General features: G+C 43.2%; 2 protein-coding genes across 8 annotated transcripts; one reads left to right on the forward strand and one right to left on the reverse strand.

Moving 5' to 3' along the window:
- Nucleotides 1-29195: 29195 nt before the first annotated feature.
- Nucleotides 29196-44235, forward strand: ISYNA1 (inositol-3-phosphate synthase 1). The gene is given in 12 exon segments (XM_026698891.2): nucleotides 29196-29334; nucleotides 30409-30529; nucleotides 34167-34328; nucleotides 36074-36203; nucleotides 36390-36583; nucleotides 39051-39200; nucleotides 40286-40501; nucleotides 42016-42180; nucleotides 42331-42444; nucleotides 42735-42949; nucleotides 43888-44078; nucleotides 44081-44235. Coding segments are annotated over 11 exon segments (1674 nt in total). The 5' UTR covers nucleotides 29196-29334; nucleotides 30409-30415; the 3' UTR covers nucleotides 44104-44235.
- A 1136-nt stretch (nucleotides 44236-45371) lies between these two features.
- Nucleotides 45372-103559, reverse strand: SSBP4 (single stranded DNA binding protein 4). Of its 7 annotated transcripts, none has more exons than XM_087922837.1 (19): nucleotides 103252-103559; nucleotides 88566-88638; nucleotides 84272-84333; nucleotides 74699-74783; nucleotides 69544-69630; nucleotides 67438-67521; nucleotides 64311-64370; nucleotides 59780-59846; nucleotides 58913-58980; nucleotides 56597-56664; nucleotides 56401-56446; nucleotides 55754-55789; nucleotides 55512-55557; nucleotides 53015-53082; nucleotides 52475-52553; nucleotides 51315-51343; nucleotides 50189-50296; nucleotides 46305-46358; nucleotides 45372-46206 (listed from the first exon to the last, which is right to left on the reverse strand). In XM_087922837.1, the coding sequence occupies exons 1-19, from the start codon at nucleotides 103305-103307 to the stop codon at nucleotides 46198-46200; spliced, it is 1185 nt and encodes a 394-aa protein (XP_087778963.1). In that variant the 5' UTR covers nucleotides 103308-103559; the 3' UTR covers nucleotides 45372-46197. The 7 variants fall into 7 exon arrangements, with proteins under 7 accessions (XP_087778963.1, XP_087778962.1, XP_087778960.1 ...); XM_087922836.1 differs by having other exon boundaries at nucleotides 58913-58983; XM_087922834.1 differs by having other exon boundaries at nucleotides 45372-46358.
- Between the last annotated feature and the right edge of the window lie 14994 nt (nucleotides 103560-118553).

Here is a 118553-nt window from a genome sequence, read left to right on the forward strand (position 1 = left end):
TTGCAGGAAATACGACTTCAGCAACAGAGTGGTCAATGCCTGGAATGCACTACTTGACTCTATGGTCTCTTCCCCAAACCCCCAAACCCTTAGACTGTCTACTGTGGACCTCACTCCATTCCTAAGAGGTCTGTAAGGGGCGTGCATAAGCACACCAATGTGCCTACCGTCCCTGTCCTAGTGTTCTCCTTTATTCATATCCATTGCATGTATTAATAATAATCATGTTTATACTTATATCAGTTATCTAATACATGCTTGACAAAACAAACAAATATATAAACAAACAAACAAATAAATAAATAAAGCAGAATTGCAAGCAGACAGCAGCAGACACATCTCACGTGCCTGTATTTGTTTTAACTTCCATAAACCTGCCCAATAGTCCCCCCGCCCCCCGCAGGCCCTGCTAGATTCTGCTTTCCATCCAGCTGAGTCGCCTGGCCAGGAGTGGAAAGTTACAGCTCAACTCTCTCCCTATTGTCTCTTGATCCTGCTTTGGTTCCACTGCTGACATTTTAATGTGCCAGCACAAGCCGTGTGCAGAATATTAAAGCAAAGGTGATTTAGAAAGAGTCTTCCCTCACACACTCTTCACAAATTCCCCACATCTTGATTTTTTTTAAAAAAGGCAGCTGAAATAAGAGGATTCTTTGTTTAACATTCTAAGGTTTTTTTTTTTCCCTCCCTTATTAAAAAAACCCAACAAAAACAAAGGAGTGTTTGGTCAGGACACTTGTTCTCGAAGTATCTACTTCTGTGTGGACTCTTGGAATGGAATCAATGCACTCAAAGTTAAACTTTCCCAGTGGAAATTTACCAGCAAATGCTCCCACAGCTGTTGTCTTTACTTACTGTATGGAAACCGTCCAATATTTTTCTGGCTGGGGAGCGGGGTGGTGGGCTTTGGGAACAGCAGTGGGGGCAGAAATAGAGCTGACCTGGGGTTCTGGACACCCTTTTTACATGCAGAAAACTTCAAAATGCTTATGTTAGGGATGTTAATAACGCAGTGGCTAGTCAATCACTCAGGGAAAAGGGATGTTTCTGCAGTCAAACTGATCCTGGTGGATAAAAGAATTGAAGAAGGAACAGCAGTTTTGCATGTTTGAATGCACATAGTCCTAAATTTACGACTTACATTTATTTAGTGACCAAAGTTACCACAGCACTGAAAAAAGTGATGTACAAACAGCCCTCGCATTTTTAATAGCAATAACACTACGCATATAAGTCTCTACGGAGATTCTCAGTCATCCAGGTCATGGTTATCCCCAAAGGTGCTTTTTTTCAAGAGGCAACTGGACTTCCTTGTTTTTCTCTGAAGACATTTCGCTTCTCATCCAAGACGCTTCTTCAGCTCTGACCAAATGGGAATCCTTCCATTCCCCACCACCCAGTCAGAGCTGAAGAAGCTTCTTGAATGAGAAGTGAAATGTCCTCAAAGAAAAACAAGGAAGGCATGGGTGGGATTCAATTTTTTTTAACAATCGGTTCTGTGGGCGTGGCTAGGTGGGCACGGCCATGTGATTGGGTGGGCATGGCCATGTGATTGGGTGGGCACGGCCATGTGATTGGGTGGGCATGGCTTCTTCAATTTTGGGCAGCACCCACCCACTCTGTTCTGGGGCTTTCTGGGCTTCAGGGAAGCCTCCTGCAAGGTGTTTTTGCTCCCAGGAAGCTTCCCTGGGTCCCAGGAAGGCAAAAAATGGAGCCCTGGGGGGGGAGGTTTGCTGTGCCCCCCCTTCATTGTTTGCCTTCCTGGGCCTCAGGGAAGCCTCCTGGGCAAAGCGAGGGTGATCCTGGCACAGCTGACCATAGGAACAGCTGATTGTCAGGAGGGGAAACAAAAGAAATACCTTAAGGAGTGACTGGGAGCGGGAGAACGCAGTCAGCGATGTCAGGCATGCGTGATAAGGACTGCCTGGGCGGGGAGGGGAGGGGCAGGTGGAGAGGGGAGGGGCCAGCCAGGGCATGATTTGCTGGTTCTCCGAACTGCGAAGAATCATAACAACCGGTTCTATAGAACCAGTCTGAACTGGTAGAATCCCACCCCTGAAGAAAGTCCAGATGCCTCTTGAAACAAAAAGCACCTTTGGGACATAAATATAAATCTTATATACCACTTCACGGTGCTTTAGAGCCCTCTCTAAGCGGTTTACAGAGTCAGCCTATAGCCCCGAACAATCTAGGCCCTCATTTTACCAACCCTTAGAAGGATGGAAAATTGAGCCAAACTTGAGCCGATGAGGATTGAACACCTAGTTGTGAGCTGAATTACGTTTCCCCCAAAATAAGACCTATCACAAAAATAAGCCCTAGCATGATTTTTTTACACATGCACCTAATATAAGCCCTATCCCTAAAATAAGTCCTATTGAGAGCCCGTGCAGCCGGTTGCCCGTTCATTCTGTGTGGTTGCTCATGGCGCTGCCAATACGAGGCTAGGTGAAGCAGTTGGGGGGAGTGGAGCTGCCTCACAGGCCCTGCACTGGCTTACCTCAGGGCCCCTGCAGCCAGGCCATCCAAACCCTGACAACTGCCTCGCAGCTGCAGTACAGGCAACTACGTCCAGCAGGAGCCGCGTGGCCGCTAGCTCACTTCTGCTTGCTCACATGGCCACAATGGAACATGAGGCTGAGCAATGTGCCGGTGCCATGGCCACAAGGTGAAACAGTTGTCGGGGCATGGATGGCCTGGCTGCAGGGGCCCGAGGTAATCTGGTACAGGGCATGTGGGGCAGCTTCACCCTCCCACCTCACCTCATGGCTGTGGCACCAACACATTGCTCAGCCTTCTGCTCCGTTGCGGCTGAGACCAACTGGAAGTGGACTGGCGGCCATGCAGGGTCCAGCTGGTGCTGCCACCATGAGGCAGTTTTCGGGGTGTGGATAGCGTGGCTGTGGGGGCCCTGAGTAAGCCAGTGCGGGACACATGGGGCACCTCCAACCTGCCTGCCTTGCAGAAGTAGTACTAGCATGCCATGTGGCCTCCTATCCCATTGTGGCCATGAGCAAGCAGAAGAAGTGGGCCTCCCATACATGGGGAAAAATAAGAATTTCTCAAAAATAAGCCCTGGTGCTTATTTTGGAGCCCACAAAAATATAAGACCGGGTCTTAATTTCAGGGAAACACGGTCGCTTGCAATACTGCATTCTAACCACTGCATCATCGTGGTTCCTTTCACCATCACAGCATCCCACAGTCATGTGAACAAAATTTAGGCTCTTGGTAACCAGCATATATTTATGACAATTGCAGCATCCCAGGTTGTTATTTTGAGACCTTCCCAGTTGGCTTCCATCAAGCAGAGTCAGTGGGGGAAGCTAGATTTGCTTAATGACAGCATGAGTCACTTAACAAACATGGCAAAAAGTCATAAAATTGGGTGTGACTCAACAACTGCCCTGCTTAGCAATGGAAATTCTGATCTAAATATGGTTGTAACTCAAGGACTACCTGTATTGAAAGGGCTTCGTTGAATCAAACTCAGCACCCAAGAAATCCAGGGAAATGTTCACAATTGTTTCCATAGCAATATAGGTACTCCTTGAATTATGACTATAACGGACCCTGTCCATCACAGTCATAAATCATGAGAGTTATAAAATGGTCATATGACCAACACAACTTTACCACTTTTTGTGGCAGATGTTAAATGAACCCTGAAGTTGTTAAGTGAACCAGTAGGTTCATGATAAGGCACAATTATGCCAAAAATCAGAAGTAACTGCCGATTTTCAGCACAAATGTTTTTAAAATGCAGTTCACATCACCATAGGATGCTGCAAACGGCCGTAAATACAGACTGGTTGCTGAACAACTGAAGTTTGGTCACATGACTTGGGGATGGGGCTGACCACTGGAACTTGAAACTGGAGTGATAAGTAACTCCCAAGTAAGTGCATTTATAACTCTGAATGGTTGCTAAGTGACCAGTCGTAAGTGGAGGATTATCAATAATGCAGACATGACAAGGCTATCTGCAGGGGGGAAACGGCTTGTCTAAAAAGTCAAGATGGCAGCCAGAAAACAAAGTAAAAACCCAGACTGAGTTTTGATTGCATGATTGTGGAAATTATCTTGATCCCTGCCGATAGTTGGCTTCTGTTTTTTCTAATAATCTTTTAAAACCTCCCAATTTAGTTGCCAGCCCTGAGAATTGCTATAATCTCCTATCTGGGTATTCTGACTTTGCTTTTGATGTTCAGAGGAGTTTTGCTTGGTGTTGCAATAAGACAACACCTCACATTCTCCTACCAGGACTCGGACTTACTGGCGGGATTTTAACTGAATCATCCACCTCAAATGATATTTTTCATTGTGTAGATCACTGTTTCTCAACTCCAGCAACTTTAAGATGAGTGGACTTCAACTCCCAGAATTCCATAGCCAGGATAAGGTTGGTTGAGAGTAAGCTTTTCAGGATTGGGACCAGAATTTCCATTGCTCAATGATACAGTTACAAAGTGCAACCCCATTGCTTAGTGGTGGCAATCTCTGCAGTCCTATGAGCCACAGTGGCGCAGTGGTTAGAGTGCAGTATTGCAGTCTATTTCTACTGACTGCCGGCTGCCTGCAATTTGGCAGTTCAAATCTCAGCAGGCTCAAGGTTGACTCAGCTTTCCATCTTCCACCGTCAGTAAAGTGAGGATCCAAACTGTTGCGGGCAATGACTCTGTAAACCACTTAGAGAGGGCTGTAAAGCACTGTAAAGCAGTATATAAGTCTAAGTGCTATTGCTATCTGCTGTCGTAAGCTGAATTCTGCAGTTGTTAGGTACGCAACTTACTGCTGACTTCCCACAACCAAAGTCAGTGGGGAAACCAGCAGGAAATTCCAAGTCCCAAGCAAAGAAGGCAGGTAAATGGCTCCTGGGGAGGCTCAGGGAGGATGCAAGGGGATGCATGAGGGTGCAAGGAAGGCATGGTGAGGTTGAGGGATGGGGTATGGTGTGTGCGAGTGGCTGGCACAGTGCGAGCACAGAGGATGATGGGGAGACATACATCAGTGACTTCCTGCCGGCTTCCCCATTGACTTTCTGGGGAAGCCAGCAGGGAAGTTTGTAAATGGCAATCACATGATCATAGGGTATTGCAGCCTGTTGCCAAGCATGCAGATTACGATCACATGATCATGGAGATGCTGAGTCAGCGGTAAATCTGAGGATGGGTCTAATCACCACTCCTTCAGTGCTGTGGTAATTTTGATAATCTGGAACCCAGCTGGATTACGGAGGATATATAAACGAATTAAGGGCTTCAAGAGATCGGTCGGTGAGTGATTGTGCAGGTAGTCCTCAAGTTAATGACCTCAGTTGAGCCCTTTTTGTTGCTAAGTGAATTTTGCCCCATTTTACAACCTTCTTTGCAGTTAAGTGAATCATTGCAGTGAAGTTAGTGATTCACTTGTTAAGTGAAAATGGCTTCCCTATTGACTTTTCTTGTCAGAAGGTGGCAAAAGGGGATCACGTGACCCCCTGGGAAACGGTGACATCATAAAAACGAACCAGTTCCCATGCATTTGAATTTCGATCATGTGACTGTGGGAGATGCTACAATGGTTGTAAGTGTGGGAAAAGGCCATATGTGCCTTTTTTTCAATGCTTTTGTAACCTTGACCTGTCACCGAACAAACTCTTGTAAGTCAAGGATTACTTATTTGGTTTTATAAAGCAAAGAGATGTGTTAAATTCACCAATTGGATTGTGCCTGGTGCTTTCTTCACTTTAAAAACATGTTCCTTTTTTTTGTGTGCTCCTTTTGGGGTTGGTTTTTTTTTTTTTGGCTGCTGGATTAAGAATGCCTCCTCTCCAGAATTGCTTTTCTGGTCTTCCTGTGACCCAGCGCCTGCCCCAGGCGCCATATCAGCCATTCCAAGCGTGCCAAAGGGGGTGGGAAGTGTGTGTGTGGGGGGGGGGAGAGAATCTTTCTCACTGCCTGCTAATGCCCTGGTCAGAAAAAAAGGGGGGGAGGGAAGAAAAAAAAACCTTTCCAAGTTGGATGTACTAGTCTTTGTAACCATTGTGGCAGATTTTAAACTGTATCTCTTTATTACACAGATTCACAAGCAACAGCAAGGCCAAATCCAGGGTTAGCAAAAATGATACTGCTTGTATCGCTAGGAAATTTATTTTAAAAAGTCTCATTTACAACCTTCTTGTTATTGCAGAAAACTGTGGTTCTACTATACTTGCACACCTGCTTCGTTGCTACCTTTGTATCTTAACAGACCTGCAACTAACTTCTTGCAACCTTTTATTTTTGTAAATTTTATTTGAGTTTTCACAAAGAGAAAAAAAAATACAAATAAAACATCTTTTTTTGAAAGCAGCATAATCCCAGGTTACATTTCTTTGTACAGACACAAATTCAGGTTCATGCTCATTTTTATATTCGATTCCATATCTTATTACTATTTTACATTTTCTGCATAGCTTCTCCCCTCTTTTAATTTTCTCAATTTTATTTTAATTATCTCATCTCAATTCAAATCATTGTATTGATATTTTTTGTCTGTCCTGTTTCAATTATCTATTATCTTTTCTCATTAAACAAAATTTCTCCTGTAGTTACTGATTGAAGTATGACGCCTTTATATCTTTTCCCTAAAGTTGTAACATTCAATATAATACATTATTTCCATTCGGATTCTGCTTGGTACATTCTTAAAATACACACTGTATTCTTAAGAAAAGAAAAAAATTATAAATGTATATAATTAAAACAACATTCCATTCCAAGTCAATTCTATCATTAATATTAATATTCCCTTCCTAATTCAATTTTCTCATTTATTTTATTTCACTTATTTTATTCACAAACATTTCACTAATTTACACTATTTTACCCCTCATTTTAATCATACATTGTTTCCAATTTTCTAATGTTATTTCTATTACTAATATAATGATACAATCTTATGTACCTTTACAGAATCCCTTTTTCAGTTAGATTTTCACCCATTATCTCTAAATAGGTCCTGTTTCTCTATATCTTGCTCCGGTTCTTTGTAACTTCTTTTCCTTTCCTTCTTCCCTCTCTTCTTCTCTCTCCCCTTTTTACCCCCTTGTCTCTCTACCTCTATTTCTCTCTTCTGTATTCCCCTATTATACTGCTTTCCAGTATTATACTTATTTTTCAAATTATTTTTCTTTTCTTTGGTTGTTTTTTTAAGTCTTAAATTCTCCATTCTCTTTCCCCCCTTTCCTTTTTCTTCCCCACATAAAATTACTTGTTCATTAAAGATGGTTTCTTCTTTGTCCCAGTTTTCTTGTTTTGCAGTCTTTTCTTGTTGTTTCTCATAGTTCCAAATCTCCATTGAAAAACAAAGCCAAAAGAACCCTTCCCTTCTTGTACATCTTCTTTGTACTTTTTAAGTTCCATTTTCAATTCATCCAGAAGTGGTGCCATTGTATACATTTTTAAACAACCACCCGATTGATTTTAGTCATTCAAATATAATAACCAAAAATCCGAAGATCACCAAATAATCCAAATACACGCAAGCTGTTTCTTTTTTGCTCTTTTTTTTCACTTTTTCTTCCTGGGGTTACTATTTAGTTGCAAAGTTTCAGTTAAAATGTATCTTTTAGAAGTCTTGTTGAAGTTTTACTTTAGATTCTTTTTAATTCCAGGCAGTCTCTTCCCTCTTCCAGATCCTGCCAAACCTTTCCCTTTTCACTTTCCTTTGCTGCTTCTGACTTTTCTTTGGGAGCGATGTTATTTTTTGTAAGTTTAAATTCCAGGGTACCTTAGTTGTTGCTTTTACAATTTAACCCAGTCAGCCAAAACTTTCACTTCTTATCTTCCTCCTGCACATTCTTTTCCAGTCGAGTTCTCCTTTGTGGTGGCCATTTCTGACCACCGCTACAACCGCCTTCGGGAGAGGGAGTAATGGCCAGCTGAGGAGGAGAGATGCAGCTCTTCTCGACCCTGCTGGTGGTCTCCCCCCTCTTTACCACCTCTACAGGGTGGCTTAGCCCCGAAACCAGCCGGCTTGGGGGGCTCCAGCGGCAAGCCCAGACAGAAACCGCACACGGTCACGGATTTCTGTCTGTCACCGAAGCCCTTCGCACCAGAAGTCACTTCTTGCAACCTTTTTTTTTAAACCTGAGAATTAGATTTTTTTGAAGTTTCCATCCAATGATTCTCTTGCATTAAAAAACCCTGTTCTTTTAGATATGACTATTTCTAAACAAGAATGGTAAGCATTGTAATTCTAATCATCTCCAATTTTAGGGGCTTCCGTTTCAATTGACTTTTTTTTCCCCAGCCAGCAGATTCCCCAAAACAATGGTAATGATACTGGGCACAATATAACCTTGAAAAACATTACTGTACAAGTTTTCAAGAGATCTGGGCCATTAAAATATTTGTAAGCAGGGTGTAGAGCTTTGATTGTTGTGACTATGTTGACATTTTCTTTTTAACCAAACTCTGTGGAATGCTCTATTTGCAAGCACTGGGATCACCACCATGGAATCAGTGAGAGGATTTGAGAGCGCCAAGATCCTTGAAAACAATCTGAAGTCGGTGTGATAATTTTTGATCCACTTTTCTAGAGTGCAAAATTAAGAATAATCGCCAAAGGTGATGAGAAACTAAAACTTCCAGTGATGAAGCACCCATAACTTCTGGAGACAAACCATTCCACTGGTTAATTGTTCTCACCATCAAGAAATTTCTCCTCAGTTCAAAAGGCAAAGAAATACTGGACAAAAATACATACATGATTGGAAAAAATGATAAAGCAACATATAGATTTAAAATCAGAAATATTTTTGTTGGGCATCTTACCGGAAAAGTATAACAAGAGGGAATACATATTTGATTTTACGTGTATTAACTGCAGCTAGAATTGTATTTCCACAAGAATGGAAAAGTGGAGAGATCCCTACAGATGAAAATGTAATTAAAAAAATATTAGAATGTGCAGAAATGGATAGACTAACACTTAAAATTAAGGAAAAGGAAGAAACTGAATACTTTCCAACATGGGACTCATTTTATCAATGGTTAGCCAATAAAAACAGAAGTTAGAAACATGGAAATATAGAGAAGGACTAATGTTATAAGGAAGGTTTGCTAAAATGGATAAGCAAATATTATTATTATATGACTAATACCAATGTAATGAACATTATTGTAAACATTATGACTATTATTTCCTAAAATTATTTATACCTAGACAACACACTGTTTATTTAGAAATGGAATTTTATATGTAATTTTAAAAAAGAAAAGAAATTTATCCTCAGTTCTATGTGGCTCTCTCTTTGTTGCGATTCATTGCTTCTTGACCTACCCTCGTTGCCTTGGAAAATAGATTACCCTCTCTTTTCTGTGACATCCCCTCAAATATTGGAAGACTGCCCTCATGTCATTTTGTTTTTGTTAGACTGGACATACCCAGTTCCTGTCAGCTGGATGTCAGCATTCCAGTGAAACTCCCCATATCATTCAGCACTCATTCAAGTAAGAATTGGCACATCTGGGAAAACCCAAATATGAGAGCTCCAGGTTTTCCCTTCCCAACTGAAAATCAAAAACCCATCCCCTGCACCCACCGATCCATCACATAGTCTAATCAACCATCCTTCCAACTGGAGACATTCCTCCAAACATTCCTCTCCAGGTGCAGGGTCCTTGTCCTTGACTTTTGAAAAGAATGCTGTAGAGTCTAATCTTCCTCCTCTCTATGAAATCCCCCCTCCCTAATTCCCAGGCAGTAAAATATGGCAGCCTCGAAGCTTCTCTGTAAAATATGGCTTCCAAGGCTGACATCATCCTCTTTGTTAACTAGGCATATCCAGTTCCTGCAACCATTCAAACATTTTACCTTCTGGTCCCCAAATTGCCTTAGTTGCTCTTATTTGCACTCTTTCTAGAGTCTCAACATCTTTCTTTGCATTGTGGTGACCCCAACTAGATGCAGTATTCCAAATGTGGTCTTAACCAATGCAGTATAAAGCAGTGCTAACTCTCCACCTGAGGGCAGAATAAGAAATGATAGATGGAAACTCATCAAGGAGTGATCCATTGTAGAATTAAGAAGAAATTTGGAAGAGCTTACCTGCAGAAGTTGTGAGTGCTCCATTGCTGGAGGTTTTTAGAAAGAGATTGGATAGCCATTTCTTCTGAATGATTTAGGGACTTCTGCTGGAGCAGGGGGTCAGACTAGAAGACCTCCAAGGTCCCTTCCAACTCTGTTTACTCTGTATTCTAAAACCAGTTCCGTACTGTTGACAAGAAAATTGTTGAGCCTGATATCAGATGAGTTCAGAGGTCAGAAGACACTCCTATAATATATAAACGGGAAGACTGTCAGACATTCCCAAGCAGACCTGGAGATGGGGATGATGTGGTCAACCTAAGGCTACAAGGAAGCTTGTAAAAAAACACATTACAGGGACATATATAGTCAGAACATGGACACGGGGGTGAGGTTAGGAATGAACCAAATACATTAAAAGTGGGGGGAAGGCTACTAAAGAGTATATCAGTAAATGGGGACCCAGTTGGAGGTTGTATGTAAACTGTTTGGAGAGTGCTGTGAAGCACTGTGAAGCGGTATATAAGTCTAAGCGCTATTGCTATGCCCTAGAAATACATGACTTTAGATTTGAATTCAGGGCATGATCTGTGAAACAGCGATTCTCAAAAAGGACAATACTCCATAGGTGTTTTGCTGAACCCCACAGAATCTTTAGGTACAAATGTTTTGCTGAAGGAAGGAAAAAATAAAATTGTGATATATGGGTTTGACAATTAGAAAGGATATACAGTGAAAAGAACAAAATTATGATATGACAGGATGAAATATAAATGCATTTATAAGCGATATTGAAATCGGAAGATGCTTCTTTAGCATATTTTCTTATTTCCTTCTTTTTTTTTCTTGTCTATTCACACTATTTCTTTATTCCTTCACTAGAATTAGTATTCTTTTTATCTTGTTAAATATTTTTTTCATAAAATGATTTTATTTATTTATTAAATGTATATGTTGTACATTCTCACTGAAAAACGGCTCTGGGTGGCTTAAAATTAAAATAATAAATATTAAAATCATTAAATACAAAGGCAAGAGGGGAAAAAAATGGGGAAGATCTTCTCAATTAATCTACCAAACACCTCCCATATTGAGCGGCCCATCAAGACCTCAAGTTATCTGGCACAGCCAGAATAAACAATAGCAATTTATGCATTTGACAAGAGAGTACCTCAATTAGGCAGCACCAGAGGTGGTTTTCAACAGGTTCTGACCAGTTCCAGAGAACCGGTAGAGGAAATTTTCAGTAGTTTGGAGAACCGGCAAATACCACCTCTGGCTGGAGATTTTAAAGTATCCTTCCCCTGCTACACCCATTAAGCCACGCCCACAGAACCGGTAATAAAAAAAATTAATCCCACCACTGGGCATCACCATATTTCCCAAGGAAGAACATAGAAGAACGGAGCTGGAAGGGATCTAGTCCAACTCCCTACTTGTGGGCATAGAACATCCTATACCATTCTGGGAACTGGGACCTGCAAACAACAATAACAGCAGCAGTAGAAGTAGCAGTAGAAGCACAGTGTACTGCAGCTCTCAGTGAAGGGTAAATTGAAAGGACAGATGTGAAACAACTGTACCTATCACCAGCAAAGAATCAGGTAGGTTCAGGGTTGGGATGTTACAGTTTCTGACCGGCTCTATAGAACCGGTAGCTCTGAAGAGCAGCAGACACAGAACCGGTTCTGTGTTGGCTACTGTTTGGCTCACCCATCTGCCTGGACTCTTATCTGTCCTTTATTTCCTGCTTTTTCAACCTCAGCTGCCTTGGGTGGCACAGAGGCTTTTCGGATGCTGTGCACCGGCGCACTTTTCAGCTGTCTGGGAGGCACTACCTAAGGTTAATTTACACACATGCGCAGCGTCCGAAAAACATAATCACCGAACCGGTAGTAACGCCGACTGAATCCCACCCCTGGGTAGGTTGCATTGTATTCTAAACTCTAAACAACTTCCAACTGACCAGGTGATTTTTATTCAAAGGTTTGATGCAAATACAGTGGCTCAACTTGAACACTGGGCCGTATCTAACAAAATGAAATTCAGTGTAGAGAAAAGTAAAGTCTTACACTTAGGCGAGAAAAACCAAAGGTACACATATAGACTGGGTGAAACCAGGCTTAATAGTCTTATTAAGTCTTAGTGGACAACCAGCTAAATATGAGCCAGCAGTGTGCGGTGGCAGCCAAAAAAGCCAACACACTCCTAAGTTGCATTGATACAATGAAGATCAAGTGAGGTATTAATATCACTCTAGTAAGTCTTAGTAAGACCACACCTAGAATACCGCATCCAGTTTTGGTCACCACACTATTAAAAAGATGTTGAGAGTCTTTAGAAAAAGTACAGAGAAGAGCAACCAGGATGATTAGGGGTATGGAGACTAAAATATACAAAGAACGGTTACAGGAACTGGGCATGGCTAGTCTAGTGAAGAGAAGGACCAGGGGAGACATGATAGCAGACTTCCAATATCGGAGGGGATGCCACAGAGAAAAGGGGGTCAAGCTACTTTCCAAGGCACTGAAGGCCAGACCAGGAACAATGGATGAAAACCGAACAAGGAGAGATTCAACCTGGAAATGAGAAATTTTCTGACAGTGAGAACAACCAACCAATGGAACAGAAGTTGCCCTTGGAAGTTGTGGAAGCTTCATCACTGGAGGCTTTCAAGAAGAGACTGGACTGTCATTTGTCAGAAATGGTGCAGGGCCTCCTTGGGTGGAGTGGTGGTGTTGGACTAGATGACCTACAAGGTCCCTTGCAACTCTGTTAATTTGTAATCTAATCCTATTAATAACTGAAGAAATTAGAAGGAAAAGCAGATGTCTTTTAAATTCACATTTTAAGAGCATGAGATTCTTAGAATATTCACCAAAAGGGTAATTTGCTGACCCAACCTCCCCCATATGCTTCCTGCTTCCCCTCTGCCCATATTTTTAAATTTCATATTATCACACTTACAAGTTACATGGCTCATTTTTATTGTTTTATTCAGGGGTGGGATTCCATTTTTTTTTTACTACCGGTTCTGTGGGCGTGGCTTGGTGGGCTTGGCAGGGGAAGGATACTGTAAAATCTCCAGTCATACTCTACTTAAATGACCTTTGTGATCATATTAAGAGCAACTGCGTTCTCTTCGCTGATGATGTAAAGCTATTCAACACCACAGACAATACCGCTACCCTTCAAAAGAACTCGACTGTAAGGCATCCAGAAAGTATCCATGATATCAATCACTCCGAGACATTTTCTCTCCAATTGATTTATTTAGAAACAGATCTGGCATGTCAAACGCAATTTCCCAAAGTGAAATTTTTCACTTAGAATCAGAATCCACCTTCTCTCCTCCCACTTCTACACTTCATAAATCACAAGAACCAATTAACTGCCACTGGAATTTCTTATTATGCCATACAGAATAACCTTGAACTTTTCAACTCCTCCAACTCTCTTAAAAAAAAATGTGGCAGCTGAATTTCAAAGCTGACAGGTGTCCCCCCTTGAAAACTCCTCCTCCTAAAAGAAAACAGATACAGGGGTTAATGCATTGTCCTTAACCCCCTCTCCCCCCTCCACGAGGACCCTTTGGTTTGTGTGGGAAATCCTTATGGAATTGGTTTACCAATTGATCAGCATGAACATCCCAACTCTTTACCCAACTAGCATGTGAGAATGGGTATCCTTTCCATAAGACCAAATATTGCAATCGGCCACGATGTATCTAGAATCGAGATTTTTTTGAATCTCATAATGTGTTTCCCCCTGTACCATTAACAGTTTAGGGGGAGCGATTGGCGGTGGTCTTATCATTGATGTAGTAGCTGGTTTTAGTAAACTACAATGGAATACTGGATGAATTTTCCCCAATATTCGAGGAAGACTTAATTGGACAGTGACTGGATTGATTATCTTTGAAATTGGGAACGGACCCAAGAATTTTGGACCCAGCTTTTTACTGGGCAGTTTCAACCTAAGATACTTGGTCGACAAATATACTTTGTCCCCTACTTTAAAAGGTGGTTGAAGGGATCTATGCTTATCCACCTGTTTTTTATAATTTTTTGCAGCTTCGGTCAAAGCTTTTTTTGTATCTTCCCATCCTGTCTTTAATGAGTTCATCCATTCTGTTAGGGACATGGATGAGGAGGTTGTCTAGGTAACTCTGGCATTGGGACAAAATCCATTCCAGTATTGATTTGGAATGGACTCAATCCCGTGCTGCTATGTACTGCATTATTGTAAGCAACCTCTGCAAAAGGTTTTCAGCCCAATTTTCTTGTTGATAATTTACATAGCATCTAATGTATTGTTCAATCATGGCGTTAGCCCTCTCCACTGCTCCATTACAAGCAGGATGGAAAGCTGAGGATAATCCTTGAGAAGAACTAATGGATTTCAGAAATTCCCTCCAAAATTTTGTGGTAAATTGTACCCCTCTGTCTGATATTATTCTTTGAGGTACTCCATGTAGTCTATAGATATATTTCACAAACAGCTTTGCAAGTTTTTTTGCAGATGGAAGTCCTTTGCAGGTTATAAAATGGACCTGTTTAGAGAATAAGTCAATTATAGTCCAAATGATCGTATTCCCTTCACTTTTAGGTAATTCAACAATAAAGTCCATTGCGATCTCTTCCCAAGGTTGGGTTGGTTCAGCGACTTGTTGCAGGAGGCCAGGGGTTTTTCCAGTTCTGTGTTTCATTGTGGCACAAATTGAACAACTTTTTACATAGTCCTTGACATCAGGTTTCATTTTTGGCCACCAGAACTGTCTTCTCAGTAAATGTAGGGTTTTTAGGAATCCAAAGTGGCCTCCCAGACAGGAGTCGTGGCTACACTTTAGTACCAGTAGTCTTAGGGTTGTGGGTACATAAAGGTTAGTCCCTTTCTAAGCTAGTCCATCATTCATTGTCAACTCGGTTTGATGGTCCAGGAACCAAGGATCACTCAATAGGGCCATTTTCAATTCTGCAGTCAGCTTATCTTCCAGGTGTTCAGGGTTGCGGTTGGCTTGGGCTCAAGTGGTCACTTGGCCTGCTGATTGAGCATCTGAAATTAAGGCTTGTACTATTTCCTCTTGGTGGCTGTCAAACTGAGGTTTTCTGGACAGAGTGTCCACCAGTACGTTTTTCCCTCCAGGGATATATTTAATGTTGAAATTGAATTGCTTGAAATATTGGGCCCAGCGGATTTGTTTGGGCGATAATCACCTAGGTGTCTTTAGAGCATCAAGGTTCTTATGATCAGTCCATACCTCAAAGGCCTCTGGCGCCCCTTCTAGAAAATGCCTCCAAGTCAACAAAGCCCATCATAAGGCAAATGCTTCTTTCTCCCAGACCTCCCACCTTCGCTCTGTGTGTGTCAGCTTTTTGGACACATAAGCACAAGGCATCAGTCGGCGTTGAGAGTCCTTTTGCAGCAAAACAGCTGCCACCACTACATCACTTGCATCCGTTTGGACATTAAAAGGCTTGGTTGCGTCTGGGTGCTGGAGGATGGGCTCAGCTGCGAAGAGGCATTTTACAGCCTCGAAAGCTTTCTGACAGTCCATAGTCCAAGCCAGGGGTTGACTTGGCTTTGGTTTCGTGGGTGATGGGCCCGTTTTTAATAACTCTGTCAATGGAAGGGCACCTTCAGCAAAGGACGGAATGAATTGTCTATAGAAGTTGGCAAACCCCAAGGAACTTTGAAGTTGTTTTCGGGTTCTGGGGGCTTGCCAGTCCAGCACTGCTTTCACTTTCTAGGGTCCATTTCAACCCCCAGGTTGGATATTCGGTATCCTAAGTAGTCCAGCGACTCTTTGTGGAATTCGCACTTTGAGAGTTTCACATATAACATGGTGGCTAGAAGTTTTTCTAGAACCTGTCAGACCAATTGAACATGTTCTTCCATGGTTTTGCTGAAGGTAAGGATGTCACCCAGGTACACAAGGACCCCCCTGGTAAAGGTGCAGGTGTAGCACCTCATTGATGAGCTGCATAAACACTGCAGGAGCCACCTGAAGTACGAAAGGCATGACTTTGAATTGGAAGCTACCCAGAGGGCAATTAAAAGCAGTTTTCCACTCATCTCCCTCTTTGATGTGGACCCCGTAGTAAGCTTCCCTGAGATCTAGCTTGGTGAATACTCTGCCCTTCGACAGGTGGTTCAATAAGTCCTTCATAAGAGGGAGAGGATACATGTTTTTGACACATATGGCATCCACGCCTCTAAAGTTAACACACAATATCAACCTGTCATCTTTCTTCTCCTTGAACAATATGGGGGCAGCTAAACTTGATTTGGTAGGCTCAATAAAACCTTGTTCCAAATTGCTGCCGATGTATTTCCTTAATTCGGTCATTTCAGCAGGCGTCACAGAATGCATCTTTAATTTTGGTAATTTTGCCCCGGGCTCTAATTCTATGGCACAATCAGTGGCTCGATGGGGAGGTAAAACATTACACTCTTCTTCACTGAATGCTTCAGCCAAGACTTTGTATTGGTTGGGTGCCTGGGGGTTATTTGGGAGAAGGTGGGACGCCATGGATGCTGGCTCAGGCTCTGGGTTCAAGCTGACTGGTGGCTTTGTAGTGGGTGGAAGAGGCGGCAATGGGCCCGGTCCAATGAGGATTTTTCTGAATCCATCCTCCCATTTGATCATTGGGGTCCATTTGTCTAACCAAGCAAGTCCCAGTATGATTGATTCTGACGTCTTGGGGGTCACTATGAAGTGTATGAGTTTGCAATGGGGGCCTAATTCCGTCTTGATCAATTCTGTCATTTGAGTGGCTGCCTCCCCCCATTAAGGTTCCATCCACTTGCTCAAACCTGATTGGGCATTTTAAAGGGTTAGTCTTTATGCCCAATTGTTCAATGATGGGGAGTCCGATAAGACATCTAGAACACCCAGTATCAATGACAGTTTCTAACTCCCCGGCCTCCCCTGTGTTTGATACCACTAACTTGACCTTTACTGTAAAAGGTATGATGGGATCACTCACCATTGGGTCGTCTTTGCAGGTCAGGTTCTCGGGGATGTGGTGTCGATCCGGTGGTCCGTTGCTCCCATCTGCACAGAGGGGGCTTTCCCAGCTGTGTTTGGCGAACCCACCCCTACCCGGAGGTCTTTCTTGATTCTTCCAACCTCTAACAGTTGTATTAGGCTTCAACTGCGGAGCTTGAGGTACAGGAGCAGGGGCCAGTCTGCTGCCCTATGACCAGCTTGGCCACATCGGTAACATTTCAGCACCCTGGTGAGTTGGGTACGAGCAGTTTCGGCTGGTCCGGTCAACAGTCTCCTTGCCACAATTCTCTTAGTCAGGGCTGCTGGAAGGGGTTTCCTGTGTGGGTTGATGCTGCGATCTAAGCTGAGTAATGCAACATACCATGATTGTAAGGTCTCTGGGATTCCCCTAATTTCACAGGCCTTCTTTACTTCTGGATCAATGGCTTTTTTAAAATAGTGTAGTCATTCTTTCAGGTCAATCCATGAGGTGGCTTGCGACCCTTCTAAAGTCCCAAATGAATTCTGACAAGGGTCGCATGCCTTGCCTCATTTCCATTAACTTCTCTTCGTTCTCTGCTACCCTATCTGGATTTTTAAATCTCAGTTTTAATAATTGAATAAATCCATTTACATCGTATAATTTGGGGGCTTGTTCATTGTGTAGTTGGGCCACCCAGTCTGAAACATCCCCTTCATTCATCTCATTTGTTATGGCCGTAACCAAATCGTGCTCTGTGGCATATTGATCTCCAAACTGCTCTATATGGGATCAGATTCGAGTGAGAAAGTAATTGAAATGTTCATGGCGACCATCAAATATGGCCTTAAAGGGTATTTGGTCCAGCCTGGGTCGTGGTTGTGGAGGTGGCACAGGCCAGGCCTCTGCAGGTTGTACTGGAATTAAAGGAACTGGCCTGGTGGTGTACGTAGGCTGGGTAGGGCCCCTGTATCCTGGCTGGGTGGTGCCTCTCTGGAATAGGGGTCCCTGTGGCCTTGCTGCCAGTTGGGGCTGCATTTGTGGTTGCCAGGAGGAAGATGGGTGTGGACTGGTTCCCTGGTCAGGTGGAGGGGAAGTGGCTGCTGTCTGGGCAACCCCCCTTCAGACCAGGGCTGTGTTGGTGCTGGCTGCCATTGGCATTGAATCCACCCCTGGCCTGGATAAAATCCCCACCCTGGAGGGATACTTTCTGAAGGGGGCAAAATTCCTTCTGGAAAATGAGGGGATTGCCTGGGGGGGCTGCAACATACCTCTGTCAGTTGATGCTTCTTTCTGGCTTCCGCCAGCTGGCATCTGTATAGTCTCCTCATTCCTCATGATACTTGGGTAAGTGAATATGGGTGGTCTCAAGCTTCTACCCATCCAAACAGGCTTTGAGACCAAACCTGTCACCTTTAAATTCTGGATCTGTTGATGTAAATCTGCCCTTGATGGACTTCCAGGAATAATCTGGGGGTGGTCTTCTTGAGTGAATTCCGACCCCAATTGTCTCTCTTCCCACCAATCTGACAGAATAGCCATATGCCTGGGGCTAGAGAAAAATTTCTCTTCAGACAGCTGGGTTACATCTGGGTTATAACAACTTCTTCGGTATAGCTTCCAAATCTCTTTCTCCTACTGCTATCCTGAAAGCATCCATCATCTCCTCCAAATAAGGGCTGGCAGTTTCAAATAATGCTCCGGAGGGAGGGCCACACATCCCCCCTGCACATCTTCAACTTCGGCTGATTGTTGATCTCTCTCCATTTCTGGGAAAAGAACTCCAGGGTATCAGCCAACCCCTTCACAAAAAAAAATTGACTTTGGGAAATAAATGTAAGGCATCCAGAAAGTATCCATGATATCAATCACTCCGAGACATTTTTTCTCCAACTGATTTATTTAGAAACAGATCTGGCATGTCAAAGGCAATTTCCCAAAGTGAAATTTTTTGGGGGGTGTTACACAGAATCCACCTACTCTCCTCCCTTCTCTACTCTCACTTCCACACTTCATAAATCACAAGAACCAATTAACTGCCACTGGAATTTCTTAATACGCCATACAGAATAACCTTGAACTTTTCAACTCCTCCAACTCTCTTAAAAAAATGTGGCAGCTGAATTTCAAAGCTGACATCTACTATGTATCAGAATGGTCAAACAAATGGCAACTTCAAATCTCAACAAAAAAATGCTCTGTCTTACATATTGGCAAAAAAAAATCCGAAAATAAAATACAAGCTGAATAGTCAAGACCTTGTTGATGATCCAAACTCTGTCAAGGACCTTGGAGTACTCATCTCAAATGATCTAAGTGCTGGAGCCCACTATAACTACATTGCCCAAAAGGTGTTAAGAGTTGTTAACCTAATCCTACATAGCTTTTTCTTTGGTAATATCATACTACTAACTGGAGCATACAAAACATTTGCTAGACCAATACTTGAATACAGCTCATCAGTCTGGAACCCACATTACGTATCTGATATTAATACAGTTGAGAAAGTCCAGAAATATTGCACAAGAAGAGTTCTCCACTCCTCTACTCGTTGCAGAATACCTTACGCCACCAGACTTGAAATCCTAGACCTTGAACCTAGAACTACGCCACCTTCAGTCCGATCTAAGTATGGTACATAAAAATATATATTGCAATGTCCTACCTGTCAGTGAATACTTCAGCTTCAACCATAACAATACAAGAGCAAACAATAGATACAAACTCAAGGCTAATCGCACCAAACTTGATTGCAGGAGATACGACTTCAGCAACAGAGTGGTCAATGTCTGGAATGCTCTACCTGACTCAGTAGTTTCTTCCCCAAACCCCAAAAACTTTAACCTTAGACTGTCTACTATTGACCTCACCCCTTTCCTAAGAGGTCTGTAGGGGGAGTGCCTACCATCCCTGTTCTATTGTTTTTTTTTCCTTATATGTATCCATTTTATGTATTCGTAACTATGTTTAAACTTGTACCTGTTATCTTATAATTGCTTGACAAAACAAACAAACAAACATTTGCCGGTTCTCCGAACTACTCAAAATTTCTGCTACTGATTCTCCAGAACTGGTCAGAACCTGCTGAATACCACCTCTAGTTTTATTCCTTTTTTGTTATGTTTACATTTTTGTGATTTTTCCCATCGTATTGTCATAAACCACCCAGTATAGCCCCACAGTGAGATAGGCACCAAACAAATTTAACAAACTAAGAAACAAATGGGTAACTTTCTTATAATCGTGAAGATGAGAGAGAAGGAGAGAAACTGCAGCACTGCGGTTTGTCAAGAAGAATTAGGCAGGAGAAATGGGGAGCCCCCTTCCCTTCCCCTCTGGTTGGCTGATAGCCAGAGCAGCTTTGGGGTTGCTGTGGCTAAGGAAACAAGTGGAAATCTACTCAACTTGGCATCGCTAAATGGGACCAAGTAACCCAGACAAAGAAATGTGATTTTTGGAGCCCAAAATTTGCTGAGGTTAGGGAATTCCAATGCAGAGCTCGGATTTCCTCATTGCAGGACTGAACAATGTACGATGGGATAGGGAGCGGGTGGGGGAAAAGGGGGGAAGAAATTAAATAAACTGTTCCCAGCCTTCCCTTGCAAGCAAACAAGGCCCTCGCTTTCCGAATGAAGCCACTGCCTTACTGATAAGAAGAAAGAATTGTGGGTTGTTGTTTTTTTTACCTCCAGACAGTCACAATGTTGAAAAATAAGAAAGCATTATTGTAGGTGGAAGGCAAAGAAGGAAGCCCTTCGGATCTGACTTCCTGAGGAAGATTCCCTGCTCTGCTTGCTTTGTAGAAGTTGCAGTTTTTTTCCCCCAAAGGGAAGCTGACATTGTGCAAAGCTCCAGCCACCAGTTTAATCTGCATTTTTTTCAAAAAAAAAAAACAAAAAAAAGGGTTTCCTGGCCCAGGCAGCCTGCAAAGGCATTCTTAGAAAATAAAAGTGGCTTTGTTTGGTTCTAAGTGTCTCCACCTGTCCTGAGGAAAACATTGCATAAAGTGAGGTAGTGAGAGGTGAAAAAAGGAAAGCTACTTTGTTAATTAGCTTTGTGCTAAACTGATGTGGTTTAACTGGCCTCATCCAACAACATATGGTTGGTGAACAATCTATTTTCTCCGGCCATTAGACAATTTTGTAGGGTTTAATCACATCTCTCTTTTTTCTTCCCTATCATAAAAGGGTGAAACATAGGAAAATGTTAACATTCTTGGGATTTATTTATTTATTTAATTCATATGGCCTCCTGTCTCATATACCGGCGTACCTGTCAGATTGGTCTAGTAGTAGTTAAGGATCAGGCTAGAAAGCAGAAGGCCATGAGTTCAGGTCCTGCATTCGCCAGGAAAGCCAGTGGAGTGATTTTGGGGGCAATCATTTTCTCTCAGACTCAATCCAACCCACCTCACAGGGTTGTTGTTGGGCAAATAGGAGGAGGAAAGTGTGTTGGATATATTTGCCACTTTGAGTTATTTGTAGAAATAATAAAGACAAGATTCAAACAAAGGAATAAGTTTCTGGGCAACTGATAATCGAAACCAAATTGAAACACCCAATATTTAAAAACCACACCGATAACATAAAAATAGTTGATCAGAACATTCATAGCATTCCACATTCAGATCAGTGTAATGTTACATGGTCTCCCGTGTGCTGCCAAGGCCTCAGACTAGATGACAAAGTCAAGATTTTAAGGTCCTGTTCCAGTCTTTTAAATATTTTAAATCTCCTTTTCTGCACCTATTTCAGATAAAGTCCAATAGGAGCTTGAAATCCAATTCCATAACAGAATAACAGAGTTGGAAGGGGTCTTGAGGTCCTCTAATCCAACACCCTGCTCAAGCAGGAAACCAGGGGTGGTATATTCAGCAGGTTCTGACCAGTTCTGGAGAACCAGTAGCGGAAATTTTGAGTAGTTCAGAGAACCGGCAAATCCCACCTCTGACTGGCCCCACCCCCAATCTATTCTCTGCCTCCCGAGTCCCAGCTGATTGGCTGGGTCTTCTTTGGTTGCCCAGCACAAGAGAACGGAGCTGGAAAGCAGGTTAGTGGGATGGGGATGATACAGTATCCTTCCCCTGCCACGCCATGCCCACCAAGCCATGCCCACAGAACCAATAGTAACATGTTTTGAATCCCACCACTGCCGAGGAAACCCTATATCAATTTCAGACAATCAGTGGTCCAATCTCTTCTTTAAAAATCTCCAGTGCTGGACCAACCACAACTTCTGAAGGCACATCTTTAAACTTAAGAGAAAGGTATTGTGATTTGGGTTTTTTTGGTTATCAATCCTTTTGCTCACTTTTCGCCTCATGGCTTTAGCTCTGCCATGCTGCAAGAAAAATGTTGGTCACCTATTTCGAACAAGAGAACGTGTTGGTCTCTGACCCTTACAAAAGCCTTTTTCTTCTGTCTTCTATTAAAGATATTGTCCAGTTTCCCCTTCTTTGCAGCTGTTTCTACAGAGAAATTTGCTTGACTTGGTGCTTCCAAGCATGATCACACATAAGCATAACTCTGCCCTGGCCTTGGCCTGATTATTTTCATTATTTGATATATTTTTTGGGAACTTGGTTTATTTGGGCATAAATGCTATGCAAATGAACATTCACTAATAAAACAACAATAATGCAGAGTAGAATTTGCTTTATCAGCAGCTGTTGCACATGAGATCCATTCATCTTTTGCAAAATCAGTTTCCTGCTTCACACCTGCCCCAATCCTGCAGGAATCTCTTCCCTTTTGAACTGTACTTTTTAGAAAGGTTGGATGTCCTTAAACCTTTTCCCAGGACATGATATCCACCAATCAAGTTTGCTTGGTTCAGTGGGTAGCATCTGTTAGTAACTCACATTAAAAAAACAAGGCTGTCTTAACATTCCTGGAAGAATCAAAACTGCAGAAGCTTCATCGACGTCATACAACAAAAAGAAGCTTTTAAGAAATTGGATCCAGCCACTGCTCCGTCCAGGGATCTGAATTAAAGCATTCCTGAAATGAACTGCTAGAACAGGGTTTCTCAAACATGGCAACTTTAAGATGCCTGGACATCAACTCCCAGAATTCCCCAAAACTCCTCCAGAAGAGGTTTGTTCTCATCTGCTTCTGAAAGGCAGTGAAAGCTAGCTAATCTGATTGCTAACAAAAGGCTATTTCCCAGAATTCCTCAGAAATCCCCAGGCAGCAAAGAATTCTGGGAGTTGAAGTCCACACATCTTAAAAGTTGCCAAGTTTGAGAAACCTTGTATTAGATTCTGCTTGGACATATTCAGAGAAAAATTCATTCCCTCCTGAGGTAAATGATTCCATTGTCCACCTATTCTTGATGTTGGGCCATTTTTCCCCTAACATTCCTTCCTCTTAATTATTCTGCATTCTTCTTCTTTGGATGTAGAACAGCCTTGATCTTCCTCTAGATGATATGTTTTCGTGAACTTAGGAATTTTAGCATTCCTCTCTCAGGCTCCTTTTTGAAATCCAAATATCCTCAGAATCTTTTTCTTTCATAGTAAGTCGAAGAGCTAAGCAGGTGGAGATACCTCGGTGAGTGTGTATACAGCAACATCAATGGAGGGTGCCATGTTCAGCTCACGCCTACCATACTAGGAGTTTAAAGAGGGATTTTCCAACTGTGCCACTGGGCAAACTAAGCATTGGCAAGGTTTCTGGGGCTGGTGGTGGTGTGTGTGAAAGGGCCCCTTGCTTTTATTGACTATGTCTGCCAGCTGCAGGCATGCCCTCCTGGTTCCTGATTTTCCAATTTAACTTTTTTATTAGTTTATCCAAGTATAAAATACAAAGAAAAAAAATGATAAGTAAGAGAGGAAGGGAAAAAGAGGGGGTATAGTGTAACGGGAGGAAGAAACAGGAAAAAGGCAGCAACTTCTGACTCTCTTTGGCACAGTTGAAGATAGCAACATTACAACCACAACTTTTTGATTTTAAACAAACAGTATGAACAAGCCATTTCTATAACAGTAAGCCTGCCCAGTTTACAAAAACAGAACCAAAGTTTCATTCCCCCCACCCCACTGCAAACACAAACATCCGGAAGCAATTTCAAACTAGAGACAAAATTAAATATAATCTCTTATTTGGATAAAAGGATTATTTTAACCATCTCAGCTTCTCCTTGCTGTGGGGAATAATACAGTATATCATTCATTCTCGTATGTTCAAATCTAGTCCATAATATTTTACTAACTTTAGAATATTATTCAGCATTACTTAAAGAACCAGCAGACCTTCATATACATACTTATTTTATATGGTTCCTGATTTTCAAGGTCACTCACTTTTTGGCAATTAGAAAAGTGGGGTTCTGTGGTCATGGTGGCCAAAAGTCATCTTTTCCACTTCTCCAAGCGAAGCTTCACCCTGGAGATGCTGCTACACAGCAATTTCCAAGGTCATCTTTATTGTTGGGCTCTGGAGGGGGCAAGGCTGACCACAGAAGCTCTCCTACCTCAGAAGAGCTGTTCCCTAAATTATGGTAGCTGTTTAACACACACGTCCCACAGGTTTTGCTGCTAGATGCTTATCCCTAACAAAGGAGGCCTCTGTACTGGGGGAGAGGGCAAGCCTTGCTAGCCAGCACCCTCACATCAGAGCCATGGTGAGGCAGTGGTTAGAATGCAGTACTGCAGGGTACTTCTGCTGGCTGCCGTCTGCCTGCAATTTGGCAGTTCAAATCTCACCAGGCTCAAGAGTAACTCAGTCTTCCATCCTTCCGAGGTGGGTAAAATGAGGACCCAGATTGTTGGGGGCAATATGTTGACTCTGTAAACCTCTTAGAGAGGGATGTAAAGCACTGTGAAGCAGTATATAAGAATAGAATAGAATTATTTATTGGCCAAATGTGATTGGACACACAAGGAATTTGCCTTGGTGCAAATGCTCTCAGTGTACATAAAAGAAAAGATACATTCGTCAAGAGTCAAGAATCATAAGGTACAACACTTAATAATAGTCATAGGGTACAATAAGCAGTCAAATAGTACTAGGAAACAGTCAATATAAATCGTAAGGATACAAGCGACAAAGTTACAGTCACAAGTGGGAGGGGATGGGCGATAAGGAGTGATGAGAAGATTAATAGTAATAGTAGTGCAGACTTTGTAAATAGTTGGACAGTGTTGAGGGAATTATTTGTTTAGCAGAGTGATGGCGTTCGGGGAAAAACTGTCCCTGTGTCTAGTTGTTCTGGTGTGCAATGCTCTATAGCGTTGTTTTGAGGGAAGGAGTTGAAACAGTTTATGTCCAGGATGTGAGGGGTCTGTAAATATTTTCACAGCCCACTTTTGACTCATGCAATATACAGATCCTTGATTGAAGGCAGGTTGGTAGTAATTGTTTTTTTTCTGCAATCCTAATTACTCTCTGGAGTCTGTGTCTGTCTTGTTGGGTTGTAGAACCAAACCAGACAGTTACAGATGTACAGATGATAGACTCAATAATTCCTCTGTAGAACTGTATCAGCAGCTCCTTGGGTAGTTTGAGTTTTCTGAGTTGGTGCAGAAAGAACGCTCTTTATTTGTGCTTTTTTGAGGACATTTTTGATGTTGACATTTTAGGTCTTGTGATATGATAGAACCTAGAAATTTGCAGGTCTCTACTGTTGATGCAGTCTAAGTCTAAGTGCTATTGCTATTAAGGCCGACCTTGAAAGTAGCTTCTTAGCCAGTATTCCAGCACTGAAACTGCTTGCAGCTGCACCCTGGGTGTCCCAGATGAAAATCATCTTTCTTAGTGGAAAATAAGCTGAAGAAGCATCTCCTCATCTTCAACTGAATTAGGTTGGGGGCGGGGGGAGGAGATGCAGAACTCTGTTGGTGCTGTTTCTAAAGTCAGAAGGACCTTCCTCCCTCTTGCCATGGGCAGGCTGAGAAGTGGGTCTTCTGCTGCTAGCAATCAGCACCCGCTAACAAACAAAGCAGGTTTAAATAAACACGGAATTAAATTAAATAGCTATTAAGAATATGATCATTTCCCACAGGGTGAATTATTTTCCAACACTTGAAAAGTGACTACAGGCAGTTCTTGACTTACAACCATTTGTTTAGCAAACCGAAGTTACAGTGGCCCTGAAAAAAGTGACATAATTGGTTCTCACACTTACAACTGTCCCTGTGGTCATGTGATCAAAACTAAGGCGCTTGGCAACTGACATGTACTTAAGACAGTTGAAGCATCCCACGGTAGTATTATAACTTAATGCCAAAGATTGCTAAAAGTATCCATTTCAAACAAAAAGTAATGGTAAGGGAAAAGGTTTCCCTTGTCCAGTCATATCTTATTCTAGGGGTGGTACTCATCTCAATTGCTTAGCTGAGGAAGCCAGCGTTGTCTGAAAACATTTCTGTGGTCATGTAGCCAGCATGGCTATACACTAAGGCGCACAGAATGCCGTTACCTTCCCGCTGATGTGGTACCTATTTATCTACTTACATTTGCATGCCTTGGAATTGTTAGTGGGCAGGAGTTGGGATAAAGCATGGGAGCTCATCCTTAGGGCCTGAACACAAGTCGTCAGCTTTCTAACTGACAAGCTCAGCATCTTTAACCACTGCTTAGCTGAGGAAGCATCACACCCCCTATTATTTCAAACAAACCCCCATTAAAGAGTTCACAGAATTTCTGCCCCGCTTTAAAAAAAAAACACCCCTCAGATTTTAATGGCCTTTCTACAACTCATGAAAGTGCTGGATATACCAATCTTGAGGGGAGGGGCAGATGCTGTTCTATAGAAGGAGGATAGTAGTTATAAAGGCCCCCCCTGAGCCCCCCCCCACTGATTGGATCCCCTGGTGAAGCGGCCTGGAGAAGACCTCTTCTTCCAACAGCCAATATTGTATGGTCAAGTGATGGTTTCTTGAGAAGAGGATGCATTATCTCCTTCAAGGCAAAAGGGAACCCCCTTGCTCAAGGATGCTCTCTCCATTGCCTTGACTCCATTGCCTGACACCTGTCTGGAGGTTTTCAGCAGTCATGCTGGCTGGGGAATTCTAGGAGTTGAAGTCCACACACCTTAAAGCTGCTGAGGTTGAAAAACACAAGACTTAGAGACCCTCTTGCTGAATTTTGGATTACATGGTCCTCTTCCAACGTTTTAGATTATACTGTTGTCCATTTCTCAACTTCTGTAACCTTGTTCTATGGAACCTGAAAGCTCACAAAAAAATTTTTTTGTTTCTTTGTCCAACACACATATAGGCCAACTATGTTTTTTTGGAGGAAAGAAAAGAACAATGGGCAGCGATCTCTCCCTGCGGGGCCTTTCAGAACACAAACAGGCTTAAGTACAAATTGTTATGAATGTAATCGTGATGGGGTGAGGGTGGGTGAAGAGGGGACATTCCAGGGCTACAGTACTGTGGACTCTTGCCAGTTCTCCCAAAGGAATGAGGTCAAATGATAGAACATTTTAAAACCAGATTACCTTTGCAAGTCTTCCTTTTTTTGCTTCCAGAGAGCTAAAACTTTATCTAGCTTAATGCAATGGAGCTTAAGAGCAGTTAGGGAAGACCAGGCCTAGAATGACTAAGGTAATAATAATAATAAAAAAAACACTGTCCAAAAATCACCACTTCTTACCTGGGATTAAGGGCCTCCCTTTCAGAAATGTCCACAAATTCCATTACAGTATTAAAATCCATATTCAATAGTCTAGGACTGCACCTTGGAAGGAAGCTGGAATCAAAAGGAAAACTTGGGATGGTTCTAGGTTGTGGTTCACAGAAACATATTTGGGATAAGATCTTGATTCTTCTGTGGCCCTGATCTCAGCAGAAGAATTAACCATTGTCTAGGGCAGGGAATCAATCCCAGCTTCTGTTCTGGTGAGTAAAGCTATCTCCTAGTTGAGCTGAATTCCTGACGCTTTGATAGATGCATTCCCAGGAGAGGGGTGTGCATGTCTACTGCAATAACTCAGAAGAGGCTTGTTTATTTATTTATTTGACTTTTATCCCACCTTTATTGCTTTATAAGTAACTAAAGGCTGCAAACATGACTAATATTCCTTCATTCTCCTATTTCCTACACAACAACAACCTTGTGAGGTGAACTGGGCTGAGAGAGAATGACTGGCTAAAAGTCACCTAGTCAGCTTTCAGGCCTAAGGCAGGACTAGAATTCACGGTTTCCTGGTGATTGGCCAAAGTCATCCAGCCAGTTTTTCATGCCTAAAGAGGAACTAGAATTCAGTCTCCTAGCTTCTAGGTAAACAACCTTTACCATTACACCAAGGATATCTAAACTTGGTAACTTCTAAGACTCTAAAGAGTGCAGAGAAGAACAACGAAGATGGTTAGGAGACTGGAGGCTAAAACATATAAAGAAACGGTTGCTGGAATTGGGTATGTCTAGTTTAATGAAAAGAAGGACTGGGGTGACATGATAAGTCTTCCAATATCTCAGGGGCTGCCACAAAGAAGAGGCAGTCAAGCTATTCTCCAAAGCACCTGAGGGCAGGACAAGAAGCAATGGGTGGAAACGAATCAAGGAGAGAAACAACTTAGAACTAAGGAGAAATTTCCTGACAGAACAATTAACCAGTGGAACAAATTGCCTCCTAAAGTTGTGAATGCTCCAACACTGGAAGTTTTTAAGAAGAGATTGGACAACCATTTGTCTGAAATGGTATAGAATTTCCTGCCTGAGCAAGGGGTTGGACTAGAACAAGGGCCTCCAACCTTGGCAACTATGCATAGACTTCAACTCCCAGAATTCCTGAGCTAAAATGACTAGAGGAATTCTGGGAATTGAAGTCCACACATTTTAAAGTTGCCAAGGTTGGAGACCCTTGGACTAGAGGACCTCCAAGGTGCCTTCCAACTCTCCTCTCCTCTCTTCTCATCTAGTCCCAGAATTCCACAGTCAGTCTTGCTGGGAAACTCTGGGACTTGACGTTTCCGAAGGGTGCACTATGGCCACGGTCTTCTTCCAGCATGGCAGCTCAAGTTCCCAACCCAGGATTTCCTAGGGGTTCGATTGCTAAGCACGGTTTAGCTGAGCTTGACCTGTTCAGAGACACCCCGAATTCCGCTCCGGCTTCGCTTCAGAAATAAGGATTCCCACCGAGCCTCAGACCAGAAGGGGCGCGCAACCCCGCCAGAGCGCAATGAAGCCCAGCGCACGTGGCCGGGCGAGAGGGGCGAGCTGGGGGGTGGGGGGAAGATGCAGGTTTCCCCCCCCCGAAGAGGCGGAGTCTTCGCGTTGTGGGCGGGTCCTGAGATTTAATAAACCCCCGGCGCGCTGGAACGGCGAGTAGGACTTCACTTAACCGACCGTTGAAGCTCGAGGTGGGTTTTTGCGCTATGCTGGAGCCGCTCGGGGTGCCTTGCTGGGTGTGGGGGAGGGAAAGGAGGACGGGCACCTGGCCTTCAGCGGCGGCTGCGCCCCCTTTTCCGCTCAGCCTTTTGTCCTCCTGCTCTGACGGGAGTCATGCTTTTGAATGGCCCGAGGGAAGCGGGCAAGTGAAGCAGGACACCGAAGGAGCCGGTTCGGTCGGGAGGAGACGACGACGGTGTGTGGGTGGGCGGGCGGCGTTTCCCCGGGGTCCCCCTCCAGCGTTTGGCGTTACCTGGCCGCTTGAAAAGAAAGGAAAGGCGGAGTGAGTGGGTGTCTAAAGGGACTGTGGGAAGGAGGCCGGGCCGGGTCCACGGCTTTCGTCTTGGCAAGGAAAGCCAGGATCCTTGCAGAGCTCCGTTGCTGTTCTGCATGTCTCCCCTTAGGGATTCCGCCGCCACCTGCGGGAGAACCTCCCCCCCTCGAGTATCCCTTGTCCTGTCTCCCTTTAACTTTTCCCACTTTATTCTGGGAGTCTAGAAGGGATTTCTCTCACCTGCCATGTATAGGCTGAATATCCTGAGAAACTATCGTTTTTTTTCCAAACCTAGGATCCCCATAGAGGAGAGTTGCTTGTGGCGTGTCTATAATAGCAGCAACAGCACTTAGACTTATATACCGCTTCACAGTGCTTTTTATAGCCCTCTCTAAGCTGTTTCCAGAGTCAGCACATAGCCCCCAACAATCTGGGTCCTCATTTTACCCACCTGGGAAGGATGGAAGGCTGAGTCAATCTTGAGTCTGGTGAGATTCAGACTGCCAAATTGCAGGCAGCCGGCAGAAGGAGCCTGCAGTACTGCGCCACCCTGGTATAGGTTGCTGGGAAAGACTTAAGCAGCCTAGTTTGAGATAGGCTCCTTGTTTAGCCCTTTAGTCCTCAGCCAAAGCACTTTGCAAGCTGCCTGCCCTAGAGAGGCATCTTACCTTTCCAACTGAACAGAATAGTAACTCAAACTCTGTCCAATTTTAACTCGAGGAGAGAATTAAACCTCTGGCTAACTTGGTTGTTCCCATCCTTCCTGATCCAGCACAAACATGGCAACATCATTTCTAGTGGACAGCCCAGACGTGAAGTACACTCAGGAGTTCATTGAGGCTAAGTATACCTATGACACAGTACAGGTCTGCCAGGAGAATGGCGTCACCAAGGTAAGACGGGGCAGGGCTTTCTTAACATATGGGCCTGATGGACACTTGCTCGTGGTCCCCATGAGCTCAGGGACCCCTTACTAATCTGTGTATGTTAACCCTTCAGTGTACCTTGTATCATATAAATACGGCAACATATTCATTACATTTACTGCATTTTTTAAATTAATACTAACATGCAAAAATTTATTTAATTTTATTGACCATTTACATTTTTATTCCTGTGAGTAGTTGTAGAGGCCCCAATACACTGCTTTGCCCGGGGCCCATAATGCTGTTAAGATGGCCCTGAGATGGGGGCACACTGGCTTTTCTTGGTTGAAAAAAAATCACAATAGTTTGTGCTTCAAATAGGAAAACGCACAGTTAAAGTCAGTTGAAGCAGTCAAATTCAGCTTTGCCAGTGCTGGGTGGGGGATTATGGGAGATAAACATCTGGAAGGCACTGGGGGGAAAACTAGCCAAATCATTAGATCAGGGGTATCAAACTTGCATCATCACGGCATTACCGCGTGATGTATCACAACTTTTTTCTCCTTTGTTAAATTGGGCGTGAGCATGGCCAGTGTGTGATACATCCAGCCCAGGGGCTGCAAGTTTGACAGCCCTGCATTAGATGATGAGGAAGAGGATGGTAGCAATAAATTGTCTGAGGTGTATATCCAATCAGTACTGTTGTTAGAAGGGAATATTGACAAGCTCTGCTGAACTTCACATTTTGCTGAAATGTGAACATTTTTAGAGGGAAAATCACCAATGAGACATGAGGGGCTAATCAGGATGGAGCAGTTAACTGTTAACCAGTGGTAATGTGGCTGGAAAAGTACACTGCTCAAAAAAAATAAAGGGAACACTTAAATAACACAATGTAACTCCAAGTCCATCACACTTCCGTGAAATCAAACTGTCCACTTAGGTAGGAACACTGATTGACAATCCACTTCACATGTTGTTGTGCAAATGGAATAGACAACAGGTGGAAAGCATAGGCAGGTAGCAAGACATCCCCAATAAAGGAGTGGTTCTGCAGGTGGTGACCACAGACCAGTTCCTATGCTTTCTGGCTGATGGTTTGGTCACTTTTGAATGCTGGCAGTGCTTTCACTCTAGTGGTAGCATGAGACAGTCTACAACCCACACAAGTGGCTCAGGTAGTGCAGCTCATCTAAGATGGCACATCAATGCAAGCTGTGGCAAGAAGGTTTGCTGTGTCTGTCAGTGTAGTGTCCAGAGCATGGAGGCACTACCAGGAGACAGGCCAGTATATCAGGAGACGTGGAGGAGGCCGTAGGAAGGCAATAACCCAGCATCAGGACCGCTACCTCTGCCTTTGTGCAAGGAGGGACAGGAGGAGCACTGCCGGAGCACTGCAAAATGACCTCCAACGGGCCACAAATGTGCATGTGGCTACTCAAACAGTCAGAAACAGACTCCATGAGGGTGGTATGAGGGCCTGATGTCCACAGGTGGGGGTTGTGCTTACAGCCCAACACCGTGCAGGACGTTTGGCATTTGCCAGAGAACACCAAGATTGGCAGATTCGCCACTGGCGCCCTGTGCTCTTCACAGATGAAAGCAGGTTCACACTGAGCACATGTGACAGACGTGACAGGGTCTGGAGACACGGTGGAGAACGTTCTGCTGCCTGCAACATCCTCCAACATGACCAGTTTGGCAGTGGATCAGTAATGGTGTGGGGTGGCATTTCTTTAGGGGTCCGCACAGCCCTCCATGTGCTCGCCAGAGGTAGCCATTAGGTACCGAGTTGAGATCCTCAGACCCCTTGTGAGACCATATGCTGGTGTGGTTGGCCCTGGGTTCCTCCTAATGCATGACAATGCTAGACCTCATGTGGCTGGAGTGTGTCAGCAGTTCCTGCAAGACGAAGGCATTGATGCTATGGACTGGCCCGCCCGTTCCCCAGACCTGAATCCAATTGAGCACATCTAGGACATCATCATCAGGAGCATTCCCAGGTGCTGTAGGGAGGTCATACAGGCACGTGGAGGCCACACACACTACTGAGCCTCATTTTGACTTGTTTTAAGGACATTACAACAAAGTTGGATCAGCCTGTAGTGGTTTTTTCCACTATAATTTTGAGTGTAACTCCAAATCCAGACCTCCATGGGTTGCTAAATTTGATTTCCATTGATAATTTTTGTGTGATTTTGTTGTCAGCACATTCAACTATGTAATGAACAACGTATTTAATAAGAATATTTCATTCATTCAGATCTAGGATGTCTTATTTTTGTGTTCCCTTTATTTTTTTGAGCAGTGTAGAAAGAAGATGGCAGAGAATATTCTAGAAAAGAGAATTGGTGGCTGACAGGAATTGTGAACAAGAATTCAGATTGCAACTGTCAGTTTCCTATCCTAGGTGTCTGAATATAAATAAAGTAGTGCTAAATTAAACAGGAAAAAATCATCCAGAAGCTTTTAAATGGATCTTACATTGCATTAAGACCCAAAGGAAACACCACGTGTTCTTCAACAATGGGTGAAGAGGAAGACACCTAATTTTTTTTTTCAAATGGGGCACCCCTTATAGAGTCAGTAAAATCTGTAATGAAAGTCTCAGGTTTTGAGGAAAAAATGAAAAGGATTACAGGTTTACAGGGATCCCACAGGTTCCAAATTGCCCAATGAGATGACAGAGCTGGAAAAAGGTCTTGAAAAGTGGAAAGCAAAGGTAAGGGGAACAGAAAGAAAATGAACATCCAAGAAACTGTAAAGACCAGACATCTGGCTGAGGAATAATAAGAGGCTAGGTGACTTTAGTATAAAGGGCAGAGATGAGGAAGAGGCCTGAATGTCATCCTTGCCTGTTTTTTTTCACTTACTGGCTTTAGGCCTCTTATGTTATAAAGGCTAAGCTAGATCAGAAAGCTTCCAGACATTCCACTTGCTTGGGAAATAAACTGGAATGCTTGTAAGTTGGTTTCTTTGAGGCTAGTCCCTATTTTGTCAAAGAAACCAACTTACAGGCATCGGGGAGGGAGGTGATAGAATTTTATACTGATCCTGAGGAAAGGGGATTGTTTTTTGGAGTAAACACAGAATTTAGGAAGGGGTTTTGAAGGTAGATTAGGAACCCTAAAGTCCTTGGCAAACCAGCAACAAAGGTCATCTGGGAATGCGATCCATCTTCCTATTGGTGCCTCAGTTAACCTGACTGCAATAAAATCTGAAGGTACCATTTCTAAATGGAAGCAGACAGTTCAGCCAGATGAATTAAGAACCTTCTGCACAGTATTGCTCAAGTGTAGGGGTTTTGTTAACAAGGAGAAGAGAATTTGGGAATTTGAGAATTTTCTATGATCCATTGGAATTTTGAGCTGTTATTCTAATCGTTCACCTACGTTAGTGTTTCTGAACTAGAGCAACCTTTCGTCCGTGGACTTCAATTCCCAGAATTCCTCAGCCAGCATGCTGGTTAGGGAATTCTGGGAGTTGAAATCCACATACCTTAATGTCACCAAGGTTAAGAAACACTAACCTAAATAATGGCAAATGGAGTAGGAGTAGAAATAAGAATGATTTTCTGTTTTGGAGTTAGCATATCTTGCTGACTCCTTTTATCCTCACTGAGCTTCTGATCTCACAAGGTTTCTTTGGTGGGCTGTTTCCACAGGTCAAGCCAACTTCTACTGATCTCACTTTCCACACAGGCCTGCGGGTCCCCAAGTTGGGTGTGATGCTTGCTGGCTGGGGGGGAAACAATGGCACAACAGTGACTGCTGCTGTTTTGGCCAATAGACTGGGTCTCTCTTGGATGACCAAGAGGGGTCAAAAGGTAAGTGAGCCATTCAGATTCTTGGTTATATGTTTTCTGAGAGAGACTTAAATTGTGAGCAGGAAAACTAGTTTATAATCTCCAAAGTCTAATGAATATCAAGCTTTATCTTTCTCCTAGTGAGAGGCTTCTCCAGACCAAGCATAAACATTATGGCATATTCTACCAGGTTTCATAAACGGCATTTAATGGGTTTGGCAAAATATCCTACCCTAGCATTTGAGGTGACCATGTCGCTCAATTTTAGTGATTTTTTAAACAGAAAATATTTACAGTTTTTATACTCCCAAAATTTGAGTTCAAATAGTTTGGGATCATCTTTTCTCCCACCTTTCCTTTTCAGGAAAAAAAACCACAGAATTTTTGTATTAAAATGTTATGTACTTAACCTTGTATATTAAGGAATGTTTTTATATTTTAAGATTAGCGGGAAAGGTGGAAAACGAATAGGGTAACTTATAAGGTAAAAATATAAACACGTTACATATTAATCATGCATTCCTCTAGTATTCATAGGTTCTGAATAAATCCTTGTCTGGACAGTGGAAGGACCTTAATTTTATGGGGAAAGGGAGATGTAAATATCATGTCTTAAATCTGTACTAAACATGACTTGAAGGACTTGAAAGGTGATAATTTAGGCAGGAGAAAATAATAGGGTATAATGTTCACATATAAAGTGAAATCTTAGTGGACTTGTGGGGACCAGCTATTTTCCCACTATTGTTTTTCCTAAATGTCTCTAAATTGTGTATAAAGAGCCAGTTTGGTCTAAGAAGGCACCAGGCTAGAAACTGGGAGACTGTGAGTTCTAGTCCCCCCTTAGGCACAAAATCAGGTGGGTCACTTCCCTCAGCCCTAGGAAGGAGGCAATGGCAGATCAATTCTGAAAAGCCTTGCTAAGAAGGACTAGTCCAGGCTATCACCAGGATTCAGTGCTGATTTGAAGGCATCCCCCCAAAATCTGTGTAACCTGGTGGGTCTGATGATGCTGGACGAAATTGCCTGCTGTGTAACTCTGCTCCTCAAGTGTCCTGGATGAGCCAGGCAAGTTCTCCAGTATTTCCAGCAATTTCAGGCCATTCTCATCATCTGCTCTGAAATCTTTTGAAGTGCAGATGAAAGGACCGTGTCTCTTTTCCCGAACATTAAACACTTCCTAAAAGTTTTTCAGAATAGTGCTCCTTCAGCAGAGGGGACAATTATGCAGACAGTCCTCTTCTCTACATATGTTCAAATGGAGCCTATTCGGTTAGAACGGGGGTAGGGAAACTTGGCTCTTCTATCACTTATGGACTTCAACTCCCAGAATTCCTGAGTGAGCCGTAAAAGGTTCCCCATCCTTCGCCTACTGGTTCCCCATACCCTGGCCTAGGACATATTCTTTATCTGTCCTACATTTGTATATTAAACAGCCCCATTCAAGTCAAAAATTGATTTCCCCCACAACTGAAAAACCAGTAGGCCAGGGATGGGGAACCTTTTATGGCTCACTCAGGAATTCTGAGAGTTGAAGTCCATAAGTGATAGAAGAGCCAAGTTTCCCCCCTTGGGTTAGAAGACCAAATTAAAGGCTATCTAGGGTGCTCAGGTAGGAGTTGGTGGCAGCCCCTTCCAACTCTAGGCTTCTAAAATTTAATATAAAAAGCAAAGGGTCCATGCTGGATAATGTCATTAGGTGGTTCCATTCAATGCTTCACCCTCTGCCTCATCTGATGCCGGGTCTCCCCGCTTCTACCCCTCAGCATGCCAACTACTATGGCTCTCTTTTACAAGCATCCACAGTATGTCTTGGGACCGGTCCCTCTGGAGATGTCTATATTCCTTTCCGTGATATGCTCCCCATGGTACATCCTAATGACATTGTTTTTGATGGTAAGTGCTGGTTTGGAGGAGGAAAAAGTGTCAAGGGAAGGGGGTCTGCCCGCCTTCTTTTTAAAGTTGCATACTTTAATGAGGAGAACAGTCAAAGACAAAAAATGGGAGGTAGTCATATTAAGGTATGGGCCTTACCCTGTGGTAAGATGGGCAGCCAATAAATTTTGAATTCCATCCTGCTAGGCTGGGACATTTCCTCCATGAATTTGGCTGATGCCATGCGCAGGGCTGAGGTCTTAGATTGGGCCCTTCAAGAACAGCTGCGCCCTTACATGGTAGGCCTGAAGCCTCGGCCTTCCATCTACATCCCGGAGTTCATCGCTGCCAATCAGGGAGAAAGAGCTGACAATGTTCTGACTGGAAGCAAAGCTGAGCAGGTGAGTAGAAGGCGTAAAGTTACTCAGTCCTTGATAGCAATAGCACTTAGATTTATTACAGTGCTTTACAGCCCTCTCTAAGCGGTTTACAGAGTCAGCTTATCGCCCCCAACAATCTGGGTCCTCATTTTACCCACCTTGGAAGGATGGAAGGCTGAGTCAACCTTTAGCCTGGTGAGATTCGAACTGCCAAATTGCAGTCATCAGTCAGTCAGCAGAAGTAGCCTGCAGTACTGCATTCTAACCACTGTGCCACTACGGCTCATTTAGCTCAATATTCATTTGTGCAGCAGGTAACAGAAGTCTGTTTTAAAAGGAGCCCCTCTAAAAAAATGGTGAGATCCATTTTTTTTTGTCTTCTACCTTGATGACACTCTTTAAATTGATAGGGCTAGGCTTAAAAACTACATTAGTCAAAACTGGATTTAAGTTCAAACTGAATTAAATACGTACAATACTTCTGCAATAAAAATACCATTTGGCTATTTTGAATAGCAATTTTGGGAAGTGTGCTTGGGGCACTTCCTTCAAGGCTTTGGGGGAGGAATTTGTTGTACAGCTTTTGCATTTCTGTCCAGCCTGCAGGTGCTTCTTATTGAATCTCAATTCTTGGCAATGTGATGGACAGGTCCAAGCTGTTTTCTTGGGAGCATTTTTTCCAGGTTTAAGAGAGTGACCAGGTCAAAGCCACTCTCCTGGCTTCCATGTCTAACACAGGGACAGAATTTGGATTTCCCTGCTCTGTCTAGTGTCATAACCATTAAACCAGCGGTAGTGAGCTTTTCAATTCAGCATGTCAAAAATACGGACATTGCTGGTGTGTCACACCTTTCACCCCATCCCAAACAACAGAAAAACTATCTCCCTTCCACCTAGGTCACCCTGAGCATAGCACCTGGCTGCACCAAGGCTGGCCCTGGGCCTCAACATCAATTCTAGCATTTTAAAAGGCTGCCTTGCACCATTTGTCAAGGAGCACAAGGCTTGGGGAGTTGTGCAGTTCCTCCCCCCCACCCCTGGCCCAGAGTTCCCCAGGATTGCCCAGGATTGCCACCACTTATCTTCAGGCAGTGTTTTCTTCTGTTGACAGGCCCCTGAGTCCTATCGGAGGCAGCTCCAGGGCACATGAGGCCCTCCGTTTTTATGTGGCTTTGGAGAACGCTTTTCCGCAGCCTCTGGAAACCATGTGAAAGTATGCTCCATCCTGGCATGAATTTTAAAGACTTTAGAGACTCACAAGAGCACACACCATTCTTGTGCAGCCTCTGTAACCTCTGATAATCATATGCGAATGGGTGTGCTTTCATGAATAGTTGTTATCAGGTGTTGATGAATGCTGGCATGTCACCTTTGACATACATGTCACAGGGTCATGACCGCTGCAAAGTGATTTCTCAACCTACACAAGAGATTTTTGCAGGGTGAAGAGGTGTCTTCAAGTCAATTTTCTGACTCATGATAAATGCCTGGATTAATTCCTGCTATTTTCTTAGCAAGGTTTTTCAGAACTATTTAGCCATTGCCTCCTTCTTAGGGCTGACAGTGACTGACTGACCCAAGGTCATCAAGCTGGCTTTGTGCCTAAGGCAGGACTAGAACTCAGAAACTCCCAGTTTTTAGCCTTAGGCCTTAACTCCTACACCAAACTAGCTCTCCTAGTTATGCACATTTTCAAAGCAGATCAAGAACTGAGGGATTATTTTTCACCTTAAAAATACTTTTATCCAAAACTTTTGGAGATTAAACTTGGCATATCTGCCACTCTTCACTAATAACAGGACCAGATGCTCTAGGAGTACAACATAGCTGTCTAATTTTCCCTCCCATTAAACTAGGAAGCTCCTTAGGCCATCTAGGCCTAATATTCTCTCCAACAATTTGCAGGCAATCTCTGTGGTCCTATTTCAGTAAGAGGCCTTTCCCATCAGTTGCTGCTGGAAATTACTTGCTTGGAAATTGCTGGCATTGTTAGGCACTGAACAGAAATTTAAAAAATTAAGGATGCAAATGTTACAGCAGTACTATATATAATCTAAATTGCCTAGATTAGTTAAATCCCAATTTATTTTCTTTTATCCAGGGCTTTTCCCAAGTGGGCAGTATATAGCAGGTATTATCTTATTCAGCTTGGAAGTTACCTTCTTATTTCAGATGGGAGAAGGGGTTTATTAAAGGCTGCTGGGTCATTTGAACATTAGATCCTGCCTATTTGGATCCAAATTTATGGGTAGTTTATTCATTTATTTAGCGAATTTATATTGCCACCCTTTTAGTGACTCTAGGTGGCTTACAAACAGTAATAGTTGTTTGTGATGCATCCAGGATATATTTATAAAGGTTGCCTTAAGTGCCTTGATTAGGAATCTGGTATGCCTTTTTGGAATTAGTTCTTTGTGAGAAGCAGCAATGCAATTCATTGTTTGTAGTAAAGATCTGACATTTTGCTTACATATTTTTTCCTCCAAAGATGGCTCAGATTCGCCGTGATATCCAGGACTTCAAGAACTCCAGTCGGGTGGAGAAGGTGATTGTCCTCTGGACAGCCAACACTGAGTGCTTCTGTGAAATCCATCCTGGTGTGAATGATACAGCTAGCAATTTACTCCAAACGATTGAGGTGAGATATGAGTGTATTTATTTCCTTGCTTCTTTCATCCCATATTGGCTCTTCTTGTTCCTTTAAATCAGGGGTATCAAACTGCCAACCTGCAGGTCAGATGTGTCACATGCAGGCCACGCCCTCTGCAAAAGCCCAAACCGTATGATATGTCACGTGACACGATCGAGTTTGACATCCGTGCTTTAAATGTATATTCCTTTTCCTTTACTTGAACTTCAGATTTTAGAAATGTTGCATTGAGATTAGGCACCTACATATTACAAATCTAAACCAATTAAAAACTTATTATTCCCGTTAGTTGGCTGTCTACTCTCCTCCCCCACCCCACTCCATCACATGCGACTTATGAGCCAGGCTTTTAATGAAAGTATATTTGTATGTTTTCTCAGCTACTTGACTATGCTAGGGAGGTTAATGCTTTGGAAAACCAACTTATAATTGTGGTGTAAGTATGTCCCAAATATCGCCTACTTTAATTTTTAGCTGTGGTACATAATTAAGAGAAAGATTTTTGCAGAAAGAAAATGCAATAGCCTAAGTTTTAAAGGAGCACATTTGTAGCAAAGGTTGAGGGAGAGAAATATTCAGCTTTAGTTAACTGTGATTACCTTGTGCAGCCTTGTCCAATCCCATTTTTCCCCCCAGATGTACAGGTATTACAATTTCCAAAATCCTCAGACAACCCTGAGCATTTGCAGTTATATTACAACTTTTGTATTTCATCAAAAAGAATTGTATTATCCACTTTCCTTAGGTATATAAACATATTTGTGTTTTGGTTTAAGTGAGATAAGTGAACCCAGCCAGTTTAGTTCATAATAGCTCAGGGTTGACCTTACGAATGAACCCAGCCAGTTCTAGCTGGTATCTTGGCTTAATACAATGTGTGAACCAGCCATTCTGTACTCCAGATTGTATCTCAGTCCTTCCTCCTCCATTGCCCTCTTCTGTGCTTTCTCTAATTTATAGATATTTCCAACAATAGTTCATTGAAGATGTGGGTCTCTGTGGGCTGAAGGGGCAGGAGAGGAGCTCTGTCTTTCAGCCTCCTGACCAACTGATCTCTTGATGCTTTTCCCCAGGCCGGCCTGGAGGTTTCTCCTTCTACACTCTTCGCTGTGGCAAGTATCCTGGAAGGTTGTACCTACATCAATGGCTCCCCACAAAACACTTTTGTGCCAGGAGTTATTGAGCTTGCTACCCAGCAAGGAGTCTTTATAGCCGGAGACGATTTCAAATCTGGCCAGACTAAGCTCAAGTCAGTTCTAGTGGATTTCCTCATCAGCTCTGGCATTAAGGTGAGTGACAACAGTGGGATGGGACGTGATGCCCTTGGACCTGCTGGTTATTCTGTAAGGTTGGGTAATACATGGCCTCCCACAAGTGGTGGAATTCCAGCTTCTAATAACCCCAGACCTCACAGCTTATGATGAGGGATGCTGGGAACAGTAGTTTATAAACATAGGGAGGAGGCATAGATTTTTCCACCTGTGCTATAACTTTAGTACAGGTGATTCTCGTCCTGCAATCATCCAGCTATGGGACAGGTGCTTTATGGCCTTTATAACACCCCTCCAGCTGTCATAGATGCATCCTCCCCCCCAGGCATATGGCTGCATGTCAGTGCTTGGCAACTGGTCACTTTTTATGACTAGGCATGGCATTCTGCAGTCAATGTGGCTGCAAACTCATTTTTTTTTTGATGTTCCAGCAAAATCTGCCATTTGAATGAATTGATTTGCTTAATGACTGCCACGTATGTTTAGCAATTACTGCGTTTTCTTAAGAACTTGGGGGAAAATGTTGGAAAAACACTTCCAGTCATGTGGGTGCCTCAGCGTGTGACCGTTAACAACTTATAACTGGATTTCCGATCTCATTTGCAGCCATAAGTTGAAGGCTACCTGTATGATCTTTGCTGGAACCAATTTACACATTTTCATATTGCAAACCAAGCAAAAATTCACAGGCTCAGGGTAAAAAAAAATAGGAAACTCCATGAACATTAGATAAATTATGTACTTCATAATGCTAATATTTTGTAATTGTAATTCGAATGATATGTGAACTTCAAGACCTCCAGAAAGTTCTTAAATTTATGCCAATTTCAAATAGAACAAATCCCAAGTGTGGCTTATGAATCTCTGGTTGAGCATGGGCAGTTTTTTTCCCATGCGAATATCTGTGGTGGCGCAGTAGTTAGAATGAGGAATTGAAGGCTAATTCTTCCAACTGCCAGCAGTTCAATTCTCATTGACTCGACCGTCCATCCTTCTGAGGTTGGTAAAACGATCCAGATTGTTGGGGGGGCAAGATGCTGAGGCTTAGAGAGGGCTGCAAAGCACTGTGAAGCAGTATATAAGTGCTCCTGCTATCCTCCTGACTCATTTGCAGTTATATTGCCCTTTGGCTGAATTTGAGGTGATGGGTGTGATAGGCCAGCACATCTGGAAGGCATTGTTTCAAGGCAGATTACCTCCCATTTGAAATGGAAACCTTTCTCTTTTAGTTAGTGAAATTCGGGAATAGTTGAAAAGCTGGAGAAAGATTAACAAGTCTACAAATCACCATGGGAGATCTCTAGCCTCGGGTATCCCTTTCATTAAAACCTATGTGCAAAGGTAAGGAGGCTCTGTAACTTGATCTCAATGGGAATGCAAATGCCATTCTTCCAAAGATGAACAAAAGGATGTAATCTCCCAAATTGAGCAAGCAGAGTAGCATTCTTTCCTCTCATGGTTTTCCCCCCAAAGGTCATACTAAAAGACTAGAAACCTCACGTTTTCAACAACTGCCCTTTCCTTCCTTACAGCCAGTCTCCATTGTTAGCTATAACCACCTGGGCAACAATGATGGAAGGAACCTGTCTGCACCAGCTCAGTTCCGCGCCAAAGAAATTTCCAAGAGCAATGTGGTGGATGACATGGTGAAGTCGAACCCCGTCCTATATGGGCCAGGGGAACATCCGGATCACTGCGTGAGTAGGAGGCCTTGGCACGGTTTGGGGCAACGGTGATCATGGCCCAAACTAGTTGTGTGCATTATCGGGGGTGTTCATCTCTTTTAGCTGCAAGGGGTTATTTACTTGTTGCTTGCTCATAGACACCACTGCACACTCCCCAGACAGGTGGTGATCAAGTACGTGCCCTACATCGGTGACAGCAAGCGGGCACTAGATGAATATACCTCAGAGATCGCTTTGGGGGGGACCAACACCATCGTCATTCACAATATGTGCGAGGTGGGTACAACGCTTTAGGATTCCACGTGAGGCAGACGTGTTCTGGAAGCTCTATATTGGAGAGGAGATTACGGATTATTTTTTCCAGCAACCCTGTTCAAGCGATTGGAAGGGGAGGAGCATAGAAAGGAGGTATTCTGTTTCCTGCTTAGCCCACAGGCAGGGGGAGAACTGCCAGTTCCGAATTTTGGAAATTGGTGCACCTGGAATTCCTACACCGGGGTGGTGGTGGTGAAGGAATGATTACGTTGGAACAACCTTCCGAGTTGCATTTCTGATGTGTTCTGCAGGATTCGTTACTGGCTGCTCCCATAATTTTGGACTTGGTCATTCTGGCTGAACTCTGCCAACGGATCCAGGTGGGCATAGGAGATGCCAAGCCGGAGCCCCTTCACAGCGTCTTGTCCCTCTTGAGCTTCCTCTGCAAGGCTCCCCTTGTTCCTAAAGGCGCTCCAGTGGTCAATGCACTCTTCCGTCAACGGGCTGCCATTGAGAACCTATTCAGGTAACCCTCTTGGATAACATCCTGTACTCGGGGCAGCAACCAGCTATATATGGATTGTGTCACAGTGGAAATCTGTACTTGCTCTGCATACTACTACACTTTATTTGCCAAATTTAGGTACCACCCATCTCACTCTCAGTGTGACTCTGGGTGGTGCACAGCTAAAACAACACAACTAATTTTTAAACTAGCTGAGGCTTAATTAAATTCTCAAAGAGAGTGGAAGATGCATCAGGGCTCTGGTTACATAGGTTCACTCCCAACTGCTCTTTGGAGTTTGCCAAAGGAGCATTTTCTTTCATTTTTTATTCACAATTCTGAACCTCCTATCTCCCGCAAAGAGTTGTGAAGGTAACCATAGCAACTCCTGAATTTGTTTGACTGGGCCTGCTGAGAACTGTGTTCGAGTCACCATGGTAACCCTGCACATTTCTTCCTTGCAGGTCTCTGGTTTCTCTCTTTTTCGGGCCCTTCATTAGCCCCTAAACCTATTAACTTTAACTTAAAATGTAGCACTCGGCTCCCACAGGTTTGTTAGACAGACAACAGCCCTCCTGTTTTCCCCAAGGACCTGATACTTGGTGATAGCTCCCTCCACTGATTTGTATTTAGTTGTCATGGTTACAAGTTGCTGTTACACCTATTTTTGTGAACTTAACCAATTTCTGAGAAGCCAGAAAGCCCCTTTTTATGGCAGGGTTCCTTAAAGTCTGTGTTACTCCTCAGCCATAGATTTCCTAGCCAACAGTTTTAATTCATGGTCCTCCCTTGAGTTTTTTAAGCAGGAGAACACCCCCGCCCCCTTTCTTCCTGCATGATGGTATCAGCCTGTCTCCTTGTGACTGAAAATTTAAACCGTGTGTGTGTTTTTGGGAGTGGGAATGATTGCCTGCAAGGAAAGTATGTTAACCTGCTGGCTTTTTCCCTTTCTTTCACAGGGCCTGCGTTGGGCTCCCACCTCAAAACCACATGCAGCTGGAATACAAGACCCAGAGACTGTGGAGCCGTGCAAAGCATGGCCATCCCCCTGTGCCCCCAGCTTGGGTAGCTACTCCTAAAAAGGCAGCCCCCCACCTGAATGGCTTTGTGGATCCCATTGAAAGCAATGGCCTCCCAGATCGCAGTGCCCACACTTAACTGACCTGCAAAATTAGAAGCCCACAGCATGCTCCGCTACTAGTCAACACTGTATGGTAACCAGACCAGATTTACATCTTGGACTGTCTGCCTCCTTGACACTCCCCCGCCACCCCCCACCCAAAATCCCTTTTTTACATTTGGTTACTTAGATTTTTATGTAGTAAGTGGCAAAGCTGTATTTTGGGGACAGGCAACGTACCTTCTTTTACTGTGTCCTTACCTGTTACGAATGAAATTTAATTTGAATGTTTGAAATCAGATGTAACTATAGTCGTATCTTTCATCTAGCTCAGAAATTTAGATATATTTGGCTATCCTTTTTTTAATGGTGACATTGGAATAAACACACTGAAAGATGACAGGTCCTGGTTACTTTGTGATATTCACCTCCAACCTTTCATTGTCGGCTAAGAAGGCTATCCCAACCTCTTCTGGTATACAGATCTCTGTGGCTTGAACAATCTATAGCAGGGATGGCTAACCAAGTGCCCAAAGCGTGCACACATGTGCACCCCCATAATGTAACATGTGCATGTGCCCCACCCCTGCACATATGTGCAGGACAACTGCTCATGCAACCCCGTGTGCTCCCTTCCCCCTGTGCATGGGTGGCAGATACCAGAAGACCAAGCTGTCTGGCAGGAGGCTCACATGTGCATGCACAGTGGAGCTGAGCTGGGGCGATGATGGCTCATGTGCCCAGAGAGAGGTCTCTTTGTGCCACCTCTGCCACATGTGCCATAGGTTCGCCATCACGGATCTATAGAAAGCTCACGTAATACATCCTGTAAATGACAACTAGAAAAAAAACACACACATCCAGTGAAGGTTTACGTTGTTGCTAGGACTTGACAGCAACTTGCTGGTACATTTAAAAAACAACGAATGTTGATTGAACCAAGTTGATCTTAAGATGGCTAAATACAGCTTCGGTATTAAGAAATAGTGTGCCTTTGATGATTAGGACAGGAAAGAAGGGTTTCTTGACTAACTATGGAGATCTGGCTGGATCTTTGCTGTAGTAGAAAAAGATTGTACTCAATTTATTCTTGCTCTGCCCTACCAGTGTCTCTGTACTCGGAATGAAAATGAGTTGCTGTGATTCAAATAAGAAAAACATGTGATCTTCCTGCAGGAGGCTTGCTGCTGGCATCTGGCCACCAGATGTTGGCTTAGTTGAATCTTGGATTTTATCTTAGCAGTATAAGGGTTTGTCCCCTGAGGGAAGATAATAGATTGTTCTGCTTTTGCTGAATGGGAAAAAACAAACTACTTGCAGACATTTTTTTTCTTAAAAAAATCCAAATTACATTTATTGATGCAAGTTTTCTCATTGGAAACCTTAAAAATTCAACGACTTCCTCCAAAAATGGTATTTTATTTACACAGAATAACAATGAAAAAAAGCCCAAGCTGATGCTGTAATTCCTTTGGATCTGGATTGAGGCAGCAAATTTGCCTTCTTTCCCATTCTTTGAATTTGTGCAGAAGCTGACCCCAAACCCAGAAAAAAGGAACAGAGTCAAACATTTCTCTTCTCCCCAATATACTTTTTACAATCTCACAAAAGCTGTGAAACCCCAACGCTTCAAAAGCGTTAAGATGTTATGAATATGAATTTGATTCCTCATTTTTTCCAGCCACAAATTAATTTGCTTCTGTTTCTACATCACTCGTAACTTTAAAACTATGACATTTTGGATATCATTTTTCCCCTAGCTTTTTGTGTATCATTTTTCCTTACATACATTTTCGTAGTTGCTTTTCCTTGCGGGTTTTTTGGGGGGGGGGAAGCTATATTATAAAATTCTGAGATGCAGAAATATCCCCCCCAAACAATTCAGATTTTGTGAGTCGTGAATTTGATAAGATACCGACTATGGATATTTATTCCCCAGCCATAGATCCAGGTTAAGTTGAGGATGTTTTGTACCAAATGGGAATACACCATCCAAATCCTCAAATCTTTGCATGTAAATATCGTTTGCTATTAAAAGATCACACACATCCCAGAGGTATGGAAGTGCTAGGTGTAAACATGATTTTGGAAGTTACAGTGACCAGGCAGAAATGAGAACGTGACCAGGACAGCCTTTCCCGCCTTCTTGCTAAATTTTCTAAGGAGGAAAGAATAGGATAATGAGCCCCCTTTTACATAAATTGTTGGAAAAAAAAAAAAGATTCTGCCTTTTTGCATTGCTATTATGGAATGTACCTGTTTCTCCTCAGGGTGGCAGCAGAAACAGCACTGACACGGGTTCTTAAGTTTCTGAAATGAAGGTGGGAGGTGGGAGAGTGAGTCAGTGTCATATTCCAGTTAGGCTGGGAAGATGGGATTGCAAGCTGCATCCAAGGAGAGCTGGGTAGAACGGTTGCAATCAGCTAGAAACTGCTCTTACATATATATATAGGTTGTTTCTTTGCGCCTACCTAAATTCAGCCACTGAAACTGTGGGCTTACGGGGAAAAGGGGATCTTCCTGAAATAGTAATGGCCTTTCAGAGAGGTAAACCCATTCTAAATCTGGCTCTCTCATACTTGCGTCTCTGTGACCAGAGCTGTTCTCACATGAATGAAGCGAGTAGTGAATGACTTATATTATGCCTTTTTTAAAAAACAAAAACAAAAAAAACAAGAGCGTATAGCATTAGCCCGTGTAAAGAGGAACAAGGGCTGATGGGCTATAAAAAAGCAGATGGTGAAGAATGGCATTTGAAAGAGCTGATGGGGGAAAAAAAAATCCAGAACTAGCGTTTTCTTTTCAGAAAATCTAGAACTAGCAGATCTAAAGGAGGGAACGCATAATCTGCAACTTCATTAAACGCCCCTGTAAAAGCTGTCCCTTAATTTTTAATATGCCTGGAGTGGGGAGTTATCATGGAAAGCCAACATATTGTCTTCAGTTCATTTGAATCAAAGGTAAATTAAGGTGAAATGGCTTTTGTTCCCACTTTTGTATGTGACCTCTTCCAGCAGGTCTGGAATACAGGCATCCATGTATCTAATCCCAATACCAAAATATATAGGAACATCAAATACTAAGGGGCAGAGTTTTTGTCACGAGAGCACTGTACAGTTATGTTCTTCTCTTTCTCCCTTTGAATGCCTATGAATTGTAATGATCACTCATATCTAACCAAGCAAAATAGAATGACTCCGTTCTTTTTTCGCTGATCTCAAAAGCCGAGATCTGAAATCCCAATATTTTCTGGAAAAGTTAAGCCCAGACATCTCAGCTTGCAGAGATGATAGGGATGACAATAATAAAGATAATGCCATTCATTGTTCAGTCTGGTTCTGGATGCCACATTTTAAGAAAACAAACTGGAATGATTTTAAAGAAAGTAGGGGAAAAAGACAATTGGGTTCAGGAACTGTAGGGACAACGGAGATGATCTCGGAGAAGACACTGAGTAGCCCACAGAACAACCACAAATGCTGAAGCATGCATTAAGCCCAGGTAGGTGGGAAAGTATTAGAAAAAGATTCAGATTGGTTCCTTCTGATATAAGAAGGATGGAAGGGAAAACATGGGCAGACTTGCAAGATTCTGTTACTGTAGCCTGATCAATAAAGTTTAGTTTTTTAGTCTTCCTGTTTCTTGATCTTGTCTGCTCGTAGGCCTGGTAGGAATTTTAGTCCTATGAGAACAGACTGAAGGAGTTGGGTGTGTTAAGCCTTGAGGGAAAAAGAACAAAGGGGAGAGGAAAAATACGATGGCACTCTTGAAGTACCACTGAAAGTCAAGATCTCTGTAGCTTGAATGAATTTAAGACCCAAGAAGACCAACTGGTTACATATTTGGGTAAATTTTCTGCTGGAAGAATCCTCTGATAATGAAGGAGAAGGTGGGCTCCCCTTGGCTTGAGCTCAAAAGCTGTCCAGCTATGGTGGTTGCCTACTATACACCAACCAAGTAAATCACCCATGTTTGGGCTGTAATTTTTTGCAGCTGATGGCAACATAGTGGTTCTTAGAAAAAAAAAAGATAAGTAGGTTTGGCCCACTTAGCACGTGGCTGTGAGACCTTCAGGACCTTCCAGAACTATAGACTAGACTGGGAAGTCAACCCTCCCAGATGGCAAAGGCCAATTGTTGCCACTTTCACAATATAAACCTCAAGGGATACCCCCGTTCGGTCCCTTTCAAGGACCAAACCATCTCCATCCATCCCGGAGGACATGTGTTCCTTTGATAACAGTTGTGAGAAGAGGCCAAACAATTAGATCTCTTCCAAAGTACTGTATTCACCGACACACAAATACAACAGGCTTCCTTGAGTTGATGCCCTTCTTCACAGGTTTTAGCTTTCAGCTCCCAACACCCAAAGTTGCTGGCTATGGTGACAGGAATTATAATAGGAAGCATCTGAAAGCTGACAGATGGAGGACTGACTTTTGAAGAGACAGTCAAAAGGTGTATTTTTATATTCTTGTTAATGTTGGGAAGAGATGGAGGTGTTTTATATAAGTCATTCACAGTATTTCCCCTTTACCTTCTTAGCTGGAAGGGATGGAAGACAGAAGAGGGGAAATCTCTAATGTGCACCTCTGCCATAAAGTTCTCTTACACCCAAGTTTCTTTTTCAGTTACTGCCGGCAGAGGTGACAGAAAAGGCATGTCATACCCTATTTGAGAGAGAAAAATGAAAAAGGCTAAAAACACGATGCAGGGAAAAACAGTAACCGCTAACATAATTTGTATCTTTGCATAGCAACTAGTAGATCAGCTGGTGGCAGCATCCGGCTGACCTTGTCTAGGCTTGGAAGCTGTGCAGATTTTAGTCTGGTTAATACCAGAATGGGAGACCACTAGGAAATCCCAAGGCTGTAGGAAGCTGAAAATACATCCCATAAGAATGCAATGGCAAAATACTTCCATGCTATGGCCAAGAAAACAACATGGAAGTTTCTGTTGAAGTCATCAGGAACCAAGCTCAAATTCACCTTGAGTTCAATATTAGTGTATCTTTTCCCCACCCCTGTAGCATCTGTTACCACACAGTCTCTGCCAACCGATATTGGCAGAATCAAGAACAGAATTCCATAGAAGTCTGTGCAATTAGGAAACAAGTTTGCTATTTTTTTTTTCTGAACACAGGCAGGAAACCAAAGCTGGCTGCAGACACGAGCGAAGAGAGAATCTGCCCATTTCTCAAAAACTTTTGTATTGCCAGTCAAAGCCCACATACCTCCCAATTAATTCCATCAGCTCATGGCAGCCAATTTTCACCTACCACGTCTTTCCCGCTTACCTCCCAAGCTCACCAAAAGGGGCTTTGTGTCTTCCTCTAGGCCCGCTCCTGCCGAACTTCAAGACTCCGGAAGAGTCTTGACCGTGTTTCCTGATGCACATGCTTTTCCCCACAACTGTACCACCGGGTTTTTAAGAACGGAGACCAAAACGAAGCTTTCCAAACAGCTCAACTGTTCCTGCTACAATGCAGAATTTAAAAGTCCAAAGACGCACGGTAGACGACAGTCCCAATGTCCAATGGATCATCATAAACCCTTTCGGGGTAAGGGATGCTGCAGTCCAGCAGGAGAGGAAGGTGCATCTCTCTGCCTTTCGTAATTGTCCACTTGTGCAGCATTATCAAACCTTCGGCTGTCCCACTTGATTAGTGACAATGCTCAACGTCACTAGAGTTTACTGAGTACCAGTTAGAGAGGGCAGGTGGTGACCTGGGCAGGGATCAAAAGTCCAGACTGGGGGCAGGGAAAGGCTGAGACTAGCAATCAAGGGAAGCTGTTATTAAATACGGGGGGGGGGGGGAATTAAGACCCCGGGGGGGGGCATCAGTCTGGCTCCTCGGGGACTGGGCATCCAGGCCAGGTCACACGCTCATTGTCATGCTGGGCGAATACTGGGGAGACAGATGGGAGACACCACAGCATTAGAGGAAGGGTCCATCATGGAGGAGGGGGGGCACCGGCCCCCTCTTCACACCTCTGACAGCTGCTGCTTCCAGCATGAGATGGCACTGTTAGCTGTTGGTACTGACAGCCCAGTCCGACCCTGCCACAGGGTGCCCCGCCCCCCGCGTGCCCCCCGAGATCCCCGCCCCCTCCGCGGCCGCCGCTCCACGCAGGCCCTTACGCTCTCGCTTTGGAAGGGGTTTATGAAGCTGCTGCCCATCTCACTGCTGCTGTCATCACGCGGGGTGCCCGGTGGGTTAGCTATGCTGGCCATGCTACCCGGGGAATTCTTGGGAATCAGAAATAAAAAGAGAAACAGAGGGGAAAAAAAACAACAGGCAATTCACACCTGAACCATGATTAGAATACATTCTCAGAGTTACTGTATTAGATAGCATTGTTAAAAAAGGCATCACGTGGACAAGTTTGGCAAAAATATATATATATTTTTAACAAAAGAGCCCGTTTCCGGACTTTATGAAGTTCTTAGATTCTATTTGCACGATCAGTTTAACTAGATCATGGGGAAACAACATTACTGTAGGGATTTTCTCACAGAGAAATAACCTGCTTAACTGCAGGCAGTCCTTGACATACCAGCGTAATGGAGCCTGCCCAGTCTGACTGAATATCATAACGGTTGCAAAACAGGCTGATCCCATGACCAACCCAATTTTACAAACCCCCCACTTTTTTTTGTGGCGATCAATAAGCAAATCCTTAGTTGTCAAGTGAACCCATGGTTTGCTATGGGAGTAGTTTTGTCACAACTTAGAAGCACCAGTTTTTGGTAAAACGATCCTAAAATACGGTGATGCTGCAAATGGTTGTAAATGCAGCCATTTGCAATACTGCTAAGCGCCCAAAATTCAATCACATTCAGGGAGACCGAACCACCACAACTTCCAGAGTCATCCAGAGAATAACGAGTTGTCTCTAAATGTAATAAATAAATAAATAAACTTTGAATTTGGATAATAAGTCCTCTTTTTTTTAATGGCTCGGTCATAACTTCGAACAGTCACTAAGTGACTAGTTGTAAGTCAAGGACTATCCGATTCAGATAAGAGTTAGTCCCAGAAAGACCCTCCCAAATATCATTCCTTCAATTTTAGGCAAGGAGGTCAACTGACTCTCTTTATTCCTAAAGATAAATATTCTACAGTGAGAGGGCCCCACTGAGAAGAGATCACGATCCCCTTTAACGCCATATAATCTTTCCTGATCCCCTTCTGATCCCTTGGTCCCCAGGGCCTGTGGGACTCCAGCTTGCCCTCTGGTAGAGGACACCATGAGCAAACCCTTACCTTGGGCATCCCATCTATTTCACCTGGACCTGCAATGAGAATGGAAGCAGTTAAAGCACAGCCTTTAGGTGGTCCCTACCAGGTTGGAAGGCTTTTGTGGAAAGCACAGATTTGTTGGCAGCCAAAGTCTTAGGAGCCTCCACTGAATCCACAGAAATTCTTACCAATAAAAACTTTCTGCCAATGAAAGTTTAGAAAGGTATAGAATATCAGCTGCCGTCACTATCTGATTTTAAGAAAGTCTTACAAAACCTATTTCTTTTCCTCAAGGCCTCTTTCGAATGGGATGTTAATGTTCAGTTCTTGATTCTGGCTCTATGGTCCCTTTTACACAATCATTGTTTTACTTCCACAAATCTTCAAGAATAACTGGATCATCTGCAATCGTGCCATTTCACAGAGCTTTGAAAGCAAGGACCGAAACAACTAAACTCAGGATGTCTTTGAATGAAGAAAGCTATTACTCCTGAATTCAGACGGCTAGCCCAACATCTATCTTGTCCTATCTAGAGTAGTTCCGTTCTTATGTAAATTTCAACTAGAAAGCAAGCTGTGCACTGTTCATTTTAGAGCCATTGTTAGCTTTTGAACGGTTATTGAATGAATGGTCATAAGTCAAGGACATCTGTATCTGATTTCAAGCTCAGGAATCTCAGTCGTATAACATCCCTGCTAGGCAACCAACAGATAAATGGACATGTGCGTAGGAACATCAATTCCCCGATACTGAAACATGGAAGCTGTTCCTCATCTTTCTCTGCCAAAGTTAAAGATCGAGGATACTCAGAGTTAGCATTCTGGCGTCCAGTGGTCTGCACTCCTGCTCCAGTCAGAACCAGCAAATCTTGGCAGAACTCAAAAAGCTAAGCAAAGTTGGAGCTGGTCAGGACTTGGATAGGAAACCACCAGAAGATTTCACATCTAGAGATCAGACTGGGAAGTTAAAAAAACATCTTGGAGGAAACCACTGAGAAAACATTTCTAAATAGACGTAAGTAATGTAAGAATTTTATGGATGTGCCCTAAAAATCACCAGAAATCATGCTCAACTGGACTTGACCTCTTTTAGCATGCAAGAGGACATTGAGAATTTATTGGATTTTATTTATTTATGGATTTTTATTGTCCATGGCCAGCCATGCAGGAAAATCCATGCTTACCTAAAGATCCATTCATATGATGGGGCTCCATGGCACTCATTCCAGCCATTGGACCTTCTGGACTTGGCCCCATGGAGAACTAAACATTATGCACAGACAGCGTGAAAAGAAAGAGAAATACTGAAATAATGAGGAAGGGCAGATTCCAGACGGAGAAGCATGACAGTTTTCTCGCTCATGTTTGTATTTTATTTAGAGCCACGGTGGCGCCGTGGTTAGAGTGCAGTACTGCCGGCTACTTCTGCTGACTGCCAGCTGCCTGTGATTTGGCAGTTGAAATCTGACCAGGCTCAAGGTTGATTCAGCCTCCCATCCTTTTGAGGTGGGTAAAATGAGGAGCCAGATTGTTGGGGGCAATATGTAAACCACTTAGAGAGGGCTGTAAACTGTATACTATGAAGTAGTATATAAGTCTAAGTGTTATTGCTATTTATTTACTAAGAAAATGTATATGGCCACCCAATTCACTCATGGTGAAATAAGAAATTTGTCATAGAATATCACCCAGCAACAGGGTGTGAGCAGGAAGAAGGCACTTACCCCAGGCCGGCTTGGTGGAGGGCCAACGGAGTTCATCATGTACATATTTTCACTAGAGTTGGTAGAGTCTGAAACAGGACAGGACATTGCAAGAAAAAGTTACCAAGGCGGTCTCTTTTCATACAGTGAACATCCAGAAATCTCAAGGAAGTCCATCAGCAGGACATGAAGTTGGGTGGTATTCAGAGATAAGCTGCCTCAAATAAATGGAGGCTTCATCCCTAGGGTTTAAAATCTGGCTGAATGAGATCAAAAGTCTGTCTAGTCCCAGAGCTCCGTTCCAAAATTTAGCCAGGGATGCCTCTTCAATCTACAATAGGCTAAACTGTATTATGCACTGGAGGAGGGCTTTAGCTTGATATGTAGATTAATCTGTAGATTGGTTACAGTCTAGAGAGACTCTAGCACTGTGATGGTGAACCTATGGCACGCATGCCAGAGGTGGCACACAGAGCCCTCTCTAGGGGCGCACGAGCTGTTACCCCAGCTCAGCTCCACCGTGCATGTGCATGCGTGCTTCCCATTTCCCAGCTGGTCTTCGGGTCTCTGCTGTGCATGCACGAGGAGTAGGGCACATGCAGGGGTAGGGTACCTGCACGGGAGACGCGCATGCATGAATGGGGATGGAGCGCATGCACATTGCATTTTCAGGGCACTCACTGCCAGAAAGGTTAGGCATCACTGCTCTAGCATAACAACTAGACTAGGATCTGCTTAACCTTGATTTAGGCTCAAGGTTTACCATGGATACCTGGGGAATTCTCAGAGTTGAAATCCATATATTTTAAAATTAGCAAGGCTGAGAAACATTGAGCTAAACTAAGGTTAAGCAGACCCTATTGCTCAAGGAGAAAAAATGTGAAGTACCAGAAGGCCAGAAAGCTGAGGCATTCCTGTGCAACATCCTTGATTAGGCACTTTTTATTTTTAGCTGGACTGTGTGTATCTTTAGATAGAAAGGGTCCAAGTGGGAAAAGAAAAGTTTTTTCCCCACCACAGGAACTTCTCTGGAACTCTTTTTCAGTGGCTATGGTTCCACAACATGCTTAATCCAGCTAAGGCCTAGTGGCTACATTCCCACAATATACTTGGTTTTTCTAAATTAGAAGTAAAAAAATAACAGGAGGAAGTCTATGAAACATGACAGTATCCTCCCGCATGTCAATGCATTTACCTATTGTTTTTATTCTAAATCTCCAATTTTCATGTTGGCTGAGCCCCTGATTACATTTATCCAATGAGGTAATCCAGTCTTCAAAATTAATTTAAAACAGTGTTCTGGAAGATAGATTCTTTCTTTCTTTCTTTCTTTCTTTCTTTCTTTCTTTCTTTCTTTCTTTCTTTCTTTCTTTCTTTCTTTCTTTCTTTCTTTCTTTCTTTCTTCCTTCCTTCCTTCCTTCCTTCCTTCCTTCCTTTTCTTTCTCTCTCTCTCTCTTTCTTTTCCCTCCCTCCCTCTCTCTATAAATAACTCAAGGTGGAAAACATAGCTAATAAAACCTCCTATTTTTCTCACAACAACCCTGTAAGGTGGATTGGACTGAGAGACAGTGACTGGCTCAAAATCACCCAATTAGTTTTCATGCCTAAGGTGGGACTAGAAGTCACAGGGTCATGGTCATTTAACCACTAGACACCATGGGCAAACCAATGGGTAGACACTGGAGAGTGCAGGCAGATAGGCTGGGATCCTGGGTTGATTAGGGGTTAATGCAGGCGAATGCCCCCTATGGAGTGTGGAGGAGGGGCACTGTGGGCAGGAAGGCAGGGGATGCTAGACAGATATCTGGAGTCTCATACTCCACAGCGGAGTTCCTCAGGAGAATATGCAGTGGGATCTACTTACAAGGGAGACTTGTGAGAAACCCTGCCAGCTTTCCGCTTGATTTTGCTTGTGGGAAGCTGGCAAATAGGAAGGTTGCAAATAGTGATCATGTGCTTGTGACTCAATACAACATTATAATGGAGCCTGGATTGTGATCACATGATTGTAGGGACACTGTGATGACCTCAACCTTGGGGACTGATCATACCAAGTTCCCTCAGTCACAGCTGTTCCAATTTTGAACAGTGACTGAATGAGTGGCTGTAAATCAAGTACTACCTATATTGCCTTGTTTCTCCTTTTTTTGTTCTTTTTTTCCTCTCTCTGTTCTTATAAATAAAGCAAAAGAAAAAGTTGACTAGTGACTGTAAGTATTGAAACTCAAAAATCTGAATGACACCAGGATAAGGAAGACTTTCTGAGGCATTGTGACAGAAAAGTGGGGCGTTCAGAAATAATGTCTTTCCGTAATAGAATCCAGGACACTTACAAGGATCCAATCCCAGTCAGTCACTGGGACCAAAGGTTTATTCTTCCAGGCTTTCAGGGTCATGCTGGAACTCGTCATCAGGGAAGATTGGAAGAATAAACCTTTGATCTCAGTGACTGACTCGACTGGACCTCCAACATTATGCTGGGGACACATATATTTACCTTCATTCGTAGGCTACTTACCTCCAGGGCTTGGCATGAGAGGGGTGCCAGGGGGGCCTCCGCCTCCCTGTGAGGAGAGACACAGAGAGAAATAACGTTCATGATCCTGGGGTTTGCCTTGTGGAGGAATCGTTCTCATCAACCTTAACAACCATGTCTTGCAAGCACATTTATTAGATTCATCTGCCCTTTATCAGGACAGGGGTTCAAAATTTGCCTAGGAAGTCCACCCCACATCTTTTCACACCTCTTCAGCTACTTACCCCGTAGCTGCCAGGGGAAGACGAGGAATAGGATACCTAAACGGGATAGAAAGGAGAGAGCAAAAAATCACCAGCTGGGGACCAGATTTATTTATTTAGCATAGAGGTCTCCAAACTTGGCAACTTTAAGACTTGTGGACTTCAACTCCCAGAATTCTCCAGCCAGCATAGCATAGCTGGCTAGAGAACCCTGGGAGTTGGAAGTCCACAAGTCTTAAAGTGCCAAGTTTGGGGACCCCTGATTTAGCGTATGGCATATCATACATGGACTAGCAATATCAATTAACATTTCATCTAGATTAGTAGAGCACAATAAAATATAAATGTTAAGAAGGTCTTATCTGGGAAGCAGTATGTATCAGGCATTGGCTGCATTTGGTAGGCGTGCTTAACCTGGTTACTGAATTAACCCATTTGTGGAGACTCTGCCTAATTTCCTGAATGACAAAGTAAATAAACTGGTTGGGTGTGTGTACCACAAACCGAGACACAAACACTCTGACCAAACATAAATAACATGTTGTGTAGGCGCAGCCACTAAGTTATTTGCCTGCTTGGTGAAGTCTGTTGTGTGAATGCAACCACTGTGACTTTCTGAATTGTGGAAGAGAAAGGTTTATTTAAATAAAAAAATAAACCAGACATACCGAGTTTGTGTTTATATTTGACCAGGATCCTCGAACACCCGGAGCTCTGCAGAGAAAAATGTACAAGACTGACCTCTCAAACATTTGGAAGAGTTCTTGGGGAGGGATGGTGATGTTCCTGTTCTGTTGAAAAGACACACTCTCCCCGATTTCCTTTGGCTACCCCTTCCCAAGATAAATTAATGCAGACACTTACATGTTCATTGTGGCCATACCGGGGCAAACCAGAGACCCTGGAGGAGGTCTTATGCCACCACCATAATTCTGGACGAAGAAAAAGCAGGAAGGGATTAGGGGAAGGAAGAGAAACCGATCGAGAATATTTGATTCCCTTCCCAGTCATTCCTCACCAATTTTACCCAGCAGAATTTATCTATTTAGTACAGAGGTCAGGATCTTTGCATTATTACCATTACAGCTACCACTGATAAGAAACATCACGCCACTATTAAGGGCAATTTTGTTCCTCTAGTTCAGAGGGTGTCAAACTCGATTTCATTGAGGGCTGCATCAGAGTTGTGTTTGACCTTGGGCGGGGGGCATGGCCATGAAGGGTGTGGCCAGCTCAACAGAATAGAATAACAGAGTTGTAAGGGACCTTGGAGGTCTTCTAGTCCAACCCTCTGCCTAGGCAGGAAACCCTATATCACTTCAGACAAATGGTTATCCAATCTCTTCTTAAAAACTTCCAGTGTTGGAGCATTCACAACCTCTGGAGGCAAGTTGTTCCACCGATTAATTGTTCTCACTGTCAGGAAAAGTCTCCTTAGTTCTAAGTTGCTTCTCTCCTTGATTAGTTTCCACCCATTGCTTCTTGCCCTGCCCTCAGGTGCTTTGGAGAATAGCTTGACTCCCTCTTCTTTGTGGCAGCCCCTGAGATGTTGGAAGACTGCTATCTTGTCTCCCCTGGTCCTTCTCTTTTCTAGACTAGACATACCCAGTTCCTGCAACCATTCTTCATATATTTAACCTCCAGTCCCCTAATCATCCTGGTTGCTCTTCTCTCCACTCTTTCTAGAGTCTCAACATCTTTTTTACATCATGGCGACCAAAACTGTCACTCATGTCGGGGGCATCTGTGGTGGCCCGGGCAGGGCTGGGGGAGGAGAATCCACTTTTGCTAGTAGTTTTGTTTTGCTAGCACTCTGCCAGCGAAAATGGAGCCCAGACTGTATTTCAGTTGTGACGGCCTCCTGCAGCCTTCTGCCAGCGAAAAGGGCCACTGCCCATGACCCATGTGAGCTCTGTTTTTTCTGGCAGAGGCCCCCCGGGGCTGGTCCTTTGCTGTTTACAGGGCAGCCCCGCGGGCCAGATCCGCCCCCACAGACCTTGAGTTTGACACCTCTGCTCTAGTTCAAACAATAATTAGCTGTCACTATTTTTAAAAAATTATAAAGGCAGTCCTCGGTGTATGACCACAACTGGGACCAGAATTTCCATTACTAAGAAAGCTGGGTTGTTAAGCGAGTGGCACCTGGTTTTTTCCCCCTGTGATTCTTTAATCAAAACACCGCCGTTGTTAAGTGAATCTGGCTTCCCTTATTGACTTTGTTTGTTGGAAGCAGCTGGGACGATTACAAATGGCAACTGCGTGACCCCGGGACAGGCGGGACATTGCAACTGTTATAAACATGTGCCAATTGCCAACTGCCCCAATTTTGATCACGTGACCATGGAGATGCTGCGATGGGTAGTGTGAGGACTGGTTGTAAGTCCTTTTCTTCAATGCTGTTGTACCTTTTTTAGATGAATGGTTGTTAAGTCAAGGATTACCTGTATTTTGGTTACTGTTTCACATGGACATTTAAGAACCTGCTTTCATGTTTTCTTCATATTTTACGCTACTTAATTCACTGCCTTGAAGTCTGTTCGCTTACTGTAAGTCACTATCACAGCTTCTATCCCAGAGCAGTAACTCCATTGAATTCTACTGTATAGTGCAATATTAATGCAATATCAGGGGTTTTCAATTCAATGTAGAGAATGTGTGTTTGTGTTTATTTTCAGTCATAATGTACACTGAAGATGATATTTAATTTCGTTGTATGAGGTGCAATGACAATAAAGTAAACTAGACTATGCAAATGTTAATAGGAAGCAGCATACAGGTTTAATATAAATAATTAAAAGGTCAAATAGCAGATTAGAAACATCTCAGGCTAGTTTTTATTTTTTTATTTATATACTTTAAATAACCCAGGAGTCCAGGGTTACATAGGGTGCCCATCAGATTCAGCATCGAACCTTTCTTTATTCTAACTGAATGAAAAAAAGTATGCAACCATTTTAATGCAAATTAAATTGCGGGCTTCAAGAAGTTGGAAAACTCCCTGAGCTTCTAGAACATATTTTGCATTCAAATTGGAATGCATGAGCATATGCGTGTGCGCGCGCACACACACACACACACACACACACACACACACACACACCATCACAATCTCATATCAAATAATACTTCCAGAATCCCCCAACTTGTTTCAAAATCTATCCCCCATTTTGGGGAGCTCACCTGTGGAGCCATTCCCGTCATACCCCGTGGTGGTGTCATGCGCTGCATCGGGCCCATGTTAGGATGCCCTACTGGTGGCAAAAGGAGTGGGAAAAGAGGGGAGAATTGGGGAGATCAAACATATTTAAGATGCAACTGTAGAATCAAAGTCTCCAATGAGCCTGGAGCCTCAAAAAAAAAAAAAAGCAACAATCAAAATAATCCACACATTCAAGCAGTTAAATCAGAGGTGGTATTCAGCAGGTTCTAACCAGTTCTGGAGAACTGCTAGTGGAAATTTTGAGTAGTTCGGAGAACCGGCAAATCCCGCCTCCGACTAGCCCCGCCCCCATCTATTCTCTGCCTCCAGAGTCCCAGCTGATCGGCTGGGTCTTCTTTGGTTGCCCTGCACAGGAGAACGGAGCTGGAAAGCAGCTTAGTGGGGTGGGGTGGGGAATGGGGATTTTGCAGTAACCTTCCCCTGCCATGCCCACCAAGCCACGCCCACAGAACCGGTAGTAAAACTTTTTTTAATCCCACCACTGAGTTAAATCAAGCAAAAGGAACAAGTTCAGATGTTTATAGCATTTGTATTTGCTTTACCAAATGCGACTACATACTGCGTTGAAAGAAATATAGGCAAGGATGTGAAAAGTTCAGAAATATTTCAGAAGCGTTTTGAATTTTTTTTAAAATGCAAATAATTTCTAAGTAAGATACTTTGACATTTATTGATTTGTTTATGAGATGTGTATCTATCTCGTTTGTTTATGAAAAGGATGGATATAGATTCTAAAGAGATGCACCATTCATTTCATTTCCCTGCTTGCAACCATAGTCTCATGTCATGCCAACTATCCACTCATCCCATTTTAACTCACCGCTCACCTTGTGATCGGATTGCTGGATCCATTGCACTGGGCATCAGAGGTTGGCCAGACACACCCATAGATGGCTGTGGGAGGGGGAAAAATCCATGTCTTTTTAATCAGGTAGATTGGGATGCTTATTCACCAAAGAAAGAAAGAAAATATATCTACAGAAAATCCAGACATAGTAAACCAGGGGTTCCCAACCACCGGGCCCCGGACCGGTACTGGTCCGTGGATCATTTTGCTGCCTATTTTGCTTGGGTGCCGCCATCTTGTTTCAATGGCGCTTGAGAAAGTGCTTCCAGGTGAGCTTGTCGTCGGTTGGAAAGAGGCGTTTGGGTGCTGAAGGAATCCTCGCACCTTAGTTTTGTCGAAGTGGGGGGGAGGCGGCTTCGAACGAAGAGCTGTCCCAATGGCGGTGGAGTCTCGCGTTACTCAGGAGGAGATTAAGAAAGAGCCCGAAAAGCCCATCGACTGTGAGAAGGTACAAAGGAGGAATTGAAGGTGGCGGGGAGAAACGGGGGACGGCTGGCCGGCCGATCGTTCGGCTCGCCTTGCCTTGGTCCTGCGTGCTGATGCCGGTACCGGTCCGTGGATCATTTGTACCGGGCCATGGTACAAAAAAGGTTGGGGACCACTGTAGTAAACTACTACATATACCTTGGCCAATGAATCTCAGTGGAGGGTGATACAATAAAGGAAATTGAATGGTGTGTTAAATGTGGTTGGTAGGCATCTGGCAAGCTAAGTGTAATTTTCAAGAACAATCTCCTTGTATCCCTGAAGAGAAAAGTTTTCAATCAGTGTGTGCTACCTGTTCTAACAAATGCCAGTGAAACATGGACACTAACCTCACAATGATACTAAAGCTACGAGTGATGCAAAGAGCCATGGGAAAGATACATGCTCGGCATCACAAGACAAGATAAAAAGACCTGCACATGGATTAAAGAACAAACAAAAGTATACGATATCACCAAGAGAATAAAAGAATGGAAATGGGCCGGTTGTATAGCAAAAACAACTGATGGCAGGTGGACCAAGGCAGTCATAGAATGGATCAAATTTGATGAAAAGCATCCAAGAAAGGGACCTAAAACAGGATGGATTGACGACACAGGCAAGTATTACGGGCCCAATTGGCACAAGATAACTAGGACCATATTGATTGGAAACATGCTGCAGTGGATAGACAGTGGCTAAAATATTAGTGATGATGATGATGATATTATGATGCTTATTTACCAGAAGTGTATTTTTAACTAGGACCAGTTTTGGAATCTGTCCATAAGCTTCAGCGGTTGTAAAATTTAGCAACTGGGAACAAATCTGATCCCCAAGTGCAGGTTGGTGACCAAATCATGAACAATTTTCAGCAGCCTATACAGGCTGAATGAAAAGCAACACCTCTAATGTTAAACACTGCCAACGTATGGTAATACTGATGTGCCAGAAGCTCTAACATGTTCCTTATATTGTTCTTTCATTGCAGTTGTCACGAGATTGCTGGGGAAAAGTTGTGATGCAATTGTTTGCGAAATGGCCTTCAAGGAATACTCATCAGTGCACACCATGATAAAATTTTTGATTGATGGAAGAAATCCCTCCAACTGATAAAACTCCCTTTTTATGATCTTGTAATCCCTTAATTAGAGGTAGAATCAGGGTTGAGTACTTCTTGGCTGGATGCCTTTCCTGATGCCACGTGGAATTCACAGCAGATATTTTTTCTTTGTGCCCTAGGAGAGAAACATCTGCCAGCTACCTAAGATTGAACTCTCAACCTTCTGAGTGGGAGGTGAGTGTCATCACCATTAGGCTACCATGCCGCTCAAAGTCCCTCCAACTGATATTCACTGCTAAATGCTTGTTGTTTATGGAGATGCAGTGTTGATATGAGTACGGTGCAAAAAATAAAAAAAATACAGGCTACAAATTGAGAAGAGCTTGTTTGTGTGATGAAAAATAAAGTGAATGATGTGTGACAGTTTACACGAGAAAGACTGAGGAACTAACAGCACAATTGTCAGATCACTCAAAGAGAAACTGCTACTAAGTTTGGCATTTCACAGGAACTTTTACTGTAGGGGAAAAAAAATTCAAATTTCATGCTCCAGAAAGAAAACTCACAGCTACAATTCTTATGATGCAGCTGATTTTATTCACATGAGCTAACATTCCTGAGCTAACATGACTGGAGGAGGAATTCTGGGAGTTGAAATCCACAAGTTTTGAAACTGTCAAGTTTGAAGACCTCTGAACTAAGAGATCCTTAAAACACTGAAGAACCTGAAAAGTGGTCGCTTGTAGAACCTTTTTCACTAATATACTATATCCTACTATGATAATAAATAATATCTTTCCTGCACCTATGTGAAGGCCATTTGTTTGTTTTGGATTTTTCTTTGACTTTTCAGAACAATAAGCAGGCTAGAGTGGTCATCCTCTACCTGGTGCTATCAACACACATGGAAAGGTATTAGTTTGGGAAGATCATTATAGAAGGAAGCTAGCATAGATCTTGGAATCTAGATCTGAGACAAAAGAAGGATGAATGGGAGACAGAGAATTATGTAGGTAAGTTGATTGATAGACCTTTGTGTAAAGGCTGTCAGGTCACAGCTGCCACTTGCTATCTACTCCCCAGGCAGGAACTGCAAGTCTAAGAAGATCCCAAAGGGGGAAGTACAACCCATTCAAGACTAAAGGTGGAACATATCCAGATTTGACCAGTCAAATACCTATAGCTTACTGGGTCTTGTCAGAGCTAAACTTGATTCTCCTCATCTGGATCCACATAGACTCCAGACACTGGATCAAGATTTTGAGAACATAATCTAGTTGGCCGAGGTCCAAAATGTAACATGGGCACTATCTGTATAGTGATGATACTGGATTCCAAACAGAGGGTTGATTTGTAGTTCTTTCATGTAAACGTTAAACAGGAGGAGCAGGAGAATCCAGTCTTGATGTCCTCCACATTAGGGGCCTCTACTCTGACCTTCTAGCTCTGCTAGAAGTCATCAGCAGGCACAACTAACGCTGCCTTAGTATTATGTCATAGTTTCAAACAAGAAAGTCTAGATAATCCATTTCCTCCAGGACTCTCCAAAGTTGCAGTTCAACCACTTTCTCAATAATCTTACCTAATAAGGGAAAGCTGGAGATTGAATGAAAATTGTCTAGGAGTCTCATCTCCTTTCAGGCAGGTGGCACCAACTCTCTCAGCAAAGCAAATACACTTCTTTATGGACACATCACCTTCTGGCTATCTTTCAACAGCTGTTTAGGATTACAGTCCCAAGGACCCCGTCTACTGCTTCAAGAGTTGTAAGTTGAAATTCACCCCCAGATAAACATATAACACCATGCTTCCATCGCCTCAGGAAGAATCGTCAAACTCCAAAGGAATCGGAACAACTTTATCCACCAGATGCCTAGAATATTCCTCGGATGGAGAAAGGCAGGCCCTCCTTGCTCCTCCTTTTCTTTCTTAGCACTATCCTCAGAATATTGAAGTGCATGGAAGCCAGCCTCATTGAAGGGAATATTATTTTGCCCATATAGGACAACGCATCATTTTTCATGTTCCTGGTCTATCCAACAAATGAAGAATTATCTAGTGTCTAAACCCATTTTTCTAACATCCCCTGTCAAATCTTTAAATGTGCTCTAATTTTCATCAGTTATACCACTGAATAAGTGGGATTATCCAGGCAACAGTTTGCGGAAAACAAAATTCCGTTTATTAAGACTTCTTAGCATAGAGTTAATTTATAAGGTGCATTGGGGGCATTGCTATGCCATATCATCACAGATGGCCAGACGGGCAGCCAGAGGAAGTATAAGGTGGAAAGCAGAAGTAACTGAATGCTAGATGTCAGAAGGTCCCTGTCAGCCTTCAAGATTTCTTTCCTTTGCTTTGCATCTTTCGGCTGTCATAAGTAACGGGGGAAGGAGGGGTGAAATAGTTGTGGGACCTGAGCTGGTGGTCCTGAGAGAATAAACTGTAATAGTTGTGGGGGAGAGGGGGAATTTCTTGTTTATGTTTCTTTCCCGTGATATGCGCAAGCGCACCTCCTTCAATGGACAGATGCCTGCATCACCACCTGAAGATGACCCACACGACATTACATACAACTTTTGATTGGATGGACAGTTTGAACTATTGTGGATGGGAACGTTGCCATCACTTTGTATATGCGATTTTCACACTCAATTCCTCAGATTCAGAATTCCTTTGATGCTACCGCTTGATTTCCAGTAAAAGATTTTTTTTCTCTAACGGAGTCTAAGTGTTTCTTTCTTGGATTTTGAATGGAGCACTAGCTGACAGTCCCAGAAATTAAATCATCTTTGGTGGAAAGAGGAAATGAAGATAATCTTCTAATGGAAATGATTAACTTGGGCCATTTACTAACTTGCTATCAGTAAGAAATGGAAAAGCTATACAAATGCTAGAGAATATGACAGGATACCAGAACTGGACTTTCGTAGGTGAAAAGGGAGAGGTGAACTACCCAAAGTAGTCCCCAGAAGAAACTTACCTGGCTTGGCATTCGAACGGAAGGACGGAGCCCACCAGGGAAACGCGAAGGCATGAATGGCTGCAGACGAATAAAAGAGGAGTGAACAGCTCCAAAACGTAGTAAATCGCAGAAGGACTCACACATATCCATGCTTTGGGAAAGGTCAACCTCAAACAATGCAAACTGGAGTGGGTATCTTCATGAGAATCAGTAAAATCGCACCAAGCAAGTTCATGAGATACAGCACATCCTAAAGCTTCTTATCACTAAACCTAATGACTGGTAACCGATTTCCAAGCTTCCAAATGCTTTTCCGGATAATCTGGGAATGCCAGAATTAAAGGCAGGTTACTTTACATACAAAGCCTATACTCTATGGCTTTTCCCCAATTCTGGACATTTTCAGTAAATAATTAAGTTCCTCTGAATTTCAACTGGATTTTTGGTGGAAAACATTTTTGGCCCTCCAGCTATAGCTGAACAATTTCCAGGAATCTCAGAGGGATGCTGGGAGTTGTAGTTCACTAACACTGGGGAGGTCACATGTTGGCCACTGTTTCCTGAAAAGAAGTTCACTGAGGACTAAGAGGTGGAACAATTAAAGGCTGATACCCATTTTAGTTTTCTAATATCATGAAAATGGGTTAAACTTGTCTTCAGATGCCTGCCATAATTCTCTCTGTGCACTCATGGGGTATCTAGAAATTGGCTTGAATATAATTTATTGCAGTCCCAGCAATCTAAATGAGACAAATGGCAACCTGGCAAAAGACTGGCAGCCACCTTTTTCTCTGGTTTATCTTTTACAAGTCCCTCTGTAGTTCTGCTTGGTTCCTTGCCATCCAGGGGTGAGATTCTACCAGTTTGGGCCGGTTCTAGCGAACCGGCAGTTCTGGTGGTCATTTGGCTCATCCACCTGCCCCTGCTCTTTCGATGCAAAATTTCCTTGATTTGGGGCACAGCTGATTTGCGCAGCAGAGAGATTTTGACGTGCCTCAGCTGTTTTACTCACTGGGGCTGCAGTAGAAGGTAAGCATTATAGCTGAAAATGGGCTTTTTCAGATGGCGCGCAGGCGCAAAGCGTGCAATCACCAAACCGGTTGTTACATCGGTTGAATCGCACCACTGCTGCCATCCCAATTCCTGCCTTGCTAAGTTCAACATGACAACTTCAGAGATGCCCTGAAGGTGTCTCTTTCAACTGGGGTGGTCCCACTGGTATCATTAGGAGAGTGATGTTGTCTCATCTTACGCAGCTGCTGTTGGGCAGCAGTTTCCAACCTTTCCCTTATATATACCACATTGGTGTCATCACTAGCTTTTTAATTTATTTTTAATTTATCTTTTTTTTTTTTTTACTTTTCCCATCTCCTCTACAAGGTGACTTTGAGCAGCTTTTGAGAACCACCTTGACGGTCAGAATTGGAAATGCAGCAATCGCAAAACACCACACACCTATACAATATAATCCCCCATCCAAATGGTTATCAGAAGGGTCCAAAATTAAGTAAAAATTAATTTGATGTAGGGGCAACAACAGAGCATCTCTAGAAGAGCTCGTTTGGTTAGGGTTAAGGCACTGTGCTAGACATTGGAAGACTGTGAGTTTCAGTTCCACCTTAGGCACAAAGCCACCTGGGTGACCTTGGGCCAGTCATTCTGTTCAGCCCTAGGAAGAAGGCAACAGCGAATCAATTCCAACATCTGGCCAAGAAAACAACAGGAACTTTTCCAGGCAGTCATCAGGAATCAACAACGTCTCAAAGGCTTAAATCACTTCAAATCCCAAATGGCCAAAATAGGGAGATTTTTTTTTAATCAATCTTGCAAGATTTTGTATTATATGAAATTTGTGATATTTGGGGCAACCTCTCTCCCCCCCAAAAAAAAGAAAGAAAGAAATCTCATGAAGTTTCAAGTAAGGGATCATGGCAATTAAGCAAGATTCTTACAATTTCCAATGTACAATCCTTAACCTAGGATGGTAACTTAGCAATGGCAATCCTTTGCAGTCCGACTATTATTGTAAACTGAATTTTCGTGGTTGTGAGGCAAGGTAGCTTCGTGCCGGCTTCCCGCAATCAAAATCAGTGGGAAAGTCAGCAGGAACTTGAAAAATTGCAGGTCAGCGGTTAGGTAAATGGCTGCTGCCAGATGTGGGGAGGACTGAGGGCATCCACAAGGAGCGCTACACGGGTTGGGGAGGGAGTGCATCACGAGCTGGCAAAGGTGTGCAAGAGGTGCTGCACAGGGAAGGCACGTGGGGATGCGCAAGAAGCATGGCATGGATCAGGGAGGGTGTACTGAGGTTGCCAGGGGCTGCAGAAAAGTCGCTATCCAAATTGGGGAAGGGCATGTGGGGGTGTGGGGTGCAAGTGAAACCTAAGTGGAGAGGAATTGGGGGAGACTCAACCCAGAGACTTCTGACCTTCCTTGCCAGCTTCCCCACTGACTTTCTGGTGAAGCCAGCGGGAATGGTTGCAAACGTTGATGACATGATTGTGGGGTGCTTGGCAACCAGTGCGAACAGGTTGCTAAGCACCCAGATCATGATAGCATGACCATGGGGGGGGTGGGGGTGGTGTGCTGGGACAACCGGAACTCCAAGAACCAGTTGCAATCATCGTTCATTCAGTACCATCATACTTTGGAACTTGGGGGAGAGGAGATGGAATGGATTACGCAGGGAGGAGGGAACCTGGAAACGACATTTCAAGGCAAGGTGATTCTCATATAGTTCTAGAAGGTACAATTCTCTATTCACGGATCACTGAAATCAAGGCTGGAGCTCTGTGGCTGGATCTGCACACAAGAATAAACTACTGGATGAATTTCTACAAGCAGCTGAGCCATATAACATACAGAGTTCACAGAGCATCCTAATCTAAAACAATTCTAGAAAGAAATCTCCAACAATTCTAGAGTACTTCCTTGTGAATAGACCGCAGTTATGGTTTCTTGGTATGGAGTAATGGATTACAATAATCTGTGGTACACCTTCCAAAATACTTGATGTGTTGGGACCAAAATGTGTAAAACAAAAGATACAAATGGCTCAAGATTTGGGGAAAGAATGAGGTCAGATAGCAGAGCACAGTTGGGGCCAATGCCAGTTACAAAAGGCTGCCTCTTTCTCTGGTCTTACCTGATTATGGGGTCCCATCATTGCCGCATTGGGGTTGTGCATGGGAGCTTGAGCATGTAGGGATGGCTGGGAGCCAGGTGGTCCCTTAGGGAAAAAGCAGAAATGTAATTATGGGGAAATAGCTGTGGCTAATTCTCTTCTTCCACAGTAATTTTGCATAAATCCAAGCAACAGGAATGCATGCTGAAGCCTGGGGCCACAAGAAAGGGCCAAGTATTAGGATTACTCCCTAATGCAGTTTTTCTCAACCTCAGCTTCTTTAAGATGTGTAGACTTCAACTCTCAGAATTCACCACCTAGCATGGCTGGCTGGGGAATTCTGGGAGTTGAAGTCCATATATCTTAAAATCACCAAAGTTGAGCAACACTGCCCTAATAGTATGGGGATCCATTAGCAAACAAGCTTCTGTTACAAGATGCAAGAGGAAATGTTATGTTGAAAAACAGGTCTTCCTGTTCTGTCTCTCAACTGACACCTACCAGAGCTCCCAATCTTATAACCGCAGGGTTGCCACAGTTCAAACCTGAGCTACAAATAGCCTCTTCCATTGCTACTTATAACTGCCTCTGTTTAGAGCAGAGGTCTCCAAATTTGGCAACTTTTAAGACTTGTGGACTTCAGCTCCCAGAATTCCCCAGCCCGCAGAGCTGGCTGGAGAATTCTGGAAGTTGAAGTCCGCAAGTCTTAAAGTTGCCAGGTTTGGAGACCCCTGGTTTAGAGGCACAAGAAGGCCCTGCTAATTACACACAGTTCAACTCATGCAGTATGTCATTTTTAGTGTAGTAGTCCTTGACTTACGACCGCAATTGGGACCAGAATTTCTAATACATGGGTGTCAAACTCGATGATGTTTTTTGCCTTTGCGGAGCCGGTGTGGGAGTGGCCTGTGTGTGATGCATCTGGCCCGCAGGCCACCAGTTTGCCAGGCCAGTTCTAATGCCAAGCAAGGCAGTCGTTAAGTGATGCATGCCTAATTTTATGGCCTTTTTTTTTTGGCAATAGATATTAAATGAATTACTGCTTTTATTAAGTGAATCATGTGGTCATTAAGCACATTGGTTGTAAAATGCATTCAGCTTCCGCCCACTAACCAGGTTTGTCAGAAGCAAATGGAGATCACATGACCCTGGGATGCTTCAAATGTTGTAAATACATGCCAGTTGTCAAGCATCCAAATTTTGGACGCACGATCATGGGGATGCTGTGACAGACATAAGTGTGAGGACTGGCTGCAAGTCACTTATTTCAGGGCCACCGTAAATGTGAACGGTCACTAAAATGAATAGTTGTTAAGTCAAGGACTATTTATAAGGTAAGCATTCCCAATCAAGTTTCTGACAGTGTCAAAGGTAGACTGCCTTTGAACATGGAGGCTCTACCAAGATGACGGCAAGTCCTGCAGGATGCTTAGGGTTCAGCAAAGGTCCCTTTCCTAGTCTATTTGTGGTGGCCCGGGACATGGCACAAGGCCAACACAGTCACATAAGTAAGAAGAGTGTTATCTCCAACTGTGCCCCCAATGTCCAGGTTACCTTTGGCTGGAGAAAGACTCTCCCAGGAACAGCCTTTAACTGGAGAAAATTCAGTCCAAAACAAGGTACATATAGACTGTAACTAAAAATCCAAACAAACCAAGCTGCAGTAATTAACTTGACAGGGCAGGAGAAGGACTTTCAAACTTGAAAGCACGGCAAAACTCACAGAGTTTGGAAGACGCCAGGAACCCAGATAAGGCACAACAATACCAGATCAATTCATGATTTGATCCCAACAGCTTGCTGCACGCAACTTCCCTTTTTAAACACTGTGTTCCCAGCTGCAGCTAATGAAGGGAATCAGGGCCCTTTCCTCCCCCATAAGCCACTCAACTCACATTACTCCCTTCTCCGTTCTTCCCTGCATGCCTAGGATAAAGAGGGGGTGGGCCTGGGTCTTCCTCTGAATTCTCTCTGCCCTGCTCTACCTCTCCCCTGCTCTGCCCAGCTGGACTTTGCCCTTCCCCAGTTTCTTCCACAGCCAACGGAGACACACTCCCACTCCCTGTCAGCTGCTCAGCCTCCCTCTCTGAATCAGATTCTGACAGGGGCATGACAAACAATTCCCACCTGGAAAAAGCCTGACAACATAGGCCCACTGATGGCTTCACTGGGCGGCAGGTTGGCCATCACAGGACTGGTCGTAGCTGCGGAGCTCTGTGGAGAAGAGGGGAAGAGGTCAGAATTGACGGAATCTCATGTTTTCCCTGCCCTTTTCCCATTGTGGACCAGCACAACCAGCCACTCCAGCAGGGCTGAGTCTTGGGCAGCAGAGAAAAAAATCTGCAAGTAGTGGGGAGTTGAAGTTCTTTTTCAGGACTTTCTGAGCCACAGCAGCCAGAGTTGAGATTTGTGAGATTTGTGCGCTGCGGAGTGAGCGAACGATCGAGCTGCATTTTCTGATTCAAGGCAGGCATTCATTGGGAGCCAACTTGGCTCCAGGGGGAGCTGTTAAGACGGCAGGAATTTTCTGCCTTTTTTTTTTTTCCAGCCTGGCCCCTCACGCATTGTCTCCACTCCAAGTGGTTTTAATTTAGAGGGGGGTGGTGAAGGACTGCAGCCCCCGCCCCCCCATCTCCACAGGAGGCCAGCTAGAACACAGTATTCAACACTGCTGCTGTTGCTTCGAAAGGCAGGCAGAGAAGATGGCCCCGGGATTTTTGCTCCCCGCTGCCATTTCCAAATAATTTAGTGCTTCCTCCAAGCTGGGGAGGTTGGGATTGGCTTAGAGAACAAGGAAAAACCAAGTCAGAGTTCAAAATAGCTCTTGGCTGCCTTCCCTGCCCCACAGCTGTACAACCTATCCCTTATATGAGTGGCGGGGGGCGGGGAGGAGAAAGGACAGGCACAATCTTTGGCAGGGAATATGGACTTAGGCAACAGACAACTGATGTCTGCAACCTGGTGCCCTTCAGACACATTGGGACTACAAAATCCCTCCTCCACCAGATGCCAGCCAACATGGCCTTGTTAACTGGAAAAGCCCCAAATAGGCCAAACTGGAGAAGGCAGGCAAACAGAGAACAATTCTCCCTGGAGGAATTTCGTATGTGGAGCTCCGCATCATTGACTTAGAGTTCTTCCCCTTCCAGACGTTTAATCCTTTTATAATCTGCCCTTCATGGACTGAATGACCTCCCAAAATTTCAGGAGTCCGTCATCTTTCAGTGCCTGGAAAGACCTTGTAGGCAGGCTCACAAAATGGCTGCCTTGAAAGCTGATATTACTTAAATCTCTGAAATGCATGCTCTGGGGATAAACTCAGTCAGTAAACACCCACTTCCCCCAACACCAACTGAGGCTCAACGGCAAGGAATTCAGGCAATAAATTAAAATCAAAGCAAACATGAGAGAACAGAGTAGAAAAATATTGTATTGCATATTTGTCCCCATCAAAAAAAGCCTCTAGATCCATTTCTGAAAGGATAAACTGTCAGCCAGCATGTCTGCTGGAAAAGAGGTGTCAAAAAGTCAAGATGGTGGCCATAACTGTGCAAACAAAACCCGATCAGTTTTTTACCTGAATGTATAGAGTGGGGCTTTGACTGCACGGTTGTGGGTGCCACCTTGACTTTTTTGACCCCCCCTCCTCCACAGACATTCATGCTGGCAGTAATCAGATAAATAATCAATCTGGAAGCCCAGCAGAAAAAATACCACACAAATCTTCCTCTCTCTCTCATCAAGAATTTAGTTCAGCTCAACCAAGGCTTTATTCAGAGGCAGATGGACATCTAGGCTATTTGGCTACACATACATGATGAGGTTCCTTTGCTGGCCCTGAATAGTTTTACATGAAGCCATGATTTGCTTAATTGCAGTTGCTGAATATATCAAATGATTTCAGTTCACAAATCATGCTAGGCCACAGAGATGTGTCAACCACAATAATTAGTCTACGTCTACTAGTTCCGAAACAGAGAAAGTTTTCTGGTATTTAGGTGACACTCTATGTGCTTGAATGTGTTTTAAGCATGTGTGCTTAAAACATATAACGGCCAGAATATTGTGAGGCTTGCTCTAAATCTTGTTAAGACTTCATAAAAACGCTTTTGTGGTCCTTTCAGAATCAATCTCTATGAACATAAAAACTGAGGATTATTTTACATTCCAAGGAATTTTTGGAACCACTTGAACACCATATTGATCATGCAGGAAGGAGATCGGATTTGGCTTGGCTATCAGCAAGAACAATCATTCATTAGATTTATACCCCGCTTTGTCCATGAGTTGAAGGCAAGGCACCTATGGATCTGCCTTCGCTATTATCCACACAAAACTATGTAGATGGGGTTCAGTGTGCCTACTCAAAGCCTCCCAATGAACTTCCAGGGCGGAGAGCAGATTTAAAACCTGGCTTTTCCTATTTGTCATCCGGCATCTTATCCTCTGTATCAAACTTAATGTATACTGCTACCTTTCCCCCAGATTAATACAGGCAATCCTTGACCTATGACCACAATTGAGCCCAACATTTCTGATGCTAAACGAGATAGTTGTTAAGTGAGTTTTGCCCCATTTTATGACCTTCCTTGCCACATTTGTTAAGTGAATCACTGCAGTTGTTAAGTTAGTAACAAGAGTTGTTAAGTGAATATGGCTTCCTCACTGACTTTGCTTGTCAGAAGATTGCAAATGGGGATCCCATGACCCTGAGATGCTGCAACCGTCGTAGATACTAGTCAGTTGCCAAGCATCTGAATTTTGTTCATGTGACCATGGGGATGCTGCAATGGTCGTAAGTGTGAAAAAACGGTCATAAGTCACTTTTTTCGATGCCATTGTAAATTTGAACAGTCACTAAACGAATTATTGTAAGTCAAGGACTACCTGTATATGGCCAGGCTGGAAGGATAAGCTAGCGAACGCAGCCAGCCACCCATTGTACTCTATGGCCATGCAGGTTGTTGAGGACTGTGTGTGTGTGTGTGTGTGGAGGTGTATTTCCATCACTGAACATTAGTCATTTGCTATGCAGAGAGTTCCTGCAGCGCTCCCTGAAATATTGATATAAGTGGCACACGGCCAGTTTGTGGGCAACATCTAGGACAGTTAACCCCTGCTGGCCTGTGGGCAGAGGGAGAGGTGGGCAAGGCCAAGGGCTGCTGGCCTCAGCATGTGTCAGAAGAAAGGTGGTCCAAAAAGAATGCGGTTCCCATGGAAACAGGCAGGGAGGAGAGCTGGATGCGTGGTACAGCACCGCGTGGCCACCTAGCAAGGAAAACAGCAGAAGCAAACGCCGCATGACTCCTCTTAGGCAATTTCTCGCTCACAAAGGATCCAAAGCTTATTCTCCAGGGGAGTGATGGGAGGGGGGCACACACACACACAGAGAGAAGAAGGAATAAGAGAAGGGTTTGAGTCTAGAAAATTAAAATGTAATTTCTCTTTTCTGTCTCTGTTTCCGTCTCTCTCTTTCTCTCTCTCTTTCTCCCCCTCCCAATTTTATAGACAATTAGACTGAATTTGAATGCAAGCATATTTTGGTGCATTTTTATTTCTAAACGAAAGCATTTTCGTTTCTCATTTCCTCTTAACTGAATCAAAATGTTATACCTTAATGAATCCAATTATGGATTGAAACAAATAAATAATTGGATCTTGTTCAATTCTTTGGTTTTACTACTGTCTGTTTATCTTCGAAGTCTTGGGGCTAAACCTGTGTTTAATAGTGTATTTAATAATGCCTGCTTAGCTTAGCTTCTAATTAGAGGCTGTTCTGTTCTTTTTCTTCCTCAGATACAGACTATTGTAGAAGAGCTGAACATCGACAATGAAATAACTGCATTTCACTCTCGACAGAGAGGAAACGACTCTCTTATACTGACACTATAGCAGTCAGTCCTTCCCTTGATTTAAATCTTATATGTAAAAATTAAAGTACCTTTTAGACTACAATTTAAAACAGGTGTGTCCAACCCACAACCCATGAGCCACATGCAACCCTGGACAGCTAGTAATATGACCCCACAAGATAAAAATTGAAGGAAGTTTGTTATTTGTGTACATTCACTATATTATATATTTTACATGTGACCCAAGACAACTCAGTGTGGCCCAGACAAACCAAAAGGTTAGACACTCATGATTTAAAAGCTTTCCAAAAAGGCGGCAGAAACATTCAAAAACTTCACAGACATGTTGTATTTAACTATATACTATTTAGGAACATGGAGGTTCAATTTTATATAATGAATAACAGCCATTCATATACCAGCTGGCCCATTAACAGGGCACAATGGGACAGCCTACCTCTATTAGTTATTTCTTAATGACTGGTATTTATATTGCTTGTGAAATACTGACATCTAATCAGATGCTATGAGAAAAAGTGCTGGGTTGCTACTTTTTCTAGAACCAGGGCAGATTTTGTATAAATGGTAGAGAAACATTTGGGAAGCTCTCATTCATTGCCCTGTCCTGATCAGTCACCATCACGATGGGCATTTCTACCTTCAGGTGTGACTCACTATTATTTACTCCAGGCGAATGGTTATTGGGCTGTAGAACAAAAGAGAATATGCATGCAAATCATCTTGAAATGTTGAGTGGTGATCAAGGATTGACTGGTGTTTGATTGTACTGCCTTAACAGATTAACAGAGTTGGAAGGGACTTTGTAGATCATCTAGTCCAACCCCCTGCCTAAGCAGAAGACCCTACACCATTTCTAACAGAGGCAGTCCAGTCTCTTCTTGAAAGTTGCCAGTGATGAAGCTCTCACAACGTCTGAAGGCAAGCTCTTACATTGATTGTTCTCACTGTCAGAAAATTTCTCCTTATTTCTAGGTTGAATCTCTCCTTGTTCAGTTTCCATCCATTGTTCTTTGCAGACAAGGAGTGCTTTGGAAAATAGCTTGACCCCTCCCTCTCTGTGGCAGCCCCTCAAATATTGGAATACTGCTATCATGTCTTCTCTGATACTTCTCCTACATCATCCACATTGGGATTGGTAGGATGTCTGCAGTTTGGTATCACGACCATCGGGCTAGAGCAAAGTCCCTTGTGCTCAAAATATGGCTGAAATAGAATTCGTTTATGGGTTGTTTCAACCAGACACCTTGAATATCCCCAAGTGAAATGCTTTCACCTCTCTTCAAATTGCTTTCACCTCTCTTTCACTACATTCACTTTGGTCTCATTGAGGAGGCCCTCCAAAGTCCAAATCACACAGCATCTGAACGACCATACACATGATTGGCATCAGCCCCACAGACTATACTCACATAATCATGGAAAGCTTTGGCCTCACTTGAGTGCTCGCAGGTCTCTCGCCGATCAGGAGCTGCACAGTACAGGTCCCAAAACACACTATGGGATAGCAAGGGAACAAGAAGAAAGAGAGGCATCATTAATATGGATGTCATGCCCCTGTCAGAATCTGATTCAGAAGGGGAGGCCGAGCAGCTGACAGGGAGCGGGAGTGTGGCTCTGTTGGCTGTGGAAGAATCAAGTCCGGCTGGGCAGAGCAGGGGAGAGGTAGAGCAAGGCAGAGGAAATTCAGAGGAAGACCCAGGCCCACCCTCTCTTTATCCTAGGCACGTAGGGAGGAACGGAGAAGGGAGCAACATGAGTTGCATGGCTTATGGGAGAGAAAAGGGCCCTGATTGCCTTCATTAGCTGCAGATGGGAACACAGTGTTTAAAAAGGAAAGCTGGGCACAGCAACTTGTTGGATGCAAATCAGGAGTTATCTGTTATTGTCGAGGCTTATCTGGGTTCCCGACATCTTCCCAACTGTGTGTGATTTGTTGGCCTTTCAAGACTGCAATTCCTTATCCTGCCCTGTCAAGTTAATTGCTGCAGCATGGTTTGTGTGGATTTTTATTTACAGTTTGTATGTACTTTGTTTTTGGACTGAATTTTCTCCACTTAAAAGACTGTTCTTGGGAGAGTTTTTTTCTCCAGTCGAAGGTAACCTGGACATTGGGGGGCAAAGTTGGGAGGTATTAAAGGGACTCTTCTTACTTATGTGACTGTGTGGCCTTTGTGCCACACCCCGGGTCATCACAATGGATTTGGGAACTTTAGGAAAAAGATGCCAGGATAAAAAGAACTTAAAGCTCTCCATGATTTCTTTGCATCCAGATTTATTTAGTGTCACTTGTGGTCCTCCAAATGTTGCCATATTTCCCTGGCTATGGCGAAGCCGTTGAAAGAAAAAGCTCTAGAAAACCACATGCTAGACATCTATAACTTAACTAGGAGATCCTAGAAGAAATCTGGACTGGTGGCAGGTAGATTATTTGCTTTCACAGATTAGATCACTGATTTGCCCAGCTCTGATCAAGAATGTTGATTCAGGTTCCAGGAAGAGCAGCTTCTCCCAACAGGTTTAACTGAAATGCTAAGGCCTTGATGTGGAGCCTCCACATAAAATTGGAACCCAACCAAGATTATCAGCTAACCAAGGCACAGAAGCAAATGTTTGTAATTACAGGCAATGTAACCCAACAGAGATTATCTTTCTCCAGACTCATTTTTGCAAATTAAAAGTTTACACAACTTCCTAAAATCTGAAGGAATCTGGTAGCACCTTTTCAGACCAATGTATTTTGTTAAAACAAAACCTGTTCGTCTAAAAGGGTGCTATCAGTCTCCTAATTTTTGGCTATCCCTGAGGAACAGCTCTGTTCCCACAATGACAATATCCTTTACACACACACAGACATACACACACACAAAACCTCCTATGTAATCTGTTTTCTAGACTCCGAAATATACCGAACCAACCTAAGCAAATGGAACGACTCACATCGTGCCCTGTTACCCCAATGTTAAACCTAACACAGCTCATTATGGGATCTGAACGCTAAATGCTTTAACTGATCTCCTTAAGAATTTTTTTTTTAGAATGTAGCCAACTAGACTGAGAATTGTGCTTAATGAAAGGTCAGGGGCATCCTCAGGGCAGGGCAAAAAAGTCAAGACTGAAACTATGATATACATAAAAAAGGAACAGGGTTCCAATTAGGAGAGTAATCATCTTGATTTTTTTGACAACTCCTACAGATGACCCTGGTCCAGCAAACATAGTGCTTTCATGAACTGACACCAGCCCTGGGTAGACAGTAGTTTTGAGCTCAAAATACCTCCAATTGGTGATTCTATAGCAGAATTTAAATCAAAAGTGAGTCACTGGAGCTGTGATATCACTGAAAGCACTCCATGAGGGACATGAGTGGTTTCTATCATTAATTCCAAGGAGCAGGAGAAGGAGAAGGAGGAGGAGAAGGAGAACAAGGAGGAGGAGGAGGAGGAGAAGGACAAGGAGGAGGAGAAGGAGAAAGAGGAGGAGGACAAGGAGGAGAAGGAAGAGGAGGAGGACAAGAAGGAGGAGGAGGAGGAGAAGGACAAGGAGGAGGAGGAGGAGGAGAAGGAGGAGGACAAGAAGGAGAACAAGAAGGAGAAGAAGGAGGAGGAGGAGGAGGAGGAGAAGGAGGAGGACAAGAAGGAGAACAAGAAGGAGAAGAAGGAGGAGAAGGAGGAGAAGGACAAGGAGGAGGAGGAGGAGAGAAGGACAAGAAGGAGAACAAGAAGGAGAAGAAGGAGGAGGAGGAGAAGGAGGAGGACAAGAAGGAGAACAAGAAGGAGAAGAAGGAGGAGAAGGAGAAGGAGAAGGAGGAGGAGGACAAGAAGAAGGAGGAGGAGGAGGAGGAGGAGGAGGAGGAGAAGGAGAAGAAGAAGGAAAAGGAGAAGGAAGAAGAGGAGAAGGAAGGAAGGAAGGAAGAAAGAAAGGAAGAAAGAAAGAAAGAAAGAAAGAAAGAAAGAAAGAAAGAAAAACAAAGTAAAGGAAGAAAAAAAGAAAAGAAAAGAAGGGAGGGAGGGAGTGAGTTGTGATCCTCAGCACCTCCAGAATGATTATCTAACTTTAATTTTTAATGCAACAGGAGGACAGAATGGTTAAATAAATGGCTGGAAAGTATTATTACTTACATTTAATTTTAAATACATAAAGTGAAAGCTGATTTTTTTTTTTTCAGAGCATAGGACTGTCTTGTACTACCCAAAGGGGACATACAGCTTTTGTTTGGGCCAGAAAAAAAAACAACTCTCCATCTCACATCAGAATGCCAGAAAAAGAATATCTGTGCAGAAACTGCCAGAAGACACCAGCAGCTGCCCCTTAGCTACCAGATGCAGAAGCTGGGCAGTCAGCTACTGTTAAGAGAATGAAATGCAATTTCAGAATGAAATGAAATTTCATCCCTCCCTTTGAAGATACATACTCTCATCTATTTCTCCCAACTTCATCTTGTAATCCAACAGGTCAGACAGGTTTACAAAGGACACCACAATCAACCAAACTATTGGGCTGATATCAAACTCCCTGGCCAGGGTCATGAGCTATAGATGCGGGCACCATGGGCTCCCACCCAAACGCTAACAAAGCAAGGCTCTGTCTTTGGATGAGGATCTGTCTTTTTGTAGCTGTGCAGATGCCCCAAGCCACCCAGTGGCCAAATGCCCACTTAACATGCCTTTGACCTTCTCCCTCTAGCTTCTGAAGGGTTAAGCCCAGCAGCCTGGATCCTCTCCTTGCTTGTTTCAGCCTCCAATAAATCAGGCTGCTTGTTGGGTTTCTGGGAAGCAGTCCCCTGGCCCCATGGGAGAGGAATCACGTGATCTCCGCTGCTGCGTGGGGCCTCTCCCCTTGTGGTCTTTCTGTCTTGGCGGAGGTGGTGGGGGGGAGGAGCATAACTATCCCCATAGTGTCTGCCAAGAATGCAGAGTTGCCAAGAATGTTTAGAGGGACAAGGAAAATTAGCCATGGACCTGGAATTTCTATCTCGCCATCAAGCATATGTATCTATAGATTTATACATGCAGACTTTGCTTTGGCCATGATTCTTGCTGTAAATTTAAAAGGTCGAGGAAGACTTGCTCATAAACTACACCAAACGACGGTTAAATGGGGCCGTACCAATTGTAATTGCATCCTATTGTGGAAAACCCAGCAACTGTCTTAATATGTTGTAGAGGATCCATTGTCCTTTTGAGCCATCGTTTTGTTTTTCTGTTGGGAATCGCTTGTTACACAAAACGCGTTTCCCTAACCTGCATTTAAGGTGTTGTATGACCAAGCCATTCTGCCACCATGGGCAGGTAATTTGTTTTTTTTTTTTTGGGGGGGGGGGAGGTACACCAGAATGAGGTTTAATTAATTAATTAAATGTATATGCCACCCATGTCTCCTAAAGATGAACTTTGAACTAATCTGAACTATTTCTGAAAAAGAAAGGCGAACAGGGACTGATGCCCAAGATCAAAACGATGTGCTAGACAACTATTAACATCTTGTCCCAAAGGCGCTTTTGTCAAGAGGCAACAACTTTCTGGTTTTTCTTTGAAGATGTTTCGCTTCTCACCCAAGAAGCTTCTTCAGCTCTGACTGGATGGTGGAGAATGGAAGGATTCCCATTCGGTCAGAGCTGAAGAAGCTTCTTGGATGAGAAGCGAAACGTCTTCAAAAGAAAAAAAACAAGAAAGTCCAGGTGCCTCTTGACAAAAGCACCTTTGAGACAACCATGAACTGGATGACTGAGAATCTCCATAGATATTACCATCCTGCTTCTCGGTTGCTAACAAAATCAGTCCCACTTCCAACCTTGAAAATTAGCTCTATTATCCAAAAAGAGTTAGTGGGGGATTAGTACATACGATGCCTGGGAAGCCCCATTAAATTCACCTGGGCTTACTTCCTGGTATACAAGCCCAAGATTATTGCAACCATTTGCATGTGAGGTGGCTTCACTGAATTTTGCAGGGCTTTTCCTAGACTATCAGCTGTTTTGCTGGGATTCTGCTGAAACAAATATGTACCTGCCTTGAAATAAATTTGTTCATGACCAAAATGACAAAATAGTGCATGCAGCAACTTGTAATTTCATATACCAAATGAGATTGCTAGAAGGAAGACAACTCTTTCTTTCCATTTCTTATTGCAGTAACAAGGATCACAATAACCTAAAGGATAGGCTATCTCGAAAGCTCGCCTCACTTAAAATGACATGGGGCAGTGGGAGGAGAGGAATTTTGGATTTATCACCCAGAAGGCTAATGCTGCCAATGAAGACTGATCAAATTGCAAGCAGGAAAAGGGGGTTTCTGTGCCTGCTTTTATTCCCGTGTGCTTTTGGGGAAAAAAAGATGTGATTCATTTTACAATATTTATCACTTGAGCCAGTCCTGATTCTCTGGGCAGGATACAATAAAAACAGAGCAAAAATGCAAATTTAATTTAAACAATTTAAAGAATATAATCCAAAAACATCTGCAAATATTTAATCTAATCTAATCTAACCTAACCATTGAACATGTACTGAAACTAAATTACTTTGACTTGTTTACAAAATGCCAGCAAGTTCAGAAACATCTGTACCTTTGAGAGAAAGTATTTCTAATATGGGGGCCACCACTGAGAAGGCCTATCACATGGTCAATAAGGCCTGTACTTTCTAAGGAAAGCATTCCTGCAACAGATTCTCTTTGGAGAACCACATAGGAGAAGCAGTTTTAATTCTAACAAATTGTTGCCCAAATATCCTGGTGTTGCTCCACAAAGCATAATACAAAATATGTCTGAATATATATGTGATGCCATTTTGCTGTACAGAACAGCATTTAGTGCTCTGAATACACTACCAGAAGAAGCCTTTCACTCTTGACTGATCTCATCTATTGAGGGTGATCGATAGATGGGATCTCATCCTTCTTAAATGGTTTGAAAAAATAAAGGTAATTCTTGTTTAGTGATCACAACTGGAACCAGCAACTCAGCTGTTAAGCAAAGTGGTTGCTAAATGAAACCATGAATGTGCTTTCGATCTTACTTCAGTTTTCCTTAGCTTTAAAGACCCGTAAAGACCTAGTCATCACCATTGTAATCAGTCACTAAACAAGACACTCATTAGATGAGGACTACCTGAATTTCATTCCCGTAGTTGAGTTCCCTTTTGATCCTATCTAGAATCAATGGGGGGTGGGGGAGGGAGAGGGAGAGAGAGAGAGAATGAGAATATACTGTAGATATTCTTGGACAGAGAACCAATAATTGAGGAACTGCCAATGAAGATTTGGCATGTAATAAAACTATACTTTGTTAACTACTGTCTATTATATATACAGACATACATACCTATGTGCATGTGTCTTTGTATGTAAGTGAGTTTACAATGCTTAATCCCTTAAACCAAATACTGTATATATTTTGCCACAAACAATAAATTAGATGCCAGGAGGAAGATAAATACCTTGCAATGCATATGACATCGGGCAGGTAAAGGAAAATCTAGTCATTTCAACAGTATATCTGTGCATTTTTGACACTTTTAATGAACCGTCTCTTATTATACCATGATGCTGCCAAATCTTATTGCTCTAATGTCCCTTGATCCCAAACTCTGATTCTCATGAAGGGCAATAGAGAACTATGCCACCAAAAAGGAAGATTCAGAGAGAAACAGAGAGGAAGGCTAGAAAGAAAGAAAGAAAGAAAGAAAGAAAGAAAGAAAGAAAGAAAGAAAGAAAGAAAGAAAGAAAGAAAGAAAGAAAGAAAGAAAGAGGAAAGAGGGAAGAAGGAAAACAAAGAAAAGGAATTTGTGCATGTGCTTTTTTTAAAAACGGGGAAGATGCAAAGAGAAAAAAAAGTGTAGAAAACGTAGCTGCAGCACGATCGCGTACATAATAAAACAAAATCAGCCCCTTGGAAAAAAAAAAGGGGATGTGGTGGAAGGGAGAGAGGGAAGGCGGTTGGAAGAAGGCAGATGCTCTAAACAGGCCCATCCGTCTAAAACTGAAGAGCCAGCCAAGTTTTGAGACTGGGGCAGGGGGAGTCAGCGTAGTTGGGCGGGGGAGGGGGGGGCGATGTACAGCACTTCATCCATCATTCCCTCCAGACTCTCTTCCCACTGCACAGGGAAACACCCCCCTCCTCCCTTTTTTTTTTTCCTAGGCCCTTTTCCCTGTGATAAGAGCCAAAGGTTGAGGGGTGGGGGAGACACACTTATCAAGCCAGATCTCCATTGCCGCCACCCCCAGTTAGGTCCCTGGAATATTCTGCCTCTGGATTCCTCCAAATCACATCCATGTGTAGAAGCTGGAGCCAGACGCCGCAACGGACAGGGACAGGGGGGGTTTCCGGGAAGGAGTGTGCATTGAGGGGGGAAAGCTCTTGAATGTGTTCCAGTTGTGCCTGAAGCCAACAACAAGAATTGGGAGGAGGGGGTGACTTTTAAGGTTGGGGTTGAAAGAGCAGAAATCCAGAAAACACACGCGCACACACACACACACAGAGAGAGAGAGAGAGAGAGAGAGAGAGAGAGAGAGAGAAAGAAAGACGTGCACACGTGCACCCTTTCCCAGTCAACGCCTCTTCCAAACTTCTCTACCTTCCGGGAACTTTCTCCACCCTATTTTCTCTGCCAGCAAACTCCTGCAGAAGGGCAGGAAAAAATAGAGGTGGGTGTGGTAGGCCCGGATGCGAGTATCTGTGTACAGAGAGATTCCATGAGCTTCCTCTGTTATATGAAATCTGGCACCTCGATGCCACCTTTTCTGCCATCGCCCCCAACTTCTCAGGTTTTCCCACATGCTCTATTTCAAACTGCATGAAGGACTAGTAAGTTAAAACCTGTTCCATATTTGTTTTTTGAGGGATTGCAGATAACTCTCAGGACAGTGGTGGGATTCAAATTTTTTTACTACTGGTTCTGTGGGCGTGGCTTGGTGGGCGTGGCAGGGGAAGAAGACTGTAAAATCTCCAGTCAGAGGTGGTTATTTGCCGGCTCTCCGAACTACTCAAAATTTCTGCTACCGGTTCTCCAGAACTGGTCAGAACCTGCTGAATAGCATCTCTGTCTCAGGATGCTGATTGATCCTTCCTTCCTTCCTTCCTTCCTTCCTTCCTTCCTTCCTTCCTTCCTTCCTTCCTTCCTTCCTTCCTTCCTTCCTTTCTTCCCTCCCTCCCCCATACTTAATACTTCTACCTCCTGTCTTTCCCACAACAACTACCCCTGAGTTGTTGAGAGGGAACAATTGGCCCAAAGTCATCCAGCTGGCTTTCCTGCCTAAGGCAGAGCTAAAATTCAGTGTCCTGTTTTGTAGCCAAGCACCTTAACAGTATAGCAAACTGTCTCTTGAGCCCAGCGGAGAATACAGATAGTCCTCTCTTACCCATTGTCTTGTTTAGCAACTGTCAGAAATTAGGACAGTGCTGAAAAAAGTAGGCTTGTGACCAGTCCTCAAAATTAAGAGCTGTTACAACGTCTCCAGGCGTAACCAGTGTGCATTTTACACCCGCTGTAGAGTCCCCACAATCACATGATTGCCAATTGCAAGCTTCACTGCTGGCTTCCAACAAAGAAAATCAGTGGGGATGCCGGCAATAAGTTGCAGGTCACATGATGCTGTGTTTAAGGATTCACCATTATTTGCTTATTGATTGCAGCAGAAATGATGTTGTAAGTCTGACTCAGCCACGTGATATTTCACTTAACAACTGTGTCACTTGGCAGTGGAGTCACTAGACCCAACCGAAGCTACTAAGTGAGGCTACTGCATTCTGAGAAGCAGGATAGGGTGAATTTATTTGTTTTATTTATTTGATTTGTCACTTACAAGATAATAGGTAAAAGTATAAATATGAGTAAGAATACCGGAAATAGGTACGAAGAAATGGGGACAATAGGACTGGGACAGTAGGCATGACGGTGCACTTGTGCACGCCCCTTACAGACCTCTTAGGAATGGGGTGAGGTCAATAGTGGATAGTTTGAGGTTAAAGGAGTGGGGGTTAGACGAAGTAACGTCTGTTGGTGTTGATTTGTTCATGGCTAGATCTTTAATTGGAAATTCTTGTTCTCAAATACCAATGGTGTTACTGAAGAAGAAAGGAAACTTGTTCAGTAAGTGCACAGATTCTTTATCTGAGAAAGTTTCTGAGTTCAATATCTGACAGCATATATCCCCTTAAAAAGATCTCCACCAGGGTGTAATGGAAAAATCTCCTCTGATCCAAGATCCTGGAAATTTTCCATCATTCAGAAGAGCCAATAACAAATTTGATGAGCTGAGCTGATAGGAAATAGCTTCCTATGTTCACAGACCCACCTTCCCGAATCTGTGCTCTCCAAACAGTTTTGGCCAGGAATTATGGTAGGTGATGTCCAGACACCCGTAGAGTAGTGTATTTGGAAAGACTGACACTGAATAATCAAGGGAATATCCATCTCCTAGACCAGGAGCGTCAAATTCGATTTCATTGAAGGCCGCATCAGGGTTGTGTTTGACCTTGGGGGCCAGGTGGGCAAGGCCGGGATGGGTGTGGCCAGCCGACATCACTCGTGTCAGGGGCACCCTTCCCAGGCTCCGTTTTTGGCTGCGATGGCCTCCTGCAGTGCTCTGCCAGCGAAAATAGAGCTCGTGCAGCCCTCCCGAGCTCCGTTTTCACTGGCAGGGCACTGCAGTCGGCTGTCACAGCCAAAAATGGAGCTCGGGAGGGCCACGCATGGCTCTCCCGAGCTTTGTTTTTGCTGGCAGAGGTTCTGTGGGCTGGTCCTTCGCTGTTTCCAGGGTGGGCCAGATCTAGGCACTCCACAGGAGGGATTCAGCCCGTGGGCCTTGAGTTTGACACCCATGTACTAGACTAACCTCCCTTAACTTTGGCAACTCTAAGATGTGTGGACTTTTGTGTCCCGGAATTGAAGTCCACCCATCCTAAAGTTGCAAGGTAGAAAAAGATTGATCTAGACAATGCATTCCACCCACCGTCCCATTGAGAACACTGTGGATGCTACTCACCACCACCAGGAGTGAAGGAAGCCAGGTGGTTCTCCCAGGGTAATGTTCTTTTCCCACCGGATCTGGGGAGAAGTAATAAAGTACCAGTTAAAGAGGCAAGACCAGCTTTCCTCAATTTACCACTTCCAAAAGGGGCAGAACTACAACACCCAGAGTTCAACTGGACCATAAAAAAATTGCTTCCCAAACACCTTTGGATGTATCTTATAGATTTTAGGCAGCTAAACACAAAAGTCATGTATGATTTAAACTATCAGGTACCACTTTATGGAAATGTTCTGTTTTTACACAATGGCCTTTAGTGCCAGTTAACTATGCTGCACACGTGAAAGAAACATACGAAAACATGGAACTGCTGTTGAAACACATCCAGTACACCAAGCGCAACTGGAATATCTGTGGAGATCTAAAAGTAGTGGTTCTGCTGTTTGGAATGCAGCTCAGATATACCAAATGCCCGGATGAGCTCCCAGGCTGGTCTCATCCCATTGGAATTGGCCTGCCTCACCTGTGCCAGCAGAGGAGGCATTCTACAGGCCCCATCAGCCTGATTGTTCTACCTGTCGGGATCCAGGAGAAAGGTCATCTCTATTGTTGCAGCTGACCTTTGGAACATCTTGTTGCCCCCCCCCCACCCATCCCCAGCTTCCTCCCATGTGAGGTTGGGCCCATCTTTCCTTACTTTTCACAAGGGCGTAAAGACCTGGCTCTGCCAATGGGGAAGCATCATAGTGGAGGTGACCTGAAGGCCAGACAAAGAATAATGGGTGGAAACCGAACAAGGAGAGATTCAACCTCTCCTTCATGATTCAACCAAGAATCTTGGGAAACTCTAAAAAGTATGATCATAGAAGCCCAGACCAGCACAATACCACTGAGAAAGAAAAACAAGAAATCCAAGAAGAAACCAGCAAGGCTACACAAAGATCTCTCTGGCAAATTGAAAGAAAAAAAGGAAAAGTACAAAAAATGGAAAGAAGGACATACAACTAAGGCAGAATGTCAGCAGATAGCCAGAATCTGCAAAGACGAAGTCAGGATAACAAAAGCTCAGAACGAACAAAGACTTGCAACAAAAGTCAAAGATAATAAAAAAAAGTTTCTTCCAGCATATAAATAACAAGAAAAAAATCAAGGAAACAGTCCACTAAAGAGAGAAGATGGCAAGGAAGTATCAGGCAACAGAGAGAAAGCAGAACTGCTTAACTCATTCTTTGCATCTGTCTTCACCCAAAAAGAAACTATAGTTCAACCCACCAAAAACATAACTGTAAAAGACAGACCAGAAATAAAAGTTACAATAAGCAAAATAATAGTAAGAGAACACCTGTCTGATCTTGATGAAAACAAATCACCGGGGCCTGATGGATTACATCCCAGAGTTTTAAAGAAGCTGGCAGAGGTAATCTCAGAACCACTGCACATCATATCTTTCAAAAATCCTGGAGCACTGGGGAACTACCAGAGGACTGGAAAAGAGCTGATGTGGTTCCCATCTTCAAAAAAGGAAAAAAAACAGACCCAAGAAACTATTGGCCAATCAGCCTAACATCAATATCTGGGAAGATACTGGAAAAGATAATAAAAAACAGATCTGCCAACATCTAGAAACAAGTAAAGTAATAATTAACAGTCAGCATGGGTTTGTTAAAAACAGATCATGCCAAACCAATCTTATTTCACTCTTCAACACAGTGACTAAAGTAGTAGACCAGCAAAATACTGTGGACATAATATATTTAGATTTCAGCAAGGCATTCGACAAAGTAGACCACAACCTACTTCTTAGTAAGCTAGAAAAAAGTAGAATAGATAGGACCACCACTAGATGGACTTGCAACTGGCTGGCAAACCGTACTCAACGAGTAGTCCTTAATGGGTCTAAGTCTACATGGAGGGAAGTAAGCAGTGGGGTGCCACAAGGTTCCGTCTTAGGCCCAGTACTCTTCAATATCTTCATTAACAACTTAGATGAGGGAATAGAAGGGGAACTTACCAAATTTGCAGATGATACAAAGCTGGCAGGAATAGCTAACACCCAAGAAGATAGGCTCAAGATCCAGATGGATCTTGACAGACTAGAACACTTGACAGACTAGAACACAAATTCAGTGTAGAGAAAAGTAAAGTTCTACACTTAGGCAAGAAAAACCAAAAGTACACATATAGACTGGGTGAAACCAGGCTCAATAGCAGTAACTGTGAGAGGGATCTTGGAGTCTTAGTGGACAACAGCTAAGTATGAGCCAGCAGTGTGCAGCAGCAGCCAAAAAAGCTAAGGCAATCCTAAATTGTATTAACAGAGGGATACAGTCAAGATCAAGGGAAGTACTAATACCACTCTATAAAGCAGGGGTGGGCAAACTACGGCCCGTGGGCCACATCCGGCCCGTTGGTCTTTTTAATCCGGCCCGCCAAAGATTGGTACAGAATTAAGGTTTGATGTGAATGATTGAATGATTGCATTCATTTGATTTGATTTGTAATGACAGGCATTTCAACACCAGGTGGTGGCCCGTCTGTCAAATTTTAAAAGTCAATGAGGCCCCCGAGCCAAAAAGTTTGTCCACCCCTGCTATAAAGCCTTAGTAAGACCACACCTAGAGTACTGCATCCAGTTTTGGTCACCACATTATAAAAAAGATGTTGAGACTCTAGAAAAAGTACAGAGAAGAGCAACCAGGATGATTAGGGGACTGGAGACTAAAACATACAACGAACAGTTGCAGGAACTGGGCTTGGCTAGTCTAGTAAAAAGAAGGACCAGGGGAGACATGATAGCGGTTTTCCAATATTTGAGGGGCTGCCACAGGGAGGAAGGGGTCAAGCTATTTTCTAAAGCGCCTATAGGCCAGACAAGGAATAATGGATGGAAACTGAACAAGGAGAGATTTAACCTGGAAATAAGGAGAAACTTTCTGACAGTGAGAACAATCAACCAATGGAACAGCTTGCCCTCGGAAGTTGTGGGAGCGCCATCACTTGAGACTTTCAAGAAGAGATTGGACTGCCATTTGTCAGAAACAGTGTAGGGTCTCCCGCTTGGGTGGGGGTGTGTGGACTAGATGATCTACAAGGTCCCTTCCAACTCTGATTATCTGTTAACAATTTAGATTGAATAAATTAATGGAGGACAGGCTCTTTAATCACTCAATGTTCTCTCCTGGTTGGGAGAAAATATGTCTCCAAACTCCTTTTGTAAAAAACAAAAAACAGTGCGAGAAATATGTCTCCATCTTCTGCATAGGAGCACCAAAGATGCATCTAGTTGGCCTCTACGGGAAACACAGTGCAGGACTACAATGGACATAGGCTTGATCCAAGAGAACTATTCTTCTGTTCTTTAAAATGATAAACTCTGGCATCTTGTTCGCAAGAGAGTGGGCGTGGAGGCACCAAATCAGACTTCTGTCCTTGGAGAATTCTTTCCTTTGAATCACTAACGACATTCTTAAGCTATCACTGCATTAAGATTCCCAAGGAATATATTTTTTTTCTCCCAATTTATTTGCGAATTTACTCTTTGCTCAAGGGGATTACTCTTTGGATTGCAAATTCAGTGTTATTAAGATTTTGCAGTAGTAATAGTGTGCGAACTGTGTTTCTGAGAGACTTGAATCAAAAAGATAAATTGGAGCAAACAGAAGAACAATTCATTTTACCCAGCTCTGTCATCTGGTACCTTTCAATTATACATTTCTGTTTTAACATTTTATTCGGATTTGTCTTTCCCCTATTCCCAAGGGATGCTTTGAAGACACAAAAGAATTGCTTGAATAAAAATATGTAACTAGGAAAAAATAAGAAAATAGAAACATATGTTTAAATTAGCCTACTAATTGGCCGCACCTGGCTTAACACCTTGACAGTTAAAGTTCTGACTTATTTAGTAATGGATGGGAGACCACCAGGCAATATAACACTGAGAGCTAAATTGAAATGTCAAAGCAACATTCCCAAAGAAGGCAGTGTCAAACCATTTCATTAATGCTGCTAAGAAAACCACTCAAGGGAAACTTAAAATTTTATTTTAATTACTACAAATCACATTACAGTATGAGGACCTCTGGTCTGTGTTGAAAAATATTACTAAAAAGAGATTACAAACCTTGCCTGGAACAAAGCACTTCCAAAACTTTGTGTTTTTTTGTCGTTTATTAGAATCCTCTCTCCAGAACCTCCAATTTTAAAGAAAATATATCCTATCCACAATGATCACATCTAAAGTGAGGTGCGCGTCAATGGATATTCCTCCCTCTGCTCACCTCCCCCAAACTTTAGTTCCTATTCTTACCTCGGAGAGGAAAGTCTGTGCAGATTTCTGAGCCCCAACATGAAGGAGATATTCATACACATACAGTGCCAACCTGGGAGAAAAAGAAAAAAAATTCCAATACTTTACTTAAGGACATATTTGCTGCAATAACACTGGCTTAATGTTCTTCCTGATTTTTGTACATTTCAATGTATTTTATAACTGTCTGGCCACTTCTATGCAGGTTTTATCTTATTTGTTATGACTGCCAGTCAAAACAATGAACTGATTGACTGTAAATATTTAGGAACTCCACCCCAACACAGTGACATATGCCCAGGTTTACCCATGTAACACCTCTGTTGGGTGAGATGCATTGGATCCCAGTTTTTTTTCTGGGTGCAATTCAGAGGTGGTATTCAGCAGGTTCTGACCAGTTCTGGAGAACTGGTAGTGGAAATTTTGAGTAGTTCAGAGAACCGGCAAATACCACCTCTTACGGGACATTTTATAGTATCCTTCCCCTGCCACACTCACCAAGCCATGCCCACAGAACCGGTAGTAAAATAATTTGAATCCCACCACTGGTGCAATTCAAGGTGCTATTACCTCTAAAGCCCCGTATGGCACAGGGCCAGGTAATCTTTTCTTGTGTAGTTTCCCTAAGAACATCTACCTGTCCTACCAGGTAAGCTCCTTGTAAGCCACCTTGAGTTGCTATGTGCGAGTAGGCCGCAGTATACATTTTCTAAATAAATAAATAAAATAAGATAGAATGGGCACGCTTCTGCTAAATATTTCCATATTTTGGGAGCCAGGAAATTTGCCTTTTCCATGAGAGCCCCTGCCCTGTGGATTATTCTTCCCCCCTGACGTTTGGCAGGCCTCTATTGTCCTAGCCTTCCGAAAAGCTTTGAAAAATTGGGTTTCTCCCCAAATGCTGCATATGGAAAGGTGGGTGAGAGATTTAATGAGGAACTGTATGATGGAAGTTTAACTTTGGCGGCAAGTTTTTAAATGCACATGGTTTTAATAGATTTAATAAGATATTATGTTGTTTTATTATTAATTGTTGATTGGGAGCAGCCCAGAGTTCAATATAAGATAAACAGCTATATGCACGTTTTAAATAAACGTATAAATAAAAATAAATTAAAAGGCCTCCCCTCTGCACTGCTGGAGATCAGGAAGGTTCTTGAAGAGGCATTGGTAGAAAGTATTAACAGCATCGTCCACCCCGTGATCAGTTTTGGATTATTTTGCAAGATCAGATCAAGCTCCATTAATCTTGCAGCTAAACTCCAATAAACCACGGCTTTTAGGAAATTTTCAAGTGAGATATAAAGCAATTGGGCTCATCTACATTGCCCAGTGCTGAAATCAAAGGTACACAGTCTGAGTAAACAGAGTGCCAGCTTTAGTAGCAACTAACCAGAGTAACTGTGTATTTCTTTCAATCTTTTTCACATCATCTTGGCTCAATTATAGCAATCTTCTGAGTTCATACATCGTACTGAAGTACCTTTGACAAATATGCATTATGTGCATATAGCCCTTGATAGCTTCCTATCTGACCCACTTCCTGTATTGTATTTGCATTCTGACATCTGCATTTACATTTAAGCATCTGAATAATATGCATTGGGGCAAACGCTAGTCTGCTGCTAACACCTTTCCTACCATTTTCCAGTATTCTTTTTTTAAGCACAAGGATAAATTTGCACAGCGTAAGCAATAGGAATCAGGAGGATTACAAAGAATTAGAGATTTAATTATAGATTTTTGGAAACCCTTCAAATTCTAAATATATTTTGCAAAAAAAAAAATACCACAAGTACCAACCTGGTTTCAAATGAATCAAACCCAATCAATCTTTTGTAAAGTATCCAGGTGTCTTTAATTAAAAGCAAGAGTAGCTTGAAGCATGGTATATATTTACTTCACTTGTATTTCATTAATGTTACATCAAATACTTATATTAAACGTAACAGCTTCTCTTGAACATGTAAAATTATTTTGAGGAAAACGCTGGGTTTTGAACTTGCAAAAAACTCACTGGAACACTTTGGAGCATTAATTTATTTTAAATGTATTTCATCAATTCATTAAGAAGTGACTGAAAGATAATCCATAGGCAGTATTACACTTTTCGTAACATTTTAACATTAATTGTAATATTTCCAGATTGTACTGGTTGGATTGTAAACAAATTGGCACATATTACTATTTTTGGTAGCAATGTCTAATTAGTATTTTGTAGTTGAAAGTTTTTGAAGAAATTGGAAAAATCACCAATCGTTCATAATGATTCCTGCTGTTCGTTTTTTTTTCTAGCACATATAAATTAATGCAATATAAGGAACTGATTCAGTTCCTGTGCTAGCTGCCAAGTTGATGGTGTAAAACACCAGAAAATAACATTTCTTTGGATGAGTATTATATAAAGGTATGGAAAATCGTTATAGGTGAAAAATAAAGAGCTTTGAAATATTCTAAGAAAAAATTCATCCAAATCTGGTCATCATTTATTGTCCATAATAAATTACCTTTATTTGAATAAGTAATTTTGGCCAGGGAAACTATATATATTTATGCATTTCTCTATATGATTACATATCTTATCTATATAAATACCACTCACGTATCATCACAAAATCTCCAGAACCGTAAAGTCTACAAACTTGAAATTTGGCACATATGTTCCTCTTGGCTTCTAGATGCTCACTAAGAAAGGATTTTTCAAAATGACCATCAGAACATTAGTATTTTGTACATTATTATTAATATGCTCTGATGCTAATATTCTATTCCCCCTTCCCACATGAAAAGAAATCTGTTCCAAATGCAATACACAAGCAGAGGAGAGGAATTTCAGTTTTAGAGCAGCAAACCAGCTTTAGTACAGAACAGTTGAGCTAAGCCACGCCTAGGCTCCTTGCTGTCTCCTTGCTCACACAGCAAATACAGTTTAAGTTTCCATGTTTCAGTTTCCAAACAGCCCTCAACTCTCACACACTGACAGGATGCTGGCCAGATGATTACCAATGGATGCTGTTAGGCAGAGGCACAATTTTCCCCCCTTATTTTCCTCCCCAAAAACGAAGCCCCATCACATAGTTTCGTAGCGAAGCATGGATATCGAGCTAGTGTGTTTATATGTGGTAGCAACTTTTCTTTTTTATTTGTACTGGTTTAATGGTCCTTTTTAACTCAATAATCTTTCTTTTGTTGCCTTATCTTGACACCAAGATTTTCTATTCTACGACAAGGTTTTGCAATCCTGGCATCTTTAAAAACACACGCTCCCAGAATTTCTCAATCAGCCATGCTGGGAATTCTGGGAGTTGAGGTCCACACATCTTAAGTTTGCATAGGTTGGAAAACCCTGATCTAGGAGAAATTACACAGTGAGAAAAACCTGCAAAACTAAAAATTCAGGAAGCAGAGAAATTAGAGAGGTCAGACTGGAGAAGGTGAGAGCAGACATTTTTCTTCCACTCTCTTAATGCTAAAACCTGATCAACTTTTTCCACACAATACATAGTTAAAGGATGAAATTGGCCATTGGAATCTGGAGCTACATATGTCCCCAGTGAAGTCAAAGAAGTCAAGATAGTGTATGTGGCTGTGACTATGTGGTCAAGAAGAGCCCCAAGGAGGAGACCCACTCTCTCTATTTCCTTTACTGTCTGTTGTGACTGTAGGAAATACGTGTCACTAAACTCTCCCCCTCCCCCTCTCCCCATAGCTCTAGCTTCAAACAAGCCACCCCCATTTATTTTCACACTTTAACCAAAAGGAAACCCAACTAAGAATCTGCTGCCTAGCAGATTGAGATGCTGTCTAAGATGAACATTCTCAATATCTCTGGGAGACCCCTTGGATCAGGAGTCTCCAAACTTGGCAACTTTAAGACTTGTAGACTTCAATTCCCAGAATTGCCTAGCCAGCATGACTAGCTGAGGAATTCTGGGAGTTGAAGTCCACAAATCTTAAAGTTGCCAAGTTTGGAGACCCCTGCCTTGGATACTTCACTCATCTTGCAAAGGGTCAGTAGGTGACTTCCCAGGAGTGTCTATTGGGGCGGGGACAAAAATTATGAGAGCTGCAGCTATGTAGTCAAAGTTCTGCCCCTTTTATTGAGAGGGATATGAACCATGGTGGCACGGTGGTTAGAATACAGTATTGCAGGCAAACTCTGCCCACATACCCGGGGTTCAATCCTGACCGGCTCAAGATTGACTCAGCCTTCCATCCTTCCGCGGTCGGTAAAATGAGAACCAGATAGTTGGGGGCAATATGCTGGCTCTGTAATCCATTTTAGATAGGGCCGTAAAGCACTATGAAGCGGTAAGGATGGGCCTTATAAGTCTAAGTGCTATTGCTGTGGCTTCAATCTTGCAATCATCATCACTGTTGTCCCTAAGGTCAGCCCTAAGGTCCTATAACCTGTGTATGGCCACTGTAATAATAACTATTTTTAATGTCCCTTTTGAGTCAGTCAATAGTGGCAACTACCTCCAGTTTACTCGCCAATATTTCAGAAGTGGTTTGCCATTGCTGCATTTTTTGCTAGGATTAAGAGAGGATGATTGACCTCAAGTCACTGAAATGGCATTTTGCCTAAAGCAGGACTAGAACTCAGCCTCCTGGCTTCTGATCTGGCACTTTTAAATACAATACTACACCAAAGTGGCTTCCAAGCAACAAAATGAACTAATGGAACAGCTTGCCCTTGGAAGTTGTGGGAGCGCCATCACTTGAGACTTTCAAGAAGAGATTGGATTGCCATTTGTCAGAAATGGTGTAAGGTCTCCTGCTTGGGCGGGGGGTTGGACTAGATGACCTATAAGGTTCCTTCCAACTCTGATTATCTGTTATCTGTTATCTAAGTAGGTGGTGTTACCAAAAAAGGGAACTGGATAAAAGGCTATTAAGGACCACGGGTAGTCTTCAACTTACAATCATTTGTTTAGCAACTGTTCAAAGTTATAACAGCACTGGAAAAAAAACTGACTCACAACCAATCCTCACCCTTACAACTGTTATGGCATCGCCATGGTCACAGGATCAAAATTCAGGTGCTTGGCAGCCAGCATGTTTTACAATGGCTGCAGCATCCCAGAATCATGTGATCACCATTTGTGACCTTTCCAGCTTGCTTCCGACAACCAAAGACAATGGGGGGAGCCTGATTCACTTAATAACCGCATGATTCACACAATAACCATAGGGTTGCGCTCAACCGTGGCAACAAAGGTCATAAAATCAGGAATGACTCACTTAACAACCACTTTGCATAGCAACAGAAATTCTGGTCCCAATTGTGGCCGAGGACTACCTGTACTAGTCAAGACTTTCAGAACCAGACACGGGGTTGTAGTATTCACACAACATGCTAAACCTGATCAGTTAAAGACATAGCAGTTGTATCCAAACAACGTGCTAAGGGTAGTTGGTTCATTTAAATTTACCTACTTTGGAGGCACAGCCGGTTGCACCACCAAGCTTCTTTGGTTTATGGCTCAGTTCTTATGTGAACTCAAGAAATGGATTATGCACTTGCCGATTGCCGCTCTGTCCATCTGGACTGGCAGGAGAGGCATGCTGAAAGTCCCACTGATCAAGGATCCAGGGCGCATGCCTTTCCTGCCCTTTGCAATACCATCCCCACCCCTCAAGATTTGAGGTGGTCCAACCCACCAGCTTTTTGCAAAGCCTTGAAGGCCAGAAAATATTTCTAGGCACAGAGTAGAGATTGGTCATTGCAGCCCCTGAAGTTCTTGAGTTGTATAGGTGCGTGTTGCTTGTATTTTGATTTTAAATGCTGCTGAAAAATCGCTATGCTGCAATGGGTGGCCATATAAATCAAATGGGATTTCAGATTAATAAACATTCAGAACACAGCCAATGGGTTTTCATTGCAGCGGCTAAAACTCCAAGAAGAGGAAGAAAATGTGTTCTGGCTCTTTCGGTGTGTGTTGATTTAGAACAGTATTTTTCAAGCTTGGCAACTCTGAACTTCAACTCCCAGAATACCCCACTTAATCATGCTGGCTGAGGAATTCTGGGAGTTGAAGACCATGCATCTTACCAGCTGTTAAGTTTCATAAATACTGATATAGAAAGTATTCTTCTGGGAGTAATTTGTCAGGAGAGGGACGTTCTTACACAAAGAGGGTGGAGTCAGAGGTAACAGTGGGAGGAGTCAATATTTTTTACATTTATTTTCTCCCTTTTCTTTTTTTCTGACATTATTTTCTCTTTCCTGATGACCCAGAATAAAGCAAATCGTTTTGAAATGACTGATTGCTAAAAGCTCTAAATATTACGGCAGGAGTCGTAATAATATATCTATGTGTTGCAAAATATACACACGTACCTATTGCAAAAGGATTGACAACCCAGCTTAGCTGTTCTTTGTAGGAAGAACCTATACCTATACCTATACCTATCAATACCTATACTGACCATCATATCAAACATCTGTACTGCATCATGCAGTCGATATTCTGCTTCTCACAGTGATCCACCAGATCAGATAATTCCATGAAGCCCACGTATGCGGCACAACAGGAGCAGCCCATCCTTTGCATTTAGAGATAGAATGCCTCCGAACATGGAGGTTCCACGCATTAATCCTAGCCAAAAGATTCTAAAAAGTTTTCTTCTTTCACCATAAACGTATCTTTATCTCACATTAAACCCCCTCCAAAGTCAGAGCCCCCCCCACTCATCTTTTGGGGCCGCTTGATACATTTGGAATTCTGGGCACTTGCAGAAAATAGCTTCCAGGATGCGCATAGCAAAGCATGAAATATTCATTTACCTGAAGACAAACTGCCTCGCTCTGTCCTTTTTTCTGAGCAGGTAGGCATATTTGGGGGGGTGGGGAGGAATTCACTAGGCTGCAGCCACTCACCAATTTTTACTTTCTGCCTCGGGGATCTATGTGGGGCCTAAAAGCATTGGTGTAATTTTTGGTCAATACTAAGTTTGCTTCCTATTTTTTAAAAATAAAAAATATAAAAATATAAAGGTAAAGGTAAAGCAAGTATCTATCAAGAAATCTTGATAGGGGAACATCTGGCCTGTAAAATATATACCGCAGACTAAGATTAGGATAGCGGCTATTAATACCTGTTGAAACTAATGAATTCTGTAAATTAATTTTCCACTGCACTGCATTGCATTCCTTTAAGCTGCCTGGAAATGCCTGGCAGTTGCCTATGAAAATCAGTGGAGTCCTTTGGATTCAACCACAAACCACGCTCTGGAGCATGTGGGAGAAGGGACAGGTACCTGCCTGCAATTCCTTAAAACAGCCACACCTATCCCAGGATTGCACAGCAGCTGCAGAGCCAAAGATGCAGATGTTTCAAAGAGCTGCAGACAAGATTTGGGTTCCTGTGCTGCACGGTGCCAGTTGTATCTCTCCACCACTGTCCAAATTCTACTGCTGTGGGAAGAACAGGCACTGTTTCTCCTGTGTTCTCAAAACTATCTATAGCTTTGTCCTCATCTCAAACAGGTGAGCCCACCACCACCTTCCTTTAAGTCAGTAGCCCCTCCAGAGCAGACCTGGCCCCATGCCATCAAAGGGAAGCACAACCTCCTTTATTTCCCCCCCACCCACCCCACAACATCATTTCTGCTTGGAATGGGCCTCTTTCCAGAAATCTATAGCTGCAAATCTAAACCTATGATTTCTTAGATTTATACCCCAGCTTTCCTTCCAGAGCAAAAAGTAATTCAATAGCAGCCTCTTCTCTAATGTTCTCCCCCCCCCGCCCCCCCAAGCAATTCTATGAAGGGCACCAAAGTCCTCCTTCTTCTGAATCAATGGTATTTTAACATGTGTGAAGAAAGACTGGCTGGAGAATTAACAGTGCAGTCAAGAGCCTTGAAGAATACTTCTGTTAAGGACCGTTTGAATCATATGCGGTTGCCATGTTTTTAGTTCCTAGTAGATCACCTCCATAATTATAAAAATGTCTGTTTTAAACAGGAGGGATGGGGTCTGAAAAAAGGAGGAGGGATGTGTGCCAAAACAATCAAGGTGGTAGTCGTGACAATGCAATCACAGCCTCAGCCTGTTTTAATGTGCCATCGTCTTGTCATTTTTGGTTCTCATGGAGGCATTCTCAAAGCGTTTAATATAGCTGTTCAAAATTTTATATGGGTAGTCCTAGAGGTACGACCACCACGAGCCCAAAATTTATGTTGCTAAGTGAAACATTTGTTGAGTGAGTTGTGCCCCCATTTCATGACTTTTCTTGCCAGTTGTTAAGTGAATTATTGCCTTAAGCGAATCTGGATTCCCCATTGACTTTGCTTGTCAGCAGTGGTGCTGTTCTACTGATTCGGACCGGTTCTCACGTACCGGTAGCGCTGAAGATCAGCAGAGATCGAACTGGTTCTCTGACGAGCTGCTGTTTGGCCCACCCTCCTGGGCTCCCATACTGATCGTTATTCCCTGCTTTTGAAGCGCAGCTGCTTGCATCAGCTGTTGAAGCTACAGGGAGAGTGCAGGATTGCAGGAGGTGAGTAGGAAAGTCTCTGCACCTGTGCAAAGCGCGCCTACCAAGCCAGGCCCACCAAACCGGTGGTAAACCACTTTGCAACCCACCACTACTTGTCGTCTCAAAAGCTGATCACGTGACCCCAGGACACTGCAACCGTCATAAATATGAACTAATCGCCAAGCATCTGAATTTTGATCATGTGACCATGGAGATGCTGCAACGGTCGTAAGTGTGAAAAATGGTCATAAGTCACTTTTTCAGTGCCGTTGTAACTTTGAACAGTCATTAAATGAGCTGTTGTAAATCGAGGACTACCTGTATCTGTAGGAGATGACCAGGTTGAGCCTGAGGGTGGGATCAAATGTGTCATCAGTTTGGAGACGCTGCGCTCCTACTAAAGACTAAATCCAGCCCACCCCTCGTGAATTCTATTGACTCATCTAGTGCCAGGTTGCCTTGACCAGATTCTTGTCTATAGGCAGCATGAAATATAAACTCATAGCATTTTTGAACTCTGTCCTGGATCCTGGTTACTTGCGCCTGACAATATTTTTGCTTAAATAGCTAGTCCAACATAGATATTACAAAATGTGGCAGTGATTTAAAAAAAAAAAAGAAGTTTTTACTCAAACTAGAGTGAAGATTTTTTTTCTTCCTCTTAATTATGGCATTTTGTATTTCCAGTGTTTTCTTGACACTTTTAAAAATATACATAGTCCTCAATTTATTACCGTTCATTTAAAGACAATTTAAAGTTACGACAACACTGAAAAAAGTAGCTTATGACCAGTTTCTCGCACTTAGAACCACTGCAGTGTCCCTGCAGTCACATGATCAAAATCCAGGCACTTGGCAACTGGCATGTATTCATATGGCATTTGCTGCCTCGCAGGGTGATGCGATCACCATTTGCGACCTTCCCAGGAGGCCTCTGACAAGCAAGTCAGTGCAGAAGCCCAAATTAACTTAATGAGCATGGCAAAAATGTTGCTTTTTTTTTTTTGCACCACACAGGTAACAATCGCGTCAGTTAGCGACTGACGTTCTTTGTTACGGTCATAAGTTAAAGATTACCTATAAAATTTTTCAAATCTTTCATCTTGTCGTTCAGTGCAGTTCTCTGGCAGACAGGGCATGAATGGATTTCTCTAGTCCTAGCTGAACAATATGACCACTAAACTGTTCTGACTCTCTGTGCACAAGAAAGGGTGTGTAGGAGATGACCAGGCTGAGTGCCCAAGGGAGGAATCAGACACGTCATCAGTCTTGCATCCCTTGGTGCCCACAAAACATCTAAGTCCAGCCCATCTTGAATTCCATTGACTCTTATCTACCGCCAATTTGCTTTGACCATCACATTCTTGTAAAGAGCTTTCGGAGAGCAATACAAAAGCCCTGTCAAGCTTTAGAAGAGATATATAAAAACCTTGTCAAGCACAGAAAGTCAGGAGTCCAGGCAGTTCAAATGAATATATAGATTTATATATTCTATATATTCATTTGAACAGCCTGGGCTCCTGACTTTCTGTGCTTGACAGGTTTTTTTGTATATCTCTCCTTTCCTTGGGAGCCGTGGTGGTGCAGTGGTTAGAATGCTGTATTGCAGGCTACTTCTGCTGACTGCAGTTTGGCAGTTCGATCCTGACTGGCTCAAGGTTGACTCAGGCTTCCATCCTTGTGAGGTCAATACAATGAGGACTCAGATTGTTGGGGGAAATATGCTGACACTGTAAACTGCTTAGAGATGGCTGTTAAAGCACTGTGAAGTGGTATATAAGTGCTATTGCACTACAAGAGGAACGGTAGTACAGATGTTGAAGTAATCGACCAGAACAGAGTTTCTCAACTTTGGCTGCTGTGTGGACTTCAACTCCTAGAACTTCCCAGCCAGCATGATGAGTGATGAATTCTGGGAGTTGAAGTCCACACATCTTCAAGCTGCCAAAGTTGAGAAATAGCATGCTCTAGTCCACTTTCACCTATGAAAACACACCTTAGGCCACTCACTTTCTCTCAGCCCAACCTACCCCACAGGTTTGTGGTTATAGGAAAATCCCCACATGCATTGTCTTGGGCCCCTAGCAAAAAGGCAGAACAAAAACCCAAAGAATAATGCTATTGTAATAAGTTGGTGTTATTTTTTTCAAATGCAAAATTCACAATAAATGACGCGGATGTACCACATGCAGTAGTCAACTCACTGCTCCATCTTGTCGACATTTTATCTAATAATCAGGACTCTCCTTGAGCTCAGGGTTTTTTTCCCAGCCATTGAACTCAAGAACCATTTAAATGGAACTGATGCTTCTTAAGTTGGGGCTTTCCGTGCTCAAACCAAATTGTGGAAACTTAGATTAGCTGCTTGAAACAGTTGGAGGATACAACATTTCAGAGCCATGTTTTGCCAGTTGCAGCTATTTAAGATATTAGTTCCTGGAGATATCACAGATTGGACCTGGAATTCCTGCAGATTAAAAAAAAAAGTGTTCTACCTACTGAACAAAACTCCTCTCTGTCAAAAAAATTACTTTAACCCTGCAAAAAGAGCTATAAAATCTAGATACAGGCAGGTGATCTAGCAACCAACTGAACACTACTATTAACCCCTTCCGTCAGACATGTATTTATTTAAAAGATTTATATGGCCATCCATCTTGTAAAACAAAACTCTGGGCTCTTCACAATAATAATAAAATCAAAAACAAGAAAACCAGACCCTGACCTACCATCTCCAATCTATGCAATCCTCAGGTTCCAACTGTAGCCAACACAATGCCTAGGGCAGTGATGGCTGACCTTTTTTGTTGTCGCATACCGAAAGTGTGCGCGTGTGCCATAGGTTCGCCATCATGCACCTGGGGGGAAGACCTGGCTCTTTATGGCTTTCCGGAAGCTAAAAGTGTGTCTCTGGGTCTACCGGATTCCAGAGGGAAGGATATTATTCAGTTGGTCTACGCCAAAATGGCCACTGATTTCCCCAACCTGATTCTTGCCAGAAGTGCTGGACTTCTAGTACCCATCACCTTGGTCAGCATGGGAATCCAAATTCAACATAACTTAAAAGGCCCGAGTTAGGAAAAAGTGGGTTCTACCATCTGGAATTCTCAGACAGCAATTTTGCACAAACCTAAGGCATAGTTCAGATGCACATCTTGCCTCTTTCAAGGCAAACTCATAAATGCACCTAAATATCTAGAGACTCACTTCCAAGAGAGAATTCAGGTAGTCCTTGACTTACAACTGTTTACTTGTTTAATGATTGACGTTACAATGGCACTGACAAAAAGTGACCTACGACCAGTTCTCACACAACCACTGCAGCATCTCCAGGGTCATGTGATCAACTTTCACGTGCTTGTCAATAATTTTGGCATGTATTTTACAGGGTTGCAGCAAATAGCAGTGGTAACTCTGCTCTCTGCAATCTTCCCAGCCAGTTTCTGACAAGCAAGTCAATGAGGGAAGCCAGATTTGCTTAATGACTGTATGATTCACTTGTCTGCAGTGTTTTTGTTTAACAGAGAAAAACAGGTCGTAAAACTGGGCACGACTCACCTAAGAACTGCCTTGCTTAACGACAGAAATTCTGGTCCTAACTGTGGTTTTAAGTTAAGGACACAGAATCTTGGAATTCACCAAAGCAAACTCTCGGATTCAGCCTTCCTATCCACATTACATGAACAAAGATGAGTGGCCTGCCTTATGGGAATTTTCTAAAGGGAAATATTTTTAAAAACCTTCTGAAAATACTGTGTTTCTACCTCACACATACCCTTATTGATTAGCGTAGCTACTAGAGCTGTGCAGGAGAAATAATTCAGAAAAGATGTTTGATCAGAGCATGCAGGAATACAAGCATAGCACCTATCTGTAGCTATTTAAAGCAGTAAGATTTTTTTTGCCCTAGAATCTCACCCTCTGCAGTTATTCCATGGTTCGGGAAAAAGACATGGTTGCTTTAAAGAGAAGCAGAGATGGGTTTCATTTCTCTGTGTTTTCCATTGCACCTCTGTACAACTGAATATGATGTATTGCACAGTCTTACTAGATGCTATGCAATCTCCCTCTCTCCCTCCTTCCCCCCCCCTTTTTTTTTGCCTCAGAAGGCTGGCCAATTTTGCTTTCCTTAAAAGCTCCTGTTCTACCATTATCTGGGATGCAAAAATCCAGATGTCCATTGGACATGAGAAATGAGAAACAGAAAATTCTTTATACTGCTATCAAGTGGTCATCCAACTTTCTACAGCCCAGATATGATGGGTTTACCTTATTAGACCCCATGTTTTCGATATGTTTCCAGAGCCCCTACCCAGCTGCTGCCATCACAATTGCCAACTTTCTTTCTTGCTGCTGTTCTGGTGGTTTTAAACTGCACCTCAACAAGAAGGAATTAATTAGCTGAAGCTTGTTCAAGGAGAGGAAACAGTGGGGAAAAAAGGCATTCCCTGACCAAATGTCTTCTGGCCAAACAGCTGTTAAACCAAAGGGGAAGGGCCAGGAAAGGGGCAAAAAGAGATCTGCAGGCCTCTCAGCAAATTATCCAAGGACTTTATTAATCATATTTATGTAGTAGCACTAGGGCATCTGCCTAGTATAAACAGATACCTTCTTCTGTAAAGGTATCATAAAAAGAGAATCTTCTGTGCCATAGATCTTAGACTTTGTGAATGCCCACCCCAAAAAAATAAAATAAATACTGTAGTCCAAAATGGTGAGCTCTCCCATATCTTGAGGCAGCTTGTTCCCAACAAGTATCTTCAGATTTTTTTATGTCAATGTTCCTAATTCACAGGTAGCACAGCTCAGATCTTTGAGCCATAGGTGGGCATAAGAACAGAAGTCTGTGGCCTGGAAAAACCCTTAACATATCCCATATGGCTCCAATGACGAGGAGCAGCCTTGTTGTATCTGGTGGCCTTGAGTTCCATATTTCCACTTAACCAGAACTGGGATATTGCAGAGACTTCCATCTATGCCTGCCTGCCTGCATAGTCCAAAATCAGGGAATGGGAAGCCCTCTGTAAGATTGTGGGGGGGGGGGGGGAGCTCTGCAATACCAGCCTCTGGACTGTAGAAACCCCTCCCCTGTAAATAACTTTGATATGCACGTTTTAATCCTTCTCCACTGAGGTCTGCTTCAGCAGCCTCCCCCCCTCTTGAGTAGCCCCCACGTATTTCATAACCTCCTCAGCTCCAGCAAGCAAACATCAGCGCTGAGGAAAACTGAGGTCAACACCACCCCCCTCCCGAGGTATTCAGCGTCCTCATTCCAGCGCATACAAGCAGAGACACGGCGGTTCCATTTCTCGAGGGAGGGGGGGCTAAACTTCACTTGTCACGGTCTTCCTCCTCCCCCGATCGCGGGAAGATTTGGGGAGGGGGGGGGAAACAACAGAAGGGGTCTGTCGAAGACAGGAAGAGACACACCAGCCGCCCACGTGTGCCTGGAGCAAACAACTGAGCGATGCAAGGAGGAAGCTGGGGGCGGGAGGGGGAGCGACGGAGGCGAAGCTGCACTCAGATGCACCCCACTCCCCACCCCGGGTGTGTGTATGTCGGGGGGTACGCTTGGTGTCCAGGCAAAGGCCGCCCGCCGGATGCGTTCAATCCCCGCGTCCTCTTCTTGCCTCACGTCGGGCGAGAGCGCAACGTACCCCGGGGCTGTCCAACCTCTCTCTCTGTCTCTCTCTCTCCCAGGATGAAGGCTGCGTGTGCGGGGTCGGGGGGTGGAGAGAGAAGGACGCCTCCGATCTCCCCTTCTCCGCCTCTAACCAGGGGCAACTCTTCCGTTCTCGGGCGACCCCCTCCCGCCCTTCCCCAAATTCCAAAAGACCCTCCCGTAACTTTCCCACCCCCCCCCCCCCCGACGGGGCTCGCCGGGAGAGCCGAGCCGCTGCCCCCCGTCACCTCCACCCCCTGGTCAGTCTCCCCTCGCGCCAAGGGGAGCCCGCCGGCGCCCAATCCGAGGGAGGGAAGGAGGGAGAGGGCGCGCTTTTCAGGGGAGGGGTCGCGGCTTGGAGCGGCGCGCGCGCGGCCAACTCCGGCTTCAAAGTTTAAAGCAGGGAAGCGCGGAGTTGCCTGGAAGCGGGGAGGGGGGGGAGGCCGGAGGGGTGGGGTCCCGAGGCGTCCCCGTCGCCCTCATCCCCGGGGAGAAAGAGGCGGCGGGGTGGGGAGAGGCGTCCGGGAAGCGGAGCACTTACTTCTCGCGCGCTTGTCCGTCGGAGGGCACGCTGGAGCCCTTGCCCTTGGCGTACATGGCTCGGGGGGGAAGCCCCCGCCGCGGCACCTGCCGTTAGAGGAGCTGGAGGAGCTGGAAGCGGTCTGGGGATCGGGGCCGCCGCCCGCAGCAGCGCTGGAGCCCCATCGCGCCGCCGTCGAGCGCCCCCCGAGCTAGACTGAGCGAGGAGCCCGCGGACGCCACCCCAACTGAGGGAGGCTGGGCGCCGCGCCGATGGCTCCGGGCTGCCTCCAAAGAGCGAAGACAGCTCCGGCGGACCCTCCCCTCCCCGCGATCTCCCCTCCCCTCCTCGGCTTTTCGCGGTGGCTGTTCCAAGAAAGGGGCCTCCTCCCCCTCCCTGTCTCCATCGCCTGGGCTCTTAAAAGGGCGATGCCGTTTCCATTCTGGAGGAAGGCGAGAAGAAGAAGCGGGGTGGGGGGGCGGGAATCGCTCAAGCCTTAGCCGCTGGTTCGCGCTTTTTTCTAGGTCTCCCGGGTTAGAGCTCGGTGATTTATGCGAGCGGGCTGAGTTCCCGCTCCACGATTAGCCAAGTCAGATGGAGAGACCTGGCGGCTGCGTTTGTGAAATCGACCGGGCTTGGATAGGGCTAACTTCGGGGGTTTAGGGGGGAGGTGAGGAAAGCTATGTGAACCCTGTCCCGTCGTTTAATTTATGGCTTAGTATATTGTTAATGGGTTAAGTTCGGTATTGGAGTTAGCTCTATGAACAATTGCAAAAGTAGCGGGGGGGGGCATTTTTGAGCTTGAAACTAAGATATGATCTTGGATGCTGCTGGTCATTGCCCTGCCTTGCAAGACTGTTGTAAAATAAAAACAGAAACGTTATTGGAAAAAGAATAAATGCAACAGTAATAAATAATAATGTAATCCTCTACAATATTGCACTGGGAGAATCCCATCTAATAGCTTCGATAAATAAACGTAGTTATTTTAAAAGGGATCAGAACCCAAGTTTTATTGTTTCCAGCTCCACAGAATGTTGGGGGGAAAAATGATGTGAAGGGGCTCAGGTATTTTGTCAGTTCGTCTTTCAACAGATAACTGAAAAAGCAGAAGGAACCAGAAGATGGCCTTACACCAGAGCAACCATCTGAGAGGCTGCCCCTTACTAAGGCAGACTGTAGTCAGGCTAAGGTGCTCAACCCCTAACAGGAGTTTCCAATCCTGTGCTCTCCTGTGCACATTAGTTGTCTTCAGAGCTGGAGACCAGCTGTGAAATCAACACTCCCATTGCACCATTTAATTCATCCATGGGGTGCCGCACCTCCCTGCCCAGTTTTGTTATCAGAGAGGAGACTGCACATCTCAGTTCTCCTCCTCCTCGTTCAGGCCCAGCAATCTTACTCTTCTGGAAGAAGACACACAGTTATCACCAGAAGGCTGATATCCCCCACTGATGCATAAACCAAAAGGCCCTGCAAGGCAGCCCCCTCCCCCACTGGCACAAGGGCTGACTTTTCATTGAGTCCCTTCCATGGAAATTGTGTGTGTGTGGTTTTTTTTTAAAGTCCTAGCAATGAAGATAACACTCACATACCACCACCACCACCCACACACACACACAAAGGCGAGATTTCCAGCCCTCAGGAGAAGTGGCAATTCCAGTAGCAGATTCTCCTAGTTTGGGGTTGGCTGGTCAGTGAAGGGCTGTCCATGCAGAGAGCTCCTTTCCATTCTTGAAAGGAGTGGCACAGTGGTCACGATGCAGTATTGCAGGTACTTTGCTCACAGCCAGAAGTTCGATCTTGAGTGACTCAAGGTTGACTCAGTCTTCCATCCTTCCAAGGTCAATAAAATAAGGATTCATATCCTTTCCATTCTTGAAAGCTGGGGTGGCACAGTGGTCAGAATGCAGTATTGCAGGTAAATTCTGCTCACAGCCAGGAGTTCAATCCTGAACAGTTCAATATTGACTCAGCCATCCATCCTGAGGTTGGTAAAATGAGGACCCAGATTGTTAGGGGCAATATGCTGACTCTGTAAACTATTTAGAGAGGGCAGTAAAGCACTGAAGCGGTATAGAAATACTATTGCTATAATGGGTTTTCTATTGGCATATGTCCTGAGTTTCCAAAAACTGGATCCACCCAGGGACTGCAGAGGAAAAAAAATCCTGACAAACTCTCCATGCATCCTTATGGAGAAACAATTGGGCAATGGCTTAGATAGAAAGTTATTGACTTCCATTCTAAGCCCCACTCCTGTCTCTTGAAGTCATGTGACCCAGAGTAGAATTATCAGCATGATTTCCTTTCTTGTTTTCTTTATATTTTGTCTGTTATATTGTGAGCCTATAAAACAATCCACATTATTTTCAATCCAATACAGGTAGTTCTCAGCATACGATCACAACGTTAATTGGAAAATTCATTGTTAAGCAACGTAGTCATTAAGTGAGCTAATTTTGCCAGATTTTTTGGCTGTAGTTATTAAACGAGATATCATGTGATCATGATTTTCAACCTTTCCTGCCAGCTTCTCCCTTGATTTTCTGGACCAGATTTCCTGTTAAATTTTATTTGCGTATGGATTCTTACTGTTTGATGAATACTTCCACCACCACCCCTTTTAATATTATAAGAACACCAAAAGGATATTTATCTAGATCATGCTTACTCTTCTTGAATTCTGTGATAGGATTAATTGGCCTGCCATGGGTTGTGGGTTGGACTAGAATGGGTATCAGCAACTGGCAGCTCTGGAGCTGCATGCGGCTCTTTGGACCCTTTGCTGTGACTCCCTGTTCACTGATCTCACCACTGTCTGGCCCCGCCCCGCCCCTCACCTTCCCCTCCCAGTCACTCCTTGCCAGGCCTGAGAAGGTAAAACACAAAAAACAGAAATGAGAGAGAGAGAGGAAGGGAGGGAGAGAGAGAAACCCATTTGCCATAGAAAACACAGGGAGACACAAAACCTGGGTAGGCGTGGCGAGGGGGTGTCATTTGACTGGGTGGGAGTGACATTGAGTTGGCCAGCCCACCCAAGTTCTGTGGCTCCTGGTGTTTTCTGTGGGAAACTGGTCCAAATGGCTCTTTTGGTGTTTAAGGTTGCAGATCCCTGGACTAGAAGATCTCCAAAATCCCCTTCAATTGCAATAGCACTTCCTAGACTTATATTCCTCTTCACAGTATTTTACAGCCCTCTCTAAGCAGTTCATAGAGTCAGCATTTTGCCTCCAACAAACTGGGCCCTCAATTTACCAACTTCAGAAGGATGGAAGGCTGAGTCAACCTTGAGCCGGTCAGGATCGAACTGCTGGCAGTCGGCAGTCAGTAGAATTAGTCTGCAATACTATGTTCCAACCACTGCGCCACCACGGCTCTGATTCTGATTCTAGTATGATTGTCCCAAAACAGAATTGTGATTGAGCTATATAAGTAGAAGCATGCAGGCCTGCCACCCCAAAATGTAAGATCTTAGTCTTTTTGGTCTATTAAGTCTACCCAGTACTACATTTTGTACCTACTGAGCTCAACAGGATGCTTTCAGGAAGACCATTATCAACCCACAAATGCAGTTGAGACTTCTGTTCATGTTCCCAAGCAACCGGCTCTCAGTAATAAGAACAGAGAAGGATATTTCCTCTCTGGAGGTGGTGACATACAGCCATCATATCTAGTAGCCATTTAGAGCATTAAACGTCGAGGAATTTGTTCAATTGCTTATTGTTACCCAAGTTGGTGCCTATCATGAAATCCTGAGCAAATGAACTCCACAGTTTATTTACGTGGGTATGAAGAAATAAATACATTTTATCCAAGAGACCCTCCTTCATACTACACAATGAGGTAGGGGTTTCATTTCTCCCACATTTACTGAGATGCAATCTTTGCCAAATAGGCCTTCCAAGAAATTATGCTTGGTCTTCTGGATTAATTTTTTTCTCCATATAGAACAATGTTTCTCAACCTTGGTGACTGCTGGCTGGGGGATTCTGGGAGTTGAAGTCCACAGGTTAAGACCAACGTTGAGAAACACTGCTATAGAGAATAGAGGATGACACAAAAGGGTAGACCATCTTGGCTTGATCCTAAGCAAGAGGAAAATGTCAAGTATAATTTCCCCTAGCGACTTGCAGTGCCTTTAACATTCTCGGGGTAGTCCTTGGCTTACAACCCAATTGGGACCAGAATTTCCATTCCTAAACAGGTAGTTTCTAAGTAAGTCATGCCTGTTTCGATTGCTCTAATCCTCTTCCTTCTCTCCAGTATAACGATCAGATTTTTTTGAAGCTGCTTTGGGATGAAGTTGGAATAAGGAAAAAAAAAGTACTACTTACTGCAGTGGAGAATATTTATAGCTCAGGGTTGAACTGCTGGCTTCTAGGTAATTTCTGAGCTTACTCTTCTTGCAGACATTTTATTACCAGTCTAGGTAACATCATCAGTGCAGTGGGAATGGAGAGCACTGGTGGTTCATCCTATCAGCCTTGAATGGGCATTGTACCTTCTTTCATCATTCTTTGTCTGATGCTGGTTTTTACTTAACTGGCTAATAATAATGGATGAGGAAGGGTGCGTTCAGATCTATTTACCTCTTTTCTTCATCTTAATTGCCTCCTTTCTTGAGATGTAAGCAGTAGATGGAGCTTCTCACATTGTGTTTATGGAAGGCTGATTCTAATAGAAGAGAATATTTCTAGCTCAGGGATATACTGTGAGCCCTTGGTGCTCTCTGAGCTTAGATGTTTTCTTGCAGACATTTTATTACCTAACTAAATAACATCATCAATGCTAAAAAGGACTGGGCTTTGCTCTCTGTTTATATGCACATGGCTTGCCCTGGAAGTGCTGATGGGATTATTCTTGTTAGTTCCTTGATTAAGCTGTGGTTTATTGACTTGGTAGTTCCTTGACTGGGGTATCATTTCCTATTTGATGCTAATCTCTGCTTATCTGGATATAGATCGCTAGTCAGGAGGTGTTGTGATCTTTTAGCTTTTGGGTTAAATTCATTTGGCTGATTCATCTGAGTGACAAACAATGAAATAAAGAACTATATTCCACCCCAAAAGCAATCCAGGAAAAAGCAAATATTCCAATCAAGACTGGTAGGACAAGCTAGCAGATATTTTTAGAAAGCCAGCAAAGTCACTCTACCACGCACTGACAATGTTACCTCGTGTTGGAAGAAATATCCTTCTGGGTTCAGTTCCAAGTGGGGAAAAAGACACGGAGGCTGTTTGGGAAGATGGTTTAATGGTGGACAGAACCACAGGGCTTGGTGCTCCAAAGTGAAAAGGACGATCACATGCTTCAAGATGTTGGGATAAGGAACAAAGATGCAAAGGTGCTGAGACACCCTAAGTTATATACCAGTGATGGCTAACCTATGACACGCGTGTTACTCGTGACACGCTGAGGCACTTTGACTGACACGCCTGTTGGTGTGGGGAAAACCTGCACATTTAGAGGCTGCCTGTGCTCTGCTCCAATCCCTGCTCCCTGCTTGTTGCGTGGAGGCGTGGTGTCACCGCTGCCGCAAGATCTTTGCAGCAGAGAACCAGTTTTAACCGCCATAAACTGAGGTTTGTCAGTTTCATTACCTCAGGAACGCTACAGGAGGAAAGGAGATCCATGAGGTTCACAGCCCTGTAAGGTGGCCTTCCGATCCCCACATCCTGCACCTGCAGCCCTGAGACCAGGGAGACGAGTTTCACAGCCCTGTGTGATCACCCCAGCCCAGTCCGTCATAAACCAAATTATTGATATTTCTTGAAGTGACACACAACCCAAGGAAGGCTACACTTTTTCCCGATTTTCGACACACCAAGCTGAAAAGGTTAGCCATCACTGTTATATACCCTCTGTTGGGCCCTACGTTAGTGTTTCCTGTTCCTGTATAAGAAACATATCCCATTGGCTGTCAGACTCTAAGGGGCAGGATTCTTAGCTAACTTTGTAGGCTTTGTCTGGACCACATGGCTTCACCTGAGTGCTGGCTGATGCAATCTTCCCAGGCCAAGTGGTGAGATGGGTAGAGGGCTTTGTTATGTAGAATACTCTGGCCTCGGCCTTTATGGCCCGCCCATTAACAATGATGGGGGTGAGCTTCTGCTTCTGAGGTGAATTTCTGCTTCTGAGTTTCTGCTTCTCTTTTTAGGGGAAATATGCCTTTTTAATATTTCCTAGGATAATTCATTTTTCTAGGAGAGGGGTGGGTGCTAACTTCCTACCGGTCCCAAAATGTCTATTGGAAGAGAAGCAAGATTAGAAGAGCCAGCTCAACACCAAGAACACAACCTACAACAGTATTTTCTTTGGGTTTGGCTAACAGTATTTTAAGGCCATCTCATTCATGGGCTGGAAACAAGAGGAAAGCAATAATACGAGGGAGGATAGGAGGCAGGGGCTAGGCATGATTGGATCACATTCAGGTTCATGTGGGGACCTGGCTGAATATTGAAGGAAGGGATCACGTACAGGTAGTCATCGACTTACAAAAATTCATTAGGTGACCGTTCAAATTGTTAGAAGAAATATCCTTCTCGGTTCAGTTCCAAGTGGGAAAAAGGATACTGGAAACATGGAGGCTGTTTGGAAAGATGGTTTAATGGTGGACAGGACCACATGGCTTGGAGCTCCAAAGTGAAAAGGACAATCACATGCTTCAAGATGTTGGGATAAGGAACAAAGATGCAAAGATGCTGAGGCACCCTAAGTTATATACCCTCTGTTGGGCCCCACCTTAGTGTTTCCTGTTCCTGTATAAGAAATATATCCCATTGGCTGTCAGACTCTAAGGGTCGGGATTCTTAGCTAAGTTTGTAGGCTTTGTCTGGACCACATGGCTTCACCTGAGTGTTGGCTGATACAATCTTCTCAGGCCAGGTGGTGAGATGGGTAGAGGCCTTTATTATGTAGAATACTCTGGCCTAGGCCTTAATGGCCCATTAGCAAAGGTGGGGGGGGGGGCTGAATTTCTGCCTCTTTGAGGTGAGTTTCTGCTTCTGAGTCTCTACTCTTTTTAGGGGAAATATTCTGCCTTTTTAATATTCCCTAGGAGATTTCAATTTTCTAGGAGGGGGTGGGTGCTAACTTCCTACAAAAGTTACCACAGCACTGGAAAAAAATGACATGACCATTTTTCATAGCATGAAAAATGCATCCCCATGATCATATGGTCAAGATTCAGATATTTGGCAACTTACACGTATTTGTAACCGTTGCAGTGTCCTGGGGTCATGCGATCACCTTTTGCGAACTTCTGACAAGCCAGAAGAAATGGGGGATCCAGATTCACTTAACAGCCAGGTTACTAACAGAACAATTGCAGTGATTCACTTAACAGCTGTGGCAAGAAAGGTTGTAAAATGGGAGAAAGCACACTTAACAACTGTCTCGCTTAGCAACAGAAATTTTGGGCTCAATTGTGGTCGTAAGTCGAGGACCATCTGTAATGCTGGAGTTCTTGATTTTAAAGGAAGAAAAGCTACATATAATTGAACATACATTTGCAAAAGAGCAGGTTTTAATAAGAGCAATAAGTAGAATTCCTTGAGAGGGGAAAGCTAATGGAAAAGGAGTTCAGAAAAGATGGGAATTCCTGAAAGAGAAGATACTAAAAGCAAATTTGCAATCAGTTCCAATGGAAAAAATAATGAGGACAGAAAAAGAGGCCAATGAGGTAACTAAAAATTCTTAGAAAAAATGTGAAAGCAGAACAGAGCACAGACCAGAAGTTTAAAAAAAGAAGGGGGGAAGAACTCAGGTGAGGGGAATTAATGATTAAAACAAGCTGAATTTGGTAAAGGTTGTTAAGAACAATGAAAAGGAGGTTCTTTAAATAAGATTTCAAAAAGAAGGAAAATGAAGACCACAAAATGCAGACAACAAAGAAAAGATAGAACTAATCAGGTTTTATTTCATTCCAATCTTCCAAGCACAAGACAGCTATGAAGAAGAGAACAAAGCTTGAAATGGATAGAAATGTGGTCAAGGAATACCAGATTACTTTTAGTTAATTCAGGGACAGGTGCAGAATACGGTGAAAAAAGGAAAAAGAAAATGGCAGCCATGACATCATGATATGATGCATATAAGAAACAGATGGAGCTTTGATTTCATCGTAGTTCCTGCCCTTTTGACTTTTTTCTGTCTTCAGGGTCCAGTGAATTGCAATCTAGGGTACTGAAGGATTTTCCTAATCTTTAGATGAACCTCTATGCTTTTTCTTTTCTTTTCATGACCCTGTCATCCCATGCTTCGGGTGGGGTCAGGATGATTGAAGCTGAGCATTTACAGGCCTGATGCCTTCCTGATGCCTCTGCAGAGTTCGCAGCAGATATTTTCTCTTTGCACTCTGATAAACATCTGTTGCTGCCTAAGGCTGAATTCTCAAACTTCCAAGGTAAGAGTCCTCACCTCTAGGCCACTGTGCCACTCTATGAACCTCTATGCATTATTTTTGAGAAATTCTGAAGAATGGGTGAAGTGGCAGGCAACTGGCGGATAGCAAATTTATTTCATTTTATAATACTTCAGAACTGACCATCTTCCTCCCAGATATACTCAGGGCGGTATACAATAAAATATTTTAAAAATACATAAAAATATTAAAACAATATTAAAAAATATTGTTCTTGTGCTCAAAAAGAGAGGGAAAGGATGCAGGAGATAATAGAGAATTCAGTCTGACTTCAATATCTAGAAAGACTAAAGAATTCAATTTGGAAGCACTGGACTGAAATAATTCCACCAGTCAGCATGGATATGTTAGGAAGACATTTTGATCAACCTTTTTTTTTTTTGATTGGCTAAGTTTATTAGTAGACTGTGGGAATGCTAGACATAGCATATCTTACTCTCAGCAAAACATTTGTCAATACAACATTCAGAAAAGGAAACAAGTGTGGACTTGATAACATGCCAATTAAGTGGATTCATAGCTAGCTTAAATATTTATGCTCAAGCATGTTTATCAATGGTTTCATTAAATTGGATAGACGTATCAAGTGGGATAGTATCATGGTATTCAGTCACAGGGCTTGTGATCTTCATTAATTCTTGGCATGGTTGTTGCTTGCCTGATGCGGCTGCCAGAAAGACAAATGCAATTTTGCATTACATCAATAGGAATTTACTGAACACAAGCAATAATAATCTCAATTTAGGCTGCTCTGATTTATCTAATTCCATTTCAGGTTCTGACCCCACTTCTGGATACTGCACTTGTTGAATAATTCAGACAAATGGGCAGGCTTGAGGTAAGCTAATGAGGAGGAACAGGCATCTAAAAACTAAACCCTATGAGATAAAAGGTTTAGGGAAGAGAGGGCTTAGCCTGAAGAAAAGAGAGCCGAAAGGGAATAGAATACAGGAAGTCCTCGCCATACACTAAATAACTAAAAAACAGGTAGTCCTCGACTTATGACCACAAGTGAGCACAACATTTCTGTTGCTAAGTGAGACAGTTGTTAAGTGTGCTTTGTCCCACTTTGCAACCTTTTTGTCACAGTTGTTAAGTGAATCACTGCAGTTGTTAAATCAGCAACATGGTTGTTAAGTGAATCTGGCTTCCCCCATTGACTTTGTGTCAGTGGTCGAACAAAACCAGATTCCAATCAACAACTCTGAGACAGGCATTTTTTCAGTTTCTTTTTATTGGAAAAGTCATACTGGCACATCTGGGGAAATCTGAATCTGAGGGTTCTGAGTTTTTCCCTCAGTAAACCAAAAATCAAAACCCAACCCCTGAACCCATCAGTCCATCACATGGTTCAATCACCATCTGTCCCAACTTGGGACATCCCTTCAACCACTCTTCCTGCAGGTGCAGGAATAACATGACCTTGACCGAAAAGAAGAATGCTATTGTGTCTACTACTAACACTCTAAACATCCCCCCATCTAATTTCCCAGGTGCAGGACTGTGGCAGCAGGGAAGCTTCTGGTGTTAATACGGCTTCCAAAGTGACACTTTGCTTATCAGAAGGTCACAAAAGGGAATCACGTGACCCTGGGGACACTGCAACCGTCATAAATTGTATTATTTTATTATTGTACCCTATGACTATTATTAAGCGTTGTACCTCATGATTCTCGACTCTTGACAAATGGATCTTTTCTTTTATGTTTACCGAGAGCATTTGCACCAAGACAAATTCCTTGTGTATCCAATCATACTTGACCAATAAAGAATTCTATTCTATTCTATTCTATTCTATTCTATTCTATTCTATTCTATTCTATTCTATTCATAAATATGAGTCAGTTGCCAAGTGTCTGAATTTTGAATCATGTGTCCATCAGAATGCTGCAGTGAACGTCAGTGTGTGAAAAACAGTCATAAATCACTTTTTTCAATGCCATTGTATCTTTGGTCACTAAATGAACTGTTGGAAGTTGAGGACTACTTGTAGCAGTTTTCAAATGTTTGAGAGGATGTTACAGAACAGGTCAAGCATAGCATAGGTATCTATAGGTGGTGGAGGTAGCGGCCACCACCATTCATTTGACATTTTTATTTTACATGCATTGTAAGAGGAAGAGAGGTGGTAAGGTAGTTAGAATGCAGTATTGCAGGCTAACTCTGCCCACAGCCAGATGTTCGGTCCTGATGGGCTCAAGGTTGACTCAACCATCCATCCTTCCGAGGTGAGTAAAATGAGGACCAGAGATGGTATTCAGCAGGTTCTGACCAGTTCTGGAGAACTGGTAGTGGAAATTTTGAGTAGTTCGGAGAACCAGAAAAATGCCACCTTTGACTGGCCCCACCCCATCTATTCTCTGCCTCCTGAGACCCAACTCATCAGCTGGGTCTTCTTTTGTTGTCCTGCACAGGAAAACGGAGCTGGAAAGCAGGTTAGTGGGGTGGGGAGGGAATGGGATTTTGCAGTAACCTTTCCCCAGGAGTGCGGTGGGAATTAAGATTTTACAGTATCCTTCCCCTGCCACGCCCACCAAGTCATGCCCACCAAGCCATACCATGCCCACCAAACCACGTCCACAAATAGTAAGATTTTTTGAATCCCACCACTGATTAGGACTCAGATTGTTGTGGGTAACATGCTGGCTTGTTATACAGCCCAGAGAGTACTGTAAAGCACTATGCAGCAGTATATAAATCTAACTGCTATTGTGGGATGCATGCAAAAATACTCAGGGCTTTGAGCACCAATCAAGATTGCTAGCTTACTCTCCAGAACCCCCTTCCTGTGAAGGCGTTTGGCGTCAAGGCCTGTTCTTTACCATCCTAAAAAGCAGGACATAGAACAATGGAGATAAGTTCCAAGTAGGGGGAAAAAAAACATCCGAATTTAAGAGTGCTTGGACTGTGGAACCAATTCTGAAGTCTTGCCTATTGCTGAATGTCTTCAAGCAGAGCTGGATTTATTCCTGGGGAGGATGCCTTAGTTTGGATTCTTTTGTGATCTGTTATGATTTGAATTCCTTTATGGTTGCCAGAACTAGAAGTCTGGATTCTGTACTATTCGTCCTCTCTCTGTTCAGCTTCATTCGATGATGCAATTGTTAAGGAGACAAACTCTCCTATTTTTCCTGCATTCTGCACATTTTATGCACTTCTTATTCCTTCTCCTTCTCCATCTTTATTTTAGCTGAGAAAGAAGCTATAACCTTTCCCCCTTGGGCTGTTGCTCCATCTCCTTTTTTTTTTCCTTCTTTTTTTGGACTTTTCTGGCACTAAGATATTCAAACCCAAGTACAGAAAACCGCACACATTTTTCCCAGGATTGCTATTTTATAGATCTGTATATGCAGGAATATTATAATATTGGCAATTTTATCATCTGGAGGCTAGCCACATCTGAAACATATTTTTAATGGCAGCCCTTTCATGTTATCAATATAAAAACCATGGGTTAACAATACTCTTTGAGGGGATGGTGAAATTCACTATACCTCCTTAGCAATTAGGTTTCACCAATGAATGTGGACCAAGCAAAAAAAACCCTTGTGTTGCATGAATATATGGGTGGGGGGGAGAGGAGAGAGTGAGAGCCTCTAGCAATCCTTTCTCCAATTAGCGTACTTCTGCATTAAAAGCAGAGAGGGGGTGAATTCTTGCTCTTCTCTTTAAATTATAGAGAAATAAATCTAAAAAAAATCTCTTTCATGTGATTCTAAATATATCCTCACTTTCCTTTAAACTGGAATTAAAAGAAAATTGGCTGCATTTTTCTTTTCTTGCCTCTGTCTAATAAATACTTGGATTATACTGGATGGAGAAGCAGAAACATAAAAACAACCACCTTATCTCACATATTTTTCTCTCCTTTCTTTCTCATCCTTTCTCTCTCACACACAGATACAGTAGGAACGTTCCTACAGTGCAGGCAACACTACCTAGCCATGGAAAAAGAAGGTTACAGATCCTCTTAATCTGTATGTATCCATTTTAATACGATTCTCTTGTTCTGTGTTATATATTTCATTTATACATATCTTGATATCCTCCACACCTTGCACTGGGGAGAGGAGGAATTGCATGTTTTACTATGCAGGCCACTATCGTCATCGCAGTGCTGTCGAGTTTTACTTTGCTCTAAAAATTCTCTGTCCATTTTTCAGGGCTGTCTTCTTTCCTCTTGCTTTCTGGTCAGCAGGAAATACCGTAAATTCTCAAAACGTGATCAGGGATGTCACTTTATAGAGCGATCGGTGGCCAGGGATATGGGTTTGAAGGAAGTTGCTATTCAATAAAGGAAGGTCAAGATGTCACGGACGTACTCACACACTTGTCCAGAGTTAAGCTCTCCTCAAAAGCATCTTTTATTATTTTTGATGATTAAGGGGACATCCTGTTGAGGGGCCTTAGTGTTTTGCTGCTTGGGCCATAATCAGTATCTGAGTTCTGGGCACAAATTGTCTGTCTTGAAGCTTGATGGGAAAAGATGCTCTCTATGCAGAACTCCTGAAATATATCCTGAATGTGCATGTAAAAATGGCAATGGCAATTCACAGAAATTTGTTTATTTTTATTTTTTATTTATTTGATTTGTCAATTGCTTACAAGATAATAGGTATAAGTATAAACAGGAAATAGGTACGAATAAATGGGGACAATAGAACAGGGATGGTAGGCACGATTGTGCACTTATGCATGCCCCTTACACACCTCTTAGGAATGGGGTGAGGTCAATAGTGGATAGTCTGAGGTTAAAGGAGTGGGAGTTAGAGGATGTAACAACAGAGTCAGGTAGTGCATTCCAGGCATTGACCACTCTATTGCTGAAGTCGTACTTTCTGGAATCAAGTTTGGAGCAGTTTACATCAAGTTTGTATCTGTTGTATGCTCTTGTATTGTGCGGTTGAAGCTGAAGTAGTCATTGATTGGTAGGACATAGCAGATAATTGTAGCAGATAATTTTGTGCGCTACACTTAAGTCTAACCATAGGCGGCGTAGTTCAACGTTGTCCAAGGCCAAAATTTTAAGCCTGGTGATGTAGGATATTCTGTTGAAAGCAGAGGAGTGTAGTACTCTTCTCGTGAAATACTTCTGGACTTACTCAGTTGTATTAATGTCCGATATACAGTGCGGATTCCAGACAGGTAAGTTGTATTCAAATATTGGTCTAATACTAAATGTTGGGTTTTTATTTAGCTCTGTCTGTTTAATACATACAGTTCTGCAGCAGCCTGCGTGTTGTGTTTATGTGACTCTTTTACCTGTACTGGACTTAACAGAATAACAAAATAACAATGTCGGAAAGGATGTCAGGTCTTCTAGTCCAATCCCCTGGTCCAGCACTAGACTCTATACCAGAGGTCTCCAAACTTGGCAACTTTAAGACCTGAGGACTTCAACTCCCAGAATTCTCCAGCCAGCTCTGCAAAACATAAAAGCACAGAACCAGTAGGTACACCAGTCGAATCCCACCCCCGAACACGGGTCAGTTTAACTAGTAATATGGGAGGCTAAAATGTGCAATAGATATTTGTGGCTCTGAGTTATTTGAACACAGCTTCTGAGAGAAAGCATAATGGTGACATGCTGACTTGGGAATTCTGGGAATTGAGGTCCATATGTCTTAAATTGGTATGATTGAGAAATACTGGGATAAACCATAAGGGATGGAATGTGGTCCCTCTGCTTGGAAAGAACACCACTATCCTGCAAAGATGGCCCTTCCTGCCTCAACAGAATAAGTTTTTACTCATCGTGGTTCTGACTGAAGGACTAATTTAAATCACTGACTAATGTAGCTGAGTGTTTTTTTACAGTAGAGCTGAATGATGATTTTCTAGGGAAGGCCCATAACTGAATATTTTGGCCAGGGCAGGGTTTTCCCCCAAATTATCTGGGAGAGGTGCAATCAGAAGAAAAAATAAATTTAATTTACTGTGCTTTTCTGTCAGGTAAATTTAAGATCTCTACTTGAAACCTAAGATTAGAAAAGGGGGAGGAAATCTAATTTTCCTACATTTCCGTGTTCTCAGCAAATCTACCATAATTATCCATTTGGAGGTTAAATGGTTTGTTGTCCTTTTCTTCAGAGGAAATACAGTACTATATTAGCTTATTTTTATATCTATCTATCTATCTATCTATCTATCTATCTATCTATCTATCTATCTATCTATCTATCTATCTATCCTGCCTTTATTATTTTTATGAATAACTCAAGGCCACGAACATACTTAATACTCCGTCCTCTTCCTATTTTCCCAATAATCCTGTGAAGTGGGTTGGGCTTAGGGAGAGATCGTCTCCTGGGGATTAACCCAGTTAGCTTTCTAGCCTGGTGTCTTCACCATTGACCCAACATGTAATTAAAAAATATGTGGAGTGGAATGGAATGGAATGAAATGGAATGGAATAGAATAGAATAGAATAGAATAGAATAGAATAGAATAGAATAGAATAGAATAGAATAGAATAGAATAGAATTGAATGTAATTATTGCTCTGTATGTATTTAATACTTTTATCTTGCTTACATTAAAAATAACAGTGGCGGATTCTTAAGGAGGGCACACACTCAAGGATGCAAGGCACCCAGCTATGCACCACTTTTCCAGTTTGACTGGCAGATCACCAGAGAAAGCCACTTTCATCACACAAAATTTAGTGTTTTTGTACTTTGGTTACCATCACTGGGAAGAAGAATCCATAGCTGCCTCAGAGACCAACCTACATAGCTAGGCAAGGGTGTTAGTTTGCACAAGCCAGGTGACAATATATGACAGGGCAGGGAGACAGAGGCGGGGATGGCTGCGGGGAGGGGTCCAAAAGTCATGATGGCATTGTGATATATGTTAAAAAAAAGGGCAGGGTTTTGATCCTCTGGTTGTTGTGGCCACCA

The sequence above is a fragment of the Pseudonaja textilis genome, chromosome 1, assembly GCF_049901715.1.
Source record: "Pseudonaja textilis isolate UNSWEBS1 chromosome 1, rPseTex1.2, whole genome shotgun sequence".
Taxonomy (NCBI): domain Eukaryota; kingdom Metazoa; phylum Chordata; class Lepidosauria; order Squamata; family Elapidae; genus Pseudonaja; species Pseudonaja textilis.

What these genes read in the sequence shown, in the direction of transcription:
- SSBP4 (XM_026698897.2), bottom strand. Translation starts at nt 103,307, where the DNA reads ATGTACGCCAAGGGCAAGGGCTCCAGCGTGCCCTCCGACGGACAAGCG. An exon ending in CAAATATAAACACAAACTCG is followed by an intron (nt 55,790 to 56,400) that starts GTATGTCTGGTT and finishes TATCCCGTTTAG; the next exon opens with GTATCCTATTCCTCGTCTTC. An exon ending in AAATAGATGGGATGCCCAAG is followed by an intron (nt 50,297 to 51,314) that starts GTAAGGGTTTGC and finishes CTGATTCCCAAG; the next exon opens with AATTCCCCGGGTAGCATGGC.